The sequence below is a fragment of the Ostrea edulis genome, chromosome 8 (assembly GCF_947568905.1).
Source record: "Ostrea edulis chromosome 8, xbOstEdul1.1, whole genome shotgun sequence".
Taxonomy (NCBI): Eukaryota; Metazoa; Mollusca; class Bivalvia; order Ostreida; family Ostreidae; genus Ostrea; species Ostrea edulis.
Window position 1 is genome coordinate 349945 of NC_079171.1, and position 114687 is coordinate 464631.

General features: G+C 35.3%; 3 protein-coding genes and 1 long non-coding RNA gene across 5 annotated transcripts; 2 read left to right on the plus strand and 2 right to left on the minus strand.

Moving 5' to 3' along the window:
* Positions 1–8877: 8877 nt before the first annotated feature.
* Positions 8878–15160, minus strand: LOC125658751 (neogenin-like). The gene is made up of 3 exons (XM_056147810.1): positions 14898–15160; positions 12794–12930; positions 8878–12103 (listed from the first exon to the last, which is right to left on the minus strand). The coding sequence occupies exons 1-3, from the start codon at positions 15052–15054 to the stop codon at positions 12005–12007; spliced, it is 393 nt and encodes a 130-aa protein (XP_056003785.1). The 5' UTR covers positions 15055–15160; the 3' UTR covers positions 8878–12004.
* A 3610-nt stretch (positions 15161–18770) lies between these two features.
* On the minus strand, positions 18771–21835 carry LOC125674273 (uncharacterized). The gene is made up of 2 exons (XM_056146797.1): positions 19784–21835; positions 18771–19685 (listed from the first exon to the last, which is right to left on the minus strand). Exons 1-2 carry the CDS (start codon positions 21833–21835, stop codon positions 18771–18773), a joined length of 2967 nt encoding a protein of 988 aa, XP_056002772.1.
* A 7509-nt stretch (positions 21836–29344) lies between these two features.
* Positions 29345–109412, plus strand: LOC125657480 (uncharacterized). The gene is made up of 14 exons (XM_056147811.1): positions 29345–29536; positions 35786–35850; positions 36990–37681; positions 38126–38422; positions 38639–38911; positions 42529–42834; positions 66389–66673; positions 67448–67729; positions 68567–68614; positions 71042–71164; positions 73087–73302; positions 78239–78520; positions 80308–80919; positions 108265–109412. Exons 3-14 carry the CDS (start codon positions 37069–37071, stop codon positions 109083–109085), a joined length of 4158 nt encoding a protein of 1385 aa, XP_056003786.1. The 5' UTR covers positions 29345–29536; positions 35786–35850; positions 36990–37068; the 3' UTR covers positions 109086–109412.
* On the plus strand, positions 45286–60420 carry LOC125666285 (uncharacterized). 2 transcript variants are annotated; one of them, XR_008798146.1, is made up of 6 exons: positions 45286–45416; positions 46665–46742; positions 50406–50459; positions 55319–55372; positions 56384–56527; positions 60373–60420. It is a non-coding gene; the product is annotated as an uncharacterized LOC125666285 (long non-coding RNA). The 2 variants fall into 2 exon arrangements; XR_008798147.1 differs by lacking the exons at positions 45286–45416; positions 46665–46742 and adding an exon at positions 48211–48589.
* Positions 109413–114687: the final 5275 nt, after the last annotated feature.

Here is a 114687-nt window from a genome sequence, read left to right on the forward strand (position 1 = left end):
TTATTTACACAACCCCAGCCTCGATCTATTCAGTTGTCCTACTTTTACAGCCCTTCCATTGGAACACATCCCAATCTCGATCAATACAAAGACATAACAATATAAAAATTAATTTCTTTCACACTTATGCATCAAAAGATATGAAACTTGAACTCAATCTGTAGTTACTGCACTACAAGTTTCAATGAATTCTCACAAGCATTATGCAAAAATATCTGGAAAACCAATGGGACAGACTGATTGACAGAGAGACGGACAGAGAGGAAACCTAAAATCCACTTGACTTTCGTTTTATAAACCGGTAGGGGACTAATAACTGGAATTAGTCTTTGAACTTTATATGGTTATTCTCCTTGATTTTTTTTAATTTTTAAAAGATTCATTTCAAGCAGACTGTTGTGATGTAATGGTGATATGTGATATATAACCTTAGATGTAAATTATGTTCCCTACCTGTTCTGCCTCTAACTCTCCCATTTCAACTAATGATGTTCATGATTGTTCCTCCTAGAAACAAAATTTTACACATCAAACACATACATGTACATAATGCATATTATACATTTATTGCATGAATGTTCGGGAGATATGAAGATTTATTCACCCAAGAAAAATCCTATTCCCCGAGGGCAACGCCCGAGGGGAATATGATTTTTCTTGGGTGAATAAATCTTCATATCTCCCGAACATTCATGCAATAAATTGTTTATTATACCGAAACAAAGCAAGACCACAAAATTGCATTTGAGATTGGAGTCCGCTCATCTATACACTGTACATGTATGTAGCTGAGATTGCCCTAACGGTAACACCGCGTCTCAACGAATTTGATGGTACAAACTGCGAAATAGAGTGATATGATAACCAGTTTTTGTTTTACCATTTTCCTTGAATGCTGATTTACTTGCTTGTTTTTGTATCAACCAAAACCAGGCGATTTAACTGTGTATCAGAGACCCGCATATTTTGTGCCTTACGAATTATGGAAGTAGAATGACTCGGACTTATTGTGACGTCACAATACATTTCGTCGTCTTTGACGTTAACTTTATGGAAAATGCACGAAGCTGCCCAAGCGGTAAATATGATAGGGAGATATGATGTTTGAGAGGGAGATATGTTTGAGAGGGAGATATGAAGTTTTGTTATCCCTGGCATGTGACCGTCTAGACCAATCAGATTACGCGTTGCATAGAATTCTCATACTGGGGTATAATAATACAGGTTTTAACACAGTAATGGTACAATGATAAGCAAGAGCTTTGGCTACAATCTCCTAAAACATACAAGATTTAATTAAAAGTTCTTTTAGTTTTTGTCTCTGTGTCATATTCTCCACTTTATCTTATACGTTACCCATCTTAGGAGGACCTCATTTTATTTGATATGTATATATGTTACCCCACTTAGGAGGACAATATACACTTGCACACATACAATTACAGACACCCTTTGTGTCCTTGGCACTTTCAACATTGTAACTTTTTCTAAGCGGCAACCTAAGGAACAATACTATTTTACTTAATATCATCAACATATTTTTTCAATGCCATATATTTCATCTTCCAAAACATACATGTTTATAATATATATGCATATATACATGTATATACATTTTCTACTTTAGGTAGACTTGTCATTGATCCCCAATTGTCACTTCTGATTGATTTCAAAGAGACTGTTGCAATGTGATGGTGATATATAATCTTAGATAAAAATTATGTTCCCTACCTGTTCTGCCTCTAACTTTTCCATTTCCACAAATGATGTGCAGGATTGTTTCTCCTAGAGACAAAATTTTACACATCAAACACATACATGTACATAATGCATTTTAACACAGTAATGTTGCGATGGTATCAGGGTTTGACACTAAGGCACGTCCGACCGACCGAGTCTACTAAATGATAGGTCCGGTCGGGTAAAATGTCGATTTACTAGTCCGACTGGTTGTGTTAAAAACTAAACAAGAAACTTTACTTTAAACCGTATGATATTTTATTCTTAACTAAAAGAAAATAACTGTAAAGAGTTTGCAAGCAATCTTGAACCATGTGATGGAATAATCTATTTTAAGTTCTAATAAATAAGTAGCGGTCGGTAGTGATGTTTTACGACATCTACTCGATGTTGATTTTAAACAGTTTATTTGAATTGACTATAATAAAGTGTTTATCAAGTTAATAAATTACGTAATAAACATTTATCGGTGTTGACATATGTGTGGGAATGTCTTTATATTTATGCCTCATTCACACGAAGAATTTAATTCGCATTAAACGTAAGTTAATGCGAATTAAATCTGAATCGTGTTCACACGGAGATTTTAATGCGCAAAAGATTACTTCGAATTAAAATTGACATCGCGATTTAATGCGAATTAAATTTACTTCGCATTAGCTCCGTGTGAACGCTAAGTGAAGCTAATTCGCATTAAATGTACACGCATGCGTAATGGCAAATTTGGGTCACATGCATCATACCCATGGTCAGCTATATATACTAATGTCAGTTTTGTACGAAAAACTAAGCAAAATGATAATTTACACAATATTCATTAAAATATCTATAAAAATAATTTTCAATAACATAGTCTATTCTTTTCCGCGCACCCTTTAATAGAGATGCATACAACTTTAATGCGCATTAGTTTACTTCGCATTAAATATTACCGCCGTGTGAACGCTATTTAATTCGATATTTGATGCGAAGTAAAATTTGATGCGCATCCGTGTGAACGAGGCATTAAATACGACTTCTCGTCCTCAAAGAAAGACGTCCCAGGAGAAAAAAGAAAAGGTTAGGAAGAAACAAAGCAGGACTTATGAAATATAAAATAAATAAAAAGCCGGTTGAGGTCATTTTATACTAAATAGACTAAAGAATACCCGTGCCGGGTAGAATTTAAAGAAACAGAAAACGTGTTTGAAAATCAAATATTGAATGACGCGTGACGAGACGTAAGATATTTTTGAGACGTTTTGGTTCAAGCTTAACGTTGGTCATTTAAATGAAGTATTTTTAAAATATGGAGAAAGTTCAAACTATCAGGTTTTTTTTCTGGAAAGTTTGTCAGGGCTAGTGGATATAAAGTCAGGTCTAGTAAAAATCATTTGAAGTAGCCGACTGGTCGAGTGCTCAAAAAAGTAAATGTCAAACCCTGGATATGCAAGAGTTTTGGCTACAATCCCCCAAAACACACAAGATTTAAAGTCCTTTTTGTCTTTGTCTCCATGTCATATTCTCCATTTTAATTTACATGTATATATGTTACCCCTCTTAGGAGGACAGTATACATTTGTACACACACATGTACACAGATGCTGTTTGTGCCCTTAGTACTTTCAACATTGTCACTTTTTCTTAGCCAATAATTTTTTTTTTATTTATCAACATTTTATTTTTGAATTCCATTTCAATCATCTACCAAAACATATCCAAGCATCTGCATTTTCCATTTTTGGAGGCCCGGCTATGTACATGTGTGTGTTTGTTAACTATTATAAAACGGGTTGTTTTAAATTAATTTTTCTGCAAGTACATGCATACTTTAGACAAGATTTTATGTAAAACACACACTAGGAAAACATAAAGTCAGCAATCACAACCTGAACACTGAACAAGAAATCAGTGGAATGTATACCTGCATACTGCATGTTTAATACCATTTATGCAGATTCAAGGTAGCTCTACCCTTATGCGACTCATCAATACTAATGGTTGAAATTGGAAACACTGTATTAATTTCCACTCGGTATAGTTCGATTTTATTAATAACCAAAGCAAATGTATATGTTGCCACCTTTTTTAAGATGTCAAACATATAAGAACAGAAGTATAGGTCAACATCAGAAAACCACACATTTTCGTAAAGCAGAGTAATAAAACATGAGAAAAATGTATTAAAATGACAAATTTTTAATGTCAACAGTATAGAAAAACAGTTTATTTATAAATATTTGTCATATTGAGTGCCCCTACCCCTAAAAACACCCCAGGGCCTTTTTTCAACTCTCAAAAATTAAGCGCCCCCCCCCCCTCCTTTGAAATACAGTACTACTCACCTTTCTGATAACAGAGTTTTTAATCTTTCTAGCAATCTCTTTGTTCCGCAATGAATTTCATAATACATGGTATCTCTAGTTCACCAATACCGGTATCTTAGGAGTAATGATAGTTTCCCCTTTACAATGCATTTCAAAGCCCCCCCCCCCCCCCCCCATGTTGTTAAAAAGAATGCTACAACTTTACTTATTTTTCGAGGCATGTGTCCAACTACTGCACCGTCCTTTACAACAGCAATCGCATATTTATGCATAGGATTGTTAATTTCTATTTTTTTTCAAGAGTTTCTCCCTGGAATGGATCCCAGATTATAGATATCCCTGTAAACACGAAATCCCATAACTATATTCATACTCGGCCATAGTTGTGCTGCGAAAGTGAAACCGAAAGTTTAGTAAATCGTACGTGGTATTAGTCTTTGACACAAACGGTACCAAGTGAAATTGAAAGTAATAGCTACTACTGTATATTTTAATATAAACAAGAATGGATTAATTATTAGTGTTAAAAAAATGAAATAAAATTTATGTGTATATTTAATGGGAATATTTCAGCATAGAGTACTAAATAACCCCCCCCCCCTTCAATTTTCTAAGCACCCGGGGTGCTCAATAGGACACATATGGTATGTATAAACTGATAGTTGATATTAGGGGAATCTTTGTATAAGACATACAGTAGAGGAATGCCAGGATAGGAGTTATCGCCCTTTACCAACTGGGCTATCAGGCCATCGGTGAGCAGCCCGATTGACTGCTGCTGGATATTGTACATGTGTTTTCTATCCTGAAGCCTTCACAAGGTCAAAAAATAAAAACAAACAACTTGTTGGATAAAAACCAATCACAAATTATGGAAGATCTTTTTTAAACATTCTTATCTACTCCTACAGTTTTTATTCAAATGTTGCTGAAATCTTTCTACTTTCCTTCACTATGTTTATCCAACATAATATGTAAACAATAATAAGCTTCAAGAAATAGTATAGCAAATAAGAAATGAAATGTGCCTTATTTTAAAAATGAATCCATATAATTCATGAAAAGAAAATCTTTAAAAACAGATAAAATTTCTTTGAATTTTAATTATAACAAGAAAAAATTAAAACAGTTCATCATTTCTTATGATTGTGATAGCATCAGTTATCTGATCCAATATTTCAAAGATTTCACATGGAATTTTTTAAAGGCAGATTTTGAACAGTCATGGACACAATGATTTTGGGATGGTTACATGCACATACCTATACCTCAGGATGTTCCTAATGTAATTTGAGATGCTAATTCATATTTCTTCTGCAATTTGTTTCAAATCGACATTATATGATTAATCAAAATGTAAATGATCACAGGTCGACCCTTACAGTATATGACAGTTCATTTTACCATGTTTACAAGAAAGTTAAAAGGCACACACAAAAAACCCCATCGTGACATCGTTTCAAATATTTGAAAACCTTTCTAGTTCAACAGGGATTTAAAGTTGATAAAATAAACAAATCAGTGGACCATTAAACCCTTAGAACTCTAGTCTAATTAAGCCTACATCTCCACTGGATTTAGAGTGCATTTTAATGCAACCCATATTTGTACACTTTACTTCTTTCTAAATCTAGGTAATTTATTATAACAATACTAAATAGTTCATGATATCCATAATATAATCAATAGATAGATTATTATAGGTCATGTTTTGATTGCATTTTGTATCACTCTAGAATACATATATAATTCATTATATCATTCACTAAAAACCCATGCATGTACCCAGTGTTAAAATAAATCAGAATGGTATATTTTAATCATTTACTATCTATTATCAATTATAGCAACTCAATATGCTTACCATTGTATTTAGAAATGTGTCCAACAGAAAAGCCACTTTTGTACAGATCAGTCTTAACCCAATCGACACTTTCCTCCTCTAAAACAATAAAAAAAATATGTGTACATCATAACATGCATTCATTTTGGATGCAGAAAAAAAAATGTCATAAATTCTTATTACATGATTTGTTTTCTTTTATAAATCTCTAAGAGCAATAATTACTCCTACTCCTTGAAGATTAATTGTATATGTTTAATGCCCCCCTCAAGAATTTTTCACTCATATGGAGACATGCATCACCATTGCCGGTAAAGGGCTGCAGTATTTAAAGGCCTATGCTTGGTGCTTACGCCCTTTGAGCTTTAACGTGCCACACATGCTGTGACACGGGGCCTCTGTTTTTGCGGACTTGTCTGAAGGACCCATTTAGTCAACTCTTACGACAAGCAAGGGGTACTGAGGACCTATTCTAACCTGGTTTTCCACAGGAAGTATGAAAAACATGACAGATGTCATGTAATTGGCACGTTTGGCAAGAGGTACATCACTTTTTATGTCCCAAAATTAAACAATTTTTCCACAGAAGAAATTATCAAGAACTTAATATCTTAGTAGAAAGTTATAGAAAAGCATATGCAGTCACAGGAACCATATAGGCAATTCAATATTGAATCAGTGGGACCAGGGCTCAAAATTAACATATGCCCGCCAGTCTGTGACTGGTTAAAAGTCTGGCGGACTGACTGACATTTGTTCTAGTCAGTCCGATGGGACTGGTTAATTTTCTAAAGCATCATTTTGGAAAATATACTTATGAAATTTTATACACACATTTGGCATGCTTTGATCTGTAGATATCAGACGAATCTGATTCATAAATATAAATCCCACATTTAAGTGTTACAATATTATCTGAGACATATTGAGTTTAATTTCATTTTAATAACATTAATGAAATATGTTTAATTATTTCTGGAAAACTCTGTTGGACTGGTAAAATTTTCTGCGGACTGGTTGAAATTATACCCCATCAGTCCGACTGGACTGGTGACATAAAAAGTTAGCTTCAAGCCCTGTGGGACAAGATATTTTTAAAACGTGGATAAATTAGTATTATGTGGTAATGACACATTTAGCTAAGATTCCTAAAACATGAAAATGAAAAACGTAAAAAGGGACAACATAAATTGGTGAGAAATACATGTAGTTATATCTTTCGAATTTCCTCCATTGTTTACAATAGTGCAATATCTTTGAAAGATGCGCCTTTGACAGGGACCAGTCATTTAGTCTGTAGTAATAATAGTAGGGAACATAATGGGGTGGTATAATATAGACCCTACAATTATTGCAGACAAAACTACCGGTTCCTGTGGTGCAATACGTACACAATCAAAATAAGGACAATGCACATTGCATTGCAAACTGCACGGCGTCTCCTGCATTGTGTCGCTAAGTGCAGGGCATAATGACAACACATTTTTGGGATTCTCTATATCCTAGAAAACCTTTATAACAATGCTAAACCATAGTAAACGACGCGACAAATATTGTCCTAGTCGTGTGTCATGGCGTGACGAGATCGAGACTCGGAGACGGTAGACCCTTCTTTCGCTGCCCAGTGAAGAAAACCAACGCGGTTACTCGTACTCGTAGGGGAAATTGTAATAGCCTAAAACCTAACAATATATACTTTGCGAGAAATGTGCCTTGAAATCATTTTTGAAACCAAAATAAGAAAAATTTACTTACACGTGACAACATCTTCGCAGACGCTGGATCCTTTCCGGGTGTCTCCGAAGGTTCCCGAAGTTCATTTCCGTAACATGACAGCAAAACAGAACGCAACAAAAAAATCACGGTGTTGGAAAATTAAAAATTTTTAAATACCATCTTTAAAAATATTAATCTAGATAATCTGACACCTAGTGGTTCAGAATAAGGAAAAAATCATACGAAATTTAAATATATTTCCGCTTTCGTTTGTGATGCCCATTTGAAAAATGTCTACACAAGTCGTGAAACGTATATTGCCAAAATAATACACGCTAGTTTTTAACAACTCTAGAATTAACACTTTTATGAATAAAATGAAATCTTTTTGCCCGAAATGTAAAGTTTAGATTCTAAATTTAAGGAAAGAAAACACATTTTACTCAAAATTTAAATACATAATTTCATTTTACAAGTAGAAAATTGGGCAGACTTAAAAACGTCTGCCTAATTTATACGTCTGCCTAACGGTGGTCGATAAATATTTTGCGTCGGCTGAAGTCTTATAATAGGTATGTATATATATATATATATATATATTTATATTTATATAATTCGGTTGTATGTATAAATACAAAAATTAAACATTTAAAAACTAATTTAACATAAGTTATGAAATAGTAAAGTTATAAAAACTTATCTTGTTAACTACCACTCTAATTCTACGCACTGGTACTCTGAATATCAAAGAGATGCTGTCCCGTGGGGATCCAGGTTAGAATAGGTCCACAGTACCCCTAGCTTGTCGTAAGAAGCGACTAAATGGGATGGTCCTTCGGATGAGACTGTAAAAACCGAGGCCCTGTGTCTTTGCATGTGTGGCATTATAAAGATCCCTTCCTACTAAAAGACCGTAAGCACCGAGCAAAGGCCTAAATCTTGCAGCCCTTCACCGGTAATAGTGACATCTCCATATGTGTGAAAAATCCTATAGCGGGTCGTTAAGCAATATAAAATCAAAGAGATGCTGGAGTTCCTCATTGACAATATCTTTGTAGTCTTTGCTGATCAGGTCCTCCAACAATCTGTTGGATTCCCATGGACACCAATTGTGTTCCTTTATTAGATGAGGTATCTTGATACTCTTATGAGGCTGAATTTATTCGAAAGCTTTGTAGGAGTATGAGACTAATCACTCTCAGTTATTTTTACAATGAAAGCTTTGTGATCTGCACCATACTCCTCGTGTAACCAAAAAACAACAGCTAGGAATGTACTTACGAAATTTTATTTCATTGAAGATTTTGTTCGAGGTCAAATGTTTACATGATACAAACACAACCATAAGCAGAAATCGTCAATAGTGACGTCACGTGACCACAAGGGTAAATGCTAAATGTGAATACTACTATAAAAACAAAAATACGTAAAACACAATGTATCTTTATAAATAATGAGTACACAACCGTCGAAAAAAAGCCAACTATAAAAAAAACTCTATACATAGAAGTACAGGGAAAACATGAATGTGCACAGATCAATGCTAACCAATGAAAGTCAAGTGTTGTGATGTGTTAACCAATGACAGTCAAGTGTTGTGATGTGTTAACCAATGACAGTCAAGTGTTGTGATGTGTTAACCAATGACAGTCATGTGTCGTGGTGTGTTAACCAATGACAGTCAAGTGTTGTGATGTGTTAACCAATGTCAGTCAAGTGTTGTGAAGTGTTAACTAATGACAGTCATGTGTCGTGGTGTGTTAACCAATGACAGTCATGTGTCATGGTGTGTTAACCAATGACAGTCAAGTGTTGTGATGTGTTAACCAATGTCAGTCATGTGTCGTGGTGTGTTAACCAATGACAGTCAAGTGTCGTGGTGTGTTAACCAATGACAGTCATGTGTCATGGTGTGTTAACCAATGACAGTCAAGTGTTGTGATGTGTTAACCAATGTCAGTCATGTGTCGTGGTGTGTTAACCAATGACAGTCATGTGTCGTGGTGTGTTAACCAATGACAGTCATGTGTCGTGGTGTGTTAACCAATGACAGTCATGTGTCGAGGTATGTTGATTAGACCATCGCCAGCACATGGTTTTCATAAAGTGAAAAATTCCTAGGCAGCATAGGAAATTAGGAAGAAGTCTTACACTTCATGTTTATTGTGACATATATATATATATATATATTTAGTTCAACGAGGTGTGTTGTAAAAACCAAATGAAGACAATAAGTGCGTGCCTAAATAAACATTTCCCAATCAAAGTAATAAAAAAAATATGCATGTATAAAAACTAAAAAGTGACTTCATTTGTTCAATATAACTGCTTCATGTAGCACAATATGAAAGCTACCAGCTTCCTCCTAACCTATTAAGGACATAGGATACCCACTCCCAAAAAATGCTGTAGGATTTTTTAGAACTAGTTGTAAATGTTTTCATATTGCTAATAAAAACAATACTTAGCACATATTTTCGCAATGAAACCAGCTTTATTTTTTAATTATTCATAAATCTTTACTTGAAAATTCAATGGAAAAACATAACTGAACAATTAAAATCAATCCAAAACCTCTTTTTATGGGTATATTTCATGTATTATACATTTCATATATTAATGACCCATTCACATTGTTGTTTGATCAAATAGAACATCGCTCGTAAACACAGCAAAATCCTACTTCATTTGATGCATCAATAAAAATCTTGGGCATCCTGTGACATTACGAAATTCAACATAAACACGACTTGTACAAATGAGATCTAAAAAGTCAGCAGTAAAGATCTGTATAAGGGAGCTATATGTTCACCTCCCAATCATGTAAACTTCCTCATACATAGGCTTCCCCTCTTAATTAAAGATGCTACACTTATAAATAAAACTGACCTTGACTACACTAATACACACAAGCTTACATGATTAAATCAGGAATTTTGATATTACTGAAATTAGCACCACAGTCATAATACAGACATGAAGGGATTGTGATGAAATTGTTCTACAAACACCATACTTACAGTACTTGCATTATCGGGAACCAGATACCTATATGAAATCATGATTCAATAACTTTTCAACACCATGATTGCCAAAATCATATTTTGCTGTTAAGCAAACAATCACTGATTCAGTTTAATCCTGTTCTGTGAATGGTCACTGATTCAGTTTTATCCGGTTATTAATCTGTTTTAGAATTTACTTCCAGTAACAAATATGTCATTTTACAAAGTTCCTTCTCAATGATGCGACATTTCATTACTACACCGGTGTAAAGTGCACACGTCACGCCAGTTACATTTTGACAGTGTCATCAACTGACACCCAAATCTTAAAAGTATACACCTAGTGGATATCAGTCAAACCTTTCTATCTCGTACTCTATGGGGTTCAGAACAAACTTCAAGATGTCTGAGGTTTTGAGATATTGAGGTTGAAATACATAAAGAAAATGTAGTTGGGACTTCCAACTCGCTTCAACATACCTCTGGTATTCCAGATATCGGTGTTCAACTATATTATGTTAAACAATATACAACTATATTATGTTAAACAATATACAACTGTATGATATTCTCAAATTTTGTGCACTCCAAGTTGACAATCATGTTCGATGTCAATTGATCTCTTCATGAACAATGTCAGACAGGTGATAAAACAGCCAATGGAAATGCTACGGTTTACGATGATCGATGTATGTTAAACTTATCTTATGATGAAAAATTTTGGCTTAGTATGGCAACATTTCAAGTGAGTAAATTTTCAAATTGTACAAAATACAAGGAAATGAATATCTGAATCATTATGTAGGCACCAGTAAAAATGAAATATTCTGTTCACCCCCATCTCAGACATGGAGTTGTCCATATCAAAGAGAGGCTGATTTATCATGAGAATGAGGCTCGATTTTAGAATTAAATGAATTGTTCTGTTACAAAGTTATCACATCTTTCGACAGAATTGATAGAAAATATGATATTTCACTAAAATGTTTGAAGATCTCCCTTTCCAACACATTCCATGTAATGACGCTATTCCAAATCTGCAGTTTCTAATCCACGTCTGTTAGATCCTGATTTATACACACGATGTCTCTGAATGTTTGTTTTTAATCCCTTCATTCTAGATACAGTTTGTTCTAGTCCTTCAATACAAATTTATCTTGCAGCATCGATAAATCCCACAATAAAAAGAGTGTGTATTCACCGTCATTCTTATCCACTCAATAAACACATGAACTCGTCTCACAGTCGATTGTTCACTACAATGGTGTGAGAAAAATTCAACACAGTATTTTCCACAAAACTGATGCTGCCATGTTGCAGTAAAGGACAACTTATTATAAAGGTTCTCCCTACAGCGTTCTCCAAAGTTTTCATTCTTCTCTCCATTTCAAACACTAAACCTCAAAGTTCTGTTGTGTGATGGCGTTTAAGTCTTTCATCAGACAATCCAAATTGGCCATCTCAGCAGAAAGTTCCTCAGTACTCTCAGATTTCTGTGAGAAAAAAAGACATACCAATTAATCATTATGTGATATAACTGTAAGCATCATGTGATGTGATATAAACACCATAATATAAAAACATCATGTGATACAAATATAAATGTAAGCATCATGTGATGTGATATAAACACCATCATATATATTAAACATCATGTGATATAAATATTCATGTAGGAATCATGTCATGTGATATAAACACCATCATATAAAAACATAATGTGATATAAATATTAATGTAGGCATCATGTGATGTGATATAAACACCACCATATATATTAAACATCATGTGATATAAATAGTCACATAGGCATCATGTGATGTGATATAAACACCACCATATAAAAACATCATGTGATATAAATATTCATGTAGGCATCATGTGATGTGATATAAACACCATCATATAATAACATCATGTGATATAAATATTCATGTAAGCATCATGTGATGTGATAGAAACACCATCATATATATTTAACATCATGTGATATAAATATCATATGATATCTGGTTGTTGCAAGTAAAAATGTAAAGTCAGCTCTTATGTATTACAGAAAGGTGTATAAATGGACATTACTGTAGCAAAAGGAGAAAGAAATCTTTGCATTACAATGTTACTACAGTATATAAGTTAAGACTATTTCGGAAATCATAGAAGAACTCTGGATCTGTATACCTCACCTGGATATCTGGGTCGGCACCCGCCTTAAGTACAACATCTGGAGCCTTTGGTTTGATTACAGGTATGGCACGAGGTTTCACAGGAACAGCTGAAAGAGGAGGTCCCGCCTTCTTGTAAGGGGATTGCTGTGGTTTAACTGCATGGGAAAATAAACTGGTAATCAGATAATCTTATTACAGAGGGGCACAACTTGTACCTAGAATAAGAATCATTGTTAACCATGACAAAACATATACAATACAATAGGGATAGACAAAGTATAAACCCTGCCTAACATCAAATAACTAAAGCATGTACATAATAAAGTAAAGGAGTAAGAGAAAATGGGACACCCTGCCTTACACTGGTGACTACAACATCCACAACATACACATACAGAAACAGTGTTCTGCTCTCTCAGTTAACTTTTAGTCAAGTGATAGTTTAAACTCAATGAAAAAGCAAATGACAATTTGACTGTTGGTAGTTAAGCTACTATATATGAAGCTGACATGCAATGCAGCTGAGAAATAATATTCAAAGCACTGCCATCCATAACTGACTACAAAAAGCATTTACAGAAAGAAAATTACACAATCAATTAAGCCGAAACTTTTACACAATGAATCAGAACTACTTGTAGATTAACCCTCTCAGTTAACTGGCGTTTCCTGTTTAAATCAAAGATAGACTTGTAGCAGTTGCAGAGAATTTTATGGATGGCAAGCTGAATCACAACAAGACAATGAACGATCATGCACTAGAGGACATATCCATGCTTTCTAAGGGAGGAGGTCAAAGAAGACGGAGCAGGTTAACTATAACTCATCCAGTCTCTTCCCGTGGGGATCCGGGTTAAAACGGGTCCTCAGTACTCCTTGCTTGTCATGAGAGGCGATTAAATGGGGCAGTCCTTAGTATGAAATCACATAAACCGAGGCCCCATGTCACAACAGGTGTGGCACGATAAAGATCTCTCCTTGCTCAAAGGCTTAGCACTGAGCATAGGCCTATCATTTGCAGCCTTTCACCGGCAATGGTGACATCTCCATATGAGTGACAAATTTTTAAGCGGGACGTTAAACAATTAACCAACCATTTAGTCACCCCATTTCTTGAATATGTGTTCAAAGAAATAAACCTGCTTTCCCATTATTTGTCCATCTATCCACAGGATTTAGTTGTTAAAGGTTAATCTAACATGAATGGCCAGCTTCATAATCAAATTACATTAAATCTGTTACTTTCCTGTTTACCGCAATGTGGGATAAATTAACGACTTAATGAAATACACAAAGAAAAGTTTGTTCTGAATGCACAGGTGTAAGTTATTGTCGGTCATTCATGATAATATGAAGATAACGTACAGTGAGTGATCAACCTCGTGAATCTTATAAAGAAATCGAGAACAGGAAAACACGGACCCCTGGACACACCAGAAGTGGGAATGGATATCTAGATGAAATAAGCATCCACTGTTAACTGGTCACACCCATCCTGAGCCCTCTATCTTGATCAGGTAAACGGAGCAATCCGTAGACAAAATTAATATGTACAGAAAAGCCTAACAATAGGCGTACACATTAAGTAACTCAGGCTACCCCACTGGTACAGAAAAGCCTAACACTTGGTATGAAACACAACAGCATTCAAGCTAGTGACAGGTTGTATTTGCAAATAAGATCATCATTAATACCATAAAAATTGCAAAATGCTGACTTTAAACGAGACTGTTAAAAACCCCTGTAACATCAACTTATTTGTTGAGTTTGTTAAATTTGATTGACAGGACTTAGTTTATCGACAATTAGAATATGGCTTTCCTCTACCAACAATCGAGGTGCAGTACTAGCAAAATTTTATTAGCAGTTTTAAATGTGCAAACGTGTCGAAAAGGGAGAGGGGAGATAATGTTCGTTCATTAAACACAGCTAAGATTTGTCCCTCCTTATAAAGGTAATGTTCCTCTATCTATGAGGACAATTCACTTCCTAACACAGTCAGCATTAGATGATATTGGACTGGCTATACCTGTGAATCGACTGAAATTTGACTGTTACACATAACTGCACTCAGCTCTTAGAAATGGCCGCTCACGTCACTTTGCAGGGACTCCCGTCTTACCTATTTGATGTTTGGGGTTACTATGGTGATGAACCCCAGATAGTGGTTTTGGGTGGTTAAGGGGATTTGGGGATGTAAAGCTTCTGATTGGTCGATTTCCTCTGGGTAGACTTCGATGACCTTCAAACTCGTGTTGTCCTGGTGCAATGACGGCCATAGGCTGACCTTGACATAGGGAATGACAGTCTGGGGACTTCTGGCCTGCAAAGGGAGGGAGGGGTCAAAAGGTCAAAAACTAAAAGTAGCAAAAACTAAGTTCAAAGCAAGATGAAATAATATAATCATGAAAACTGAAATGCACAACAACGGTGGTTTAATATAATAAAAATTAAGAATATCAAAACCAGGGAAAAAACTTTCTGAAATATGTAATGATAGTGAGTATTGATAAGAAAATGACAGACGTTCTGAAATATATAATGATAGTGAGTATTGATCAGAAAATGACAGACGTTCTGAAATATATAATGATAGTGAGTATTGATAAGAAAATGACAGACGTTCCAGTAAGATGACAAGAGGTGATTACAAACAGCAAGCAACAAGTGATTCTACATCAAGCAAGGAAGATTTTCATCACATTGGGATCAGTTCACATCCCATCGGGATCAGTTCACATCAAATCAGGGATCAGTTCACATCACATCAGGGATCAGTTCACATCAAATCAGTGATCAGTTCACATCACATCAGGGATCAGTTCACATCAAATCAGGGATCAGTTCACATCAAATCAGGGATCAGTTCACATCACACCGGGATCAGTTTACATCACATCAAGGATCAGTTTATCCATTTCATGATCTCTTATTCTTAGTGTTAGGATGATCATATGATCATAATATTCTACATTTGTAATCTGGTTTCAATATCAAAACTAAAAGTACTAATGGGATATTTCATTTTCACATTATTCTGTAACTATAGAAACAGGGTATTTCATTATCACATTATTCTGTAACTATAAAAACAGGGTATATCATTATTCTGTAACTATAGAAACAGGGTATTTCATTATTCTGTAACTATAGAAACAGGGTATTTCATTATCACATTATTCTGTAACTATAAAAACAGGGTATTTTATTATCACACTATTCTGTAACTATAAAAACAGGATATTTCATTATCACATTATTCTGTCATGACAACTATGGATGCTGGAGCTATCATCGTTTTCAAAAGCAGAATGTTTGTCTGTGAAGCAGAAAATTACTTGTCACCATGGTAACAGATTAAACAATAATGGAATACTACTGCACATTCACAAACACAACATACAGGGAGAAAAGTGAGAGAAAAAGTAAATAAAACACTACACTGATATCACATAGGGATGCAATTCCATGAAAATGTATTCATCCTAATACACACTCAACCTAACACACACTACACTGATATCACATAGGGATGCAATTCCATGAAAATGTATTCATCCTAATACACACTTAACCTAACACACACTCATCCTAATACACACTCATCATAACACACTGATCCAAACACACACTCATCCTAACACACGCTCATTCTAACACACTCATCCTAACACACGCTCATCCTAAAACAAACCCATCCTAACACACCGTATCACTGTGATAAATCGATACCACGGTGAACCGTTCCACTCTCATAAACCGATACCGCTGTGAACCGTTCCACTATGATAAATCGATACCACAGTGAACCGTTCCACTCTGATAAATCGATATCACAGTGAACCGTTCCACTATGATAAATCGATACCACGGTGGCCGTCCCACTGTGATAAATCGACACCACAGTGAACCGTTTCATTGCTAATATTGTGAAGCCATTTATAACAGAACATATGTCATTTATGTCATTTATAGTTAGCGTTTGCTTTGATTCTGGTTAATGATCTCCTAAGTTAAGGTTGACATTCCCAGTTTGTTTTACATCTGAAATAATGCATATTACGAAAAACCTCCCATTCATAAAATCTTCAATATACAACATGCTTTGATGAAGAGAGAATCTCTCAGGTGAACAGACGGACAGACAAATAGGTTAAATACTAAATAAATCTAGTCGGCTCAAAATGCAATAACAAAAGTCATTACAAAAACACTTACATGCATATTCTACAGGAAATGCTTGAACTACAAAAAAATGAAAGAAACAATTGTCATTCATGCAGCTATACAGAAACATGCATTCATTTCTTGTCAAGTCTATCAGTGTGGAATCAGTGGAAGAACACTATCCATTTAACATTTAGTAAATTGACAAGTCTAACAGTTATACATTTTATAGGGTGGATTCGAGTTTTCGAATTTTTGTGATTTTGCTATTTTTTCATCCTTGTTAAGGTATTTTCACTGCAAACATGAATTAATGAATTAATTCGAATGGATGGGGAAAAGTTTGTTGAAAAAATAAAACGCGACTGAAATAGATGCAGTTAGAAATCCGAATTCATGTAATTAACATTAAATCAAACGCGATTCATTTTTGACAAACTATGTATTGTGAACAATATGACTAAATAATAATTAACGGTTTTTGTTATCAATTCCTTGGAAAAATAATAATAGTGCCTGTAAAACTAGCTATGAGATTTTGTCACTTTGCACTTTCTTTCGGGCTGCCATATTTTTACGAATACAATAATTTTTGGTGGAAAATGTATGTTAATTTAATGCAATCATGTAATATTCAAAGAAAATACCCCATTATATTACTATATCTAAGCTATGCTCTCTTGTAACAGTCGAAAATGCATGTCCCAAAACAGTATTTTGGATTACAGGTTATTAAGCTATTCAGATATTCATTCACGATAGGTTAATACACTATTCTCTCATAAAAATTATCATCGTGATACACTTTCTACAAAAATAAAAGCGAAAACGTATGAACAAAATATTGAATTTCCTTAATCGCATTCAATTGAATTGCAATTTATTTTCTGTTTGTTTGACAAATTATGTGTTGCAAACAATGCGTTTAAAGAGTATTCAATGTTTTCAGTCTGAATTCCAATGCTAACCCCAGGCTAGAACATTACTATAGATATGTCACTTTTTACACTTTTTGAAGATCAAATGACGTCTAACCCCAAACTGTTCTAAGGCTAACCCCAATGCATTCTAAACACGTGTTCTTATGCTACAGTAGTTTAGATAGTAACAACTATCTACAGTAGAAAAGGTTTCTAAGTATCTCAACTCTAAATGTTAACCCCAGGGGGTAGACAACTACTATAAATATGATATAAAAATCATTCGACACTTTTTGGAAACGTTATAGCTACGAGAGTAGTTTCATGGCCATTGTTTATATAATTTATGTTAATTTAATGTATTCATCTCATATTTAAAGAACAAATCCCTTCATATCTTTCTATTTAAGCTGTGCTCTCTTGTAGCAGGTACTTAAGGTAAGGTTTGCGACAAGAGGGAGATAACTCTTGATATACCTCAACGCACTTCGTGCTTTATGACGTTATAATGAAAAATGCGTCACGTTATAGATGTATCGAGGGAAAATGACATAATATTTACTCGTTATCTACACCGCTGTTAAGTGTCAAGCGGCGTATGTGTAAATCTCTGACAAAATAATATTGTTTCTCAAATATCATTTATAAATTATTTTCTTTGATATTATAAAAGTCTACATTTTATATATATACATATATGTAGTATGCACTACGGTTAATTTCCATTAAAATTATGTTGTGACAATGTAATCTCTGCGGATCTTGCTAGGAAATGTAGGATTTATTTTTATGCTGTCATAATCAATCATTGTTTGTGAATAGTATCCTCAAAGACAAGATTCGACATTAACGATGCTAGGATTTTTTATTCCCAAGCATTTTTCAAAAAACAAACCTGACAATACTCTCTAATTACATGCTCCTACAAGTTTTCTCCAGTTCGAGAACCGCTCAAATCGGTGTGATCTGAGTTCAATGCCAGGATCTGATAAAATTTTGGTCAAGCATGTATCAACTTTCTCAATGGGACGTACTTCCTTGTCTTCACAAGGGCTCACTAGAGAGTAAGAGTCCTTAGAAAGTTCCAGCAAACCTTCATCATGACGACCATCCAAAAATTCCTTCGGTCCCTTGAGACATATGCTGTTACTCATTTTGTCAGCAGGTACAGATCTAGTAGCCAGATCTGCTGGGTTTTTCTGTGTGGGTACGTACTGCCATTGATCAGGATACGTCAACTGTCTGATATGCTGTACCCTGTTCGCTACATAAACATAGAATCGCCTGGTCTCGTTGTGTAAATAGCCCAGAACAATCTTCCTGTCCGTGTAAAACTTTACAACATCAATGTTGATGTCCATATTTCTTCTGACAATGTTTGAGACCTCAACTGCCAAGACTGCGGCACACAGCTCAAGTCTGGGTATAGTTGTTCCATGCTTCGGTGCATCCTTGGCTTTTCCCATCAAGAGTCTGGTGTGGGAAGTTTCATCTTGATAGACTGATCTTAAGTAGGAAACTGCAGCTATAGCTCTCTCAGAAGCGTCGCAAAAGGTATGAATTTCTACTCTTACCACATTTCGTAAGGAGACGGGTGTGTAGGCTCTTGGGATAAATACGTTCTCGCATGCCTTCAGAGAATTTTTCCACTGCTCCCACTGCACTCTATGATTTTCAGAGAGGGGTTCGTCCCAATCCACTGTTCCTGAAATCAGGTCACGAAGAATAAGCTTGCCTTGTATGGTCACAGGGGCTATGAGTCCAAAGGGATCAAAGAGACTGCTTACGGAGGACAGTACACCACGTCGGATGAAAGGGGTTTCCTTCAGGGAAACATGAAAGGGGTAAATTAGTCCGAGTCAAGAACCCAGTTTAGCCCAAGACTTCGCTGCATTGGTAAGTCATCCGAGTCAAGATCTACATTCTTGCGCTCCCTGGAGAGGTCTTGCAGAGGTAAGTTAGCCATTACTTCTCCACTATTGGATGCAAACCTGTGGAGACGGATCTTTCCTAAAGTCATCAGAGCATCCTTGGTTCTTGTGAGAAGGTCGATATCTTCTTCTGCAGACGAAACCGAAGTCAGAGCATCATCAACATAGAAGTTTCTTTGTACAAACTTCTTGATGTCTTTTCCAGATGTTTCAGATGCGATATCCGCTGTCTTCTGAAGAGCATAGCTTGCAATGGCGGGTGATGGTTTATTTCCAAATACGTGCACCCGCATTCTGTATTCAATTATGTCCTTGTTGAAGTCTTTATCTTTGTACCATAGAAATCTCAGATAGCTTCGATGATCTTCTCTTACAGTAAACGAATAGAACATTTTCTGTTTATCAGCCATAATTCCAATCTGCTCAATTCGAAAACGCATGAGAACTCCTATCAGGCTATTCGTGAGATCGGGTCCCGACAATAGCACACCGTTTAATGAGACGCTTTCGAAGATTGCTGAGGAGTCAAACACACATCGTATCTGTCCAGGCTTCTTGGGGTAGTAGACCCCAAACACCGGAAGGTACCAGCATTCTTCCCCGGAATGTAGTGCAGATGCAACTTCAGCATGGTTGCTTTCAAAGAGTTCATTCATAAATTCAAAGAAATGTTCTCGTTTCACTGGATCCTGTCTTAGACTTCGTTCCAGAGACCTGGATCGTTGAACAGCCATCGCACGGTTGTTTGGTAGTTTCTTGCGAGGAACACAAAAGGGAAGTGGTGCATACCAGTGTCCAGCTTCATCATTGTAAAGTTCTTTGTTCATCAAACTTAAGAACTTTCTGTCTTCGATCGAGGGTCCCATAGTGTCATCTAGATCAGTCTGCATGAAGACATCTGATGCCAGCTTAGTATTGATCATGTCCTGAGACTTTGGGTAAGAAATGCAATTAGCTGGTTCGAGCACATCAAACTTGTTAGGACAAGGGGGTAGAACAGTCGGTCCTCCTTGGGATGTCTGATAAGTCTTGCAGACACTTATGCTATCCGGTTTGTGGTTTCTGCCCAAACACATTTCTCCCATGACTACCCATCCCAGCTTGAGCCTCTGGGGCAAATGTCCGACAACTTGCTCCAGTACATGATGTACCTCAATTGCATCTCTTCCTATCAGAAGGAGGATATCGGCATCTGCATCTATGGGTTCAAGTTTGTTCGCTATGTCGCATAAATGTGAATAGTGTCTCATCGCTTCTGGAGTCGGGATCTCATTTCTATTGTTTGGGATGTCTCTGCACTCAATAATTTCAGGCAAAACAATCTTGGCTGACATGTCGACTGATTGTATGATGAATCCACCAGATTTTCTCCCAAACATTTGTGATTTTCCAGAGCAGCTCCTCAGAATGTATTCCATCAAGACACTGTTCACTCCAAAGGAATCAAACAGTTCAGATCTTGCTAATGTTTTATTGCTTTGCTCATCCAGAATGACGTATGCCTTTATTTGTGTCTGAGGGATGTTTTTGTTTGTCACATAAACTGGTAAGATCTTTGCACAGGATTTTCCATCGACATTCCTTCCACAAATTTCAGTGCATGTATTGTCAACATTCGGTGGTTTAATGGGTCCCTCCACGCCATTATTTCTCCCTTTAGGCCAATCAGTCGTCGTATTAATGTGCAGAGCTCTGCAATGATTGTGGCTTCCGCAATCTCTGCACACAATGACAGTTGTGCAATCACGTTTCCTATGGTCCTTCGAAGCACAGCATTTGAAGCAGACACCAGAATCTTTCAGAAGTCGACGTCTCTCTTCTAAGGGTTTCAGTCTAAATGCCTTACAGTCATTCAAATCATGCTTTGAATTTATATGAATAATACACCTTGGATGTTTGAAGACTGTTTTCACTGGCTTAACGTTGGTGTTGGTGTCTGTCATTTTTACATTGACTCTGTTGCGCGGGGTGCTCATTGGATGTTTTTCCATGTTGTTGTTGTTATCGTAGTTTAGTCCTGGGTCGTTCTTAATGTAGCTCATCTCCTAAATAAAGTCTAAGAATTCACTGAAAGAAGGGAAGATCGCGCTGTGGTTCTTCTTATACCTATTTCTCGCGATGTCCACTTCTCCTGAAGGGAATGAGGTAGCTTCTGTATAATGGGCAAAACACCAGAAGATGTGTCATAGTAGGACAGCAGGCTACTGTAGGTTGAGTTCTCTTTCACACTGTCGATCTCCACCAAGATGTCCGCCAACTCAAACAACCTTTCATTGTCTCGGTTATTTAGCTTTGGGAATCGCTCTATCTTCTTTTTAAGAGCCGCCTCCACCATCTCGGGACAACCGTACCTGTGATCTAACCTGTCCCATAAACGGGCTATACGAAGAATGGGTCTATTGACATTAGATATGTTTAGACTTTGTGCATATTTTGAAGACACAGGTCCCAACCACTTGATTAGTAGTTCAAATTCCTCCGATGGACCAATATTTAGTTCATCCATTACCTGTTTGATTTGAATTGATTTGATTTGATGTTTTCCGCCACACTCAACAATTTTTCAGTTATATGGTGGCGCCCAGTTTTTGTTGGTGGAATAGAACCCAGATACAATGCACCTGGAAAGAGACCACCAACCTTCCGAAAGTAAACTGGGAAACTTTCTCACTTACCGGCGCGAGCAGGATTCGAACCCGTGCCGACAGAGGTGAGAGTCCGTGTGATTTTGAACGTGATGCTCTGACCACTCGGCCACGGAGGCCCTTATTACCTGTTTGAAGGTTCTTTTCCATGACAAGTAGGCTTCAGGCTGGTCAGAAAATGTTGTAAGTCTTACAAACAGCAAATCCTTTCTAAGCAGGAACTTTGTGAGGTCCGAAGTCACTTGGTTTTGAGAGAAATTCATGTTGACAAGTACAGGTCGTTCTGGTGACTGTTCTCTAGGCTGATGTAAAGGATAGAAAAACTCCTGTGAACAGTTAGGATCTTGCATGGAATGTGGATCGAATGGTCTTGCACTTGGATTCAGGTAGGTGTGTCCAGTAAACTGAGAATGTTCGTTCACATAACGATTTGGCCTTATCTCTGAGTTCTCTTGCTGTTTGGGAAGCAATTTATCAGTTATTTCATTCCTCTCCAGTTCACTCCCGACCATCTTCAACACTTCTACCTCCGCCTCTGCTGCAGCTAATTCTTTCTCGTGTTCCAGACGAGATGGGCTCGAGTTGAGTTCAGCTTTCCTTCTTTCTGTCTTTATTTTTGTCAGTGCTTCTTCTTCTTCTACTTTAAACTTCTCCAGAAAATCTCTCTCTTGCTCTGAAATTTTTATCTTTGCCCTAGCCGCCTCTACTTTGCTTGTTTCTTGGCAATCACTGAAATTCCTGATCTCACAGAAAATATGGATCCATGTGATGAAGATGTTTCCACTAGTGTCTGTTTCCTTTCCTGAATGTCTTTGAAAGCCTTTTCTACCAGTCTTTTTCTCTCGAGCGAATTTTTCATACTCCCGTATAACTTCATCTTCCTTACTTCTAAAATCAAGCTCACTGTATTCTGATACAAATTTGTTTTATACCTTGTACCTTTCACTTAAGTCATATTCACATAATTCCAAGAGGCTCACACTTTTAAAGTTTTTCCACTCTGATGCTTGTAGCATATCAACTTCAGCCCAAAGTTTATGTATTTTGTTGAGTTTCACATTTTTCTTTTCATGAAAATATTCAAACCCCTTTTTCCGATGGTTTCCACTGTCGTTTTTCTGATTTTTGCTCTGTTTCTGTTGAGGTCCCTGTATGTAAAACTTATACGGTACCAATTTTGATGCACTAGATGCGCATTTCGACAAACAATGTCTCTTCAGTGATGCTCAACCGAAATGTTTGAAATTCGAAATAACAATGAAGTTTTAGAGCTATTATAGCCAAAAACAGCGTGCCAGAAAAAGTGTAGTCAAATTCGTCTAAGGATAAGAGGGAGATAATCCTTAATTTTGAAATGAATTTCTAAATTTTATTATATAACAGCATTTAATTATACATCCGTATTTTCAAGCTAGTAACGAAGTACTTAGCTACTCTCCATGTCCTGTGTGGGTGTAAGGATGTTCTCCTCCATGTCCACCATGGTGACTAATTCAACTGTCCTGATGAAATGTTGAGGGAAAGTTCCTTTACTGTACTGTCTCGTGATTAGCAGACAGTCAGACAACCAAGCATCTCCATAGAATACTCCCAAGTCCAAATAAACTGATGTCTTTATTGACAAGGACGAATATGTGAGATGACATGTGGTAAAGGACAACAAAGAAAGATAAAAACTAATAAGAAAATGTGCTAATTATTACAGACGAGCTAATTATTACATAGCGTACGAATTAACTAACTTTGACAATGACTGTTATGGCGTTCCATAGAAAATTATTTTGAACAGCAACCTATTCTATCTCAAATTCTATTATGAACATGAAATCATATTCTTATAGCGTACTTTACATCATTTTATCGAAGAGAAAGAAAACAATGCAAATTTCATATAATATTCAACTACATATAGACAAGTTATTGTCCTAGACATAGTGATGACAACAATGGCGTATCATACTTCGAGAAGACGAGGTTTGAGAAAAGCACAAATATATATCATTATTGTTAAAAACTGCAACTATGCATTAAACATCAAATAAAGTAGACGTAAAAGAATAAATTTACGAAGGCAATCAATTACTTACACTGTCATTTCCCTTAAACTTCCAAAAAATCCACAGGTAAACACTGTTTCAGCCACATGGCTTCTAGCATTTATTTTGATAACTCGTACCTTAAAAATTCGTACAAAGGACAGTACAGGCAAATACATAAATACTACTGTACTTATAAACATGGCATGTATGCTCGAAATGAAAACGCATCGAATGCAGACGTCTATTTACCTGGGTCTACTCGTAATATCTGTAAAGAATCGCAGATGTCGAAAATACTCTAAGTAGAAGTAAACCCCGCGGGTATGTTTTAGCAGGTCATGCTTCATTTATGCACGTAAACTGCATAATTTTTAAAATTTGTCTTAGAGAGAGAGAGAGAGAGAGAGAGAGAGAGAGAGAGAGAGAACTACTAACTCTTAAAAACTATTTTGGTTGTTTACATGAGAACATTTTGTATCATAACAACATGACAAACATGCGCTTCCGTATGACGTCATTGCATGACTGCTATAAATAGATTATGGGGGTACATTGATAGAAAAGTAAAATTAGGACATTATCCCAAGATTTAAATATTGGTCTAACTGGCGATAATGACGGTAAAATACCCATAGTATATCAGAATTACTGATAGAATCATACCACTTTCAATAAGAAATAATTATTGAACATTTAAACACGAAACCATCTAGCCCATGTTTTACATTTTGCACTGATGCTATGCAGTTTTCGTTAAAAGTTTCCTTAACAGACGATTCTATCAGTAATTGACGTGTACATTAGTTTATGACCTTTCACACGGTGTATAAAAAGTCTCTAAAAGTATGCGGCCTAATGTGCTACTTTTGCAGTTTTATTTCAGTGTGTGACAGAGGAAAATCGGATCGACATGCTAAATAGAATCTTTTCCCCGTTAAACAAAATTGTCAATGAATGATATCAACATACCTTCTTAATATCAATAAATTCTCAGCGTTTCACATATATTTTCTATATATCCCATGTCATATATTTCAAATACTCTACATTTTGTCAATATTTGCATGGCACACATAAACAAATTCCTTGCATGTGGCAACGTCACTCGATGTATAGTCATGACGTCATCAGTTTACTTTCATATTGATCAGACAGAAATTACACAATAGCAAGCATAGTATTTCGAATTTCGTTGGATCTTAGTATCTGCATGGTTTATTTTATGCATAAATAAAAATTAAATAAAAAATAAAATCGGAATTTAATATATACTTAGTGATATACTTATTTCAATTATGACGTCACATTGTTTCGCGGATTTTATCCCAGTAAAATTTTTCATAACCTGACTTAACGTACTCGCGTCCCTTTATTTGCATAATCCATGAAACAAAACGATAAACTCCATTTGCATTCCAAAAGTAAACAACATTGTCCATTGTACAGACTGCGACACACTTAGTCCGTGCCGATCAGCTATCTTCAATCAGGGGAAGTATCAGAGTATAATATTTACCCTGTATTGTGCATGAATCCTGATACCGTATGGTTTACTGGTCAGAGTATTGCAGATTTATAAATCAGGAAATCATTTAGGTACATAAATTGTTTATGCATATATAATTTCCATATACAACACTGTACGAGTATATGGGATGAAAGAGAGATATAACGACGAGAGAGAAAGAGAGAGAGAGAGAGAGAAAGAGAGAGAGAGAGGGGTTCGGGCTAATGTAACAATGAATTTGTGACGAAACAGGACCGTGGAAAACTCACCGGGATATTGAAAATATTGTATTTTATTCAGGAAAAAAAAACCTCAAATGTGATACTACAATACTTAATAATTAAAAATATAATTTCTCAGTTTGGGCTGTAATTGTATCTTATTCATGATAATACTCAATTCACTCTTCAAAAGTTGTACAATTATAAAACAAAGTGGCAAATCGCATAAATGAAATAATTCTTTTTAATCTGTTACCATGGAAACGAAGCCCGATGGGTAGTAATTCTATGTGCTTTCTTAAATATTTATGGTTCAAATATTATGTTTAAAGTGAAATTTCTCTGACGTAGACCTTGTAAAGCTGCTCAGTATGCATTTTTTGTTGCCATGGCAACCGATTTAAATTTTATGTAAGATATAAAAAGTGCTATTGTTTGTGTTTTAGAATAACATTTTTTCTACCATTTAGTTCAATCTTATAGATAATACCCTTTTTAAAAATTCCACCAGCTTTTTGCCTCATAAGTTTGCCTCTTGTAGTTTTTATATCATTAGTATTTCCTTTTGTACAAAGATCCCGAAAATGTAAAACATCACAAAATAAGCCTATCTGGTAAAAAAACGACACGGGCAATTTTTAAAAAATACATTCCTACTGAACATACTGATATGCAACACAATTTTGTTCGCTACATGTCAAAATGTAGCAAACCTTACCTTAAGAGCTGAAAATGTCAGTCCAATGCAAAATCTGAAAGTTTTAGCCGCGATTTATTTTTTCGACAAATAATGTGTTGCGAACAATGCGTCTAATGAATAGCTACTAGTTTTCAGTCTACATTTCTTGAAAAAAGTAAAATTAGATACTCGTAACATTCAAACAGCAGATTTCGTCCTGTTTTACACTCCATTACTGGCTGCCATATTTCTACGAAGAGAATCGCAATAATTTGGTGTGGAGAATTTATGTTAATTTAATGCAATCATATCATATTTAAAGAAAAATTCCGATTGTCTCGCTCTATTGAAGCTATGCTCTCTTGTAACAGGAGCGTTAGAGCTGAAAATGTCAGTCTAATGTGAAATCTGAAATCTCAATTTCTTGGGTTAGGGTTGGTCGCAATTTATTTTTTCGACAAAGTATGTGTTGTAAACAATGCATTTAAGGAATATTTAATGGTTTTTAGTTTAAATTCCTTGAAAAAAATATAATCAAGTACTAGCAACATTCAAACAGCAGATTTCGTTCTGTTTTACATGATATTTGCTCCGATGTGAGGCATCAGTTTGATCCTCATATGAATAGGATGACATTGGATTGCACACAGTGGAATATGGATCGCGTATACTATCAATTGGCTTCGGCATAGGTCGTCAGTTTGATCTTCAGTGAGACAAACATGGAATGAAATATAACATTAAGCTTATGATGACGGAAATGGAATGGGGTACAACTTATTATAAGCGGAATGACATGAGGAAAACACGATTATGTCGCATACATGAAACCCGGAATCGAATAGATTGGATTTAAGTCCTCGGTTTGAGCTTTATATTAATACTGGGGATGGTTGATATTATTACGCGTATGAAAAGGAGAATAGGATGAAAGATAAAATGCCAGAACGGGAATGGGATAGTATAGTGAATGAAAACTAGATACACATGTATTGCTTGTATGTCGTTCTACAGCCCAACCATTTTAACTATTGTTTTGGATTTCTTCGTGTTGATTTAATGTAGGAATGCTTCATCCACAATTCTGGCAGCCAGCAAAGATGAAAACTTCAAAAATATTTTGTACAAAAATAAATCCACACAAACATTAAATGCCTCTCAAGGGGAATGTGTAAGTAGAATATGTAGACATCACGGAACACCAATCATTTAGTCATTGACTCACGGATACCAAAGTTGCGGAAAATCTGTAAATTGTTTCCATTGATGAATTTATATGAAATAAATATTTCTACTTGTATTACTTGTAATATAGTCTTTCGTTTGTATCTTTCGCATGTTCAAATGTGATGAAACAATTACAGTGACGTCACAATACACGGCGAATTTTTGTGTCTGATAAATTCTACCTACATATTCCCCCTGCAGTGTACACAAAAAATTGAAAGAATGTTCGAAGTTACAAATCAATGGTAGATTCTATTAGAAAAATGCACGGACATTCTGATCATCTGTGCAAAATAAATCCGTGATTTCTACTATTCTATCTATATCCGTGCGTCCGTGTTTTGTAAATCTCCAAACTAGCCCCTGGAATTTACCTTTATCCAGGCAAGATCCAAGCGAAAATAATCATATGCTTGAGTGATGGTGTGTCTGAATTCCCTCCATATCAGAAGTGGAAAAAATTAAGTATGTTTTACATAAACCAAATTTCACTTCGAAACATCAAAAGTTAGAGAGGTCAAGAGTATAATTTTGCTTACTTACTTAGAAAAAAAATTGGGACCATGATTTCACTTTGAAAGATCATAATTCGAGAGATCGAAGTTCAAGCCATCGAAAGACGCATGTAATCCATAGCCATGAAGACATGATAATTACTTAAAGGACACAACGCATGTTTCTAAACTTTTTTATTTTTTGAGCCACATATCACGTAGTTCAATTTCATTAATATCTCCAAGATCAAAAGTCGCCGCCTGCTCCGTCATGTTATCGAACGGGCTACCAGATAACTGAAAATTTGTTGAGTGTGGCGGAAAAGATCAATCAATCAATCAAACTCGTAAAGGAGACGATATATACCGGGAACTCGTGTGTATCTGTCTTTATTATCTGTGTTGTTTCTTTAATATAATTTTGTATTTTATTCGTGGATGTGTTTACTTTAGGTAACAATGAAAAAAATCAAACATATACATTTTGTTTACAATGATTTCGTGTAAATCCCCGTTCTATAAATAGCGCTAAAATTAGAACGGGGAAGACGCATTCCACAGAAAAATAGCCATGTGTGTTTAATGCAGATGAAATCTGGACGAATGTTCTCAAAATGCTAAGAAATGAAATCAGTTTTTCATCCATACAGTCTTGCTAAGTCATCACTTTAAAATTTGTCAACCGATTTAACAAAACACTGAATCGACATGGATCAATGTAAACATTGCGTTCCACTTCCTTTTTCGTTCCGCGTTTTACCAAGGCCTGCTTGAAAATTGCTCGCTGTCACGGAGAATTGCTGACCCCTATACGCTTGGTGTAATTCTAAATCAATTTGAGAACTGTCAACGTTAAATACTGAATATTGGACATTAACAAGACATGTGAGGTGACAGAGAGAAGGACAAAATTAAACACTTTGTTGATCGGGTAACGAATTTTTGCTACTTTCGGTTTGAAACAAGTTCTGTAAACAAACCTGCAAGCAAGACTTTATGCTCTTTGTGGATAAGGTATTCTACTAAAACTATTAGCGGTTGGTTTTATCAATGCAAATGTGAAGCACGTACTGTTGGATGTTGTGTGCATACCTACATATAATGTCATATGATAGCTGGGGTACTCCAGACATCGGGGTAATTATGTGTGCGTTGAAAACAGCAAAATGATGATTCCGATCAAATAAATTTTATGCTTATTTGATATTATGTATTGAAATATAATCTTTATATTTGTTTTTATTTCTTTTTAAAGATATAAATTATCTAGGGCAACGTTTTAGTACAGTACTGTATCGTAGATATGTGGGTAACCATGGACATCGGGGTGTTGTAAAACGTGGAACAATAAACGGAATGGAACAACGAAAATATGTCTTAATACATATTATATTAGACTTGCTCAAGTCTCTATATTTTTATTACATTATCATTTCATCCAAATTTTACTGTCTTTCTCTGCTCTCTGCCATACTTAATGTCACCAAACATAGAGACTTGTAAACCCTGCACAGGGCTTATCAGCCTCTTAATTAAATCTGTCATCATGTATCCCTCTGTAGGGTGTGTTATGACCTTTCCCCAAATCAAAATGTTTTAGTTTAGCTGTTGCATTCCTAGTGTTTCCATATGTTCAATTCACATGGCAGTTTCTACACTGTGAAAGTTTTTCAGTTTTATTAGGTCACCTTAGTAAACTCGGATGACCTATTGCAACTGCTCTGCGTCCATTGTGCGTTAACAATTCTTGATAAGTACCATTCCAATTCTTTCCAAATTTGGTATGAAGCATCCTTGGGACAAGGGGGACATGAATTGTAATTTTCAGGACTCCTACACCCCTGGGGCCTTAGGGCAGGGCAAAAATTGGCCAATTTTCATAAATCTTTTCTAGAACACCACACACGTGTAAGAAAAACTAAATGCACTGTGATACAGAGCAGGAAGGACTCTACCAAAACTGTAAATTTCATCATCCTCGGGATAGAGTTTCTGACCCCAGGGAAAACCAAACGTGATATATAGTGTTTATGTGTAAAACGCTTCGATAACATCTTCTTTTGTGCTATTGATACTAAATTGTAACGCAATGGATATTTAGAAAGAAAAGGTAGTCCTTTACCAAAATTGTAAATTTGATGATCTCAGGGGGTAGGGGTTTTGGTATCAGGGTGGGGCCAAAATGGTCAGTTATTAAATGTGTGAAAAATAGAACTATTTCAACTTCTTCTTGATAGCTACTGTTCCAATTCCTTTCAAATTTAGTATGAAGCATCTTCGGGACATGTCGTAAAACATCAATCCATCTTCAGGACAGGGGGGACATAAATTGTAAATTTCATGATTCTAGATAGTAAGGGTTTGGTTTCATGGTGGAGCCAAAATTACTATAGTGATTATTATGCCCCCTTCAAAGAAGAGGGGCATATTGGTTTGCACCTGTCGGTCGGTAGACCACATGTTGTCCGCTCAATATCTTGAGAACCATTCACTTGATGATAATGGTATTTCATATGTGGGTTGGTTATAAGCAGAAGAGGATTCCTACTATTTTTCAGGTCAAAAGGTCAAAGGTCAAGGGTCAATCTACTCTGGACATAGGAATATAATGTCCGCCCAATATATTAAGAACCCTTTACTTGAAAGACATCAAACTTGGCACACTGGTACATCCTAAGGAGTAGATGACCCCTGTTGATTTTGAGATCAAGGGTCAAACTGGATATAGGAATATAATGTCCGCCCAATATCTTGAGAAGCCTTTTCTTGACAGACATTAAAATTAGTGCACTGGTATATCTTCAGAAGAAGATTACTCCTTTTGATTTTGAGGTGACATGATCAAAGGTCAAGGGTCAAACTAGACATGGGAATATACTGTCTGCTCAGTATTTTGATAACCCTTTTCATGACAGACATCAAACTTGGTATACTGATTCGTCTTCAGGAGAAGATGACCCCTATTAGGTTTGAGGTCACATGGTCAAAGGTCAAGGGTCACACTGGACATAGGAATATACTGTCCATTCAATATCTTGAAAACCCTTTGCTTGACAGATATCAAACCTGGTACACTGGTACATCTTCTGGAGTTGATGACCCCTATTGATTTTTAGGTCACATGGTCAATCCACTCTTGACATAGGAAGATATGGCTTTAGAAGATTAGATATTTCCGTGTTCATTTTAATTCAGAGAAGTTTTAATTGTTCAACTTTGTAACATTTTGGAAATCCCCATAGTCATACATCACCTGTCAACTTCTCAACGATTCTGCAGCACCACACTGCAGTGTTGTAATATGATCCCTTTACCGACCGTATTCTGGTCGGTGATTTTGCAGGGTTTACAAGTCTCTATGTTTGGCATTATTAAAAAGTATTAAAGAGAGCACTGATTATTAAACATAGAGACTTGAGCAAGTCTAAAATTATATTAGAAAGACGGTGTATTGTAAAATCAAAAGGCTTGTTATGAACAAGGGAAGCAAAAATCATATTTCTTTCTATTTACGGTTCCAGCGTTTCATATACATATATTTGATAAGTTATACTAATGTATATGCATTCTGAAATTATCATTATTTGTGCTGTTTTTTTATGAAGAAAAAGAATACCTGAAGACAAAATAAATTCACATAAAAATTGTTACTTTTTTTTAACTGCAACACCTGAACGAACAATCTTATGAACTAAGTGATGTTTCCATAGAAAAATTGTTGTTAAGTGCGTACATATTGTAAATTAAACATATGACACTAACGACATTCCATAGAAATAAGTTACTTCTATAAATGTTAAATAATATACAAAAATAGCAAACCAAAAATAGATAAATGTGTATTCAAATACTAAAGAGAATCATATATTGAACTGCAAAAGACTACTTACATTGTGTGCTAACCTCTAAGTAGACAGAAAGAATGATTGGAACAATCGACAATGCATTGCGTAAACCACTCACAGGTAAACAGGAAATGCGTGTTCGAATTAAGAAAGGTAACTCTAAACGGTTTGAAGATAAGACAATATTATAAGGAAAGATAATTCAACTATATTAACAAATAACGATAACTCTTCACAGTGCAATTCATTAGAGAACGGTGAAGATAACGAACAGTGATCAATCTCATAACTCCTATAACCAATACAAAATAGATAGTGGGACAAACACAGACCCCTGGACACACCAGAGGTGGGATCGGGTGCCTAGGAGAAGTAAGCATCCCTGTCGACCGTGTGAACACCAGTCGTGAGCCCCATATTCTGATCAGGTAGACGGAGTTATCCGTGGTCAAAATCAGTGTGCCCGAGATAGCGTTTTTGCCCTAAGGGAATTTTAATCACGTAGCAACCCCATGTCATATCCTAACGAAACACAAGTACTATAAATAATATTGATATTAAAATATGCTGGATTGACAATAAAAGTATCTTTGAAGTATTCTTAGATGTGTAATATACTTTGTGTATAAGAAGTATTTTGATTGATGAACAATGTTTATACGTGCATGTTATTCTTCATAGACCGATGGATCTTTGTGCATTTTACAGTTAATCAATTCCAGGAAATGTTAGATTCTTCCTAAACCCATTAAAGGGGCATGGACACGATTTGAGCTGAACATTTTCAATTTCTTTTTTTAAAGGTCAAGTGTAATAAAAATAGATTTGGAAATAAAGTTTATAATTCATTAAAACCCGTTTTGAAAAGTTTATTGATGTGTTTATTTTTTTTTAAATCCAGGTAAATGCACAAAATACCTATTCCAAAATCGTTGTTTATAGAAACGAATGAATGGATTGTCACCCTTTCTTATGACGTCATCTGAGACAATTGTAGTTGTTTACGCCTGTATATCATCGTTTTAATTTCTGTGAGAAATTGCCAGTTCTAGAAACACCGTGGATAGTGGCGATGAAATACCGTAGATACACTTGAGTTTAAGGATTCAACCTTTATAATGTTTGTACCTACACCCGTTTCGAAACCATCAGATAGTAATATTTATAGGATATATACATTTATATGTTCGACAAATATCTCATTGGAATCTCATTCAGAAATTATTTATCGGGCCAGTCCATAGAAAATTGGGAATAATATTGGAAAAAAATGTTCTATCAAAAGATAACCTTTGTATTTTACACAATGGAGGCTAATCAAAATCAGACTTTATAGATACTCGCCGTATACTCTATTGTAGCGATTGTGAGAGTATTTAACTAGATTGACTCTCACGTTTGTATTTTTTTTATTATGAGATTGATCAGATTCAAATTATAATGTGTTTAGCTGGATATATATATAACTGAAAAATGCCTTTTGAAAAAAGAACAACAAAAGACAAAAGAAAAAACTTATTGTGCACAACGTTATTTATACCCCCCCCCCTTTTAAAAAAAACATCTACATGTAGATACAATATCATAAAATGTAAATTAGGCCTATTAGTACATGTAATTTCTTCACAACACACGTTTGATGCGAAATTGATATATTACGGCAGAAAGTTAACGAATTGTAGCATTTTGAGGTGTAATGATTCATGATATATATGTAGCACATTAGGTATGTAGCATATTAGGAAAAGGAAAAACTTGTACTTGTTTACATAATTAACTTGAAAAAAAAGCTTTGGAAATTGGACTGATCTCGCAATAAATAAGGTTTTATCAAAATGGGTTTTTAAAAATAAATTCATTTCCATTTTTACTATATTCTATTTTTTCAATATATATATATATAGCTGGATATATATATATATATATATATATATATATATATATATATATATATATATATACAGTGAAGAAATGAAATGATGACGATGAGTCCCTTATAAATATAGTATGAGTACGACAATATTCGAAAGATATTTCATTTAATAAAAGAAATAAAATCAATTCGAACTAGGTAATGGGTGACATTAATTTTTATGTCCAATCGCAAACCCATTGAATACAATGTCGCATTAAAGCATTCAGTGGTGAATGTAGAGAGGGGTGGATTGCGTGCATCCCCCTTTTTGGGTTGAACTTTTTATATAATTAAAATACATCCCTCCACTTGTTTTGTAGGATGTCCAGTTAATCATCAATTTGCACTTTGTTTGGAGTCAAACAGGATGATGCGTCAGGCTTGATGGAAACCTGATCCTCGTTAATTAAAGTGTCACTTACTGATCCTCGTGGCTTGTCACAAATTTGTGTCTCTTTTCAGTTTCAGTATCCAAATTCTTCGAAATTAAGTATCTTTTGGGAAAAGAAAAATACTTAATCCCCGTCCCGATTTCACATTGCAGTTCAAAGCAACGCATTGTACCATAAATACAGGACTTTTCTATGTAAACACTATAAAACCCTATCAATGCAGTCGAAAGTTGTCTCAGATAACGTCATAAGCTACGAGCGATAACTCACGTCACAACACATTTATCGATCGCTCAGGTAAAAGTTTGACAGCGCCGTGTAATTCACGCCAAGTGATTTTTATCAAAATTGCCATGGAAATTAATCCATAAGTGTACGACAGACATTTTTCTGTATAAAACTTAAGATTTAGGAAAATCACCGTACTTGACCTTTAAGGTTTAGAATGGTTAATTTAGGTATTTTCAATAGTCAAACACAATTTGAATATCATTTGCTGCGTTAAAAGTGGGATACAGATTTAACAATTTTTTGCTATGTAAACAAGGCTCGTGCCATGTTTATGTTTTTGCTTACATATAGATTGCTCAATATAAAACATCATGTTTAAAACAAAATGAGATGTGCCAAATACTAGAAACTATTTAATTGTGTTCAGAATTACCTTGTAAATTGAAAACAAAATCTGCTTTAAACGAAACTCACAAGTATATTTAACCTATGTAAACAAGAACATGGCACGAGCCTTCTTTACATCACAAAGAATCTGAATTCTTTATCTTCCATGTACATTGACAACTGACATTCAAACTTTTATTGACCGTTATGAATACTCTAGTTAAGCATTATAAACATTAAAAATGGAAAAGAAATTTTTCAGCTCAACTCGTGTCCATGCCCCTTTAAATGCTGAGGATGTTTTGTCTTATGTCAAAGCATTATAAATCTGTCATTGGAGAATTTGAGCAGTTGCTAATAGAACATTATAATATTAACTTATGATTTCATGAAAGCATGTTTAATTGTAGTCTGACGATACTTGGTAGTCGAGGAGATGTAACGTTATCAGATTAGCCATATATACTCACGACTGGTAAGTACCACTACTGGACGGGAAATGTACTGAGTCATTTTTGCTTATCATTACTGATCATTACTATTATCGTACTGTTGGTGCTGATAAGTTTTGATAATTGCTGATATTTTTACTGCAATAATCAGCAAATGTTACTCTGTTGCATCTTCCACTTCATTTTGTTGGTGATATAAAAATTCATATATGTAGTATTTCTTTTCTCACCATTATTCATTCTACATCTTTCATTTAATAAACTGTCGAAAGCTACAATATTACCGGCAGTGAAGTTTGAATATTATTTAAGAGTGTAAAATAGGTATCTTTAAAACACATACACATTTAAAATTACAAATAACAAATATTATTGTAGTTGGGAAAATAGTAGTGTACGGTATTGTGATGTTATTTTATTGTTAACATGATTCATATCTTATGAAGCGTCTCATTGCTGTTGTAGCGTGCAACCCTATATCATAATTACTCTACGCAAAGGCGGTTGAATCCCTCATTTAACTTTCTGAGGACCTGACTGTTTCAAAATATAGATATATGTGATTACGTAAAATTTAAAGATAAGTGTTGAGATTACTTGTCTTTAATCAATTACGTACAATTAATTTTGCTCTTGCGTGATCAGCTCCTACAGCTCGATCGGCGCAATCGGACTACTCCCTCTTGGAAGCTCTGATTCGGATACCGCCTCAAAGCTCAACTCCTTTTGGCTCTCGCCTTCGTATTTAGTTATAAAACTTAAAGCTAAGAAAGGCTTGTTCAGCCACGTCTAAAGCTTCAAATGAATTCATTAATTCCAATCCTGAATTACCTTTCATCAGCCGTCTGTCCAGTCGCTTAGATCATCAACTTGATAACTGACATGGTTTTGCGGCTTTGCTTGTATTCATACTGTAGATATACAGCACCACCTAACGAAAACACAATTATAAAATACCGCGGGTACAGGAATAACATTTTCTTGATTGTCTCACTGTCATCCCCAATAACTACACTTAGTGATGAAAGTCGTATTGAGAAAATCATGTAGAAATTAGAAATAAGATTGTTGCCTTTTAATATAGACGTCACATAATAAATCTATTGATAAAGGGTATGATGTTTCTTTCTCTTCTATCATAATATGTGTATTTTTCATTTAGAAACAGCACTCACAGTACTCAAACTACCATGTTCTCGGACTGCTTGATATCGATTATGGTCGATGGATAAAGAGTAACCATGTCTTCTAAAAGTTTGACATCTCATCAGCACAACTTTACCCGTCTGGCGATAATCTGTGTGGATTTGATAAAATTGGTGTTGAAAGACATTCTGAAAAGTCAGATCAAACCCAAAGACCTGTACAATGCCATATCATACTGTTCTGAGTTGACGAGTGGACGTCAAAAACTGAGACCGGATCAACAACGACTTTGTTATGTAGCAGCACCAGATGTTCCAGACTACAGCAAGTTTGATGTATCATTGTTATATACTCTGATACGTAATTTATGTCCAAATCTAAAGCCAACACTGGGATGGGGAAAGGCACCCTCCCACACGGCGATACAAATCGGTGACGACATTGAGCGGCTTAGAGATTTCAGAAACAATGTTTATGGACATTGCGAGTCCTCGAATGTCACTGATATGGAGTCCGAATCTCGATGGAACGATATAGAAACTGTTATAAAGAGAACACAGACATGGATCCTGCAACAAGGTTTTTCGGTAAACTATGAGAAAGACCTAGCAAAGATCAAGGACTTAGAGTTAGGTTCGGAGGACATGGAGAAGTACAGACAACTACTAGAAGGAATGATGTATCTTTTAAAGAACTCAGAAAATGAAGGTCGGTAAAAGTTTATGTCTTTCTTGTTAGCTGTAAATAGCGTAAGGGTTAGAGTTAGTTGCATTTCAAGTTTAATATACACAACGATCATTTTCTGTCCATCGATATGTCACTAGATGTGTCTATAATTTGCTAATGTCTTATTCAGACTCCTAGGAGTGTTTATCCCAGATTTGAAAAACTTTAAAAGTCTATGCCTGGTACGCTTATAACTATAAGATATTGCAAAGCCTTTCTCACAGTAATAATTTCAGAATTAATTAGTAATACATATATAGTCCACAATTCAGTCATTGAGGAGCATTTGACACAATAATTACATTATTTGAATAAAACAATCTCACTACAATTGGTACGAAACATTGACGTGTCGCATTATCAATATATTGCCTTTGATTTCCATTTGTTGTGTGGACTTTACGTCTCATATTTTTCTTTGCTTAGGAGTCCCTAAAATATCAATACATGGTGAAAATAATGTTACCAGCTGGGGAGTAGCATGTTTTAAAGTTGATGTAGAAAGTTCATCAACGACCATTCCTTGGTCTGTCATGTGGCAGAGATTGAGAGGGAACATCACAGAACAAATAGACATCAGTGCAGATAAATACAAAGACAGCAATGATAGACAGCTGGTGATACATAAGGTGTCCAAGAAAGACGAGGGGGATTACCAAGCCGTTCTTTGCCGCCAAAATCTAAAAGTTACTAGCAATTCCATCTTCCTGGTCGCTACAGGGGGTAATTGTGTTATCTGGTTTCAGTTTTAACACAATAATGATGTATAATGACGGTTGTTAGGAAGATTGATAACTATTCTTTTAGATCATTGCTTTAAGTTTGTTGCTATATTTTGTTGTAGATCAACCGAAATGATCGTAAAAGAGATTGTTAAATGTTTCCTTTCTTCACCTTTTCAGATATTTCGTACAATTTTGTTACTGTGTTTTGCTGTAGATTCGCCAGTCCTCCAGCCAGTGAAAGTCAGCACAGGATTGGAGGGAATAACACTACATTACGAGTACGAAGTCACAGGTTCCTCTCCAAATGTTCATCATATCGCCTGGACGAAAAACGGAGAAGTTGTGGTTACTGATCACTCAAAATATATCGGCGGGGGTATAGATGACAGGTATCTAACCATTGCATCACCTACAACAGACGACGCCGGGAAGTATACCTGTATCATTGCCAATGCCGTGGGTGCTGTATCGGAGTCTCTGACGTTAGGTAGTGTATAGTGTCACTTTCTTCAGTTATATATTTCTAAAACATAAGATGCTTTTTGCACTACAGTGATCCCATGGTTAATAAGCAATCATGTATGACACATTTATTAACTGGAAAGAGTTTTAACACTCTAGAATAATTAAATGAGAATCAGAGAAAATGGAATAATGATATACATTGTGTCATCATCTGAACCGTTTTTGTAAAGAAACATTGTAACAATTAGTAGCATGACAGACCTAATGATAGGTTGTATTTGCAAATAAGATAAACATATTTACCATAAAAAATGCTTATTCCTCCAAGACACCTGATCCTGCCTCTTATGTGCCAAGAGGTTCGTGTTTGCCCAACGCGCAATCTTGTATATTGTACCTGTGTTCAGTCTTAACACAGTGATTAAAATGGCCGGCAACTTCATTCTCTGTCCACCTCATACCAAAAAAATGAAAATTTCAAAGGCTCAGACATTTGTAGGTGTGTAATGATGCTGAACTATGACGGTGTGTTGTTTATGTTGTCATAAATTGATATATTCGTCAAATCTCATGAAATTTACCTTGGTGAACAGCTAATGGAAAAACTAGTACCGTTGGGTGATGGTGTTACACTTTTCTGTCAGTGGCAATATCATGAAAATCTTACACGTATATACATAGATACTTTCATCATAAACTTTCAATAAGGGGAGGGGTATCAATAAAAAAAAATACGTATTTTATGGCTTACAAATGTCAAATTGGCCCTTAGGTCATCTGAACAAAATCTGCACTGGCCTTCCCCTTTTGAAAATCGGTTGTATCATTAAAAATTGATTCAAATGAAGATTTGCATGCATGAAACTTACATATTTTCTTTTTTAAGGTTATCTAATATGAACAATATTCAATTCAGGCTAATACAGAATAGTTGTTAACACAAATTTAAGAAGAAGTGTTTTTCATTGTTGGTATTTCAGATTAGTCTCCCTTAGTAGAAATGGAGTGGTGGATGAAGAATTATGTTTTAAACAAAAAGAATAATAAAATGAATACATGCATAAAAACATAGATATTAAATGTTATAGATGTGTATGTGAACAGGCTATCATAAGGTAAATTAATCTATCATTTTCTTCCTGTAAAACATACTGTACCAATTTTGATGCACCAGATGCGCATTTCGACAAATAATGTCTTTTGAGTGATGCTCAACCAAATATCTTTAACTGTTTGGAGGGGGGGGGGGGGGCAGACTAAGAGTATAAAAAAAAGAACTTCAAATGTTTTCAGAAATTTAGATATTTTCATTGCATCGTCGTTAAACCCGTCCAACAAATTTTGTCGGATTATGAATAAAAAAATGTAGAAAACATATGCTTTATTTGTTATATTGATTTTCAAGACATGTAGCACCTCTGCTTTTGATAACGTATGTTTTCTGTTATTTTTACATGCAAAATCTGAATCCCCCCTTCCTCTACCCCGCCTTTTCATATCATAGCGCTAGTGATTGGTAGTTGAAATGCAAGCTTGAATTGATGGATTGAACCCGTGTATTGTACTGATAAAGGATATCCCCCCCCCCCCCAAATCACGCAAATTAGGATTTTCGGTTCGGACAGGACAAAACTCATTTTAGAGGTGTGTGTATATATCATTTTGCATTGGCTTGTCAAGCATTTTCAGGCAATTGTGAAGTCAACTTGTCCGACTCCCATACTCTCCACTTTGATAAACTATGCAATGAGCCTGTTTTCTAAAACATAAGCACCATTTTTCCCAATTAGGCATGGGCCTGGTATATATCATTATACAATGCACTAATGCCTCCATGATTATTCAAATTGCATTGATTAATGAATGAATGTATGTATATAAGCATAAATGTATGGCCCACAGTCGTTGTCGTGTATTTCGAAACTAACCAATACATGAACACTTCAACAACTAATCTCCCATAAACAAGACTTTTATCCAAACCTAAATTCTTATTTTTACATAGGAAGTAAATGTGCATTATGGGTAATCAAATGATGAACAAGTGGTCAACTCGGCTAAGACTGTTAACTAATCATTGTGTTAAATTGCTTTTCAAAAACAGAATTTAACCATTGCGTTAGCTGATCACTTGGTTAGGAGTAAACACTACCTTAAACTTAACCACTGTATTAAAGTTAACCAGTTTTCGAAAAATCGGGCCCTGGCGTTTTGACATCATACACAGTTGTTCAATACAAAATAACACGGAACAAGTAAATATTCCTCATTTGTGAACAGTCATCAAAAAAACACCACTATGATTTTACATTATGAACACTGTACTTCAATTCAATAATAATTTCAACCAAAATGGAGAACGGAAAACTTCGTATCTAGTGATCATCCATTAAAAAATCACTTTTTAAAACGCCACTCCGATTCCATCCACATTCTGAAGTTGAGCTAAAAATATTATGAACGTCCTAATTGACAATATCTTCGTAGTCTTTGGTGATTAAGTCTTCCAACAATCAGTTGGAATTCCCATGGACACAAATTGTGCTCCTTCGTTTGCTGTACTGTTCTTATATTCTGATAAAGCAGAGTTTCTTTAAAAGCTACTTGAGAAGAAAACTCTCTTGATGTGGCCTTCAACTCGACAATTATATATAGCGGCGACGTTTTATCTTGCACGAATAATCATTTTCTCTCATGTGTCGATTGGATATATCCCTATGAACTCGAGATAAAAGACACAACAAATTCCTCCATGCTTCATAGTTTGATATTTTATTGAAAATAAATGATAACGGTAATATAACAACTCCACTTTCTGACAAATGAGATGATTTCAGCTTCTCCATCGTCAACTTATCATTGGGTTAATTGTTGTTTGACGTGTTTCATATCGACTGCTAGGTCATTCTTATCACCCTGACTTTGACTTTGGTTTACTCTATTTATCTTATCAAGGGTTAGGGCTGGGGCTCACGGCAGTTGTGACCGGTTGACAGAAGATGCTTACCCTTCCTAGACGCCTGATCCCCAACTCTGATATGCCCAAATGTCCGTGTTTGCCCAACTATTTTATTTTGTACTCCTATTGGAGTTATAAAATTGGTCACTGTTCCTTATTGCATTGTTATTCAAATCTTCATTTTTTAAAGGACGATAGCGTTTTTGTTTTCACCAAATTCTATTGATATGAGGGGTTTATATGTGTCTTGGTACTCCTTACAAATTGCTGTGGTTAAAATTACTGCTCAGCACGTGCATGCACGTGTGCTGAATTCTGATTGAACGATTTTAAAATCGCTATAACTTCCTAATATTTGATGGAAACGTTATGAAATTCATACTGTGGGTATGATACAAATGCCTGTTGAATGACATCTACAAAAGTGCGGAATCATACACACGTGCGCGTGTATGCACGTGCAACGTTTTTTTTTCCATTTCTTGGTACTGAAATGACCATATTGAGCGCACTACATGTAATTAAAGGCTAAAATAAAAGGATTTCTTGCTATAAGTTTACAATGGCGTCACTTTTGAATTGGGGGAGGTTTGGGGAACATATGTAACGGTCCCCGTTACAATTAGAACTAGTCTTCACCTTTAATTTAAGGTTACAGTTTTCATATTTCATTTTCATAGATATACCCAGTGCAGCAGTATCCACTGAAGTGCCAGTTTACGTTGGTAGTGAGACCAAGATCGACTCAATGATAGCAGCTTGTCCACCTCCGGAAGGAGTTTCATGGCAGAAGAGTTCTGATTCTGTAACGTTTGAAACCATAAATATAACTAACCCGAAATATTATGGAAGCAAGATGGATCCGAGCAATCCAGTTCTGGTCATTACCAAAGCAATATTTGATGACAAATTGTATTACCGACTTCTTGTTTGGAACAAAATAGGACAATGCATCAGTAACACAGCATACCTCAATGTGACAGGAGGTTTGGATATTTTCATTTAAGGCTTTTTTTTTTTACTACTTTACATGTCACTTTTTATAAAACACAACACGGATTACAATTAGGTGACCAGTTTCATTTTACTGATTACAAAGAGTTCACATATAGGCGTGTATGTATGTTCCTGTTTCAAAGGCTATACATATATATGTAGGATTTCGCATTCAGCATTTCACAAATTCTATGGTCGTTATAACGATCTAATTCGTCAATACAACCTATCATTGGGTCAAATGCCGTCTGACGTGTTTCATACAGATTGTTGGGCTGTTCTTGGCACCCTGATTTTGACTCCGGATAACTCCGTTTAGCTGATCAGGATATAGGTTTCACGGCAGGTGTGACCGGTCGACAGGGGATGCTTATCCCTCCTAGGCACCTGATCCCACCTCTGGTGTGTCCAGGGGTCCGTGTTTGCCCAACTACCTTTTTGTATTGCTTATAGGAGTTATGAGATTGATCACTGTTCATTATCTTCGCCTTTCATACGTATGTGTGTGCGTTTATGGTAAAACGCTAGAACAAACACAAGTATATAAATAGAATGAAATTCAAATTCCCAATGAAAAGGTGAATTTAGTTAGGTTACACTGCTACTCAAATTAGGGGTCCGTGTTTGCACAACTATCTATTTTGTATTGCTTATAGGAGTTATGAGATTGATCACTGTTCGTTATCGTCACCTTGCATACATATAATCACTAAGCTTAAAGACCCATCTCATGACCGTACGGTCAGTGAAAATGTAGGCGGAGCTTAATCTAAACAGATGTTATTTACCTGGAGTGGCCAGGGTCTACCAAGGTGTTAATTGCCATATCCCATGGCACATATACACAGGACCTGTCTAATGTAGGGACCTCTGCAGAGTTTCTTTGGCCATGCGGCCATAGTGTTTGAATAATGGTTGTATTCCTAAGGGTAGCTGACACACATTAATATTATACACCTCTCTCTCTCTCTCTCTCTCTCTCTCTCTCTCTCTCTCTCTCTCTTACTCTCAGTCATTGACTCAATGAATAATTTCTGTTATAAATATAGAGGTGTCATAAATTGATGACATAAATTATTTCAATAAGTTACAAGTTTTATGAATTAGTGTGCAAATTATTGTCTGATTTCTGATTGTGTAATTTATAATACATGTATATAGAGGGGAGAAAATTACAATTATATTGAAATTACATTGTTCAGGGGTCTTTTAAAAAACAATTGAATTACCAGAAAATAGCAGAACTTTGTGGACAGGTCAATGTTATCAAAACCAAGGTATACTGGGCTTCCTCAAGATCTAAAGAATGTCTGTAGGTACTGGCTGTTATTGTTATCAAAACACCTCTCTGGGGTAGCCCCTGACCACAGTGTTTGCAGATGTCACTCCACCTGAGATCTATTGTTAAATGTTTGATTGACAAGCAGTTTAAAATTTGGGGGTGTTAAATGAAAATTGGGTCTTTAAAGTATAAATGAACTTTAAAATAGCATTTAAATTGCAGCTAAAGACAAAGATATCAGAACCTGTAAAACTGTTTCTCGAAATTATAACGTTTTGGACAGTTGAGGTCTTCTACGTGAATGAATTGTGTACGTGAAAAGCACAAGAAAAGTCAAGCTCACACAGGAACCTGCATTGTTTCATAATTCAGATAAATATCAAAATGTAGACCCTACGCAAGTTAAATCAACATAACACAGCAAATTTGACTTTAACATAAAATGCAGATGCAAGTTAATGGTCATCGCACTAAAATCAAGCGTGAGAATATGATTATAAAACAACACAAACAATGAACAATTGATTCATCCATTCAAAACCCGACACATTTGTCCATTCCACTTTTCCCAGGTAAAAGCAGTGACGAAAGTCTCCATAAAATGACATGGTGTGAGCTTTCCGTTTTCTTTTTGTTCCATGATAGGGGTTTGTTGGCGACATTTAGTTTTGCTGTGGTCGATAAATTTTGTGATATACTACAAATATATATATATATATATATATATATATATATATATATATATATATATACATACCTATTATAAGACTTCAGCGGACGCAAAATATTTATAGACCAGCGTTAGGCAGACGTAAAAATTAGGCTGACGTTTTTAAGTCTGCCCAATTTTCTACTTGTAAAATGAAATTATGTACTTAACTTTTGAGTATAATGTGTTTTCTTTCCTTAAATTTAGAATCTAAACTGTACATTTCGGGCAAAAAGATTTCATTTTATTCATAAAAGTGTAAATTCTAGAGTTGTTAAAAACTAGCGTGTATTATTTTTGCAATATACGTTTCACGACTTGTGTAGACATTTTTCAAATTGGCATCAAAAACGAAAGCGGAAATATATTTAAATTTCGTTTGATTTTTTCCTTATTCTGAACCACTAAGTGTCAGATTATTTAGATTATTATTTTTAAAAATGGTATTTAAAAATTTTGAATTTTCCAACACCGTGATTTTTTTGTTGCGTTCTGTTTTGCTGTCATGTTACGGAAATGAACTTCGGGAATCTTCGGAGACACCCGGAAAGGATCCAGCGTCTGCGAAGATGTTGTCACGTGTAAGTAAATTTTTCTTATTTTGGTTTCAAAAATGATTTCAAGGCACATTTCTCGCAAATAATATATTGTTAGGTTTTAGGCTATTACAATTTCCCCCACGAGTACGAGTAACCGGGCTGCGTTTGTTTTCTTCAGTGGGCAACGAAAGAGGGGTCTACCGTCTCCGAGTCTCGTCACGCCATGACACACGACTAGGACAATATTTGTCGTTTACTATGTTTTAGCATTGATATAAAGATTTTCTAGGATATAGAGAATCCCGAAAATGTGTCGTCATTATGCCCTACATTTAGCGACACAATGCAGGAGACGACGTGCAGTTTTCAATGCAATGTGCATTGTCCTTATTTTGATTGTGTACGTATTTCATCTCAGGAACCGGTAGTTTTGTCTGCAATAATAATAGTAGGGTCTATAGTATACCACCCCATTATGTTCCCTACTATTATTACTACAGACAAAATGACTGGTTCCTGTCATAGGCGCCTCTTTCGAAGATATTGCACTATTGTAAACAATGGAGGAAATTCGAAAGATATAACTACATGTATTTCTCACCAATTTATTTTGTCCCTTTTTACGTTTTTCATTTTCATGTTTTAGGAATCTTAGCTAAATGTGTCATTACCACATAATACTAATTTATCCACGTTTTAAAAATATCTTGTCCAACTGATTCAATATTGAATCGCCTAAATGGTTCCTGTGACTGCATATGCTTTTCTATGACTTTCTACTGAAATATTTAGTTCTTGATAATTTCTTCTGTGATATAGCTGTGGAAAAATTGTTTAATTCTGGGACATAAAAATTGATGTATCTCTTGCCAAACGTGCCAATTACATGATATCTGTCATCTTTTTCATAACTCCTGTGGAAAACCGGGTTAGAATAGGTCCTCAGTACCCCTTGCTTGTCGTAAGAGTTGACTAAATGGGTCTTTCAGACAAGTCTGCAAAAACAGAGGTGTCACAGCAGGTGTGGCACGTTAAAGCTCAAAGGCCGTAAGCACCAAGCATAGGCCTTTAAATACTACAGCCCTTTACCGGCAATGGTGATGCATGTCTCCATATGAGTGAAAAATTCTTGAGAGGGGCATTAAACAATATACAATTAATCTTCAAGGAGTAGGAGTAATTATTGCTCTTAGAGATTTATGAAATAAAACAAATCGTGTAATAAGAATTTATGACATTTTTTTTTCTGCATCCAAAATGAATGCATGTACACATTTTTTATTGTTTTAGAGGAGGAAAGTGTCGATTGGGTTAAGACTGATCTGTACAAAAGTGGCTTTTCTGTTGGACACATTTCAAAATACAATGGTAAGCATATTGAGTTCCTATAATTGATAATAGATAGTAAATGATTAAAATATACCATTCTGATTTATTTTAACACTGGGTACATGCATGGGTTTTTAGTGAATGATATAATAAATTATATATTTATTCTAGAGTGATACAAAATGCAATCAAAACATGATCTATAATAATCTATCTATTGATTATATTATGGATATCATGAACTATTTAGTATTGTTATAATAAATTACCTAGATTTAGAAAAAAGTGTAGAAATATGGGTTGCATTAAAATGCACTCTAAATCCAATGGAGATGTAGGGTTAATTAGACTAGAGTTCTAAGGGTTTAATGGTCCACTGATTTGTTTATTTTATCTACTTTAAATCCCTGTTGAACTAGAAAGGTTTTCAAATATTTGAAACGATGTCACGATGGTTTTTTGTGTGTGCCTTTTAACTTCCTTGTAAACATGGTAAAATGACTTTTCATATACTGTAAGGGTCGACCTGTGATCATTTACATTTTGATTAATCATATACTGTCGATTTGAAACAAATTGCAGAAGAAATATGAATTAGCATCTCAAATTACATTAGGAACATCCTGAGGTATAGATATGTGCATGTAACCATCCCAAAACCATTGTGTCCATGACTGTTCAAAATCTGCCTTTAAAAAATTTCATGTGCAATCTTTGAAATATTGGATCAGATAACTGATGCTATCACAATCATATGAAATGATGAACTGTTTTAATTTTTTCTTGTTATAATTAAAATTCAAAGAAAATTTATCTGTTTTTAAAGATTTTCTTTTCATGAATTAAATGGATTCATTTAAAAAAAAAAAAGGCACATTTCATTTCTTAATTTGCTATACTATTTCTTGAAGCTTATTATTGTTTACATATTATGTTGGATAAACATAGTAAAGGAAAGTAGAAAGATTTCAGCAACATTTGAATAAAAACTGTAGGAGTAGATAAAAATGTTTAAAAAAGATCTTCCATAATTTGTGATTGGTTTTTATCCAACAAGTTGTTTGTTTTTATTTTTTGTCCTTCTGAAGGCTTCAGGATAGAAAACACATGTACAATATCCAGCAGCAGTCAATCGGGCTGCTCACCGATGGCCTGATAGCCCAGTTGGTAAAGGGCGATAACTCCTATGCTGGAATTCCTCTACTGTGTGTCTATTATACAAAGATTCCCCTAATATCAACTAACAGTTTATACATACCATATTCGTCCTATTGAGCACCCTGGGTGCTTAGAAAATTGGAGGGGGGGGGTGGTTATTTAGTACTCTATGCTGAAATATTCCCATTAAATATACACATAAATTTTATTTCATTTCTTCTAACACTAATAATTAATCCATTCTTGTCTACATTAAAATATAAAGTAGTAGCTATTACTTTCAATTTCACTTGAAACCGTTTGTGTCATAGACTAATACCACGTACGATTGACTAAACTTTCGGTTTCACTTTCGCAGCACAACTATGGCCGAGTATGAATATAGTTTAGGAAACTTCATGTTTACAGAGATATCTATAATCTGGGATCCATTCCAGGGAGAAACTCTTAAAAAATAGAAATCAACAATCCTATGCATAAATATGCGATTGCTGTTTTAAAGGACGGTGCAGTAGTTGGACACGTGCCTCGAAAAATAAGTAAAGTTGTAGCATTCTTTTTAACAACATTGGAGGGGGGGGGGGCTTTGAAATGCATTGTAAATTGAAACTATCACTACTCCTAAGATACCGGTATTGGTGAACTAGAGATACCATGTATTATGAAATTCAGTGCGGAACCAAGAGATTGCTAGAAAGATTAAAAACAAAAACTCTGTTATCAGAAAGGTGAGTAGTACTGTATTTCAAAGGGGGGGGGGCTTAATTTTTGAGAGTTGAAAAAAGGCCCGGGGGTGGTTTAGGGGTGGTAGGGGCACTCAATAGGTCAAATATTTATAAATAAACTGTTTTTCTATACTGTTGACATTACAAATTTGTTATTTTAACACATTTTTCTCATGTTTTATTACTCTGCTTTACGAAAATGTGTGGGTTTTTTTATGTTGACCTATACTTCTGTTCTTATATGTTTGACATCTTAAAAAAGGTGGCAACACATACATTTGCTTTGGTTATTAATAAAATCAAACTATACCGAGTGGAAATTAATACAGTGTTTCCACTTTCAACCATTAATATTGATAAGTCGCATAAGGGTAGAGCTACCTTGAATCTGCATAAATGGTATTAAACATGCAGTATGCAGGTATACATTCCACTGATTTCTTGTTCCGTGTTCAGGTTGTGATTGCTGACTTTATCTTTTCCTAGTGTGTGTTTTACATAAAATCTTGTCTAAAGTATGCATGTACTTGCAGAAAAATTAATTTTTAAAAAACACCGTTTTATAATAGTTAACAAACACACACATGTACATAGCCGGGCCTCCAAAAATGGAAAATACAGATGCTTGGATATGTTTTGGTAGATGATTGAAATGGAATTCACAAATAAAATGTTGATAAATTTAAAAAAAATTATTGACTAAGAAAAAGTGACAATGTTGAAAGTACTAAGGGCACAAACAGCATGCTGTGTACATGTGTGTGTACAAATGTATATTGTCCTCCTAAGAGGGGTAACATATATACGTGTAAAATAAAATGGAGAATATGACATGGAGACAAAGACAAAAAGGACTTTAAATCTTGTGTGTTTTGGGGGATTGTAGCCAAAACTCTTGCATATCATTGCAACATTACTGTGTTAAAACCTGTAGTATGCATTATATACAAGTTAGCTGCAATAATGTAGCCCTCTCTGATTTTTTTTTGTTTTGTTTTAGGGAGAGGGCTACAACTCCTTAGGATCTCCGTAATGGTGCAAATGCAGGAGTGATTAACTCCCGCAACATTTGCGCTCATTCTAAACATTTCCTGACTTTCTTTAAGTAAATAAAATGATATTCTATGTTTCTTAGTCAATATATAAATTTACAACCTGCAACTTAAGATTTGTGAGGCTCTATTCTACCGTTTTCAACAATTTCGATAAATTCCAATTTCTCGATTCATATTTGTGCGCCATGTTTGATGTACTGAAGTTTCAACTTCCGATTGTTAAGTCATTTGCATATGCCATATAAGGTAGTATTTACATCAATGGACAAGTATGGAGGCGAAAGCTATTTCGTCGGCATTGAAAAGGTTTGAATTTAATATCAAGTTAAAAACCGAACAGTAGAGTGTAAATTCTTTCTGCAACAATATGATTTTCCTTTCTTTGACGAAGTGGCTCGAGTAACTACATTTTCGCACTGATTGTCAATTTAGGTTTTTCATTAGATACACCTACGAGATCTCGCGATAACAAGCATGGCGGAGCAAACGAAGAATTTTGCATGCTGTACATTATATTTAATGAAAAACACCTTTATTAGACATGCCCGAGCACAAAGTTGGTACTCCTTTTGGTGTAAACAACATTTGGGACTAAGACACATAGTTTATTATTGGTTATTCATAAAATTATTTTGCACCATTACGGAGATCCTATGGAATTGTAGCCCTATCCCGAAAACGTCAGAATAAAAAAAAATTGGATAGGGCTACATTATTGCAGCTATGTACAAGTATGTGTTTGATTTGTAAAATTTTGTCTCTAGGAGGAACAATCCTGCACATCATTTGTGGAAACGGAAGAATTAGAGGCAGAACAGGTAGGGAACATAATTAAGGTCTTCCGTAGCAACGGAAGACCTTCTACTTATTGTGCTGGTTAAGATTATTCTTATTATTCTTTTTTTTTCCTAGACGCTAACTTTAAAGCTTCATATCTCGCTCATTCCTCAACCGATTTTGCTCAAATTTTCAGCTTTAATACATTTTACTAAAGACTTTCAAAATACTTTTAAACATTTTGGATATTCTCTTCCGCTTGCGAGTTATTTCCCTTTTAGTGAAATTTTAGGGGCTTTGGTTTCCAGATAAAGGCTCCGAGACTATAATAATTGGAGCAGAGAAAACACTGAATTGGTAAAGTAGAAGCATTGTAGTTGTGCACATCATATTTTGTTTTTTGATTTCGCCATTTAAAATGGCGATAGAGAGGGGTAAAAAATCAGGACGCCTGAAAGAGCGAAAATTTGCACATAATTTCCTTTGTATCTTTTAAACTAAAATATTTTGTTAAGACATGTAAAATAAAAGTTGTGTAGAATTTCAAGAGCTTTTATTTGACACCAGTAAAAAGGGGCTGGCCCCTTAAATTAGGGATCTACGGCCCCTAAACCTTTTCGCTTCATAGCTCAAAAACGGCAAAGAATTCGATATGGCTTCCGATGGAAAAGTTGTTCTTTAACATCTTATTTATCTCATGAAATTGTTATTTTGTTCGAATCTTGTGTTATATTAGAGTAAAAAGCTATACCCGTAAACAAGTAGCCATTTTCATTTGGCAAGTGAGCGAGAACTCTTCATGCGTATAACTGAAATAAACTTGCTAAAAATAACATACCTGACTACAATAGATACTAATATTCATTTTAAATAAGGTTTTTAACATGCTCTGTGGTTCAAATACAAATTATTTAGTGATACATTTCTCTTTTTCTTTCGTTTTAACATAAACAAACCTTCAACAACAACAAAAGGAGAGAGATAAATTATCTTTTATTTGTTTCATATTAGAATTAAAATAAGTAATATACATAAAAATAAAACGTTCAAACGTAGAATAAATCATGGTCAATAACTGCAAGCTGTTTACATTCTTCACGGTCAGCGTTGTTTATACAGTTATGTAACCCAACTCTCGCCTCGCTCGCAGGTGGCCAGAGTGACAAGCTTGCATAATCAAAACAAAAACATCGAAGCTAAATCGGCTTTCGTCCATCGTATAAATAAACACATCAACTACTGGAAAATTATGTTTGAAATCATTTTGAATCCTTTTACATTATATCATACTTAATTAACAATTATATTATGTTTTATTTCAATTATAAAGTAATTGTAAAGATGCTACCGCAAACATTTCGAGTTAGTGATCAATGGACCTCATAATATTTGTGTCAAGTTATACATACATTTAAAAAAACCTACACAATTTTCCTGATTATTTATCGGGTTGTCATTTTCCTCACAATAAGTTTACGGTAAGGGTATGTGACGTTTCTAATTGTCAGAAAAAATCGTACTAAATAAAATGAAGTAGTTTTAAGTTTTATTAACTTATAATTGTCTGCATACAGAAGGATTTATTTGTCGGTTCATTTCATTTCATCTAAATACAATCATGCGTGCAAGTAGATGCGGTTTTTATAAGTGAAATGAAAAAGGCAAGAGCGCCCCAAATATATATATACATCTCAAGCGTCTTATTGTGTTTAATTTTGGAGATTCATCACATGTGGACAAACAATCTGTGATTTAACTCTACTTTAGCCAGTTGATACACAAGCTTTCTGCATTCTCTACAAAGTGAAAAAAATGGATCCTTTTTGTAAGCATAACAAATAATTTATAAACTTTATTTTTTAAATCACGGGTTCTTATCATGATTATACCAACTCTAAACATGTATAGAAAATCATCAGAAATCCACATCGAATCAGTCTCATTTCATTCAGTCATTAACTGCAAGCATTTTACATACACACCGGGGTTTGTTCTTGCTTACAATTACGTAACCCATGGCTCGATTGCCCGAGTTCGGAGCCATCGCATGTGTACCAGCGATCAGCGGCAATACATGTACACACAGAAACATTACCGTTTTAATGTAATTTGCAAACACAACGATTTACAGAAAATTATGTTTTTAATAAAATCGGATTTTTCAAATGATTGGTGGAAGGACAGGAAGTTCCAGTTCCCACCCTCCAATATTTTTGCCAACATATGCTTGACAGTATACAATACAGATCGTTAATTTACGGTCATGCCCTTTCCAGGCATGTAAAACCCGGGGGGGGGGGGCAGGAAACCTAACGTTTTACTGTTAATTTAATATGAAAATGGTCATTGGAAGGCCTGTTGCCCCCCCCCCCCCCCCCCACTTTTGTAGTTTCAAGGAGATCGGCTATAAATCTAACCGAACTATAAACAAACGCTTCGATTAAATAAGATGAAAATAACGTAAGCTGCAAATATAGTACAAACCATCATTCCACACTTTCAAAGCAAATTACTAATTATGCAGTACTTTCTTCTAAATAATCACCCATAGAAAATTAGAGTAAATTTGACAATATGTATAATAAATTAAATCATTGAGAAACTAACACCATTAATAACAGATATGGGAATGTGTTTTATAGAAAAAGTAACAAAGTGTTTGAAAGCAATCAATAAATATTTAATGCATGAGTTATCATGAACTCGTGCTGTATGGACACCAGTCCCCCCCCCCTTCCGAAAAAACAACATACAAACAAACATAAGGAAAAAAACTCGATTTTGTTTACTTTGTTTGGCGCCGCGGGAGCATTTTCAATGTGATTTGAAACATTCTATTGGTCAAGTCGGATTTTATGCTCTTATAAAGGATCAAAATATTTATATACTGGAGCTGCTGACAATTTACTATACCTGCAATGTTTCAGTACAATGAATTGACGATAAGTTTTTATATCAAATAATGAATAACTATTGATTTATCAGGGTGCAGAGTTTGTGAGACAAGTTCTGATTTAGGTTCTACCCTTCCTTTAGGACAAAATGATATATAATATGAATTATACATCTTATAAATACAACCTCAACACCACATATAAATGTATACGATTTGTAACAAAATTCTGTAATAGATATGAACACTAATAAATAAAACAAGAGTTTAGAAAATCGAAATTGACAAACGTCAGTTCATGACTTTCTAGTCACAGGCATGGGTGAAAGGAGGATGCACAGCAAGTTGAAGTCCCTACTACCCACTAATTTTGCCAATATACGCTTTACAAAAGAATACAAAAGCCTAAATTTACGACCGTGCCCTCTCAATCTGCATTATGCACAACCCCCTATATTTCTGCCTACAAACTGCTACGCGGGCTTCGAGACTTAAGCCCCTAACCGCAGCGTAGAAACCCAAAGATATCGACATTTTCAAAGATCAGTAAAGACGCAAAAAATCTGAAATAAATCATAAAATCACGAGGGTGAACTCAAAGAAAAAAAAACAACCAAGCAGGATAAGGTGCTTTGACTCGACGCATCGAAGTATGGTCTGAAACAAACCAATATTAGTCCTCTTTCTGACCACTGTTCCCTGTTCTGTATCTGTGGATGCTTTGGGAAAGCAGGATAACCATTTTTGTCGGGGGAGGGGGGATGATGTTACATATATCTAAGGATGAAAAACATCATTTACAATTTTCAGCATTTTATCGGTCCAAAAACAGGTTGCATTTCAATGGAAAACCGTCACCGTTATTGCCCATTGCACCTTGGTGAAAAGCAATGTTTTTATGATATCCACATCATAAAACACTACTTTTCATAAAACCTTCCCATTAATATCTGACAATCTAACAAAAGAGACTGTCTCTTCGAGCCGGAAGAACAGATAGCAATATTACCGAACACTAATTATAGTTCCAGCAAACAAAGTTTAAGATATCAACAAGTCCGCTTATCCGTGCAAATGTGCCCAGACCGTAACTTTTAAAAATACACCGTAAGCTCAATCTTCACATAAAGATTATTAATGACAATAACATAAATAATCTTGATGTAAGGTCATTTGCACCATTTCTAAAGGTCTAAAAGTTAAAAATTGATTAGAGTCTTAATAGATCTAACTAATGGCAAATTTTAATTAATACTGAAAGAAAAGTTTCCATATGATCAAAGAAAGTGTCCTGGCCTTGACCCATGCTCATATTGTCAAGTTCACTTTTTTTGAAAATACAAACCCTGTCCTGACCATATGCTGTAATGAAGAAACATTTAGATTTCATACTTACAACAGATTTTCATGTTAATTGAGGCTGCATTAGGACCTGACCCAAGGACATATGGTCAAGTTCAAGGTTTTTATGTCACACAGCTCCGACGGAAGACCTCTCGTTGCTTTGCAACGAGCTTTGCTCTAGTTTTTATCTAAGATTATACCTCACCATCACATTGCAACAGTCTCTTTGAAATCAATCAGAAGTGACAATTGGGGATCAATGACAAGTCTACCTAAAGTAGAAAATGTATATACATGTATATATGCATATATATTATAAGCATGTATGTTTTGGAAGATGAAAAATATGGCATTGAAAAAATAGGTTGATGATATTAAGAAAGTGGTCTGTAATTGTATGTGTGCAAGTGTATATTGTCCTCCTAAGTGGGGTAACATATATACATACAAAATAAAATGAGGTCCTCCTAAGAGAAGTAACATATAAGATAAAGTGGAGAATATGACACAGAGACAAAAACTAAAATAACTTTTGATTAAATCTTGTATGTTTTAGGAGATTGTAGCCAAGGCTCTTGCTTATCATTGTAACATTACTGTGTTAAAACCTGTATAATGCATTATGTACATGTATGTGTTTGATGTGTAAAATTTTGTTTCTAGGAGGAACAATCATGAACATCATTAGTTGAAATGGAAGAGTGAGAGGCAGAACAGGTAGGGAACATAATTTACATCTAAGGTTATATATCACATATCACCATTACATCACAACAGACTGCTTGAAATGAAATATTTTAAAAATTAAAAAAATCAAGGAAAATAACCATATAAAGTTCAAAGACTAATTCAAGTTATCAATCCCCTCCCAGTTTATAAAACGAAAGTGGATTTTAGGTTTCCTCTCTGTCCGTCTCTCTGTCAATCAGTCTGTCCCATTGGTTTTCCAGATATTTTTGCATAATGCTTGCGAGAATTCATTGAAACTTGTAGTGCAGTAACTACAGATTGAGTTCAAGTTTCATATCGTTTGATGCATAAGTGTGAAAGAAATTAATTTTTATATTGTTATGTCTTTGTATTGATCAAGATTGGGATGTGTTCCAATGGAAAGGCTGTGAAAGTAGGACATCTGAATAGATCGAGGCTGGGGTTGCGTAAATAATCTTTTAATTAATTCCACATTTCAAATTCATTAATCGCAAAAGGAAAATATCAATAACTAGTGATCCTAATTGTTCACGAACAATTAGAGGGCTTCCCACCTTCTACCGGTTTTTCAGTAGTGTTCAAATGGTAAACAGTTTGATTTGGATAGAAAAGAAATTCAAATTTGCCGCCTTGAGTGTTGAAGTGTTGGAGATTGAGGCCTTGGTTTCGCACGATAGTACCGGTCAAATATTTGAAAAAAAGAGGTGTGGGTGTTGGATAGTCGGCACATATTGGGTAAAAGTGTAATAGGACTTGTGCAGGTGTTTGGGGGTGACTTTAGACCTGTTAGATATGATATTTGGAGGTGTAAAGAAACCGGAAGTGACATTTTCAGAGATTACACATGTAGTGCTGACACTCTGCTCATGCATGCTGGGACTATGAGCCTCATGTTGAGAAGATGGTAGGAGTCTGTGCACTGGATTTTACCATGTGTGTTATGGATTGTGGAATTTGATATACAGTTTGTAATTGCTCATCCTATGTGTTCTAATTCACGGAGACAATGTCTTTCAGTCATTTCACCCAAGGAGGCATGCATATGGATTTAGGCTGTGAAAAAGAACCCCAAACAAAATGGCGGCTGGTGAATTAGATAAAGTTTCTGAGTGTAGGATCTGAACGGAGAATAGGAATACTGCATCCCATCTGACCCTGCAGGTAAGTGTTTATTTGTTTACAATGACAGTCGGGATGGAATGTCAAGGAGTTCAATTGTTGAGTAAAGTTGCATCATCATTATCATAAAAAAAAACAACTTAACTTAGTCTTTATGTTGATGCAGGCAGACATTAATGGAATCTGGCACATGTTTTTTCATGAATGCAAATGGAAATATTTGATTTACAAGACAGTCAAGAAATGGAGAAAATGGGTGTAGGTCAGATGTGTATGTGTAGGTCAGATTAGCTAGAATCCTGTTGTTGGGCATGTGACCGGTCAAAATGGTGTAAACAGCTGATCTAACATACAGATCACTTGAAGGGTTGGGGATTTCTTCCTTTGGGACGATAGGCGTGATGTGTGGGTTTGCCTTGCTCGTGGAGACTGGCCCCTTGATGTGTGGCCTTGACCTTTGACCTTGACCCACTTTCAAGGTCAAACCTAGAAAACTACATGAGAGGGAAAGATTGACCTTGACCTCATTTTGAAGGTCAGAGAGGTCACGGGGCTTCGCACAAGTGGTCCCGCGTCTCTATCTAGATCCGTGAAAAAGTTGTGGGCTCGAATGACAACGTCAGAGACTTTCGGGGCGAGAACTGTGCTTCAGGGTTCTCGGTTTCCCTGTGTCAACTTCTCTGTGGGGGAGTGTTTTATTGTGAATTCGTCGGCGAAGGTCTCGCGTCTCCACGACTTTCGGTCTAGTAGGAGTAGCGATAACAGGGTTTTCGATGCGAGTCGCCGACATTCACAGTGTGGTCAAAGTTTTAGAGTTGTTATTCATGATATCGAGACCAATCGAGAATTCCTTGCTGACCCATGTGATATTTCGATGCTATCTGAAGAGGGAAAGAGAGTATAAAAAGTGCCATTTTCTCGCCATTCTGGATTACCTTTGACCCTTGACCTACTTTTCAAGGTCAAGGTCACACAACCCATTCCAGTGTGTTCCGTCTCTCTACGACGAATACTTTAGGAGTCGTCAATTGTTTAGGTAGAAATCGCGAAACATAACGGGGCATTAACTCCTTTTAACGGTCAGCTAATCCCTTCATTTAAAGTTCTTCGATTCTACTAATTGACCTGTAAAGGTTTCATCCTCCTATCATTTACGGTTAAAAAGTAGTAGCGATGACAATGATTTCTGCCAAAGGTCAGATAACTCTGTAAGGGGTCAAAGTTCCATGACGCAAGTTGAAATGTATTCGTTTCTCAAGAAGTGCTATATCATGAACTTTAAAGTTTTTGATAAGTCTGAAGACGAAAAAAAATGTTGATGGTAGGAAAATAATAAACAGAACAATAAGAATAGGACTTTCCACAGATAGGTGGAAAGCCTTAAAAATATGAATGAAATCTGTTAATCACACAAGTATTTTTCTATACTCGGTGAGAGAGGTCTGACAATTATAGAGTTTTGAATAAGATTATTTTATTCCTTAAAAAAAACTATATGAGACAACTGTATGAACTGTGAAAGATCAAACTATTATACTAATATTCAATACTGGTATTAAACATGGTAACATGTAGGGGTGCAACGATATGCTTGCCTCATGATACGATACGTTGTATGATACAGACTTGACAATACAATACGTATCACGATACTTTTAACATGCTACAAGTGTATCAATATGAATGATAACTAATGAACAATGACACTGGTTTGGTATCATTTAATTGCACCTTACTGTTAGAACTGCATGTCCAAAATGCTCCTGTATTTGGGATTAATGGTTCACAGGGTGAGAAATAATTCACTGGCACCAATTTTTTCCATTTCCGGAAACCATCTTTATTTGGACAGGGTGTATTATGGTAACCATCGTCCATTTGTCTGTCCAGACCTTTTGGGCAAGATACATACTGAACCGTAACATCTAGGATTTTGCAACTTGGTACATTTGATCACCATAATGAGAGGAAGATGCCTAACATTTTTCAAGGTCAGAAATCAAAGTTTGAGATCGTAGTATCACTAAGTAGGAAAACTTTGTGGGCAGGATACAGACCAAACCATAAACTCCAGGATATTGCAACTTAGTACATTCGATCACCATGATGAGAAGAAGATGTCTATTGTTTTTCAAGGTCAAGTTCACAGTATCATTTAGTAGGAAAACCTTGTAGGCAGTATACAAACTGAACTGTTGGGGCTAAGACTGTCAAACTTGGTACACATACACCTTTTGCCAAGTGGAGAATGTCGATTGTTTCTCAAGATCAAAGGTCAAGATAGTAGTAGCAGGATAAAGACTGAACCATTAGAGCTGGTACCATCAAACTTGGTACACATACACCGTATGCCAAATGAAAATATTACATAGAGAGTACATGATTGACCTGTTTTTATGATGCAAAGAAAGTATGTCACACCCTGACATTGATTGTTGATACTACTTGAAGCCATGTTCTACAAATCATAATGTAAGGAAACACCTTATATTAGCTTTTCACGGGCATATTATGAACCATTGGTGGTACTCTTGTTACAACATACATGTAATCTTAAAGCCAAATTGGACAGTTCAAATTAATCCAGATAGAGAATACCAAAATGCGGTATAGTGTAAAATATCGTGAATCGAACCGTTGCATAATATTACAGTGATAGACCGTGTCTTGGTTAATGGTTGAACCCTTTGTGACATGATACCAATGTATTTAGTCACAGTTCAAGGGAGGGGGGGGGGTGTATTCTTCTGTTCATGAGTTCAAATCAATCTAGCCTTACATTTCCAGTACTATTCACCGCTACTATATCAAGTGACCAGCTAATGAATCGATCTTTGTTGCATGTACTAATAACAAACTTTAATATTGTTTGTGATAATTTAATGCAATCTCAGGAAAACGGGGGGGGGGGGTTAGATCATTTCATAACGGTTGGTTGTTATAACTCAAGAAAATCTTATAAAGTAAATATCCATACAAGTGCATACGGTGTAGGAAATAGACTTTTTCTTTTGTGTTTATCTCTGCTACCAAACATCAGAAATTTAATCCAATAACTCATTGTGTCGCCTGCGTTACGCAGTGGCGACATATAGGGATCACTATCCGTCATCTTGCGTCGTCCTGCGTCGTCGTCTGGCGTCGTCGTCGTCACAAAAATTTCTGTCACAGTTTCTCAAGAACCACATGGGGCAACTCCCTGATATTTGGCACAGAGCATCACTGTGGCCAACTGTATTGTGTAAGACATTTTCGAATCTGTCGCTTATCAACTTCCTATTTGCCGGGACTTAGAATTTTTTACAACAAAAAAAATTCTGTCACAGTTTTCTCAAGAACGACATGGGGCAACTCCCTGATATTTGGCACAGAGCATCATTGTGGCCAACTGTATTGTGTAAGACATTTTCGAATCTGTCGCTTATCAACTTCCTGTTTAGTGACAAAAACCATTTCAATAATTTACTTTTTCAACATTATACGTGATATATTACATATAGAATGAACTAGAAGGCGACACATGTCTTCCGGGGAAGACTTAATACTGCGTGTTTTAGTACAAGGACATTCACTTGCAACATTCTGAAAAATAATTTTTAAACCAGGCATATATTTTTATATCAGAAATGAGTTGTCTTTAGCCATCACTAATTTGTGTATAAGAGTTTCCCAAGTGACGTATAATTTTCGTAACTTCTTTTTCTGAAGAGTTCCAAAATTTTCTAGTTCTGATATCCCATATTTACCTTTTAATAACATACATGTATAGATTATGTAATGTAGTTATATCAATTCAGATTTCGGGAAAGTCATCTTTTTGAAAGTGCTAAGGATATTGTACAGACACTTAGGTGTGATAAATGTAGTACATGTATATAATATTACAGGAAGAAAGACCTCTGGCAAAGACAAGAACAAAGGAGGGAGAACATTTCTGGAAATTTATGAAATCTTCAGTGTGTTTGGATACAGGAGCTATGATATCCATCCATTCTGGTTGCCTCGGGATCGATTCTTGTGAATATAGAAAATATCCATCCATTCTGGTTGCCTCGGGATCGATTCTTGTGAATATAGAAAATTGGAAATTCAAATGTTGGTTATTTTACACTTTAAAAATGCTTACTGCTTAGTCCAATATCTTGATAAATCTAGTCTTTTGTGATTTTGCAGGCAAATTAAATCTCCAACACATGTATACATTTTTGATAAATTACCCCAAGGACCCTATATTTTTTCAAAAGCAATATATATCTGAAGTAAATAAATCATTTTTGTTGGGTCACACAATGAATAGAAATGACAGATGTAGTGCTTATATCATGGAATTTCTGTAAACAGATGATATTTTTTCCACAGGTTTTAGCTCACCTGAGCCAAAAGCTCAAGTAAGCTTTTCTGATCAAAATTTGTCCGTTGTCTGTCGTCGTCGTAAACTTTTCACGTTTTCGACTTCTTCTCAAGAACCGCTGGCCAATTTCAACCAAATTTGTCACAAAGCATCCTTGGGTGAACGACTTTCAAGTTTGTTCAAATTAAGGGCCACGTCCCATTCAAAGGGAAGATAATCACAAAAATAGGGTGGGGTCATTTAAAAATCTTCTTGTCAAGAAGCACTGGACCAGAAAAGCTGAAATTTACATGAAAGCTTCCTGATATAGTGCAGATTCAAGTTTGTTCAAATCATGGCCCCCGGGGATTGGATGGGGCCACAATAGGGGATTAAAGTTTTACATACTGATATATAGGATAAATCTTTAAAATTCTTCTTCTCAAGAACTACTGAGCCAGAAAAGCTGAGATTTACATGAAAGCTATCTGACATAATGCAAATTCAAGATTGTTCAAATCATGGCCCCTGGGGTATGATGGGGTTGTAATTGGGGATCAAAGTTTTACATGCAAATATATAGGAAAAATGTTTAAAATTGTTCTTCTTAAGAACCACTGGGCCAGAAAAGCTTAGATTTACATGAAAGCTTCCTGACATAATGCAGATTCAAGTTTGTTCAAATCATGGCCCCTGGGGGTATGATGGGGCCACGTTAGGGGATCAAAGTTTTACATACGAATATATAAGGAAAATATTCTTCTCAAGAACCACTGAGCCAGAAAAGCTGAGATTTACATGAAAGCTCTCCGAGATATATTTCAGATTTCAGTTTGTTAAAATCATGGCCCCCAGGGTAGGATGGGGTCACAAGGGGGATCAAGTTTTACTTACAAATATATAAGGAAAATCTTTAAATATGAGCTAAGGTGACTCAGGTGAGTGATGTGGCCCTTGGGCCTCTTGTTTAAAGCCTTTCATAATTACCAAATTTAAAAATTGGTCTGAAACTGGAAGGTACAAACGAATCCATTACCATTTTGAATATTCATAACCTAGTATGTTCTGTTGACATGTTTTGTTTAGAATTTTGTTCAGAGAAATGTAGTTCAAATGATCATAAAATATACACTGTCATTGGCTTTGGTATACATATAAAAGGTAAATCCTGGTTTACCATGTTCATAATATATGCCATGCAATAGAACTAAGTGCTCTGTTGTTTAAACTGTGTATTGTTATAGGATTTTTGTTTAGTGTTTATGACTATCTCATGTGAGCATTACTGCCTATGATATTTTCTCTTTAAATATAATTGTTTTGAAAATATGTTGATAAATGACCACTACAGTTGATTCATATGTATATTATCTGAGTTCAGAATGTTCTCTTGTGTTTTGTCTTATTGAGATGATATATTGTGCTCTTTGACTTAATGATGCTGCTTTAAGGCATAATTGTTGGACCTATAGTGTATTCATTTTCAAATGTATTGAAATATAATTTTTGACAATAATGAGGCAATGCTATACTTGCTAGGGTAGTAATGCACCAGTAATTCAAATGTACATTGATGTCTTACCCGAATGTTTTTATTTGGTTACAATTTTGGTTTTTGATAAGAATTTTAGGTCATATAGGTAATCTCTGGTGACCTGTCTTCTGAATAAATTCAGGTAACAATTGAACATTTTGTAAGAAAAACGTATGCATAGTCAGGTAGAGGAGGAAGGCCTTTACTAAAAATGTAGATGTCGTAATCCATGGGGTAGGGTTTCTGACTCTGGGGTAAGACCAAACTTGGTATACATAGTGCATATGTGTTAAAGGCATAGGATCTATCTTTTATCTCAAAAATGACTTCACAATATTTTGCAAGAAGAACTCCAAAAAACAAATTTGTAGTATTAATTATGAGTTATCTATAGCTGCAGCACTTTGAAATTTAAGTCATTTTGACGTTTTAGCCCTATTTAAAAATTTTGTCAGGAGGACACTATATTAAACTGGTACCCCGCTGATTGTTGGCTACAAACAAACATAAGAGATGTGAAATCAACAGGGTACCAATTTAGGCAAATGAGAACAGGGAATTATTTTGTAATTACTATCGTTATCCAATGTGTTTGTAAACATTCTGAAGAACTTTGTGTGATTTTCTAGTTAATATGATCTTAAATTTCGCCACCTTTTTGGAACATGCAACATTTCACCAATATCTTAGACCCTATGCCTTTAAGGTTATTCCATCTCTGTAGAATTATAGGTTCAATCTTATATTTGATTAATGATTATCTTAGTAACAAATAAAAATGATAAGTATGTTGCAGCATTGATAAAAAGATTTATCAATTAGCACGCATATACCTGTTATTGATGTCAGAAAATTACAATTGTCATTAAATACATTTCATTATCACAAAAACTTGTTAAAACGATATACATGTAATGGTATTCATAACAATTTCATGAAACTGTTTCTTAAAAAAAATATACAATATGTTTGTGAAAAGTAAAAGATATCTATGCATAAAAAATTGATAAATAATTTAATGAAAAAGGAGTTATTACCCTTGGATTCGGTATTTCGAAACTCATATGTGACTTTTGAAATATCTTATGGTTAACAAGATGTTTTACAATAACTATTGAAAAAGACTTCAACAAAATTTATGTTCCCATCATGCATAAATCTTATCAAATCATTGACTTTGCGAAATCTTATGACATCACAGGAAAGTGGAACTACGTTACACAATTATAAAATATCTTTTTAGCTCACTTGAGCTGAAAGATCAAGTGAGCTTTTCTGATCGCTTTTTATCGGTCGTCTGTCTGTCTGTCTGTTAAACATTTACATTTTCAACTTCTTCTCCAAAACCACTGGGCCAATTTTAACCAATGTTGGCACAATTCATCCTTGGGTGAAGGGGAATCAAAATTGTTCAAATGAGGGCCAACCCCCTTATCCAAGGGGAGATAATAGCAAATCAGTAAAAACAGACTGAATTTTTTTTAAAATCTTCTCCTCCAGAACCAGTAAGCCAATTTCATTCAAACTTAATGCAAATCATCCTTAGTTGAAGGGAATTCAAAATTGTTCAAATTAAGGGCCAGGTTTTCTTCAAAGGGGAGATAATCACAAAAGTGTAAAAATAGGGTGGGGTCATTTAAAAATCTTCTTCTCATGAACCACTGTGCCAGTATAGTTCAAATTTACATGGAAGCTTCCTGACATAATGCAGATTCAAGTTGTTCATGTCATGGCCCCCAGGGATCGGGTGGGGCCACAATAGGGGAAACCATATTTTATATGTGTTTATATAGGAAAAATCTTTTAAAATCTTCTTCTCAAGAACTATTGAGCCAGAAGAGTTCAACTTTACATGGAAGCTTCCTGACATAATGCAGATTCAAATTTCTTCATATCATGGCCGCTGGGGGTCGGGTGGGGCCACACTAGGGGAAACCACATTTTATATGTATTTATATAGGAAAAATCTTCTTCTCAAGAACCATTGAGCCAGAAGAGTTCAAATTTACATCGAAGTTTCCTGACATAGTTCAGATTCAAGTTTGAAGCTTTATGACATAGTTCAAAGTTTGTTGAAATCATGGCCCCCGGGGTGTCAGGTTTTGCCACAATAAGGGAAACCGTATTTCCTATGTGTAAATATATGATAACTCAGGTGAGCGGTGTGGCCCATGGGCCTCTTGTTTAAAGGTTGATATTAACATGAAACTAAATTAATATGTGGTAGTCCTTAACCAAAATTGTAAAATACATGATTTCCTGGACAAGGGTTTAGTTTCCAGGATAAGGCCAAGATTATAGTAGCAACTATTGTCTTTATTGTGATATGGTAAATAACTAAATGCATGCTTATTAGAAGTAGAACAGGATATACCAAAGTGGTGATTTACACAACCCCAGGGTTTTGACTGTACACAGGTCCAAAGTAGTCATATTATTTAATGTTGTATATATAACGTCTCCTTATTAGGGAAATATTCTCGAGAGGGACGTTAAACAATACACAATCAATCATCTGGACTGTATAGACACTTTCGGGGCATTTAAGTTTTATGTACACATCTTGTTTTATTCTGTTTTGTATGTTAGGATTTAATTTAGGTATGCAGAACAGGAATTTTTCTCAAGATTTCATAATCCTTGGGACTAGTGATACTTTTAATTAATTCTCATGTACCCAATAAGGCCTGTGGGCCTTTTATTTCATGAAATGCATTAAATTCTGATTGATATGTCTTTTGTAATTTTTCATGAAATGGATGAAAATCCTGTATGTTTTATTAATATTTGACCAGCAACCATACTTGAAAATGATTTGTGTGACATGCCAGTTTTTGTCGCAAAGTAACAATTATATAATGAATAAATTTCATGTGAAAGTTAGCTTTTAAATTGTCTTTTATGTACTGTTTTGAAAGTAATTATTTTGTATAACAGTATTCGTGTACAGTGCAGATGGTGGTTATTTAAATGAATGCGAATAACATGATCAAAGTTAATTAATATTGCTATGGATAATTTGTTGGACTCTGTAAAGATTATAAATTAGTCAAAATTGCTGCAGAAAAGCTGGTTGAATAGATAAAGAGATTTATCAGAGGCAAATGTTCTACAACTTTTTGTGGAAATTGAATGGATATGCATTGTCAGGTATAATTTCAGTGATAGCAAACTTGAATAATTAAATCGTATTCCAAGATAGGTTGTCCCAAAAAACAGTAGCCACACAAAGATTATAAATGTTTGGAAAATTGACCGGTATTTCATCTGTGTTGGAAATTAATCGCATGCAGTTTTTGCATAATTGTAGTTTAAATGCCGTCTCTCTAAAGTCTTCAGCTGATTTGGAAAATACTGTCCACCTTCTGGTGGAATTGTATAAATTTATATGAATATACAATGTCTGCCCAAGGCCTACTGCGCATATAAAATATATTGTCTACCTTACGATGGAATTGTATAAAATTATATACAATGTCTGCCTACGGATATCTGAAAACTTAGGCAGACATCATAAATTGTATATCTTTCATTCTTGGTATATTATCTTTAATTGATTTGAAAATTACAAATAGGGTGATAGCTAAACAAAATGATCGAATGCATGATGAAAAATATTGAAGTTTAAACATGGACTATATATGTCTGCCTAAGTATGATTTTATGGATGTGCCTGCCTAATGCTGAAAGCAGATATATATATATATATATATATATATATATATATATATATATATATATATATATTTGAATGACATCCGTGACTATAGCAGTAAGATTTGTTTCATTGTATGCAAGGTGAAGATAACGAATAGTGATCAATTTCATAACTCCTATAAGTAATACAAATAGATAGTTAGTCAAACACGGACTCCTGGACACATCAGGTGCCTAGGAAGAGCAAGCATCCCCTGTATCTTATTTTAAAGTAATATCCTTAAAGCCCTGCTGGTACATAAATCACTATACTAAAGAAAGCGCTATAACAGAATATGAACATTTTACTTTTACCAGTATTGAGATTTGATTTTTATTATAGGTCCTCCAAATATCTCTAACAGCCAGGAAACTAACATTCAGAATCGTTCAGTGACATTGGTTTGCGAAATATTCCTGTATAAACATTCCCCTCCCATGGTGGAAGTCTTTTGGATGAAAAATAATAACGTCTTAGATATCGTAGGAAGTGGAGGGAAGCTAGCAGGAGGTAGCATTGGTGATCCGTCTCTGGTCATCAACAATGTCAACGAATTTGATGCAGGATCGTATCAGTGTAAAGCCTCCAACGCTGTAGGATCCACTCTTGGCAACGTCATTGTATTAGGTAATCAAACTTTCTACCGATCAATGTTTAAAATACATTAGTTGAAGAAGACAAACCTAGTCTATACAACACCAGGATACAAATTCTATGACTGTGTATATTACCCATCAGCTACTCTTTAAACCACCACGGGTTATGAATGATCAAGCCATCAGTTCTTTAAACTTGACTCACTAACAAAGGAATAGGTATTGTCAACATCAGCAACATTCTTTGTCATACAAAGTGCTCATTCTTGTAATCCATCATATTTCAAGTATACATTCTGTATTTCCTGCAAATGTACTTCGGCTTTCGCATAGAGTAACGGTTAGTTGTAATATTTCCATTTATGCAAGACATTTTCAGCATCAAACAATAAGTGTTTGTTTTACAAAAGGACGCTCTTTGACACGGGACTTCGGGTTTTAAGGTACAGTTAAGCAGCATCCACTGTTCGTTATCTTCACCTTTCACTCAGTCAAATTTATGACATATTGTCATAATTAATTTGACTACGGATTACTCCGTTTAAGTGATCAAGATACAGGGCTCACGATGGGTGTGAACGGTCCACCGGAGATGAGTATTCCTCCTAGCCATCTGATTCCACCTCTGGTATATACAGGGTTCTGTGTTTTCTCAACCGTCTATTTTGTATTCCTTAAGGGCACTGTTTGTTATCTTCAACTTTCACTATGAACATCTTGTAACCAGTGTGTGGGTAAATTCTTCATGATTTTGTTCTTATTTTGATTTCAGCAACTGGCAACATTAAATTATCCCTATTTACAGGTGTTCCTGACATTGACATTAAAGAATACAGAGAAAACGATGCACAAGTTTTCACTGCTGTTCTGAAGTCTACTCCTGCGCCAATGCAAGTTCAGTGGAGCGTGAAAAATGAGGACACCGGTGACTGGACACCAGTAGATGTCAACAGTGAGGAGTACAGAGGGACTACAGACTCCCTCCCGCAACCCGTGTTGATCGTCAAGAGAACAGATCCGATAAAAGTCCACAACTTTCAGATAGAAGTGAAGAACTTTATTGGAACGAAAACAAAACAAATACCAGGTATATTGTTGAATTTGGTGTTTGTTCATTACAGTATTCCATTATCACCTACCTTGTGGGGACCTGGGTGAGAATAGGTCCTCAGTATCCCTTACTTGTCGTAAGAAGCGACTAAATCGGGCGGTCCTCGGGATGAGACCGGAAAAACCGAGGTCCTGTGTCACAGAAGGTACGTATGGTAAGATAAAGATCCCTCCCTGCTCAACTGGCATAAGCGCCGAGCATAGGCATAAATTTTGCAGCCCTCCACCGGCAATGGTTACGTCTCTATATATGTGAAATATTCTCGAGAAGGACGTTAAACAATATCAAAATATTCAATCAATCAATCATTATCACGTGTATATTGTGTTTATGTCTCTCAACTTATTTGATACGTAAGAGCTTGTTCTGCGTACAATTGATTTGTAGAACGAGACAGGCTACTGACAAACAAGTTGATGTTACAGGGGGTATCAGCAGTCCCATTTAAAGTCAGCATTTTGCAAATTATCTGATCCTTAAAACGGTCTAGTTTGTCAATATAAACTTTCATTGAGTCGAATGCTGTCTGATGTGTTTCATACCTATATATAGGCCGTTCTTTAAACACTGATTTCAACTACAGATTTATGCATTTACTGGGTTGTTATAGGACTCACAGTAGGTGTGATCGGTCAACATGGGATTCTTACTCCCCCTAAGCACTTGATCCCACCTCCGGTATATCCAGGTTTCTGTGTTTGCCCAGCTTTCTATTTTGTATTGCTTAGTTATGAAATTGATCACTGTTCGTTATATTCATCTTTTTATTAAGATGCATGCATGATGTAAATTGCATTTGTCTTAATCTTGCAGATAGCCCTAATCCTCATCAAAGGAATGATAATATGGAGAGTTCTAAAGGTATAGCGATATTTTATATCTTCTAATGTTTCTTTCTCTGTTTAAGACCTTTAATGATGATTTTTTTTGGTCATTGTTGTAAGGGTTATTTCCTAATGTTTTCATTTCCCACTCGTCAGGTCAATGAAGGAATGGTGAAAAATCTTGCTTTGGTGTTCACATTACTTCACCTAATTTGTACATGTAGCCATCAGTAGTTGAAATGTAGTGGTTAACTGTATTGAAACCATAATAATTTGGAATCCAATGTAGTCAAGAATGACAGGTAAAAAATTGCTTTCCATCTGTCATCAGAGGTAATGAAATATTTACTCCATTACTTTTTTCCTGTGGGTATAGCATCTGATCTATTAAGAGTAGCATACATATATTTCGATCCTTTCTTTTTTAGAACACATGGTTTGATATTCAAAGGGATAAGGGTTTTTTGCCCAAATGTTTTTTGTGTAAAGTTATATTTTCTCAAATATGCAACTACTACTCCTTTAATTTTATCAGAGTTTGAACTCCGGATCCTGATGAATAAAAAATGTATAATATAATAATCAATTTCTTCAAAACTTGTCCATCAAACGCTACGAAATTCGCACTTGATCTTGGCACCCTGATTTTAACCACGGATAACTTCGCTTACCTGATCAGGATATATGGCTCACGGCGGGTGTGACCAGTCGACAGGGGATCCTTATTCCTCCTAGGTATCTGATCCCACATCTGGTGTGTCCAGGGGTCCGTGTTTGCCCAACTATCTATATTGTATTGTTTATATGAGTTATGAGATTGATCACTGTTCGTTATATTTGCCTTTCATCTTATAGTTTGCTACTCTGAAACTAAACTAAACCAATATGGGACATACTAGAAGTCAGACAGAGTGACAGACGGACAGATGTAGAAAAATGATATAGTCCCCTTCGGTTTTACAAACCGGTATGGGACTAATAAAAAAAATCAAACAATTCTCGATGCACAGTCGCCCAGTGTTTTAGTGTTATATATAATAAGAAAAATTAGAACGCCGAAAATAACTCAACCGGTTTCATTTTCAATTTTCAAGAGTTATGGCATTTTTGCTTAGTTACACATTATAGATTTAACTATGACGTCAAACGTGACGGATTATATTGACGCTTTAACAAAGATTATTATGACGTCATGATACAACATTATGAAATATTACATGAGAAAATCTGTTTTATTTGATTGTTAACACATAGGTCAGAAGTCAACTGCTATTTAAACAAACTTGTCATTATTATTGTACATATTGTATATTTTTTATCTTGCACAGACCAAAAGTCGGCTGTGTTTTTATTTCTTTCTTTTTTTCTTCTCGTGTAATATTTCATAACGTTGTATCATGACGTCATAATGATCTTTGTTAAAGCGTCAATACAATCCGACACGTTTGACGTCTATAATGTGTAACTAAGAAATAGTGTCATAACTCTTGAAAATTGAAAATGAAACCGGTTGAGTTATTTTCGGCGTTCTAATTTTTCTTTATTATACTATTACTTGTGTGGATATGTCTTGAATCATTTGAGGTAGGGCTTTCAAATTGTGTATATAGATTCTTTGTTGCAAGACCTTGCGACACAATGGTGTTTGATATTTTAACATTGGAGTTTGACCTAGTTTTTAAAGACCTGACCTATTCAATAGCTGCTCAACTATTTAAGATAGGGATTTCATATTCTGTATATAAATTCTGTATGACAAAACCTTGTTATTGTGTGAAGTTTTAACTTGTGACCTGGACCATGGAGTTGGACATACTGGTTTAAGACTTGACCTATTCAATATCTCCTGAACTATTTAAGGCAGGACTTCATCTTTTGTTGATATATTTTTTTATGGCAAGATCTTTCATTTCCCACTATGATAGTTCACCTTTACCTACTTGTAAGAAAGTAGAATCTGTTAAATATCTTTGAAACTTTTCAAGGTAAGGCTTTCCTATTTTGTGCATAGACACTTTATGACAAACCTTTGTGCTACAATTGTGTTTGATCTTGTGACCTTAAACTGCCTTTTAACAAACCTGATATAATCAACATCTGAACTATTCAAAATAGAACTTTGCTTTCACACTTTGTCTATAGATTTTTTATAGTGAGAACTTTCATTTCATACCATAATGTTTGATCTTGTGATATTGCTCTTAACTCTAACAGGAAGGTCATATCAGTCAGATTGGTGTTATGTGAATTCATCTTGAGCTATGTTGTGATCCGTAGGAGCCATCATGTGGGGTAACAATTTGGGAAGAAAGGTTGATAAAACATCTTTTAAAATTCACAACTGCAGAACAATGGCAGAGCCAAGTTGTGATTCAGATGGGCGATGTGGCTCATATGCCTCTTGTTATAATTCTTGTATTTGGATGCAAATCTCTGAGTGTTTTGCATGATTGAAATTTTGTAGATAACATCTTCAAAGCCATCATGAATAAGAAAGGATCTACGATTAGATTTAACAACTTGCGTCTTGATCTTCTGAAAGGAATTCCTGTGTCGAAGTTAGACGCATTGAAAAGTTCTTTAGAAGGTACATATTTTGAGGCAGTCCAAGAATGATATTCTGGATTTATAGTTTTCTCTGCATCAGAAATTGCATAGGGTTTATATCAATTATATTATTATGAATTGCATAGAGTTTATATCAACTATATTATTTAGATATGCTGTAATACTAAGATAATCCGCATTATGTACAGTGAGTAAATCTATGGATGTTCGTTATGTAGACGAAATGAGAAATATTTGATATCCCTGAGAGGATCCCCTTTTTATTATCACACGATCGTATCAGTCACGTTACCACAATTAATAGTTTTGGCGCGAGGGGTAAATGTTATAGCATTGAAATATAAAGTAATTAGAGAGGTACTGTGTAGATTTACTTGGAAACATGAGAAATGTCACGAGCAACATTGATATTTGACCACAAATATGATGGTACTTGTTTTTTCTCAATGATTTCATATGAAATCATTGTAATAAATTTTACCTTTCCCAGCAAGATTTGCAGAGATATATTTCATGGTTTTACACAAACTATCAGCAAACAATCCTCATTTTCAGTCGTTTGTTGACTTCCTTCCTACATATATACTTAAAATGGTCTTGGCGTTGGGTTGTCGACCTCTGACGACCACCCCCATGTCGGTGTGCTGCTGTACCAAAAGTTTGCTGTCGGTTCTACGCCCTGTTTACAACGCTCTGGCTGACGATTAGTGCATTTGCAACATCACGTTGTGAATAGCCAACGTCAAGCATTCCTATACATCTGCCCAGTTGTTCTGTCGTCAGGCGACGCCTTACACGTTGAGGGGGCATTGTGTTGATAAACGTTGTGTAAACACTCAAGTGAGTTTGAAATTTTAGAAAGAATCAGACACCAATGCCTGAGTGGAAATCTTGCAATGGTAGCTAAAGCATAAAATGTGATGAGAAACGCATTTCCTATAGCATGAAATGCACGTGCAAGTTTGTTAAAGACGTTTTTGATTTCACTTTGACACAATATTGCCAGTTATGCAGTTATTAATTTTTTAAACAGAAAAATACCTATGATCCTTATCAAATTTTGAGTAGTATATATAAAGAATTGGAGACTTACATGATATTGATTGACAAAACAACTTTGTGACAAACAGGATGATCCGCGTCTGTAATATTCCTTCATCACCTGTATATGGTGTTAATGTCTCTCAACTGATTCGATACACAAGAGCTTCATCTGCGTATGATCAGTTGTGAAACCGAGGCTTGTTACTGACGTATAAGTTGATTATAAAAAGGTTTCAACTGTGTCGTTTAAAATCAGGATTTTGTAAATACTATGATTGTTACACGATCTTATTAACAAATACAACCTGGCATTAGTTCGAATTCTGCCTCACATGGTTCATGCCAATTGCTACGCCGTTATTATATATTAATCATATATTAATATTGACTTTGGATTACTCTGTTTTATGGTATCATGCTAGAGGACTCACGGCGGATGTGACCGGACACAGGGGATGCTTACTCCTCCACGGCACCTAATCGCACCTTTGTTGTGTTCAGGGGTCCGTGTTTCCCTACTCTTAATTTTGTACTCATGTTTTGATTAATGCGATTGAACCTGAACAAGATATAGGGTTCACGGTGGGTGTGACCGGTCGACAGGGGATACTTACTCCTCCTAGGCACCTGATCCCACCTCTGGTGTGTCCAGGGGTCAGTGTTTACCAAACTATATTTTTGTATTGCTTGTAGGAGCTATGAGATTGATCACTGTTCGTTATCTTCACCTTTCATTGTTCACGTTATTACATTCACTTGCAGTATTGAAGTTTGTGTCCTTCAGTGATTGAAACACCTAAATAGTAATGCCGGAGTTCTGAGTTCGATTCCTGGTCCAGTCCAATATGTTCTCCATTCTTTTTTCTTACATATACATATTAATTCTACATGTTTTAGTGATGACACCGATGGAAATATCGCTTAACAACGTGACATCGATACCAGAATTTATTGGTTTTCTTCTTGAGAAGGGCATTTTCAAAGAACGAAATGTAATCATGATGCAGTATCTATTGAGAAGCATTGACCGCCAAGATCTAGAACTGAAGTGTGCTGAATACGCGAGAAAGAATAGACAAGCTTTGTGTTACTATGAAGAAGCAACATCAAAAGGTAACAATCTATGCATTCATCGTTGTCACGGATAATGTGATAAATGATAAATTTACATAAATAATTTACATAGTTATTTGATATGCAACTAAAATTTAAGTTTCTGGTCCAGTTTTATGGCATTGAACGTAAAAGTTCCTTAAATGGCGTCTTGCTTATACACAGATCCACTACAATGATGACTGCTGTCATACGTGGACACAACACACATGTCGATGCTCCCCAAAGTGTTTGGTTTCTATAATGTTGTCCTTGGTACACGTGTACTTGGTAACCCCCTACAAGGTAGCACCTACGACTATAAAGTCATACTATATAAACGTACACATACACACAGGTTTTCAGGTTGAAATCTCACTTTACATTATCCATGGATAATCATACACTGTTACATATTAGTTACTTCGTATTATAGCAAGATACACAGAACTCTAGCAATTCTATGCATGAGGTACACAATACGTTTCTTACAGCGAAACAATTATGACCAGTACTACACACCATAACTTTACAAACAGGACTATGTAGTGAACATGTTTATGAAAAAGGAAACCGGTATTGAAACAAGCACAAAACACTAAATATGAATAAAGATACGTGGACGCTTTAGGACCTTTCGAACAAAGAAAATACTATATAAAAACCGTTATATAAAATTCACCTCAGAACAAGCTGAACACGGGCAACATTTACAACAATGCCAAAGTGTCTACAATAAAGTTATTCTATAATTGATGGCAACATTCTGGTTGAAGCTTGCTCATATGAATGCGTACTTCTCGCTGGACAGCTCGGTTCCTACTGAGACCACGGACTGGCGGTTTTATGCTCCAATAGATTGAGGTTTAATAAAGGGGTATTTACAATTCAAAAGAGGTCCCAAGCAGGATAAAGCTACGTTTGATTTGACAAAACAAAAATGAATTAAAATGAACATACAAATAGATTTTAAGGTGACAATCGTTTTGAATTGAATAATCGCGGATTTGAAAATAGTCACTCTTTAGCTCTAGGAAATTTATTGGTATATTTCATTATTCCTTTGTGTTCACACAAGTGTGTCCTTGCCATAAAGATAATGCAGATTAACAATGTTCAAGTGCCAACACTTCATATGAATTCGATCACTTGGTGTTGCCTGATTCACGCAGGTATATTGCAATGTGTTCCTGTCCGTCGTCGTCCGTTAGGAATCGTCTGTTGTGCATTGACATATTTTAAACTTCCTCTGAATAAATGCTGAACTAATTAATTCGTTCTTCTTCCATTAAAGTGAAGGACATTGTGGGCATCATCTTACTAGTTAATTTAATGAGGGAAAAAACACAGGGGAGAGTCCTTTATTTACAATCTAAAACTGAGTAAAAGAGTACTATCACCTAATGTATAGTTTTCTTCAAGTCAAGGGATTAAGCTCCTGTGACATTAGATGGTAATGTGTTCCTCGGGCGGATTCCAGATGAAAAATCATTTCAAAGTGTATGTTCTTGCATAAAGCATATGCAGTCGATGTTGATTTATGGGCCAAACATGCTGATATTTACATGAAAGTTTCCTGATATAGTGCAGACTCAAGTTTATTAAATTCATAGCTTCCCGGGGATTGAATGAGACCACAATAGGGGATCAAAGTTTTACATACAAATATATAGGATAAATCTTCAAACATCTCAAGAACCACTGAGCCAGAAAAGCTAATATTTACACGAAAGATTTCTGACATATTTTAGATTTACGTTTGTTAAAAACATGACCCCCGGGGGTAGCATGGGGCAACAAGTAGTGTTCAAATTTTGCATACAAATATGTAGTGAAAATCTTTTAAAATATTCTTCTCAAAAACTACTGGGTCAGGAAAATTGAAATTTACATGAAAGCTTTCTGACATATTTCAGATTTACGTTTGTTAAAAACATGGCCCCCGGGGGTAGCATGGGGCAACAAGTGGTGATCAAAGTTTTGCATACAAATATACAGGGAAAATCTTTAAAAATATTATTCTCAAAAACTACTCGGTCACAAAAGTTGAAATTTACATGAAAGCTTCCTGACATAATGCAGATTCCAGTTTGTTAAAATCATGACCGCCGGGGGTAAGATGAGTTGACAATGGGGGAGATCAAAATTTTACATACAAATATACAAGGGAAATCTTTAAAAATATTCTTTTCAAAAACTACTGGGTCAGGAAGGTTGCAATTTACATGACAGCTTCCTGACATAGTGCATATTCAAGTTTGATTAAAATCATGGCCCCTAGGAGTAAGATGAGGCGACAACGGGGGGTCATTGTTTACATAAAAATATATAGAAAAAATCATTAAAAATCTTCTGAAATATCACTGGGCCAGAAAAGTTTACATTCACATGAAAGCTTCCTGACCTTGTCCAGATCCAATCACAATAGGAATCACAATAGGGATCAAAGTTTTACGTGCGAATGTATAGTTAACAAAATTAGAGCCAAGGTGACTCAGATGAGTGATGTGGCCCATGGGCCTCTTGTTATTGTTGATTTTGAATTCAACTTCAATGAAAAAATAAATTCCCTCACTCCCTCCTGGGTCTCAATCTCACCCCCTCCCCCCAGGGGGCTATTCCACGCAAACATTATTTTAAGGATGACCTAAGACCTGCTCACTGGATGCCATCCCCACTGCGCTCTTGAAGAACAGCACTGTTCTCTCTGTTTTGCTACCGATTATTACTGAGCTTGTGAATACATCACTTTCAACCGGGGTGTTGCCAAATGAGCTGAAACGTGCATTTGTTACACCACGTCTGAAAAACACTACATGATCAAGATATAGGGTTCACGATAGACGTGGTTAAGGTTAAGGTATTATATGTATAATGAAAGGATAATGAACAATTTTGAAGGATTTAAATCAACATAAATGTTTATTGTTAAATAATTATGAAAGTGAAGCAGATAAAATTCACATGACTGGTAAATTATTAGAAGCTGACCTTTTTGCACTTAATACTTTTTGGAGAAGTTGTCTGCCCTTTGTAAAAATAGGAAAATCTAATTTTCTAAAAATGTGTGTGGTCAATGATTAATTTTATTTCATATTTTCATTAAGAGAAAATGTATGTAACTTTCTTCCAAAAGATTTGAATTAAAATATAACTTCTTTTTAAAATATTGTAATAAAACATGCTTTTCCTATATACTTCAATGTTAAATTCTAGGTGAAATAAATCAAGCAGTAAACAAAATTTTGAAAATTCCTATGGTGGATTACTTTTATTTGATGAACCCTTCAAAATGACACCATGATTACAAAAATTCCACCATCAATTTATTTGATATCTAAAACTTTTTTTCGGATTTCAAACATTTCGGTTGAGCATCACTGAAGAGACATTATTTGTCGAAATGCGCATCTGGTGCATCAAAATTGGTACCGTATAAGTTTTACAATATGAAATATGGTCATTATACATGGAATACATGTGATGCTTACTCTGCCTAGGTACCTGATCTCACATTTGTTGTGTACGGGGATTTTCATGCCGGGGTTTCAACAATCTTATTTGAAATCATCATTTCACAAATTTTATAGTCGTTGAAATGATTTAATTCAAAGATACAATTTATCACTATTTCTGACTTGTTGCATGAAAGGTGAAGATAACGAACAGTGATCAATCTCACAACTCCCGCAAGCAATACAATTTAGATAGTTGGGCAAACACGGACCCCTGGACACACCCGAGGTGGAATCGGGTGTCAAGGAGGAGTAAGCTTCCCCTATTGACCGGTCACACCCGCCGTGAGCCCTATATCCTGAATAGGTAAACGGAGTTAGCCGTAGTCAAAATCAATATGCCAAGAACAGCCTAACAATCGGTATGAAGCACGTCAGACAGCATTTAACCCAATGATAGGTTGTATTGACGAACTAGATCGTTATAAGGACCATAGAATTTGCGAAATGCTGACTTCAATCGAGACTGTTGAAACCCCTGTACCATCAACTTGTTTGTCATACTAATAGATAGGCCGTTCTTTACATAATTATTTTGACTACGGATTAATCGGTGTACGTGATCAAGATATAGCGCTCATGATAGGTGTGACTGGTCAACAGGGGATGGTTACTCCCCCCTAGGCACCTGATCCTTCTTTGGTATACGCAGGGGTCCGTGTTTATCCTTCTCTTCATTTTGTATACGATTGATAAGACCGATTACTATTCATGATCTTTATTTGTATATGAAGAAAATAGACAGTTTGATACATTCAAGAAGTCTAGGCATAGGAAATAAATCGTTTTGTTGTATATTGTTTAACGTCCTTTTTGAGAATAATTCATTCACATGGAGATGTCACTATCGCCAGTGAAGGGCTACAAGATTTAGGCCTATGCCTGGCGTTATGACTTTTGACCTAGGAGGGATCTTTATCGTGCCACACCTGCTGTGACACAGGGCTTCGGTTTCTGGTATCTCATCCGAAGGACCGCCCCATTTAGTCGCCTCTTACAACAAGCAAGGGAGTACTGAGGACCTATTCTAACCCGGATCGAAACAAATCGTAGCTTTAGAAATGAATATAGAATAAAAAAAATCTACAGGTAAAGCCACCATTTCGCAATAGTTAAAATAACCTGTTTTAGTATGTGTCCCGATTAAGATTTTATTAATTTTCACATTTTTATCATCATATCTTAGCTTTCTTAGCACTAATGATTTTGAAATAGCTATCAATTTGAATGGACATTCTTTCAACTTTTAGAATTCTAGAGCAAGGATAAACAATTGTAGGTTCGGGTTTGGCTTTTGTTACCCACAGTCCTTTTAAGTATGAATCGATAAAATGTAGTCAATAATAATGAAATTGCATATTAAAACAATATTGTATGTTGCAATGCAGATTTTCTGCTTTTATTTTATTTATTTTGAATCCTTACGTTGGTTCTTATTTCAGAGGACGGATTTGTACAAGTTAAAGTGCACGTCGTGGATGACATAGAAGAATTTGCTGATTTGGACTCACTTCTAGAAACACTAGCCGCCATTTTGAGATGCGAATCAAGTTCTATAAAAGTCGATGCTGTGCAACAAACTAAAAGTTTTATCATCGTATTACTGGTGAATGCAGAGTTTGCAAGCTTACTTCTACAGAAAGATCCAGAAGAACTTGCGGGGCTATCGACATTTAACGTGGACTGGATTGAAATCGAGAAGAAGCTTGTTACAATTCCACAAAGTGAGTAAAACACATTTTTGAGAATAATCTTCATTATATGTACATACCTTGAAACGTGCTACTACATCACTTGCACGGAACGATACAAAACGATTCTTGTACGAAATAGTGACTGTTTTGCACGAACGCTTTGCATGAAACGCTGCCCACTTTGTGAAACAGTAGGTATGGTCTGCACGCTTTTAGTTTATTAGCATTATTTGGACCTTCTTGCTGTGGCTAAACAATAAATGATTTCAAGACAAGTATAAAGATTATACTTTTGATATTAGAAATGTTGAGAACGAAATGACAATGGTCCGTTTTAAATATGATTGCTACTGTCTCAAGTGGTAAATTGTCCCTTGTTAATCATTGAAAAAGTATATTTACTAATCATTTCAGTGACAGGTATCAAAACACGTCGGGACAGAAGAGTGCATTTTTATATCTCACCTCCACCCCCGCAGGGAGGTTTACTTGAATCGGGTTGTCCGTCTCTCCATCTGTGGACGCAATGATTTCTGGGCTCTAACGAGTTACCCTTTCAACCTACAGTCATCATATCTTACATATGAACTATTCATGGGACGAAGATGTTCCCTATGGATTTTGGGGTCAAAAGGTCAAAGGTCAACACACTCCTAGAAAGGAGACTACCTAAGGTTTTGACATGCTCTCTCTCTCTTTTACACTGAGGAAAGAGGTAATTTATGCCTATTAACAACACCCTTTGGGATATTGGGGTAAGCGGGGGCTATTCTTAGTAAGCATTACTCACAGTACCTTTTGTTTAACTTTGGAAATTCAAAAAATTGTATAGTCATATAATGATTATTATTCGACTTTGATAATTCTTGATGCTATGCTGTTTTAAATTAATTCAAACTAAAAATCAAATGATCGCGTTTGTGTCGTTGTATTAGCACATTCAATTTTTCGTTAAAATCACATTACAATTTGTATATTCAAGGGCCCATTACAGAAAAATACGTCAGCCTATTCTCAAGGACGGAAATTAAATAAAAATTTACATTCCAGATAATTTTATGTACATGCGCATAAATCGTACTAGCCAGTCGAGGGGAAGGAACAATACCAAAAAGGGTACAATCTAAAAATGAATTAGATAGACAAAGAAATATGAATATCAAAATGACTGCGTAACTAATTATTAAGAGCCCACTACCTGCATGGAATGCTAGTTAGGTGCAATTTTTAATGGGCAATACAATTTTTTAGCATTTCGACCCAAAGCTTTATAAACTTACAGCTGCACTTTCATGTTAGATAAGTATTAATGATAGAACTTCAATTGTAATTCTATTTCTTGGACCCATTGTCAGTCAAATTCATTCACTTAGAAACATATGTCAAGCAATTTTGAACACATTGCTTTTTGCCATTGTTGTAAATGTATCGATAGCCTTCACAAAATCATTTGCATATTGAGATTGATAAGTAATCTTCACCTTTCATGAATATCTTTTGATAAGTCTCTGTTGTCCAGGCTGCTTCTCACAACTTCTGCTGAAAGTTCAAACCGTTAGTAATCGCAAATACCTGGATACGCAGACCTCTATTGTGGTTTTAAAAATGGAATGTGAATAGATTGCCATTGATTCATCTAGATATTTCAATGAACAATGTTGATGAAAAATATTTATTGAATAATGAAACCCTAACCCTAACCCAGAATCTTTCGTAAAATTATGGATTTTTACAATACGAACGAAACACTTCCTAGATATTAATTCATATATGAAATATAATTTTTAATTCCTATTTATATGAATTTCATTACGTAGAATCAAAGGCTTTGAACATTGGAACCCTCACACCGTATACTTCCCAGATGTCCAACGTGCTATCGGGTCCATGTACAAGTCTTTTCCGAAAGATACTTAGGAAATATGTTCCAGAGATGGATTTCGTGGAAAAATTGGACGGGTACAAAACAACACTGTTACCTTTACTTGACGATGCACAGCAAAGATTACTGTATCCAGAGAGAGGACCAGTTTCTGTTAGTTACAGACGTTTAGATCTGCATCTGTTGTACATTTTACTAAGGAATATATGTGACATCGCAGCCCACGAACATGGTTGGGGTAATTCACCAAATCCCACAGACATGTCTCTGGCCGCCAACATCGACAGAATCATGGATATTAGCAGAGCCTACTGTGATGATGCACCTCATGTGATTCTCACACAATCCGATTTTGATCGAGTGATGAAAAAAGTCATACAAATGTCAGGAAAGATAGAAGAAATTCTCGAGGGTTCATCAAAGGATGTTGGTACACACGATCAGGGCACTGCAACCAAATACATTCAGGGTAACAAAGAAAAGGAAAATTTGACAGATCAGCTTATGCAGCTCGATAAAGAAGAACATGTTTTAGGAGCTCTAAGAGGTAAGATTTAATGTGAATTTTCTTCATAAATGAAAGCAGGTTTTATCAAATGAAGAATATTCTATTATCATATTACTTTGCTTTGATGATACAATCTCTACTTAGCACATATTACTCGATCCATAGCATTTATGTAAAACTCTGAATAAGATTTTCTATGGAACAAAGGCGTTGTAAATATAGTAGTTTCATTTTCCGTAGATAGCTATGTCTCCACGTGTGGGTCCTCATTACTGCATAAAGGAAAATATTCGCCTCCGTTTTATTTTTGCCCCTCGGTGTCAGTGGATGAAGTTCAGACTGGACGAAACTGTTTTCTCTCTTATTTCTCGTTTGATACAACTGTTTCTGCAGGGATCTAAAACGGGGCAAAACCATCTACATGTGTAGAAAGGACAAGTTTACAAGAGCGGAAAACAATCCTGTATACAATATTGAAAGCTCTGCGCATACACGATGACAAGTTTCGGTGAAATAATGGCTATAAACAGCAAAATTCAAACCCGTTGGTTTTAGTTCACCCTTTCAGCTAATTATAATAAGTCGTTTCAATTTCCTACATTTTGAGTATGTCGGATATAACCGGGTCCAATGAACATCATCATTATAATGATAGAAAATCCCATTCAAACAAAACAGTTATTGACAAATCTTAGTATCATATAGGGTTATTGAACTTATATTGGTGATTATTGGCACGAGTTGGCTGTCAAAATGCACGAGCTTGCGAGTGCATTTTAACAGCCAACGAGTGCCAATATTCACATATATAAGTTCAATAACCCTTTTATTATATAGATAAAGTATTTAGTTGTTAAATTATATCCCTTTTCACTCAAACTACTCCAAAATAGACGAGAATTCATCAATATTGGCAGTGTGCAATAACAGCATGCATTTCTTAACTGTTCAATATTTTACCCGTCATTAATGCATGGAGCAAACTGATTTTGTAAATGGGGACATCATAATTTATGCATAGTAAAACATTTAGCCTAAGTAACTATTAAATACCGGCTCTGTCAGATTCGGAGGACCGTTGTCTGCCATGTTGGCTTGTTTACGTCGTTACGGTAACGTCAATATTGAACGCTCATACTCGGAATGTTTCGGGCGCATACAATTTATGCAATGCAAAGTTAGCGTTCAATAAATTATCAGGATATTGACCGCTAACTTTCTCTAGTAGATTCCAGTAGCATAGTATTTACGGTATAGTGAATCCACGTATCATAGCGTTGTTAAGTGAATCCCAGTATCATAGTTTTGTATAATGAAGCCCAGTATCATAGTGTTGTATAGAGAATATCAGTATCATAGTGTTGTATAATGAATCCCAGTATCATTGTGTTGTATAGTGAATCCCAGTGTCATAGTGTTGTATATTGAATCCCAGTATCATATTGTTGTATAGTGAATCCCAGTATCATATTGTTGTATAGTGAATCCCAGTATCATATTATTGTATAGTGAATCCCAGTGTCATAGTGTTGTATAGTGAATCCCAGTATCATTGTGTTGTATAGTGAATACCAGTATCATAGTGTTGTATAGTGAATCCCAGTATCATAGTGTTGTATAGTGAATCCCAGTATCATAGTGTTGTATAGTGAATCCCAGTGTCATAGTGTTGTATAGTGAATCCCAGTATGATAGATTTAATGTTGGATATTTCTCAACTTCTTATTAATTACATTTCCATTTGGTATGAAGCATATTTGAGACATGGGGACTTACATTGTAAAGAGGTATAGCACATTTGATGACAAAATGGCCGACTCAGAAATCTAAATGGAAAACACCGGTTTCTAATAATAGACTGGCGTGTTATATTTAATTATAAGGCCGACGTTTTTTTTTATGTTTCGTTAACCAAGATAAATAACTGCCGCAGTTTAGCACTACTGACATTTATATAAGTCATTCTTTAATTAATAAACCATTTTTCTATTTGGAATTATGAACAGTACAATATTTTCATAGATGCATTCATATTAAACAACAACCCTTTTACATATGGCATTACTTAACTCACTGTCTTTTTCTGACATGACTGCAGCGCCTTTAAAGTGACTGATTCACGATTTTCCCCAAAATTTTGTTTTTCACTTTTGATGATTAAAATCTACTGTCTATTGTGTTTGAAATATTTCCCATGAAAATTAAGGTTATATATTATCACAGAAGCTCATTTTAGAGAGTTTATTATTTGTTTTGTAAACAAAGATTGCGGTATGCTATTGTTTACATAATTTTCAAAAGAAATGGATATCGATCTGAGTTTATTATACCTTTCACATTTCAAGCATTTTTGGGGTAAAATGTGTCATATAAAAGTTAAAATTTGGGACTATGCAAAATTAAGATGCATTATATTACAAAATCAATATTTCACTTGTTTGTTTGTTTACATAAAAAGACTCGAGTCTGTTTACATAACACAAATTTAAGGCTAAAAGTTTGCTTTTATTCTGGCATTCAGAAGGTCAAAATTTTGGCTGTCAACATTAAATGAGTTATATTTTTAATGTTTAACATCAAAAATGAAAAATATTTTTATCAAAAATCGTGAACCAGTCCCTTTAATAGATGTCATCAGTTCATTGCCTTTGGTTGATAATTCGAGCGTTTGGCTTTGCCTAAATATCATATGAGAGTTGCTACATGATTTTTTAGCTCACCTGAACCGAAGGTTCAAGTGAGCTTTTCTGATCACATTTTGTCCGGCGTCCGTCTGTCCGTCTGTCTGTAAACTTTTCACATTTTCATCTTCTTCTCATGAACCACTGGGCCAATTTCAACCAAACACGACCAAAAGCATCCTTGGGTGAAGGGCTTTCAAGTTTGTTCAAATGAAGTGCCATGTCCCTTTCAAAGGGGAGATAATCACAAAAATGCAAAAATAGGGTGGGGGCATTTAAAAATCTTCTTCTCAAGAACCACTGGGCCAGAAGAGCTGAAATTTACCTGAAAGCTTCCTGACATATTTCAGATTTAAGTTTGTTCAATTCATGCCCCCCAGGGGTAGGATGGAGCCACAAGGGGGGATCAAAGTTTTACACACAAATATATAGGGACAAACTTTAAAAATCTTCTTCTCAAGAACCACTAAGCCAGAAAAGCTGAGATTTACATGAAAGCTTCCTGACATAATGCAGATTCAAGTTTGTTCAGATCATGGACCCCTGGGGTTGGATGGGGCCACAATAGGGGATCAAAGTTTTACATACAAATATATAGGAAAAATCTTTTAAAATCTTCTTCTCAAGAACCACTAAGCCAGAAAAGCTGATTTTTACATGAAAGCTTTCTGACATAGTGCAGATTCAAGTTTGTTCAAATCATGGCCCCCGGGGGTGGGATGGGGCCACAAGGGGGGGTCAAAGTTTTACATACAAATATATAGTTAAAGTCTTTTTCTCAATAACCACTGAGTCAGAAAAGCTGATATTTACAAGAAAACTTTCTGACATAGTGCAGATTCAAGTTTGTTCAAATAACGGCCCCCGGGGGGTAGGATGGGGCCACAAGTGGGGGTTTCAAAGTTTTACATACAAATATAGGAAAAAGCTTAAAAAATCTTCTTCTCAAGAAACATTGGGCCAAAGAAGTTGACATTTGCATGACAGTTTTCTGACATAGTGTTAAGATTCAAGTTTGCAAAGGGTAGTTTGGGCCATAATACGGACTAAGGTTTTACATGCAAATATATATGGAAAATCTTCAGATATGGGCCAAGGTGACTCAGGTGAACGATGTGGCCCATGGGCCTCTTGTTATATTTACTTTTGAGAAGTCAAACCATATAACAGTTCTTTTCCTCCCTTTTTACTTATTAATGATGTGCATTTGTGTCCTTTTTCTTGTAGTATTTGTTTAGATTTTCGTCAGCCACATTACGGTTTGAAAATCCTGTGCACACAGGAACATGTTTGTGTAAACAAACGGAACCATGGTGATCTCGGACTTAATTCCCTTTCTTTAACTCTTAACTTGCAAATAATAGAAGTTATGATGAAAATGACTAATTTTTGTTATAATATATGTATCACATTTAACCCCCCCCCCCTCAAGAAAACAACCCCCCAAAAATATAAAGCAATAAAAAAAGGAAAAATATTGGACTTGAACTCGGAATGATGTATAGTTTAAGTGTAAGATTATTGAACACCTAAACCACTAGGCCACCCAGGTATGTAAGTTTAAAGGTTTAATGTTTGACAGGCTGCTAAATCTCAATGTAAATTTTGAGGACGATATTTTTATATTTTATCCATTTTCAACAAGAGGGCCAAATTTCCTCAAACGGACTTATATACAGTCAAAATCAAGTAAAACAATTTCAGTATTTTATTTCTGGTTTATGGTGGCCTTTTGCAACAGTTTGCAATTTTTTTATGCCCATTACGTTACCTCTACTATGTTTATGCTTATCAAATAAAGATACTATCAACATATAGATATCTTTATTAAGTAATTTGGGTAAACGCAAGTATAAACTGACATTGTATAGCAGAATATTTGTAAAAAATGATATTCAAGAAAAAGGTATTTATATAGGCGAAATTGCATACCAAGTACGCATTACCCATTTCAGGACTTCTGCTGCCCTGGAGCCTTAGAGTTAAGTCACAAATTGACTAATTTTCAAAAAATATTCTCTGCAATTCTAATATATAAGGAAAGCTAAATACATCATCGTGTAAAGCAGGAAGGTCTCTACCAATATTATGAATTTCATAATCCCCGGCGTAGAAGTTTTCACTCCAAGGTGAACCCAAACCTGGAATATAGTGGTTATGTGTAAAACATTTAAAAACTTCTTTAATTCTATTGATGCTAAATTAAAACTAAATAAATACTCAGAAAGCATAGACGGGACACAGGCAGTTGACGGGTGTGGGTGTTCAGAGGGCTCGGAATGAAGTAGGGGTAAGAGCCACAAGGTCGGCACAAACAAGGATACTGCCAGGGACAGATGAGAAATTATGCGGTTGGGCGGAAGGCACTGAGGCATGTGTTAGTCACCAGGGTGGTGGGCTGGAGTACACCGGGAATTGTATCGGATGCCATAGTGAGATGACTTCTCGGGGTATCTCTGGCTGCTCTCTGGGTTTTAATGTTGACATGGCTGTTGATGCGTTCTGTGATGTGGATGATGATCCTCCCACGGTGTCCGAGCGTTGGGATGGTGACGGTAATTTTGTCACTGATGTTGAGATATGTGGAGATGAGTCGGGTGTCTGGTTTAAGCACGGTTTGGAGCTCCGTCTGGTATGATCGGTATCTCTTGTCTCTCGGCTCATGATCAGTTGGGTTTGGGTGGTCGGACCAGTAATGCTGGACATCGGGATATTGAGGCAGCCCCGAATTCCATCCTTGGGTGCCCGTCACGCCCCACGTAACGTCACTCCCTAGAATACCCCTGACACCCGGCGACACCGCATCCACGACTTGGGTAGCCGCCAAGCTTTCCTACCCGACTGTCTTACCCCAATATAATGTGTCATCAATCATTGTTTGCAAATATGATATCCTCAAATTTAACAAGGCTCGACATTAGCGAAGCTAGGAATTTTTATGACATTTACAAGCATTTTTTAAATAAATAAACCTTCACAAGCATTTTTTTTTAATAAACCTGACCATGATTTACCTCTCTAATTACATGCACTTTATATTTCAATGCTATGACAACTACTTGCGCCGATCAAGCGATTTATCGCATGAACTTTGAAATGTAGAAAACGCGACTGATATAATCATGTAAGAATAGAAGATAGGTCTTCTCTAGTATATCTTAAAATAGTCTTGATTTTGTTTGAGGAACATCTGCATAACGGCATGGATCTTGTCGACACAAAACAGATTTGTTAAGTGTCATTTTTACTAATTTTACGTTAATTCGCACCCCCACCTCTAGATCGCCACTGACCGGGCTTTATATTTTCGCGAAGGTTACACAAAGCAACGGAACAAGAAGGGGGGATTTATTTCAAAGATGTAGTATATAAGATACGTTCAAGCTAATGAAACACGGAATTTAAGACGAAGTGATATTGCACTGCACTGAATTTAGAAAGAAAAACAAACAAACAAACAAAACCCCAACATCTTTATTTCTAATAAATGTGATACTAAATATACTTGACAAATAAAAATAAATAACATTTATAATTTTTGGGCTGGAATTGTATTTTGTTCATCATAATGCTCAATTCACTCTTCAAAAGTTGTACAATTAAAAAACAGTGACAAATCGCATAAATGAAATTTTTTTTTTTTGATCTGCTACCATGGAAACAAAGCCCAGTGGGTAGTAATTTTGTATGCTTTCTTAAATCTTTATGGTCCAAATATTATGTTTAAAGTGAATTTTTTCTGACGTAGACTTTGCAAAACTGTTCAATATGCATTTTTTTGCTGCGATGGCAACCCAATTAAATTTTATTCAAGATATAAGAATTGCTCTTTTTTGTGTTTCGAAATAAAAAAAAAAATTTCTATCAATTAGTATAATCTTATCGATAATACTTCTTTATTAAATTCTAACAGCTTTTTACCCCATAAGTTTGCCTCGTGTACCTTTTATACCGCTAGTATTCCCTTTTGTACAAAGATCCCGAAAATGTAAAACATCTCAAAATTAAACCTTTCCGGTCAAAAAAACGACACGGGAATTTTTTTTAAGTCAATTTTTGAAAGATAAATTCCTACTGAACATTCTGATATACAACATGACTTTGTTCACTACATATCAAAATGTCGCAAACCCTACCGTAAGAGGAATGAAAGTACCAAACCCCCGTATGCGTAACCCGGACGCAGTTTACCGAAGATTGAGGGGAGGTATAATTGTGTAGGTGTTGAGTGGTTGGCTAATATCAAGAGTGAAATTATTTGGAATTGAAAGAAATATTATAGAGGTTCAAATTGATTGTCAGGATGAAAAATTATCGCACAAAATCGAGAAATGACTGAGGAAATTACCATGGTAGGGGTGTGCTTAAAATGAAGTGTGTAATTTACTGCAGATTGCTATGTGTTGTAAAAAAGTACAAATATGGCCTATAAAAGCCACGGGACCCTATATATTTTTTGTCATTTTTTATCAACACTTGGAATGAACTTTGAAATGTTTGCGGTCATTTGTTTAAAATCGATATAGTTAATTAGTGAGAGGGCCAAAGTCTAAGGGAAATGAATTGGTACTCTTTTCCCAATTGAATTGTTTTAGTGAATCAAAACTGATTAAAGTTGAAACATTGGTGCAAGCAAAAATGTTGGGAAGTGTAAAAACGAAATATTTTCAAAAAAGGTGTTCCAAAGAATCCTTTTGTTTAAAAGCGCGCAAAAATTACAACGCGAAAATTTATCAAATTTAGAGAAATTGGATCAAATTCGGAGATGAACGCACTAAGTGAAATGGATCGTTATAATTATATGAAGTAACTACTCACTGCTAGCTCAGTAATGCAGCCAGTCTTTTATAAGATTTTAACTTTATTCGCAATACCAAAGTCAACAGCAGGCAATATAGATTTTAGGCTTGTCCGATCGTTTGATACAAAAATACGTTTGTCCGATCTTACACTTCGCCTCAAATATAAATTCTTTTCCGTGACGTTGAACGTGAAAATTTCTTATATTAGCAGTTTCCGTAATGTCACGTGGCAAATTTGTTTTTAAAAGGGGGATACATTTTTCACAATGCAGCGCGAGTTATTTCCCCCTGAATACAGGGGACGCACAACAAATATAGTCCTCAAATGATAGCGTCAATATAAGGATTTACTATATCTGATTGTAATTTAGTGCCAGTTAAGGGATTTTTCTGTAATTACTGAAAACTAATGTGACTGCAAAATAATTTTATTCACGGATCTTATTTTTGTGTTCATTTGTGTGATTATTTTGCAGGGAACTTTGGGTCATGATGTAACAAACTCTGTAAATATTAGTCATCTACTTATTTAAATCAGGATCAAGATATCTTTAGCACATTATCAATTCTTCATTATTAATTTTCAATAATTTGGACGACCAAAACACAATTAGATATGCAGAAATTGCATGTGCAACCAACGCATGTACATTAATTATAGGAGATCTAGAGGGGTACAGAGGTTGCAGCACACACACACACACACACACACACACATACGTGTAACACGTGTCAAATGAACACCTTAACTTCCCACCTGCAACTGAACACTTCTACAGTTATTGGTATTTTAGAACGAAAATTTACTATTTGGTACTAAAAACAACATAGAATACATTGCTGCGGTCGAAATGTGTGAAATATCGTTTTATTCACTCCTTGAATTTTTGCTTATCAAGTGAACACTTTCCTTTACACACGGTCAATTGAACACTTTCCTTTACACACGGGCAATTGAACACTTTCCTTTACACACGGGCAATTGAACACTTTCCTTTACACACGGGCAATTGAACACTTTCCTTTACACACGGGCAATTGAACACTTTCCTTTACACACAGGCAATTGAACACTTTCCTTTACACACGGGCAATTGAACACTTTCCTTTACACACAGGCAATTGAACACTTTCCTTTACACACAGGCAATTGAACACTTTCCTTTACACATGGTCAATTGAACACTTTCCTTTACACACAGGCAATTCAACACTCTGGCACACACGGGGAAATGAACACTCTGACACACACGTGTAATTGAACACTCTGCCGCACATGACCAATTAAATACTCTGATACACGCAGCCAGTTAAACACTCTGATACACACGGGCAATCAAACACTCTGAAACATCCAAACAATCATTCTCACCACGCTAAATAAATAAGGCCAAATCTCTAAAGCTTACAAAAACAGCGTGAAACGATGACATCAATCGAAACTGGGATGGGATAGACAGGGAATCCACACATTTCGTTGACATTATCTCCGCAAGAAAATAAAAAAAGGGGGGGTAGTATTGATTGGATGATTGATTATATATTTTACGTCCCGTCGAAAATATTTTATTCATATTGAGACGTAACCAGCTTTAAGCGGAGTACCACGAATTTAGACCTATCCAATGTATCCATAGAATTCAGGGTCGTAGCAGTGAGGGTTCTTTGAAATATCGTGCCAACACCTACTACATGTACGACAAGGGATATACGTTTATAAGGTCACATCCAAAAGATCCGTGATTCTCACTTCTAAATGTCGAGCGTTTGGCGAAGGAGCAATTAACACTACCAATCTTAACGTCTTAGGTTTGACGCATGAACGATACTTGAACTCACGACCTCCCGGTTACGAAGCGAACTCTCTACCATTGAGCTACCGCGACCGGTCGGGGGGAGGGGTAGTAGTGTCCATAATGATGACTTTTAATGTAATAATAACTTATGATAATCATCATTATTATATATATATATACTTCTATGATTATAGACTCCCTCGTTTGCCAACGCATGCTGTACGGGCCAGACTCTGTAGTAATTCGACCAAAAAGTATGATAAATAAAATCAAAATTCTGTAATACAGTGCCTAAAGGATCTAAAACAAGTATTCATAATTATGTACATTTTTGTATCACTTTAAGTTTTTTGTTGACTTTTGACATGAATAAAAATTAGATATCTTTGTAAAGAAATGTTACGCGATATCTTAATTCCACTCTAAAAGGGAACATTTTCATGAACATTCTGTTTATATATGTAACTACATAGATGTGACCTTACAGAGAACTTTAATCAAACGTTGCAAAAACCATAAATTCTTTGAAAATCCGGTTTATAACACCAGTTTATATAACATAACTTCAGAATCAGGATTTGTTCCCGGTTCCTTTATATACTGTTACAAAAATATCTACATGTTTATGATATGTACATGCACATTATATCAATTTTGACTATCATCTCACCTTGAAATATGAGGACAAAATTGTAATAGAGAACCCCCAAAAATCACGATTTTGCTTCATCTTAGATATTTTTGTTTAGAGATTTCGTGCCTTTGGCACTAATTACGCCTTTCCCTAAACGTGTTACGTGTTGGACCCCCCCCCCCCCCCCCCCATTAACCACGTCTGAAACACACCGACAATTGAACCTGGTACATTGCGCATAAATTGAACTATTATAACGAAAGGTAAAATTCAAGTTACATATTTGTAAGTTTTATTGATGAACTTAGTTCAGTCTCGAAAGGCAAGTAGAGATTTAAAACATTCCCTGAACATTGGCAATTCGCGCCCTCGAATGAGAAATAATCTCCCTCATAAAAGTGATTTGGACCCCCACTCCTTTCCCTGCTGATCTGAGGACAGAGATGACCAATTGCAAATTCAAGGGAATATATCACCTTCTGTTTTTGTTCAAAAACTGGACGTGTCCTCTCATGACCTTTATAATACAAATTCACCAGGTTGATTTTTTAAAATCTTATTAATGTTTTACATAAGCTCAAATTGAAGTCCAATAATATACGCGCATCAAATCAATTATCGCTCTCATTAATTCAAATGATGCGCACATCCATGTGGTGGAAATATTGCTCGCAAAAATTAATTTAGAGCTCTGTATGAATGACTTGATTATCTCTTTTAATTCAATGGAGGATCTTTTTAATTATATATACAAGGCTATTTCATAAGCAATTAATGCGCGCATCACTTTTTTTTTAAAGAGCAACAATTCAATTAAAGAAATCATTCAATTGTGGATATCTTGAATTGAAGATTATATCTCAATTAGATAATCAATCTCTCTAAAATAATTATTCCACGCATCAATTTAATTAATGATATCATTAATTCAATAGAAGAGAGCAATAATTCAATTGAAGAGAGCAATAATTACTCTCTCTAAACTAATTATTGCACGCATCAATTTAATTAATATCATTAATTCAATATAAGAGAGCAATAATTATTGTGCACATTAAGTGATGTTAGCATTAATGAATTATTGCTCTCTTCAATTGAATTGTAGCATGCATTAATTCTATTGTTGGTATCATTAAATTATAATTCATTTGAGGAGAGCAACAATTAAATTATTGCGTGCATCAATTCAGCAGAATAAATAATGATATCAATAATTCAATTCATGCTCGCAATATATATATATAATGCAGAATTGAAGATATTAATTATTTGAAGAGATCTTTGATTGCAATGTTGCGTGCATGAAATGAATTGATAATATCTTCAAATAATTAAAGATATCTTCAAATATTTGAGTTTGTTAATTTGGCGCTCCATAGATCTAAAACTATTTCTAGTGGATTCTGGTGCTTTCTGACTCGAGACATCATAACAGCTCTTGCCACAAATGAATCTCACCATACAAGTGATAAAAACACACTTGAATATGTTGCAGAAAAATAAAGATCAGGTGGGTCGCATATACCTATAGCCACCTCTCTTTTAATTTCTTCATAGGATTCATATACTTAAAGGGATTTTTCTCCTTGAAAAGGTGATATTTAAAAATATGTCACTTTTTAAGGAATTTTATAATCCCCCAATAGTATGTACCGGGGTAATTTCTGAACTGTTTGGTGAAAATGTTGACAATTAAGAATCAGTCACTGGTTATCCATGCGGAATTTAGCTATCTCATATGAATAAACTCTTGATTTTACTACAATGTACCATATTAACCAATTTTGGAAATAATTCCTTATTTGTCTTAAATTTTGATTTGATATAAAGAGCAAACTGAAATGATAAACCAAAGTTCACATTGAACACCAGTGAGGCAATTGTATACAAATATCAAATTCATATATTACAGAATTCATTAAGATATTTGAATTATTCTAATCTTTTAATGTTCCATGGTAGCAATGAAAATAGCAGGTCTTTTATTCTCAGTCATATATTTTATTATATTACAGGAGATGTTATATGTACAATTAGTATATATATATATATATATATATATATACATTATATATATGTAATTGCATGTGTCAAAAAAATGTATACATACATGAGTAATTCAACCACAGACATATCAATAAATTTGCATTTAATACATTGAATGTAGTCCTTTTATTAAATAATCAACACAGATGGATCCATATGATAATGAATGTATTTGTAAAAGAAAAAAAAGAGTTCCATTTCTCATACAAATGATATCTGTACAAATATCAAAATCAACAAGAGGCCCAGGGGCCACATTGCTCACCTGAGTCACCTTGGCCCTGCTGTTTTGATTTTTAAATGCTGTTTTATCAATCTTTATTCTCATGAATAATGTGACCCAAACCTACCACTAAAGAACACAACATTACTAAAATGAAATCATATAACACAAAGATATGACAAGCATGATATTGCTGTTCTGGATAAGACCAAGGTATGAAGTCATAGGTCTTGGTTTGATATGAAAGACCTTGCCATAAGTAATATATATACAATACATGAAAGCCCTATCTAAAATAGTCCTGGATATACTTAATAAGTTATACTTTCTTAAAAGTAGGTCAAACTCAGAGTTCAGGGTCACAAGGTCAAAGAACATATATGATTGATTGTTTTAGCTGTTTTCCGCCACACTCAACAATTTTTCAGTTATCTGGTGGTGCCCAGTTTTTATTGGTGGAAGAGAGAACCCAGATACAATGGAAATGAACTGGGGTTCAAATTGACTGGCTACGTATACCTAACATGGCTACATCAACAAAGAAAATCACTTGAAGCTGTGAGTTTTTAGGTTATATGTGGGTTTAAGGAATATTTGAAAGTATGCTTGGAAACAAGTATAGTGGGAAAATATGTTAGGAATTATTTAATATTAAATTCATGAGACAGCGATGTAGGAATGCAGTGATAGAGGGACTTAACCATGCACTTTTTTTCTGTGCCGTAAATTGAAGATTTTTAATAAGGGGTTCATCTGAAGCTCTAGCGCTCTGACTTGCCCCAATATCTTCTCAAAGAGCTACGATTTTGGGTTTAGTTCTGCATCTAGTTTTTTAGGAGAAGATTTTAAAAGATTTTCCTTGTATACATTTCACATATAAAACTTAGATCCCCTATTGTGACCCCACTCTACCCCTGTGAGCCATGACCTTTAACAAACTTGAATCTGTACTATATATGAATGTAAAACTTTGATCCTCGATTGTGACCTCACCCTACCCCCGGATACCATGATTTGCACAAAACAGGAACCTTTTATGTGAATTCAACTTTCCTGGTCCAGTGGTTCTTGAAAAGGTTTTTTAAATGACCCCACCCTATTTTTGCATACCCTTTATCTATTGATGATGCATACCAAGTTTGATTGAAACTGGCCCAGTGGTTCACTCTGGAGAAGAAAATGAAAATGTGAAAAGTTTACAGAGAGACAGACGACAGGCAAAGGTGATCAGAAAAGCTCATTTGAGCCTTTGGCTCAGGTGAGCTAAAAAAGTATATAAACATGTTCAATGTTAAACCTGTTTGTTGTATTGCTCAACAGCTCCATTGCCAGCATCTACCCTTACTGAGCTTACAGTGTCAGACCTTGATATCATCATCATCACTCATTTTGACTATCCAGGCCAAATTAATATTTTTGCAAGGGTGAGGCCTGGCTGTCCTGTTGAGGTTGAAGTTTGTACTTTCACACTTAGCGACCCAGTGGATTGATCCTATCCAATCCTCTAAACTCTAGGTCTCGTTTTAGGATCTCATCCCAGGTCAGCTTTGGTCTACCTGTGAAGTTCTTTTCTGTTGATCATGATGCATAACATTCTGACAAATCTGCAAAAATATTTAGAGAAGTGATTAGTAAAAGGTCTTCGTAAAAGGTCTTTATAGAGATAGCAAGAAATGTACAATTAGATAAAAATCATAATTTCTATTTCTACAAAGTAAGTGTTTATCAAATGATCAGCTGTAAATATTAATTCACATATCAATTATCATTTTTAAAGATTCAAAATGATACAGATATCATAAACATTTTATGACAAATATATCATAACTTCAGATTGTTTTTATGAAAAACAAATGTATCCCCAGCTCCCCAAATTGGAAGTGCTCCAACTGAAACCTCCAACCCCTTAATGTACTGCATGGTATGGAAGATAAAGCATGAGCAGGAACATAGACATTATGAACTCCAATAATTAAGCCACATAGGAGAAGGGTTCACAAACTATTTTACACCCTCCACCCCTACAATCCACTATATTAGGGACAACATTTGGATCTTTGATCTGTCCCTGCAATATGCACATCGCAAATGGCATTGAAGTATTCTACAAAATTTCAAGTCTATCGGATAAGCCGTATAGGAGAAGTATTCGCAAGCTATTTTAACATCCTCCACACCTCTTAGATCTACTATTAACTTTTAGAAAAATAATTGGACCTTCCTGTCCCGACAATATGCACATCTACAAATGGCAATGAAGCACTGTACAAAGTTTCAAATCTATCCAATAAGCCATATAGGAGAAGTGTTGACAAGGTATTTTACATCCTCCACCCCTCTAAGATCTACTATTAACTTTTAGGAAAATAATTGGATCCTTCCGTCCCACCAATATACACATCTACAAATGGCAATGAAGCATTGTACAAAGTTTCAAGTCTATCCGATAAGCCATATAGGAGAAGTGTTCACAAGATTTTGTGGCAGACGGACAGAAAGTACAAAAACAATATGTCTCCCCTGAAAGAGGGGAGACATAATTACAGTACTGCAGCAATATTTTCACTGTATTTCAGTTGGAGGCTGTCAAAATACAAATTATCAATATACTCTTAAGGTGCAAATCAAAACTTGTATATATATACCTTTTCTCAATACATTTTAATGAGTTTTATTTCATCTCTAGTGGACTCTCTTTAGGACTGGCTCATTTTGCTGGGAATATGGGCATCTAGCTATCCTGGTGCCATGCTCTTTTTATTGAATATTGTATTTTCTAGGTTATGTCAAAGCCACTTGTTCTCTCTGATGCAAAATTATGTTTGACTGAAATTAAAGTGAAGGTTATTTAACAAGAAATCTAGTAGACACATTCAAACAATGCCTGTTCTCTACCACTACTAACTATATATTTATTCAACATATGTTCAAATTCAATGGAACCACTGGACTTCATATACTATTTTGTCAAAATGCACAGTATTAATGAAGAGGGTGTTACAACTTACATATACCAGATAAGACGTATCATCAATGTTCTACCTAATATATTAATATCTGCTCTAGAACCTGATTTTCATGCACCCATGTTATGATGGACTGTATTATGGTATTTATCAAGCTCTTTCATCTGTCTGTTAGCTTTTTTTAAAAATTCAAAATCTTAGTTTATCAATCCTTATACCCACTCAGGTGATCTAATCAGTAATTAAAAAAACTGATTAATCTTTTTGAACATCATATCTAGCAAAGATACTTAAGTACATATGTAACTTTAAAATGATACTTATGCCTTGTTCAAACAGCGGTTTTAATGCATATTTTGAATTAAAATTTTCAAACTTTAATGCGCATCAAATATACTTCGTAGAATAGATATAGGCCCCTGCATAATGACAAATTTGGGTCACATGCATCATACCCCTGGTTAGCTATAGATTTATATTTATGCTAATTTTGATTGAAAAACTAATTTTAAAAAACTTAATTGATCGCTAAAAATAGTGAACATTAAGTCATTAGAAAATGCCAGATGTAGATATGTGCTCTGCAGAGACATACTGGGTCATATATGCATAAAGAAGAAAAAAACTATAAAACAATTCTCTTTGATCCACTGTAAATTGTAGGAAAATATTCGATCCCTGGGTCAGAAGAACGTGAACAACATTAAACGATAATGAAGTATTGTACACAATGGCCTTCATTTTTGCAGTTACTGCCATTACACCGGAAGTAGGGGGCGTGCTTACTGATGGGGTCCTAAGATGACAGATAAAATAGTGGTAACAAATAGGGTATTGTAAAGCTTATGGGATCAAAATCTTTATTATGGGTTGAGTTTTAACAGGTTGTATCATATCTATTATACTGTAATGGGGAATAATTTCACGTGTTGTAATTTTCGCTTTTTTTTTCATTTTAGACACATTTGTGGGTTCATAAATTCGCAGATTCAAATCACTATAAGCCCCCTCCCCTTTTTCTAAACACATTGTGTATTAAAGAATAAAAATAAAAATATTCACAGTTTCTTGTATTCGCAGATTTGTCTAGACCACGAATATAGCGAAAATTTTCACCACGATTTATTTTTCCCCTATACAGTAATAACAAAGCTTATTAGTTTATCCAATTCTACGAAGAACACTTTAGAATATATTCATTTCATTAAATTGAAGGGATGGGAAAGGGGGGGAAGAAGGAGTAAAGACTAGACCTATATTCAGTAGGTCTATTTAGTGCTTAATTCTGTCCAAGTAATGGTACAATTAATACCAAAACTTTCATGAGTAATCTGTAAAAAAAATAATAGACCCTTGGGAACAAAAGCATCCTGAAACCATAAGATGATATAAATATAATTGTCGGGTATGTAACATTATTTTCAAAAGGGGTTTAGGGGGAGGCAAGGGGAAGTTGACTTTACAATTATTGTCTGAAACTTCTTGAAAAACAAAAACATACTAACAAAAATAACAAAACCCAAAAGCTCCAAACCCTAAATCGTGAAGGGGGGTGGGTGGGGGTGGGGGTGTTGGGTGGGGGGGGGGGGGGGGGTGTTGTAAAGGTTAGTCCTGAAATTCAGTTCATTAGTACCTTAAATTTTATAGTTCCACTATAATTCTATACTATACTATATATTAGAAAAAAGATTCAACAGAGAATTTGCATTAGAGATACAGATTTGATATACTTAACATATATGATCCGTTTATTGACACCTGGTGTACATATTTTTGTCCACAATGTGAAAGGATTACAAGTTAATGATTGCATGTGTTGGTTGCACATGTAATTTAATTCTTGCATATTCATCGTGGATTTTTTTGGGGGGTCGTCAATAATATTGATAAAAAGTATTTATGAAAGAATTGCTCATCCTTATTCTGATCTTAATTTAGATATCGTGGAATGTGAAAAATCCCATACAGGATGTATAAATATATTAAATGACTAAAAAAATGTACAGTCGTATCAAATGTCAGTAATTATACACTTAATTTCTACAAAAATTCCTTAACTGGCATTTAATTACAATCAGAAATAGTAAATTCTCTATCTATTCCTTATAATGATAAAATCACTTGAGGACCCCACCGTGTTGTGCGCCCCCTGTATTCAGGGGGAAATGACTCGTGCTGCACTGTGAACAATTGTATCCCATTCCCTGGATATTCGATCAACCATATAAGAGGAGAAGTGTTTACAAGCTATATAACATCCCCTATCCCTCTTCTGAATCAATATATGCACATCTACAAATGGCAGTGAAGCATAATTTGTACAAAGTTTCAAGTCTCTCCAATAAGCCATACAGGAGGAGAAGCGGTCACAATATTTTGTGACAGACAGATGAACAGACTGACAATATAAACTTCAGTACAAGTTTCAATCAGAAAAGCTCAGCTAAGCTAAAAACAAATTATTTATAATTTGTTGGTGGTCATTTTAAGTTGAAAAAATATGCAAATGATAAGAAAACAATTTAAGAGGCCCATGGGCCACATCGCTCACCTGAGTCACCTTGGCCCATATCTGAAGATTTTCCATATATATTTTGCATGTAAAACCTTAGTCCCTATTATGGCCCCAACTACCCCTGGAGGCCACGGTTTTTGCAAACTTGAATCTACACTACGTCAAAAAGCTTTCATGTAAATGTCAAATTCTTTGGCCAAATGGTTCTTGAGAAGAAGATTTTCCCAATATTTGTATGTAAAACTTTGACCCCTCCCCCCCCAATTGTGGCCCCATCCTACCCCCAGGGGGCCATGAATTGAACAAACTTGAATCTGCACTATGTCAGAAAGTTTTCTTGTAAATATCAGCTTTTCTGACTCAGTGGTTATTGAGAAGAAGATTTTAACTATATATTTGTATGTAAAACTTTGATCCCCCTTGTGGCCCCATCCTACCCCCGGGGGCCATGATTTGAACAAACTTGAATCTGCACTATGTCAGAAAGTTTTCATGTAAAAATCAGTTTTTCTGGCTCAGTGGTTCTTGAGAAGAAGATGTTTAAAGATTTTTCATATATATTTGTATGTAAAACTTTGATCCCCTATTGTGGCCCCATCCAACCCCCGGGGCCCATGATTTGAACAAACTTGAATCTGCATTATGTCAGGAAGCTTTCATGTAAATCTCAGGCCATCATTAAAAATATTTTTGTTTGATGTACTCTGACTCACATTTTTCAAGGTGGGTCGGTAGGTAGGTTGTTTTTTGTTTTTTTTTTTAACGTCATGAAAATTTGTAATATTTTCTTTTAGATTAAGGAGAATTTTCTATTTTTCAAGGGACCCCCCCCCCCCCCCCCCCCCAAAAAGTTTTAAATTGCTGGAAAAAATGGTCGGGTAGGAGCAAATTTGATTGGTCGGTCGGGGTACATCAAACAAATCAATTTTTATTTTTGGCCTCAGCTTTTCTGGCTTAGTGGTTCTTGAGAAGAAGATTTTTAAAGTTTTTCCCTATATATTTGTATGTAAAACTTTGATCCCCCCTTGTGGCCCCATCCTACCCCCGGGGGCCATGATTTGAACAAACTTGAATCTGCAATATGTCAGGAAGCTTTCAGGTAAATTTCAGCTCTTCTGGCCCAGTGGTTCTTGAGAAGATTTTTAAATGACCCCACCCTATTTTTGTGATTATCTCCCTTTTGAAAGGGACATGGCCCTTCATTTGAACAAACTTGAAAGCCCTTCACCCAAGGATGCTTTTGGCCAAGTTTGGTTGAAATTAGCCCAGTGGTTCTGGAAAAGAAGTCGAAAATGTGAAAAGTTTACAGACGGACAGACAGACAGACGGACAGATGACAGACAAAATGTGATCAGAAAAGCTCACTTGAACCTTTGGTTCAGGTGAGCTAAAAATCAATTAAAATATGCAAATTCATTTTTGGGTTGAATGTATTAATTGTTACACAAATTTACTACATGTATATGTATCTATAGTTTACAAATCATTACATTTTGCTAAATGATATAATTATTCTACATATATATATCATCTAAGATTTTAATTATACAAAATAAGATCATATAAAATCTGTAAATAAATTATGGATCAACAAAATTGTTAAATACTAAGATCTGCTTTCATATTTACTGTACTTAAGGCCACATAGAATTTCATATTTACAGATTATCATCCACGCCCACCCCTCTCAAAATTATCTACCCCATTGTTTTTTATTCTACCTTTTTTTTTTAAAAAGAAGTTGAGAACAAATATTTGGCTTGTATATCAAACATTTAGAGCATTTCAATGACTGACCCTAACATTTTGGCATGTTGTGGTTATATTTGACATGTTTCTATTATAAGGGTACCCAAAGATGTGGTAGGTGTGAAGGACTGTTGCAGTGTGATATGAATTTGGTCAAGTGACTGCACATGTATGCCTTGTTAAAATTGATTAATGGAGATGCTATTGAATGTGAAAGTATGCGATACCATGCCATTTCCCAATACTGTGTTTGGAACTTTTATTATTGAGTGTGCGTGTCTTAGACTAGAAGAAGATGATGGCAAACTGAATTGAATAATGTTAAGCAAAAGAACTACAGTACAGTGACTGTTACTTTGTGGTACAATGATGGTAATTATGACTCATTAATTAGCGGATACGGCAATGGCATATCCTGATCCTGCATAAACTGCATATTCAAACAAGAGGCCCATGGGCCACATCGCTCACCTGATTCACCTTGGCCCATATTTAAAGATTTGTTCTACATATTCGCTTCTAAAACTTTGATCCCTATTTAAGTATTGTGGCCCAACCTACTCACGGGGGCCATGATTTCTCCTACCTAAAATCTAACTCCAAAAAACCCCACACAAACATAGCTTGTAAAGGGGATAGGAGGACGTGCCTGGTGTTTACTAATTCAATGTGTACAGGCATTAGAAAAAATGTGTATATGCAAAAACATACTTTAAATTGTATGCAAAATGATACCCATGTCTAGTCCTATTATAACATTGGATGGAAAATTTGATCTGGCCACCATTGCTACACGACATTTTAAGTTACGAAAAATAAAAAATTTACATATGAACACCTAGGCTGTGTCAAGCTGAGTGAGCAAGTTTGTGAAGAACGAACAAAAATTACACCAAACACAGCGACACCTTTTCGAAATTTTATTTTTACAAACTTGAATCTGCACTACAAAGCTGTATGTCAGGAAGCTTTCATGTAAATTATGTAAACTGCTCTGGCATAATGGTTCTTGAGAAGAAGATTTTTATGGCCCTATTCTACCCCAGGGGGTCATGATTTTAACAAACCTGAATCTGCACTATGTCAGAAAGTATTTACGTAAATTTGTACTTTCCTAGCCCAGTGTTTCTTGACAAGATGATTTTTAAAGATTTTCCCTTTATATTTGTATGTAAACTATTTGATCCCCTATTGTGGCCCTATCCTACCTATGGGGGTCATGGTTTGAACAAACTTCAATCTACACTATGTCAGGAAGCTTTCATGTAAATTTCAGCTCTTCTGGCCCAGTGGTTCTTTAGGAGAAAATTTTTAAATGACGCAACCCTATTTTTGCAATTTTGTAATTATATCTTCCCTTTGAAAGGGGGTGTGACCCTTTATTTGAACAAACTTGAAAGCCCTTCACAAAGGATGCTTTTTGTCAAGTTTGGTTGAAATTGTCCCAGTGGTTCTTGAGAAGAAGTCAGAAATGTGAAAGTTTACAGACAGACGGACAACAGGGGATTGGAAATGCTCATTTAAGCTTTCAGCTCAGGTGAGCTAAAAATTACTATTATTCAAAAAAGCGCAAAAGAATGTTCAACTTCAGTGTTACATGAAAACGTACTTCAAAATCACTTAAAAACAATTATAATATTGCTGTATGGAAATTTTCTGTCCAAAGAAAACAATGTAAAAAAAAATATGAAGTAATCTACACTCTACAGCAACATGCGAGTATAATGAACGGGAAATATATATTCTGAAAAATAAAAAATACACCACCTGCCCCATTTTTTTCCAAGCAAGGATGGAAATCTAAAAAATAATTTTATGACTATGTGGCCTAAAATATGTTGTATACTTACTAATTTCAAAACTCGAAAAGGAAATGTTATCCATGTGAAGCACTCTGTTCATCCTCTGGGGAAGACAATCTTTGATTTGCAGTTTGTGTCATGACTACACCATGATATCTTCTAATCTCGTCATACTATCAGAAAGTAGTTTTGGCAGTTGGCAAGTGTATCAATGGTGTAACTTCTTCATGATCAGATCTTCTATACTGTGTCATATTCAGCATAAAGTAACAAGGGCTATCATCTAGTTCTGAGGTACTGAGGAAGGGCTGTTTTTCTCAACACAGCCTTTCTTCTGGTATTCTTAGGGATACTTTATTCATCTCTTAATTACATTTCCTTCTTGGAGATTAAAAGTTGAAGACCACTGAAAGAAAAAGAAGTGATTTAATGAGTTCCATGTACAACTGTAGTTTATCGAATGTGCTGACCAGAATATTATCTAACTGTAGCCCCCTCCCCGATCAAGCATGCAATGTCATACATGTATCTGAAATCAATACTTATAAAGATTAATTAAAATTAAAATGTTCAAATCTACAATTTTGTTACACATCTCCTATATTTTTTACTTATCATAACTTTGAATTTTTAATAAGTGTGTCCTTTTGTCCACAAACTTTAACAACCCCTCATAAACAATTTACAAATATGATATCAGAAATAATAATCTAAAAACATTATCCTGTTGTTCATAGATGCCATCAACACTAAGAGTATAACAAATAACAAAAGCTCTCCTGACATTGTCCCATTCTGAAAGAAATGATGTACTTATATCCCCAAAGGCAGGGGGTTACCCAGAATTGTGTCTAGAGAGAGGAATAATATTTATGGAATTAACCAAAAAATTAGTTATAAATTTTTAAAAATTTTAGCTATGAATTCATGTTAAAAAATTGGTAGCTCAGTGGTAACAGAGCATTTGCTTCATGATGAAGAAATCATGGTTTCGAGCCATGCTAATGTACTTTATTTAGGGTGTAAATGTAGGTAGTGAGGTGAATGCTCCATCGTCATATTTAGCATTCAAAAGAGAAAGTTGCTGGTCTTCCAGATGAGACCTTCAAACACCACATGCATGCGTCTAAATGTGTCGCACTTCATATTACTGAAATATTCTCTACAGGTATTAATACTAAAACCAAACAAACACATATAATCATATACATGTTAAAAATCTTAATTTTAGAAATTTCTACTTCTGACAAAATGATGTGCAAGCATATAAATGGAAGCTATGCCACTATATGTCATGACACTGTACAGCTTGATCAGTTGATACATCACATAAACAATCACAGATGTAAACAATCGAGAAAAACTCAATACACAACATCATCCCTTAATTTTGAATTGTAGCTGAAGATCATTCTGCCAAGATCGAAATGCAGCTTGGAAATGATTAGTGAGGGTTGAATTATTCTTAAAAAGTAGATTGAAAGCAAAAGGTAACTGCCAAAGTTACCAGGAGACAATAATCCATACATCGTTCGAATTTCCTCCACTGTCACCTAAAGTGCACGTGTAAACCACGCGTGTGACACCACAGCCCGACAGGCTACATTGTAAACAAGTAAAATGCATTCAGAGTAATAGTTTTACATATCACATTCTGTTTGGTTTATAGTCTTAGTAGTTACATACCTATGTGGTACGCCTGTACCATGTACGTACTGCATTTTGAAGCAGTGCGGCGTAATGTACATTTGCATCCTCAGGGATTTCAACCCGGACAAAGTGGAACATGCCAATCCGAATACATATACATCTTTCTTTTTTATTTTTGCATTCTTATTTATTTATCTATTTATTATTTATGTCATGGCGTTGGAAAAAACTTCAAAGTAGGGAGACAGATGTAAAGGGGTATACGTTCCAATCATCCAAAAAATGTGCCGTGGGGTAGGGGGGTTGATTCCTAAGGACCTGGCGCAAATCTTTTTGTGAAATTCTATCCAAAATCAATATGAATTCTTAGTATACAGAGTACATTAACTGCAAAGATTATATTTTAAAAAGAAAAAAAAAGCAACAACCAAACAGTTCACGCAGATTTATCACTTTTATCATCGAAATTTTCAGTAACTAGGGTACTCTGTCGCTTGTACATAACACGATCGGTATGAAACATCATTTAATCAGTCTATGTAATAAAAAACCCATTGATAATATGCACACAAAAAAATCTTTCAACCGTGTTACTTACCTCAGATGGGCCAACTTCTTTCCCTGGAAAACTCCATTATGATGATATCACAAATGACGTCATTTAAAACAGAGCATGCGCACTTCAAAAATGTGTAAGCCATGCTCGCAAGGAAAAAAAGATGGACGAGTGCTAAATCTTTACACACCTGTTACACACATCTCATAAATCCTGTTAAGTAAACACTTCAGGATTTTGATGGTAGATGACCTATTTAATGATTTTATGCTGATTTTTATAAAAATCCAACTGAACACCACCATTTCCGTGTTCCTTTGGCCGACCCCGTGTTGATTTACACGTGTGCCTTCTTATTCACTGGTTCAATTGACAGGGCTTACAAACACACACACACACACACACACACACACACACACACACACACACACCTGTGATTTTGGTTTAAAAAAGAGAATGCGAGAGAAAGAGAGGGCGATATCAGAGTATGATATGGTATTTAAATTTTTCCGCGAACATCATTACATCATCGGATACCCACGGGGTGATCTCGTATTTCACTCATCACCCGTGGCCAAACTCGCCGAAATATCGTCGTAAAATATGCAAATTTGTTGATTATAGACAATCAATCAGAAAGTTGGAACTCTTCAATTTTGAAAGTATCTTTATTAGTTAGCTATTTTTACTAAATATCTTGACGCCCGTTAAAACGTGCAAATTTTGTTTTAAAACGATTAAAGACAAGTTGTACAGGTCACTTACATCAAAAACCAGTCAAAAATTATATGGGAGAACCTTTATCAAACTGCAAAATGCACCGGTGAGTGGATTTATTTGCAATCGTGTGTTAACTACGGAAAAGTTTTGTCATTGCCGAACATACATACGTAACATAAACTTTGATTCGTTGATTTGTCATCGTCACTCTGTGCAGCAGCCAATCAAATGACCCGCGCATATTAATTACATACGATGATTTTTCGGCGGCGAGTTTGTACACGGGTGATGAGTAAAAGACAAGATCACCCGTGGGTATCCGACGATGACATCATTACTGCATTGCATTGATTGTAGGATTAAAATCTTAATCTTAATAGTTATGGGGGGAGGGGACTCCTGTAAGTTTATGTCATCCGATTTTCACACACTGATTATTATTATTTTCAACATTCAACAAATTTACTTCGAAAGATGGATGTTAATGAAAAGTATGCGAATGTAGTATTTTTGTCAGACATTGGACTTTTGATCACACCCCTTAGAAACGTTGTAAATTCGTTTGTCACGTTAAATTCTTTAAAAGAGTTATTTATTAGCTAACCTATAAAACCCAATGCAGACGATAAAAGAAATAGAAAAAAAATACACATCATGATATCAACAACTTAATGTTCTAGATCCGCGCCTGAACAATGTCAATAACCTGTACATGTGTATTCAATCCGTATCTAATCTAATCTTAACGTTGTTTTGGTTGGTTGGTCTTTTATGTGCGATTCAATATTTAGAAAATATTTTTTAAAATCTAAATCAACTTTAACAGAAGAATTGAGAGATCAACCACCGGCCTCTTACCCCATACATTTTGGATCTAGAACTTTAATTTCATTTTTGAACTTCGCGAGATAAGAATTTTCAGATAAATGTGAAATCAACTTCTTCTCCGGCTGCCCCTCCCTCTTTCCAGGTGTCTGTTGTTGTTTATTACAGATTGCTTCTCAAATTCTCGGGATTTATATTGTATGAAATCTTGGACAGAAATAAACATTAAATACGGTTGTAACCCCCCCCCCCCTTCCCCAAACCTACAATTTGATGAAATTCTTGGCAAAATTTTACGATATTCGCTGTAATGCTCCAGATGTAACGCTCCAGATTGACCTGTTATGACAGTGTCCATTATTCCTGTGCACAATCCGTGTACGTGCAGCTTGATGGCGGGGCGTCTATAACACACACCGCTTGTCATACACTCTTCTAATTATCTGTCCTCTATTTATGGAATGTCTCGCTATGCGAAATATATAGTGCGCAAAGGTCATGATAGTCGGAAGTTTTACATATTATCAGGGGCGGATCCATGAATTGCGGTTACGGGGGCGCCACTTTATGAGGCAGGTGGTTTGGGGGCCGCCTTGATACCCCCAGTGGGTGCAGGGCGAAGCCCTGTTGGGGGCCCAGGGGGGAAAGCCCCCGGAAGCTCCTGGATTTTAGAGGACTTGAAATATGTCTCCTATTTAAGTCACTTGTACTATATTCTATCATTTTTAATAAGGTGAAATTAGTAAAATGACGCAAATTTTAAGGGTTTTGGGAAAAAAATAAGTTCTCCCAATTAAGTAATTCAAGAAATCAAAAGATTTTGTCATTCATTTCTCCGGGAGTGGAAGAAATCATTGCTTCTTTTATCCTTTAGTACGTTTTTATAAACAAGATACCACAATTTACGTTAAGTTTGAATGTTTTTTAGAGGGGGGGGGTGCCGGGTCCCCCCCCCCCCCTAAATCCGCCACTGATTATACCATGAATTATTAAATATGTATTACTATTATCATTATTTTTGTGGTCATAAAAAATATATAAACCCTTGTCTTAAAAAATGAATAGATATATAAAAGACGTCATTTTTTTATTAGAACACTTCCGCGATAACACACACCTGTCCCACAGAAACACATGCGACTTCTGCAGACTTATATCATAGAATGGACAGGCTTGTGCCGGCCCATAATTAGTTTACTTGAATAATCCTGTATTCAAAGAAAATTTATAACATTGTCCTTGGTTTTCATTTTAATCAGTATATAGGTAAAAGGTGAAGATAACGAATAGTGATCAATTTCATAAATCCTTTAAACAACAAGGCAAAGTTTTATACTTCCCTAGTAGAGACACACTTTTTTTCCTTTTTTGATTTTGTATTTCATTATTTTTAGGACGTTAACTTCTGAGCTTTTGAGCTCTACTACACATGATGCTACAACTAAGTATTTTTGATTCAATACTGATCCCATTGGTGCAAACATATTACACATCTATCACTGAACCCTACTCAGTTGAAAAAATTAGTCAATTCAAATTTTGAAAGGGTTTTGCAGGGACTATATTTTGTGACGGAAGGATTGATTTATCAAAAAGTTATAAATCTGTGTGATATTACAGTTTCTGGTTCATCTAATATATCTTGTATTTTTATACTCCTATACATGTATTTCAGTTTTATAATTCATGATACAAGTAGTGGAGACTTGAAACTATTTCAAATGTTGTAATCTATTAATTTGGTTGATATATTTTTTTCCAAATAGAACATCGATTCATCAAAAGGTTAAAATTAATTTACTCGAAATTTTGTATAAAAATCAACTATTTTCGCCAATTTTTTTTTTTTAAATTGGTCTCTAACCCCGACTTTTCTTAGTTCCATTTTAAATTTTAAGACAAAACTTTGAAAATTTTGTGAAATTTTAGAAAATGACATTACTCCAAATATTAAAATTGGAATAAACTTATCTTATCTTATCTATATCCCTTTAAACTCTTAAATTTGATATCCCGATCTTTTATTATTATTATTATTTTTTTTTTTTTTTTTTTTTTTTTTTTTGCATTTCTAGTGCAAAAAGGTCATTATTTATTTCCATTACTAGTATTAAACTTTTTTATCTGTAAAGTTAGAAGACATGATTATGTATCTATCTTATGTAATTATTGATTTGTGTTGCTTACGTTGTGTTGACACTAACAGACAAATGAAGTTTAATTGAATAAATTTTCGGTGCAAAAAGGCCATGTTTAGAACACTATACTTCAATAATAAACGTTGCTAGTTCCCAGTTTTTCTTTTCAATTACCGAATTCTTCTTCCATGTAGAAATCAAAAATACACTTCCCAAAAATTGACATGACTCCAAATCTCAGGTGCGAAGCTCTTTAATATGAATTGATTTCATTATTGTAGATGTGTCCCTTTCCCAGAAGGTTGTTTTCTCCGCCTCACAGATATCCAGTATAACCGTACCTGATGTTGGTGGAGTTCGTCATATCTCGGTTGTGACGTCTGACAGACTGTGGGTGAGTGATTATGAAGGACGTCTCCTACAGGTGGACTCCTCCGGACGCGTACTACACGACAAACTGAGAGTTGGATACTTCCCAATAACAGGGAGTCACACCGTCACAGAGGACGGGGACCTCCTGTTTATAGACGGCGATGAAGTCCGTAAGTTAACATCAGACGGGACCGTCACCACACTCCTCACAACAGACTGGGAAGCATACTGTATCCACTCCTCCCGTATTAACGGCGACATACTGGTGGGGAGTTATGGGAAATTGACGAGGTACGACAGGACAGGACGGGAACTCCAGGTCATTGAGAAGGACGATAAAGGACAGGGATTGTATATATTACCAATGTACATCACGGAGAACAAGAACGGAGACATCTGGATTTCTGGCATGGATAAGAGAGCAGTAGTAGTGGTGGATAAATCAGGACATCATCGGTTTGACTACACAGGTCATCAGTCTGACTTTTATCCCTGTGGTATCTGTACGGACGTCCTCGGACACGTACTGGTCTGTGATATTTCTAATGACAGTGTCCACCTCTTGGATCAGGACGGTCAGTTCCTGTCTCTACTGCTGACACGAGAACAACACGGAATACATGGTCCCATGGCTCTGTGTGTGGACGACCAACACAACCTCTATCTGGGACAGTACGACAGTAACACAATAAAGGTGTACAAGTATCTACAGGATACGGACGTCAAATAAAACTGAACAAAGAAAACATTACCTAGGTACGATACTATCAAAGAAATAATAAAGCAGCTCCGATTTACAGCAGGACTAGGAGAATATTATATTTTGATTACATGTTTATATCTAGGAATAGTTAACTTTTGATTGATTGATTGATTGATTATATGTAGGAATATTTTTGATTGAATATATATATATAGGAATATGTAGGAATAGTTTTGATTGAATATTTATATGTAGGAATAGTTTTAATTGAATATTTATATGTAGGAATATTTTTGATTGATTGCTTATATATAGGATTAGTTTTTATCGATTGCTTATACGTAGGAACAGGGGTGTCAGGGCCGTAAGTAGGGTTCTAAATCAGGGGAGGCAGGGGATTGGGGGCCGCCGATTGACTTTACGACTGAAAATGACACTTTTTAAATCCCAATTTATCATGTTTGTGTTTCATTTGTACTATGTAAAGAATCGTAATATGGTGTCAAAGACAAAGGTGCTTGTCTTCATTTTAAACATATATCCTATAATATAACATTTATATAATTTTATTTTCTTTTTTGCCAAAAAATCAGACGAGGCAGTTGCCTCGTCTGCCTCATCGGCAGTTACGGCCCTGGGTGTCGGCAGAAATATAATATTAGGGAGGCAAACCGGACCAAAGGGCGGGAGTCCCAACTAACGTGTTTTGACATAAATTCAGATTTCCACCAGAATCTTGATATTTTCCCATTCTGTCAATGACGTTAAGACACCACCTGATAAAAACAAAGTACGTTGTTATACTTATATAGTTTGGGATCAAAGAGTGGCGGGGGCGGGGACCAGATTATTACTTATAAGGCAGATCTTTAATTTTCAAGATTAAAAATTATTTTCATAAATATCGCGTTAAGGTAACTCCATACTTGTAGTTTTATCTGATACAAGTTTGAAAAATGTATTTATTTCCATTCATTAGAGTTAAAACTAACAAATTATCAAATAAAATGCATAGGTCATCACCCTTTTTAAGATACGAGACGTACATAAACAGAATCATATATCACCGTCAGAAAATTGCAATTTTCCTTAAACAGCGTTATCAAAATTTCATACAAACTGGTTATGATGATATAATAGCATTCATAACAATTTCATGAAACTGTATCTTCACAAAAATATACAAAATGTCTGTAAAGAATAAAGGAAATCTATCGCATAATAGACTTGATAAAGAAATCAATAGAAACAGAGTTATTGCCCTTAGATTCAATATTTTGAAACGTATCATTAATTATTCATCCATAACTTAAACTTTTAAAATAGTTTATTTTTAACAAGATTTTTTACAATAACTATCGGGAAAGACTCCAACAAAATGTATGTTCCTATCACGCATAAATCTAAATAAATCATTGATTTTGATGACATCACAGGAGGGTGGAATTTGGTTCATTTTAAAATAATATAGTAGATAAAAATAGATAATATTCTGATATAGTTACCTCCACTTAATGTAAACATGAGCATGATTTGGTATGGTTTAAAACAAGAGGGGGGTGAAAGAATATGGTTCTGGTTTCTTCTTGCCGAAACAACGCTGTGAAATTTAGAATTCAAAACAGGCTGAATTAATACTTGTTAATCTTTCCATATTTGAAATTGAAATGCAGGAGTTTTTATGAACAAGTTCCCCCTACCCCCTGTCAATATGGAACTTTAAGTTTTATAAAAATGTAATAATACTTTTTTAAAAACTAAAATCCAAATTAATTCCTGTAATTAATCCGTTTACTGTCATGTGACAGAGAAACAGTGCCCTACATTGTACATTAATGTATTCAATGTATAACGAAAGGATAATGAACAGTTTTGAATAATTTAAATCTACATAAATGTTTATGGTAGAATGATTTAATTCTTACTTAATTCTAGCCTCTGATTGGTCAGATTTATTGTTTATATAGGTTTGATGTGGGACCCCCCCCCCCCCCCCCTTTGACAACGATGGCCAGGGGCGAATCCAGGAATTGTGGTTAGGGACGCAACTTTATGAGGCAGGGGGTCTGGGGGCCGCCTAGAGGCCCCAGTGGGTCCAGGACGAAGCCCTTTAATTTTACAGATTTTATCTGATATCAAATGTCTCCTATGTAGTAATTTTTATTATTTTATGTCATTCTTAATAGAGGGAAATCAATAAAATAACGCAAATTTTAGGGATTTTGGAAAAAATGTAAGTTCTCCCAATAAAAGTTATTCAAAAAATCAAAAGATTTAGTCATTTATTGCTCTGAGAGTGGAAGAAATTATTGCTCCTTTTATCGTTTACATTTTTCCAAACAAGAGACCATGATTTACCTGAAATTTGAAAATGTATAGGGGGGGGGGGGAGGGGGGGGGGGGAGGCACCGGCTGCTTCTCCCCTTAAATCCGCCACTGATGGCAGTTGATGGAACTGTTTTTAGCTCTTCTGAGCCAAAGGCTCAAAGAGCTAATGCTATGGCCATTTGTGCGGTGTGCGTAAACTTTTTAGAAAAAGGGCTATAACTCAAGAACCCCTTGGCCAATTTTTTTCAAATTTGTTACAGGTTATCATTGGCCCAAGGGCTTTCATACATACTAAATAGAGGAATGTGACCCTTTAACAAGGGGAGATAATCAGGAAAATACAAACAAAAGTAGTGGTTGCTAAAAAATCTTCTTCTCAAGAACCACAGGGCAGATTATCACCAAACTTACACATAAGGATGAGGATATGTTGTAGATTAAAAATTGTTCAAGGCATTACCCTGGGGCAAAGGGCGTGGTCTCGAGGTCACTTCAAAGTTGATCTAAATTTAAAAAAAAATTTAATTCCTTAAATCTTAGATATTTTAGTCATTATAAGGACTAGGATCATCAAATTTTGACAGTTGATGCATCTTAGGACCTTGTGTCAAGTTGTCTCAAAAGTAGGTCACGGTGACCTACTTTTTGAATTTTGCAGGTATGTATTTTAAAATTAATTTTGATGCATATCTTGGGTACTTTGAAGCCTATGATCATCAAAACTTGTCAGTTGGTGGATCATGGGACTTTGAAATGCGTCAACTGAAAAATATGTCACCGTGACCTACTTTCTGAATTGTATGGCTTATCATTTATATATATATTTTAAGTTGTTATTTCAAATACCGAGAGGTTTAGAATCATCAAATCTTGTAAGTTGATGCATCTTGAGGCCTTGAAACATATTTATAAAAAAGTAGGTCACAGTGACCTACTTTTTGAATTTTGCAGATATTCAAATTTCACATTTTCAATTTTAGATGCATATTTTGGGCACTGTAAAACCTAGGATCATCAAACTTTGTCAGTTGATGCGTCTTCAGTCTTCGGTTTGTGTCGACCAAAAAGTAGGTCACCGTGACCTACTTTTGGTATTTGACAGCTAAATTACTATATTTCAGACACTATTTGACCTACAATCATCAAACTTTGTCAGTTGATGCATCTTGAGTCTTCGGAGTGTATTGACCAAAAAGTAGGTTACTGTGACCTACTTTTGGCATTTGACAGTTATATTTATATATTTCAGTCACTAATTGACCTACAATCATCAAACTTTGACAGTTGATGCATCTTGAGTCAACGGAGTGTGTCGACCAAAAAGTAGGTCACCTTGACCTACTTTTGGAATTTGACGGCTATATTTATATATTTCAGATACTATTTGACCTACAGTCATCAAACTTTGTCAGTTGATGGGTCTTATATGTTCGAAAGGGTGTTGACCAAAAAGTAGATCACATTGACCTATTTTTGGAATTTGACGGCTATATTTATATAATTCAGATACTATTTGACCTACAGTCATCAAACTTTGTCAGTTGTTGGGTCTTGCATGTTTGAAGGGTGTTGACGAAAAAGTAGGTCACCTTGACCTACTTTTGGAATTTGACGGCTATATTTATATATTTCAGATACTATTTGACCTACAGTCATCAAACTTTGTCAGTTGATGGGTCTTGCATGTTCGGAGTTCGTTGACCAAAATGTAGGTCACCATGACCTACGATTGGAATTTGACAGCTATATTTCAATATTCAGATACTAATTGGCTTAAGATATTTCTTGGGTTCTCAAAATGTGTAAACCAAAAAGTAGGTCACATTCACCTACTTTTTTTGAATTCTTAGGATTTAACTAAAGATTTAGAATACTAAGAGGCTAAGAATAGAAATGGTGGGGTTGTACAATTTATCAGAAGAGCGATTCTAGGCCCTTGGGCCTCTTGTTTCCTCTAAATGTATATCACAACACTTTTTGGGTGGCTTGTATTTTTCAGAATTTATATACATTTTGGTAAACGATGGTTGTCTTTTGCATTAAATCAAAAGGAATGACTTTAATTCTGGAGTATATTAAAGAGTATAACCTGGTTTGGGTCAGCTGACGCTTTTTATAATCCCCTTTGCGGATTATAAAGCATAAACTGACCCAAACCAGGTTATACTCGTATCATATGCCCCAGAATAAAAGTCAGTCCTTAAATAGTGATGAAAGTGAAGTACATCAAATTCACACGACTAGTAGTGGTAAATGGTTAAACTGACCTTTTCGCACTTGAGACTTTTTTGAAGAGTTATCCGTCCTTGGTTAAAATAAGAAAAATCTAGTTTTCTTAAAATACGTGTACGTGCGGTAAATAATTAATTTTATTACAACCTCGCATTGGGTCAAATGCTGTCTGACATGTTTCATACCGATTGTTAAGGCGTTCTTGGCACACTGATTTGACTGCGGATAACTCCGTTTACCTGATAAGGATATGGGGCTCACGGCGGGTGTGACCGGTCAACAGGGGATGCTTACTCCTCCTAGACACCTGATCCCACTCTGGTGTGTCCAGGGGTACGTGTTTGCCCAACTATCTATTTTGTATTGCTTGTAGGAGTTATGAGATTGATCACTGTTCGTTATCTTCACTTTGCATTTCACATTTCCATAAAGAGAAAGTGTATGTACAATATAATATTATATATATATATATATATATATATATATATATATATATATATATAATTCGGTTGTATGTACAAATACAAAAATTAAACATTTAAAAACTAATTTAACATAAGTTATGAAATAGTAAAGTTATAAAAAATTACCTTGTTAACTACCACTCTGATTCTTCGCACTGGTACTCTGAATATCAAAGAGATGCTGTCCCGTGGGGATCCAGGTTAGAATAGGTACACAGTACCCCTAGCTTGTCGTAAGAAGCGACTAAATGGGATGGTCCTTCGGATAAGACCGCAAAAACCTAGGCCCTGTGTCTTTGCAGATGTGGCATTATAAAGATCCCTCCCTGCTAAAAGACCGTAAGCACCGAGCATAGGCTTAAATCTTGCAGCCCTTCACCGGTAATGGTGACATCTCCATATGTGTGAAAAATCCTATAGCGGGTCGTTAAACAATATAAAATCAAAGAGATGCTGGAGTTCCCCATTGACAATATCTTTGTAGTCTTTGTGATCAGGTCTTCCAACAATCTGTTAGATTCCTATGGACACCAATTGTGTTCCTTTGTTAACTGAGGTATCTTTATATTCTTATGAGGCAGAATTTATTCAAAAGCTTTGCAGGA

Excerpts from the sequence above, each read along its gene's own strand:
- LOC125658751 (XM_056147810.1), bottom strand. The coding sequence starts at position 15,054 with ATGGCCGTCATTGCACCAGGACAACACGAGTTTGAAGGTCATCGAAGT. Across the intron at positions 12,931-14,897 it reads TAACCCCAAACATCAAATAG|TTAAACCACAGCAATCCCCT; the intron begins GTAAGACGGGAG and ends TTTCCCATGCAG. Across the intron at positions 12,104-12,793 it reads GTGCCGACCCAGATATCCAG|AAATCTGAGAGTACTGAGGA; the intron begins GTGAGGTATACA and ends TTTTTCTCACAG.
- LOC125674273 (XM_056146797.1), bottom strand. The coding sequence starts at position 21,835 with ATGAGCTACATTAAGAACGACCCAGGACTAAACTACGATAACAACAAC. Across the intron at positions 19,686-19,783 it reads TCTCCAGGGAGCGCAAGAAT|GAAACCCCTTTCATCCGACG; the intron begins GTAGATCTTGAC and ends GTTTCCCTGAAG.
- LOC125657480 (XM_056147811.1), top strand. The coding sequence starts at position 37,069 with ATGTCTTCTAAAAGTTTGACATCTCATCAGCACAACTTTACCCGTCTG. Across the intron at positions 42,835-66,388 it reads ATACCTCAATGTGACAGGAG|GTCCTCCAAATATCTCTAAC; the intron begins GTTTGGATATTT and ends TTTTTATTATAG. Across the intron at positions 66,674-67,447 it reads TGGCAACGTCATTGTATTAG|GTGTTCCTGACATTGACATT; the intron begins GTAATCAAACTT and ends CCCTATTTACAG.